The following is a 104,971-nucleotide window of genomic DNA, read 5'->3' on the forward strand; positions in this document are numbered from 1 at the left end:
GTGGTGGGTTGACAGCTTTGCCAAATGGGGAAATGAGCAATAAATCTTAATGTCTGTAGTTCATGCTCTTTGTGTGTTTTTTCTTGTCCTTTTCCCCAAGATTCTTCTTGAAGTCTCTGAATTTTTGTCAGCTGGAAGGGATGGAAGGACTCACACTGTTCCCAGTGGTGGCTTGTCTCTTGAATTATTGAAAGAGGCAACAAAAATTATAAAACTTCAATGAATGTCTTAGAGAGTGTGAGGCAGTTTATCTCAAGTGTTCTTAAAGTAATTTTATTTCTGGTTGCTTAATGGATGCTCAAAATTAGTCTTGATAAATTAGTGCCTGGGCAAGCGCTCTGTATGAAAGTCATATTTAATGTTGAGTTGATAATATTGTGGAGAACGTCTACATGGTAAAGGAGCTTGGCAGCAAGTCATCAGTGAGAAGAGGGACTTGTTTTGAATGACATTTGGCATCTACAAGAAATGGTTTAGTAGCTTAGTGGGTAGTAATGGTGATAGGAGGATGGTTGAACTAGATGATCGTGTAGGTCCTTTCCAACCTTTGCTTCTGTGATTCTATGATCTAAACTGCGGTCCCTTAGTCTGAATTGACAATGTTTCCTTCATAACCAGGGGAAGGAGAGGGAAGCCTTCACAGAAGTGACTCTTCAGGAATAGATTGCTCTGTTAATGAAACTGAAAGACCTTCTGAAATCTTTCTAGCTTTCAGAAGGCTGCAGATAACTAAGACATACCGGCTTCAATCCAACAAATTCCAGCAGCTGTGATTTAAAGCATGAACTTCAAATACAATCCATTGTCTTACAACCAAGACAGATTTTGCAATGAGTTGCTGCCAAATGCTTTGCCTGGAAAGATTTTAGGTGAAAATTAGTTGATATTCAGAAAAAAAAAAAAAAAGCTGTAGTTTAAAAAAGGATTCAGAGGAGTAGTCAGGCCTGTGTGATAGATAAGCTTATCTCAGTATAAGGTCTGTTCTCACTGCCTTGTTGTCCATGCATGTTGGATTATGCTCAAGTTAACTTGAGTCTGGAGTCAGCCAGGTGGTAAAATTCAGCTTTCAGCAGAAGGAGGCAAAGAGGAACAAACATGAAAGAACAATGGGCTTGAACATAAGCACTGGTCCTGAAAGCAGCAGGAGCCATCAGGCACTGAGTTTGAAGCCATGTTCTGGGCCATTGAGCACCCGGCCATGGATCCTCATTGTTTTGCAGCCTGTGAATCCAGACAGCTCCAGGAGTGATGTCTGCAGCATGCTGCCCTTCCCTGGGCATTCAGCTGTGCCAGCCCGTTTGGGATCCTTCCCATGGCGCCTTCCTGCTGTTGTAGTGAGTCTTCAGCCAGGAGGGACAATGCTTCCTCATGAGCACCCAGAGGGACAGCCTAGGTTTTGCAATCACAGATTAAACGTTCGCTCTGGGAAAAGCACCTCATGCACCTCTCTTGCATAACTTTCCAGAGCTGGATGCGGTCCGGATTTTTTTCCTCGCTCCCCTGTCTGTGCTATTCATAGCAGTGTACCAAAACCCACAGCACCCACGTGCTTCCTTGCTGGTGGTCTCAGTGGAAAGCCAATGACCAGTTCAGCGGTGGGTGTTCCTTAATTCCAGAGGGAATTTGGGACGTTTGTGGGAAGGTCGTTGAGCTGAGGTAGGCATAGCATTGCCTGGCTTCTGGGGAATCCATTTTTGGCAGCTGCCAAATTAGTATTTATCCACTTAGTGAATCTACTTCATCATTATTTACCTGTGTGCATGTTAAACAGCACTGAGCTGCTTCCTTCTGCTTTTCATTTTTACGCCTTACCACAATGTGCTTGTATTTATAAGTAAAAAATTGTAGGCTTCAGCTGATCACCCCCATAAACCATGAAAGAAAACAATTCAAGAAAATGAGGTTGGGTTGCTGTGTCCACCATGGCAGGGAGGAAGCAAACTCTGAACCAGCCTGACCTGCTGCTGGTGAGCATGGCCCCTGTGGACCAGCACAGATCCATCCTGCTGAAGTTTCAAAGTAAGGTGGAAATGGAACTCCAAGGCCTTTAAAATCCATCTTGGTGCATTCAGAGCAGTGCATCGCAATGGCCTTGCAGTCGGTGAAGTACTTCAGCTTTTCAGCCTGTTTTTAAGGAGCTTCTGAAGGCCTGGCAGTTCCTGAGGACTGGGGAGAGGTGGGGATGTGCTGCTATCCTGAGGGGATGCAGGTCAATGGCTGCCTCAGCGCCGCTGGGGTCAAACTGCTCTGGCGGAGAGTCCCGAACCACACAGAGCTTTTCTGATCTTATCTTGCTTATACTTAATTTTTCTTTTTTTTTTTTCTTCTTTTTTTTTCCCAGTCTTCCTGAAGTAATTGTTTTGCATTATCTGCTGCCCACGCATGGCCTGTGTGTATGGCTGGCCTTCAGGATAGAGGCTGCTGAAGTCAAGTGGCCTGGAAGAAGCAATGTAGCTATTAAAATTCTTAGTAAAACATAGAAATATCTGTTAAAAATAGAGTTCTGATGTACTATTTTTTTTTTTTAATCAACTCTTTTGGAGCTGATGGAAGAGTGTATATATATTTATGTTCATGTCTCCCATCCTCAAACAAGGTCTGAAGAATTCAAGAAGTGTTATGTAGACAGAAAATATGTTTTGCCAAGGATGTTTCTATAGAGTGTTGAAGAAAAGTTAGTTACTGGGAGCTGTGCTAAGGAGAGGAGGCCTTCTTTCAACTGTTTCACCTGCAAACTACAGGGCATGGGTGCTTAAAGAAAACTCCATAGCAGATTTGTCTCACCCAAAGCAGAAGCTGAATAAGCAGCTTTCAGGCAGATCATCTGCTATGCGAAGCAGGCACCAGACCCAGTGTGAGACCTTAATCCTGTTCCAGACAGGAGCAGGGGGGTTTTGTCTGAAGAGAAGGTGTGGGGCTGGGATGGATATTGGGGGCAGGAGTGGGAAAAGTTCACGTTGAAATAGTTTTGTACCAGAGGATAAAATGGGAAGACATTTTTTCTGGAAATGTGTTGCTTATTCATTTCTTTTTTTGATTAAGACACATTACAAATAGATGGCTTTTTAGTCCCAGAAAGGAATTAAAGGAGCCCATGAGGGTTGCGTAACTATTTCCATATTAACTGCCTTGTTTGAGGAGCTTAATCCTTTTGAAACTGCACTTTGACCTTGTGTAAGCTTTCATTTCTGCTAGAAAAGTGATTATTTTGGGACAGTATTGGAGGAAAAGTTGGGCTTTTAGTTCACTGAGATGGGAGAGTGTGTCGTCCTTGATCTTGGATGAGAAGGCATCGCATAGGGCTTTCCTTCCAGAACAGAAGGGGATAGCCAGCTGGCATGTTATGTTCTTGATTTGATGATAGATAAAATCATTTTTTCTCCCACAGTCATGCTTGACAACATGCTTAGTGTATTGTGTCTTATGCTTGTGATGAAGATTTAAAAGCAGATGGCTCAGAGCTGGTTCAGCCACCACTTTGGGCCTCTAAGAGAGTTAAATGCACAGTTCTATAAAACAGACAATGTCTTTTCCAACCTCTTCCTCCCAGCAATGAATGGAAACCCTGTATGTGCTCCCAGTCCTGTCTTAGGCAATACAGTGTAACCTCAGGTGCTGGGGATACTTAGAGCTTCTCCTTCTGCTGTTTGCCCTCATGGTCCCCATCCCTTTGTTACTCCCGTGTGTTGTGCAGAAGAGCTTGGTGGCTGATAGCCCCATTTTAGGTCCCATGTTGGCTCAAGCTGGGTTTCACTGCGCATTTGGGAAGCTGGTGGGGACATAACTCATCCTAGTAGGCACCCCAGCTCTCCTCACAGTCCTTCTGGTTGCCAGAGACCATGAGCAATCCTTCCAGCCATGATCTCTTGAGTATAGAATCATAGAATCACAAGGTTGGAAAGGGCCTGCAGGATCATCTAGTCCAACCATCCTCCCATTACCATTGCTACCACAAGCTACTAAACCATATCTCGTAGCTCCTCATCGAGACAGCATAGCACAGAACTTCCCTTTCTCCAGCACTGTGCTCCTCCAGAGGGACATGGACAGGCTCAAAAAGTGGGTCCATGTGAACGTGCATGTGAGCTTGAGCAGGGCCAAGTGCAAGGTGTTTCACCTGGGCTGAGGTAATCTAAAGTATGTGTGCAGACTGGGAGAAGAACTCATTGAGAGAAGCTCTGCTGAGAAGGACATGGGTCCTGGTGAATGAGAAACATAATGTGAGCCACAAGTGTGTGCTTGTAGCCTGTAAGGCCAATGAGGGAACCTTATTGTGATCTGCCAATACTTGAAGGGAGTTTATGAGCAGGAGGGAAACTGATTTTTACATGGTCTGATAGGACAAGGGGCAATGGCTTTAAACTAAATGAGAGGAGATTTAATTAGATATTTGGAAGAAATTCAGAGGTTGCTGAGGCGCTGGCACAGCTGCCCATGTAAGCTGTGGTGCCCCATCCCTGCAGGCGCTCAAGGTCAGGTTGGATGGAGCCCTGGGCAGCTGAGCTGCTGGGTGGCAGCCCTGCCCATGGCACGGGGTGGGACTGGGTTGGATTTAAGGTCCGTTCCAACTCAGGCCCTTCTACGATTCTATGATGATTCCTTTGGGGCAACACTAATTGTTTATTTATTAAATGTCTACAGCTTTATTCAAAGAATTAGGATGTAGGATAGACACAGAAGCTAAACATTTCAGCAAAGCAACTTTTGTTTCCTTATTATACTCATCTGTTCATCCTGTCTTCAGCACGGTGCTGATGAATATGAGCAGACTGCATGGGATTAGTGCAGATGGCTGCAGCTTCTAGACATGACGAGCTGTAACCAGAGAAAATAAATCTCTGCTTCCAAGGAGAGCCTTACACAACAGAATTTCGTGTGGCTCAGTTCTATTCACAGTGGAACATTAAAATTGCTGAGCAAAGAGCTGTGTGGCTCATGTCATGAATAGGCGTGTTGTGTGGGTAAGTTGCTTACTGCAGCCTCTCCGATGGAAAGAACTCAACTGTATTGTTTTCTTTTGGATTAAAACAAACAAACAAACCCATAAAACAAACCCTGTGTGATTCAGAATTCTTCAGAAAAAAAGCAGTCTGGTTCAGCAGCACGAATGCTGAACTGCTGGGCAGCAGCACTGGAAGTTTGGATGGCGGAACCATTCATGGCCTGATCTGTGTGAAAGCAGGAAAATAACTTCCCATTCCAAATCTCTCTGGTGTTTTTTTACTTCTCTTGATCCTGAGACCATGACATAAGGGCATCTTTTCTGGTTCAAAGTCTTCTTTGTAACCATGGAAATTTGATTTGAAGGAGTAAATGCAGCGGGTAACAGCGGGTTTGCGGTGTGACCTCCAGCTCCCAGCATTGTGCTGGAAGTGAGCAGCAGGCAGATTGCATGGGAGCCTGCTGAGAGCTCCTGAGCCAGGGAAACCTGGGTCTGGTACTAAGGGATTTAATAAATCACATCGCCTCCTGAAATGATGTGTGTTGTGTCCGCCCATCGGTCAGGCACGATTTCCATTCACTTCCCATGGACACCAGGCTCCATACAGCTCCCCTAAACTATAGAATCATTGAATGGGTTAGGTCGGAAGGGACCTTCAAGACCTAGTTCTAACCCCTCTGCTGTGGGCAGAAGCTTGGATGAAGTTAGGCTTGAGTCTTGCGAGGGATGCCTTATGCTGGGATCTGAGCGAGGAGGAAGTGGGAAACAGGCTACGGTATGGCACCAGCTGCTGCTCCCCTTAGTTGTTTTATCCCAAGGTGAAAATCTCAAGGGTTTTGTGTCTTCTAGCAAAAAGAGAGAGGAGAGCACACTCTTACCCAACCAATGGGATCTTACGTTGGTCCCTCTGAAAGAAATCACGGAATCTCTTCATGGTGAATTCTTTCATCAGCTGAAAGTTGTTTTGCCTTAATAGGAAGGTACAGAGTACTCTGAAATATTTTTGACCATTCCAAAAATATAATTCTAGCTATAGAATTCTGACATCATTTTCCATGTGATGGTTTAAAAACAAACAGTATTGCAAGCCCGCCCATGGTATGAGATTTCAGCTGTAACATGCTTCAGGATCTTGGAGTTTTCGTGGATTTTGTTCTGTTGTATTTTTTTTTCCATCTAACCCATTCAGTTTCCACATCATCATACTGGGTCCCTCTCCTCCTATATTCTATAGTACAGTTATGTAAATAACCACAGTTATGCTACGTATTTTTAACTTTCTGGCTCAATTATCCATTTAAATGCAAAAAATAAATGATGTTAGGATGGCAGTACTATTATAAGATGAATCAGAATTCTTTTCACCTATTTTTCTCTCTTTTTCCCCTTTAAGAAAGCCATTGCTAGGATTTCAGGTCATTTGGCTATTTTTTGCCATTGTCATTTGCCACTGCCTGAAAAGCCTTTTCTCTGCCCAGTGCAGATGGGTTCCCAGGTCATCTTGTGCCTTGATGGGCTTCTTCAGTGTCTGATGGGGTCTGGAACTACATAATCTTTAAGATCCCATCCAACCTAAGCCATTCTATGATAAGGTCTTCAGCAAAGGTTGCTGCTATGACTCCTCTCTCTCCTCTCAGCTTGCTTCTACGTAAATGCAGAATGGCATCTCTGGGACTCCCACTGCTTTCTTATTTCTGGATGAGTACATAAGCAACAGGGAGGCCCAGGTTTCACCAGGTATGTCTCAGACCTTTAAGAAATCAAGGAGAGAGTAACTTGGATGGTTAGCAAATTTAGTAACACAAAGACAGCCCTGGTCTTATTGAACCTCGTTAGGTTTTCATGGGCCCACTTCTCCAGCCTGTCCAGGTCCCTCTGGATGGCTTCCCTTCCTTCCATCCAGCCAGACAATTCCTAATCCATCGAACAGTCTGTCCTTCAAATCCACACCTCTCCAATTTTGAGGGAAGGATGTGGTGAGGGACCATGTCAAAGGCCTTGCAGAACTCCAGGCAGATGACATCTACCGCCCTTTCCCTGTCCACAGAAACTGTCACTCCATCATAGAAGGCCGCCAGATTCGTCAGGCAAGATCTGCCTTTGGTGAAGCCATGCTGAAGTAAGGATTTGTTTTGAGTCACAGGCTGCCATTTCTTTAGTATTTGTCCCTAATAACTGAGTTGCCACCATCAATTAAATTCACCAGATATTTTTCTTCCTGGCCTCCTGCAGCTTTAATCTGAAACTTTCCAATTTCCTGTCCATGGACACCATCACAGCCTGAACAGAGTCCAACTTTCCATTAATGGACACAGCAGGCTTTTAAAATAAATCAGATGAAGGGTGGGGACTGCAGCCTGGATGCTGTGTGAGAGTCAGCCAGACTCAACCCAGCACTGCACCAATGTCTTCCTGATTACTTTGGGGTTATTGAAATAATAAAAGGTAAACCAAAAGGAAAAAAAAAAAAAAATAGCTGAAAAACAGCAGTGAGTGAAAAGCACCTGAAAAGGCATAAAACAGGAAAAAGGATCTGAAAAGAGGATCTAAGAGTTCTTAATCCATCTACACAACAATGAATTTGTACTGTGATATCTGAATGTTCCTTAGTACCTTGGATGCTGTGGATTGTGTGCTCTACTGACTGGTAGGGCTGCAACTTTGTGCAGTATTGTTCAGGTTAAACAAAGCTAGAGGTTTGGGTATTAGGCATGAAATAGTTACTATCTCTTCTGCCTAGGTTGTTGTCTAATCCACCTTCAGTCTGTGCAGAAATAAAGTGCCATACAGGCTGCTCTGGAAGGCAGGTGACAGCTGACGGAGTCCTGGGTTCAGAAAGTATCAATGGACTTTGAAAGCAGTCATGGGGGAGGAACACTTGGCAGCTCTGGCTTTGGCTTGGTGGAAACTACGGTGTTTACCCATGGAAATACTCCAGGTTCTGATCGTCTTCCAGTCTGCACAGCTTGCTGCAGAGGGATGTTACTGGGCAGCTCAGATTAAATATTGAGCTCTCAGAAGTACTCTAGGCATAGCTCTTGGGTGATGTGCTTGTGAGAGACTTACAAGTGAACAACATGCATTTATATGAATTGCTTTTGCTTATAAGCTTGAATTGTTCTAGTTTTGGCTAGAAAAAATGCACACGAGAGAGGTGGAAAAAAAGGTACTGATAATAGAATCCTAGAGCGGTTTGGGTTGGAAGGACCTCCAAGCCCACCCAGTCCCACCCCCTGCCATGGGCAGGGCTGCCACCCAGCAGCTCAGCTGCCCAGGGCCCCATCCAACCTGGCCTTGAGCACCTGCAGGGATGGGGCACCACAGCTTCTCTGAAAAGACCACAGTGAGGTTTTCCCAAAAGCCTTCTCTCCTCCAGGCTGAACAACCGCAGCTCCCTGAGCCTTCAGAGGAGAAGTGCTGGACCATGTCCATCCGAGAAGTCTAATTCCCGCTGCAATGTTTCCTTAAAATGCTCGTTCTCTGTGAGGAGCTGTGTGGTGCAGTTGGGTTGTGGACTGCAACATGGGAGATTGTGGCTGTTGGCCAAGCCAGGCTGCTAATGAGGCTGTGCTTTCACCTGTGGAAGGAGGGGCGTGAGGAAGGTGCCTGAGGCTCACATTTTGGTTGGAGGCTTTCTTGAGAGCAGGGACTTCTCAGGCTGGGCTGTGAGGAGGGCTGGGAGAGGCATTGCATTCCCACTGGGTAATGCACCTCAGGTGGCAATAATTCCATCATTTCTGTTCTGAGTGGGATGCAAAAAATTTGGAAACCTTTTATCTAGCTTTTTAAAACTTTGCAGATACGATGTTCCCGCACTAGTATCTTTGAAATCTTTCTAAGCTAAAAATACAGTCAGGCTTCTTTTGTTACCAGCAGAAAATATCAACAGAAACCACAAGCTCCCATTGTTTTCACAGATCTGTAATTTCGTTAACTGTTCCTCCCTCCCTTCAGCAGAACTTTGGGCTGTACATCTCTGCAGTTTTTTACATCTGTTTTTGGTAGCGTATCTCCTCTCCCCATCTGGAGTGGCTGTTCTTCAGGACATGGGCCTGGTCCCCCTGCCCTGGGTGTCCCAGATGGAGCAGGGAGTGGACCTAGTGGGCCCAGAGGTGCCTGCCTACCTCAGCAACTTCTTGGTCCTCCCTGTTGCTTTGGAAGGTACACAGGCCATCTTCCAGGACTACAATCCCGCTCTTTTCCAGTAGCACACTATAGCTGCTACTGCTGCTCTTGCTATTTGTCCTGAGATTTTACACTGGGATCTGTGCAATGCTTTTGTTTGGTTTCTAGTGAATGAATGCTGTCCTTTGAGCACATTTGGACCACAAGTGTGAGCCAGCAGTGTGCGCTTTCAGCCCAGAAGGCCAACTGTGTTCTGGGCTGCATTACACAAGGGGTGGCCAGCAGACAGAGGGAGGTGATTGTCCCCCTCTACTTGGCTCTTGTGAGGCCCCATCTGCAGTACTGCATCCAGACCTGGGGCCCCCACTACAGGAAGAATGTGGGGGTCTTGGAGTGAGTCCAGAGGAGGGCCACTAAGATGATCAGAGGGCTGGAGCACCTCTCCTATGAGGAAGGGTTGAGGGAACTGGGCTTGTGTAGCTTGGAGAAGGCTCCGGGGAGACCTCACTGTGGCCCCAGTCCTTGAAGGGAGCATTGAAACAGGAGAGGGAACGGCTGTTTATGTGGATAGATAGTGATAGGACAAGGAGGAATCGTTTTAAACTGAGACAGGGGAGATTTAGGTTAGACATTTAGAGGAAGTTTTTCACACAGTGTGGTGACGCACTGGAACAGGTTGCCCAAGGAGGCTGTGGATGCCCCATCCCTGGAGGCATTCAAGGCCAGGCTGGATGTGGCTCTGGGCAGCCTGGTCTGGCGACCCCTGGTCTGGCCTGGGTTGGCGACCCTGCACATAGCAGGGGGTTGAAACTGGATGATCTTTGGGGTCCTTTTCAACCCAGGCCATTCTACGATTCTATGATTCTATGAAATCTACAGCCAAGGCAATGCGTCTGGGGCTGCAGGGCCTCACTGTGCAGCCAATGGACAGGAGCAAGGTTTCAGAGAGCCCTCTTTGTGTATAAGTCTCAGCAAAGGGATGAGTCTGAAAATTCTTCTCCCCTTTCCTTTTTTTTTTCCCCCATCTTTTCTACAAATGGCAGATGGATGAACAAATGAAGTTCAGGTCCTCCTCCCACACCTCCACCCCTTCCCTAAAGGTGCAACCTGGGACAGATTTCAGTCTCAGTAGTGATGTTGGCACTGCTGTAGCTGTGAATGCACAGTCTCTCACTTCTCTAAACAACTTTCACCTTTAAAAAAAATTTTTTTTTAATGTTGTTTCAATGCTTTTAACATGGAGACTGGTGCCAAAATCTGCTAGCATTGTGGGAAGGTGTTATCTTCGAATAAATTCCTCTGCCTCCAGCAAAGAGGCTCCATGCTATGTGGTTGAAGCAACTAGCTGATGTTATTTCATTTGAAGTCATTACAGACTACTCCAAAGATGACACTGGCATTTGTGAGATTACTTTGGAAGATGATTAGCAGAGCATTCTGTATATTTGTACATTCTGGGGCCCACGTAAATCAAACTGCTGTTCCCCACACCACAAATGCTGATTTGCAATTATGGGGCTCTATGGAATACAGACAGCTAAGGGTATGGGGTAGGAAACCAAACCTCTGAAAACTATTTATTAAAGTGAATGTGGAATCACAGAATGGTTTGGGTTGGAAGGGATCTGAAAGACCATCCAGTTCCAGCCTTCATGCCACAGGCAGAGTTGCCAGGCACTAAGTCAGGCACTAGATCAGATTGCCTAGGGCTCCACCCGAGCAGATCTTGAACCATTCAGTCCAAAAGCACAATATGTAGGTGCTGTCTGGTGAAAACGTCTGGCCTAACCAGGCCCAGGTATGTGCTGGATTTAGGGAGTGTCGGAGGTGGAAAAGATGGTTTGACTGCTAATAGATGGCAGATAATTGTGTTCAGTGTCCACAACTGCCACTCTGACAGCCTACTACGTGCACTACCACTGGTACGGAGCTAGCTGCAAACCTGAATAACACCTGGACTAAACCTAAGTGGCATATCCCAACCTCTCCAACTAACAAAGGGTAATGAGACAGAAGCATTGCATAGGAGCCTGCTTGTCTGTGTGTACTTCATGCTTATGTACATGATGAAGAGGAGCCGGTGCCAAAAAGAGATCTTGGCTGGAGAAGAGATCCTGGAAGTGAGGAATCTGCAGGAGATGAAGGTTAGGAGATGCCCAGGACTTCTTAATTATCAGCTTTATGTCCCAGAGGAAGACAAAACCAGAACCATTTGACACATACAGATGAGAGAACAGAATAATTTTACTTACTGTCACTGGTGGAAAAGAGTCTGGGTTTTTCAATTTTTTTTTTTTAACTTTTATTTATTTTTTCTAGAAAAAGCAAAAACTCTGCATGGTAGAGTGTATGGTATGTAATTTCAAAACATAACAGGTGATATGGAATGGATGATTTTCGGAACTACTTGAAGTTGAATCTAAAATCATTTGTAAATCAACACTTGTTACCATGTAAGACAAAGGCAAACAATCAACTTCTGTTTGTTGTTTGGTACAGATTTCCTCTGTCACTTCAGCCTGAATTTTCCCAGGATTGGGGAGAAAAGGGGGTACACGCTGCCCGTAGTCCTAACCACCATCATACTGACCATGCTTTGTGCTTTGAGATCTAGCATCATATGGCTTTATATACATTCCTAAGTGAACAGTGCAACATTGCCACCATCTTAAGTGTTTATTCCACATTGGAACTGTACTCACTCCATCACTCCAAAACCCTTTCCCACCCCCAAAACAATGAAAACAATGACAACAAGAAGCAGAAAGTCTCCAGCAATCAGATTTCCTCCCAGAAATCTGTGTAAACTGTGGATCGGGATTGGGTAGCAGCACAGGAGACAAAAAATGTGACAGCATGATTCAATAGCGTCTCTGAAGACTACTGTAAGACTGCCATTCTTTAGTCTGTATCTTGCAATCACAATTTGCTTTTTCCCTGCAATACTCTAAAGCAACATTAAAAAAAAAAATCAAGACTAAAAAGCAAAAGGCAGAACCTTTGCAGAAGGTAAAGCCTCCTCTTAGCTTTCAGCAGTCAGTGTTGGGAACAGATCTCTGCCACCAGAAGCAAATCTTGAATGTATATACATGATTTTGGAGGGGAGGGCCACAGCCGAGGACGGAAGGCCCTAGGACAGATCTGCTGACTGCAGTGGTCTGCAGACAGCTGCTGTGCTGCCGTGGGCACTCGGCCCTTCTCCTCCTGGGCTGCTGGGGCTGGGAGGCAGTGGGAGTGGGGGGCTGCGCTGGGGAGGGAAGTGCACATTTTTCTGTTCACCCAACCCCAGTCCCGCTGGAATGTATCTAATCAGTATTTAGACAAGTATTAGTAATAATTGTAAGCCAGCACAGTGACCCTCCCCCTTAAAATGGAGGGAGAGCAACAGCATCAGACGAATTCCCATTTGTCCTGACACATTTCCCATACCCTTTCCAGATCCTAGAGAGCAATCGTATGCAGGTGTTTTTCGTACTAGAATTTAAAGGAGTCAAAGCTGGTAAAGAAACTGGATGTTTTCTGGCCTAACCAAAGGAAGTAATAAAACCGGTTAAAGTAAGAGTGAAAGAAAGTAAGCATTAGTGTGTGTACATCCTCTGACATGTCCCACCTCTCGACGTTCTGCTCACAAGCCCTTCCCATACTCTGAGCAAGCACTCCCGAACTTACAGAGGTAAGGCTTCAGCTACAATCTCATGGCTGAGATTTATTTATAAAAGACATCAAAAGTGTAAGGATTTGACTGTACAGGATCTTGTGGGGCACGTGGAGGGCAAGGCTTGGGAAGTGAACCTGTGCAGGAGGAGATTGGACATGGGTGTGATGCCCAGAATGCCACTGGCTGAGTGATGCCCATGAGCACAGCCCAGCATCCACGCAGCATCAGGGAGTGCAGGCGACACTCGGCAGCTTCTGGGCATCCATCCAGTCAGAGCCATGGGAGTTGCAGGAAGGCTTCATGTTAAACTCCATACTGAAATGTTGGAAGGAACAGGGTCTTTAACTTAAATGGGCACTGATTATAGGTTTTGCACAGTCAATTTTCATTAAAAAACAAAACCTGAACAACAGCTGATGCCCCCGCTGTTGGAGCCTAACACACCTGTTATACTGCTGAGCCCTACTTTTTTTTTTTTTTTTTTTTTTAATAAAACACTGTTTTAAGATACAGCACAACAAATGTGCTTATTATGCACTCTAACATAGAGCACAGAAATACAACACTACAGAGTGCAAGTCTTAACCATCTCCACAGTGGGAAAAGTGCGAAGGTTAAAAATAAGCATGTGGCTTAACACAAGATATTTTTTAAAAACATGACATGGAAATCTCATACTAATGCTTTCACTTCTATCACAAACATGACTGAAAACTTATGGTCAGCTGCTGATCCTTCTCTCCTGATAGTAGTGTGATCCTTTCAAAGGTAAGATGTTGGAAAGATCAGAGAATTAGAAAACAATAAAACAAGCATCCACAAATGATCCCATTTACCACTTTTCCAGTAGTTATGTTTTTCAAGAAGTAAACACGTAAGGTCACCTTGATCTTCCCCCTCAGTAACTGATACAGGCTGAAACAGCAAAGCCACCCCATGGACACAGGTCAGGTCGGCATCGCGCACACACACACACACACTCTACACACAACACCCCACAGGAAAACGTGCACTTTCAATGCTGATACAACAATAGATTGGCACTTCTTCTTGACACAGTGAAGATATTCTCTTTACAAGCTTTTTCACAAGGAGTCCTTTCATGAGTTGCAGCAGGTTTGTAGAAAAAGCACTATGAGAATGCACTCAAGTGGGCTTTCAGGGTTTGTGTGATTGAGAGAGGGGTGGTAATGGAGGCGGCTGCCCCTCGGGCTTTTGTATGACTGATGACAGGTAGCTTGTAGGTCGCCAGTCCCCACTGGTAGGGTCAGTTGCCATCCAGTTTCAGCACATTAACCATGTACCAACATCTCAGTCTCCACTGCTTTGAGACAGTAACGACATCTAAATTTGTCAAAGCTGAGTCTTACGTCAACGCAGCGTTTCCATCAGTTGTTGACAAACACTGGTTCGGAGAGGGAGAGAGTGACGTGTTAGGAGTCTGTAACTTTGCATTTCCAGTAGTAATGCAGCTCAAGAGAGCCGGGGTGGGAACAGTCCGGAGCCCCTTCCAGCAGGGCAGCCAGTGCTAGGAGTTCTGGATCAAGCGTCTGTAGTGCGGCATCACTTCGTGCTCAGGAAGGTGGAGAGCAACTCCAAGGCCACCAGCACCGGGAACTCACAGGCAATCCGCTCTCGCCTGTTCAGCCGGAACTTCTCTTCAGTTTCTGTATCAACAGCCAGGAAAAAAATGAAAAGGACTTTGTCAACGAGGATTTGGCTTTCTAGTGCTTTCTTACAGATGATGTTATTCACATTTGCACCTAAGTGTGTACCACTATTTCCTGCTGATTTCTTACTGGGGAGATGGTTTACAAAGTTCAGCAGACTCACTGTTTCTGATGTTTGTCATTTAACTCGCTCATTCCTGCTCTAGCAGATACATCTTCTAAAGATTATAGTGATCAGCAATGCAGGAAAAGAAACACCTAGCTTTGTGCAGTCACTTGTGTAATGGAATACGTGCACCTTATAAGTGCCCACAGAATTCCTCTCTGCTTGAAATCTCAGATTTTGTTTCCAGCATGGCACTGTTACAACACACTGTTAGGGAAATTATTTACGCTACAATTAGATACATTTGACTGTAATGCCTCAGAGGCAAAAAGTGTCATCTATAACAACTCTAAGTACAGTGTATATTAGAAACTGCTATTCCCAAAGGAGATTAGATAGATTTCATACTTGCTTTCTGCTGCACTGTACTACTGTACTAAACCTTCCATCTGTTCTGCTGTTCTCACTGGATTTGGATGCTACAGAAGAAGGCAGCCAACTCTTCAGAAATATTCTCCCCCACTCCACTCTTATGACCTCCCTTGCCTTGCTGCTTTGTTGCCCACTGGATCTAATGAAAACCTCCATGTGCCTTAAGGGCAGACCAATGATTCAGAATTGGCAGATCTTCCAGCTTCCACTCAGTTTACTTTTTCCTGGCTATTTGAAGAATATTCTACTAAACTACCAGACCAGTTCTGTGGCTGGGGCAGAAAGATGTGAGTCCAGTTCTGCCTCCAACAGAGTTCCCACGTCTCTTGAAGTGAGTTGGTTGTACTCAGCTGTGAGACTGATTTTCTGTTGTGTTAAATCGGTGTCTCAGTGCTTGCAAACGTGTTATGGAATAAGACACCCTTCTGTTTCTTAATTCTTTAATATGGAGTGGGTAGAAGACCGAACACCTTCTTCCACAAAAAAAAAAAGTTAGGGTGAAGTGTCTAATGGAAACCATATCCACTTGCCCTAAAGGTTAACTTGATGAATATAGTATTGGTAGTAAGATTTCTTCCCAAGTTACCATCTACCCTTAACTTTCAAAGAACAGTCTTTACTAACACTCTTAAAAATAAAATTAAAAGCAAAATGAATTTCCTGAAGGTTAACTTTTGACTTGTATTGGCAGAATGGTGGTAAGATACATGTATCAGACCTCAAAATATCCGATACCAAGGGTGCTCGGTCACATCAAATGGGTTTCTTGGTCCTCTGCTATCACACAGATCACTCCTACTTCCCCATCAATGTAAAATAAAGGAATGCGGTTAGCTAGCTGGAGGGCTGGATACCTAAAGAAAGCATGACTACTGATAAGCAGGCTTGTATATACCACGCACTGGCACTTTATGTAGAGAGAACACAGGAATTGTATGGATACCTACATCTATAAGATGCTTGACTTCATGTTTTCTGAGGTCACTGCCAATTTTGGCTGCTAAGAGAACACAGGCTCCAGCACAAAGCTTTCTATTCTGCTTGTTCAGCTTCCCCTTGAGAGCGAGCTTCTCAAAGTAGACAAAGGCCATGGCTACTGTGGGCTCTTCAAAACCACATTCTTCTTGAGCAAGCTTGCGCATTTCTCTCTTCAAGCTGAGTAAAGAGACCAGAGAAGTGTGCCGTGAACTGCATGTTAAAGCATTACTCATTTCACCATAAGAGTCATTATTGCAGAGCTTCCTGCTTACACAAATGGAAAGGGAAAGTGTAATTTACTGGGCAGGTATGTTTATGCTCTATTTTGGGGACACTCTGTTTTGACTTAATCCTTTCCCCCCAACAGGTAGTTGTATCAAACTGCAATAGTAACTGAAGAGCTTTGACATTCTTTGGTAAAAATATTTCATTGGAAGTCTTAAGCTATACACAATTTATTTAATAGCAGTGGATTGATTGCTTGTGATCTATATGCAACTTTGCAGTTGATTATGTTTGGTCAAATCCAAACTTGCTATGCACTGTAGAATTCTGTAGTTACAGAGCAACAGGAGCCAGTATCCTTCTGGCCACTTCGGTCACATTAAATCACCATTATTCAGTATGTATAGACTGCTACACTAGAAACAGTGACAAAATACTACAACTTTGCAGTGAAACTTATCCGTTGTTTTGCTTCTGGCCATGCTCTTTGCACAAGAGGCAAAAATGAACATTTCTCCCTCTTCATTGTCTTTCTAAGCTAAGTGCCATAAGTTTGAAGTCTTTTTTTGTATCATTTTTTCTGGATCTGATAGTATAACGCAAGCACAGCTCACATCCTCATCCTCTTATAAGTGGAGCTTGACACCTGAGTGGTACGTGCTTGCACAGTCCTCTATCTGGTTTTCTCAGCCAACTAATCAAAGCAATCATCTGACTTATTCTGCACCTCTGCAGGTCACTGCTCTTGGAAAATCAATCAGTGCTGTGTGTCTCTTCATGTACAACAGCAATCACACTGCAACGTGAGACAGCCGTATCACGTTGCAGCCTTACCGAGCTCCGCAACGTACCTTCTTATTTTACTGAGGGTTAACTTGATGTGAGGGAACTTTTCCTTAAATGTCTCATTCATGTCCTTTTTGAGATCTGATGGCTTCACGTAGTCTATGACTGTGGTCTGTAACACATGGTTGAGAGAAAATCATTCTTATAGTTTACAACATGATCACAGTTATAGTTAACAAACATGATGGCTCACTCCCTGCAAGCAAGAAATACCAAACAAGCACCAGTCAGTCTTAATGATTTCAGAAACAGGAAAAATGAGGTCTGAATTAAGGTATCAATTTGCTTGCAACTGCTCCATCAGAATGGGTGACCTGAAATCAGAGATGAGTGTTCAGCACAAACCCTGAGCAGCACATACCTTATTACAAGCCTTCCAAAGACTGCTGAGGACGAGTTTAAGCCAAACGTGGGTGGATAAAACCTAGCTGACAGTTCTTGTTAAGCCAAAGTTCAGTTATCACAATAATTAATTTGATGACCAGACTTTGTGTGTGGCTCTGAAACATACTGCCAGTCTCAAACTTAATGCTCAAAGGAATTGCTGGCATAAATTGTTGAGTACTGTATCCTAGAATTATGACAAAATAGGTAATAGGCCTAAATGGTGAGTAATTCAACAGAATGAAAGATAGTAATACTCTCAAAAGTTACAAACTAAGTGAACAGAAATACTGAGTTAGAACAACATTAGAAGTGTACAGCCTACTTCCTTTACCTTGAAATTCCTGTTCTTCATCATTCCTAAATGTGTTTAAAAACCATGTGGATGTGGTGCTCAGGGACATGATGTAGAGGAGGATTGTTAGAGTAAGGTCGTGGTTGGACTTGATGATCTTTAAGGTCTTTTCCAACCTGAGCAAATCTATGATTTTCTCATCCCCTTAAGAATTTCTTTATTTAGCAGAGGGCCCTCCTGGCTCATCCTGCATGCTAGAAGCAGCAGCAGCTATGGGTGTGCAGCGCTTCTGTCACTCCTTCAGTATTCATTCAGGAAACACTTTGCCAAAACCATCTGCCACCACTCACTTGGCCTGAAACTATCAGCCAAACAACAGCAAATCCTTCACTTTAGTTATGTGCCAATTCTCTTCCTGGCTTTGGCTGTTCCGACCTTGAACAGAATGCATGGAAGACAATACAGTTTCCAAGTATCCAGTTACTGGTTTCTCTTTTCCTTCTAATTTCTGTTTATGTTTAAACTACATTATGTTAACTGTAAACAAAGAGAGGTAGAAAGAGGCATGCAAACCACACCATGTTATGCCTTTATAGAAGATTAAGCCTCCTTGTATTATATCCTCATGGGAATCTAAATCAGCTGAATATCCTTTGTTTTTTTTTTTTTTTCTTTTTTTCCCCAGTATTTAAATATGGAAGGATTTGGGGAAAGGAGAATATAGAGGCTTTGGAGAGCAACTGAACAACTTGTCTGATTACGTCCTTGGCTGCATCAGATTTGAGCATAAAGAAGAGCGAAAGGCAACTAACTTGTCCTGCATTTTGTTTAAGAGCTATGGTACTGAAATAAGGGGTAATAACAGGAATTTAGAAGAAAGTGGAGTGTGCTTCTCCCCTAAATAGCTCACAGCAGTATTTGAGGCAAATGAGCTATAATGAAGAGGAAAAAGCCAACTTCTTGGCACATGGAGTTGTTACAGTCATACATACCTTTAACAATGAGGGCTATTCAGCTATCTGACTCGCAGTGTGAAAAGCATAATTTGTCCAGATAAATTGCTCCCCATGACATCTTGGCAGGTAATTTTGCTAGGCATGTCAAGCACAACAGCTGCCTGCCGCTAAGTATGAATGCTTGCAAGCCCCCTCTGACGCAGTTACATCCTAAGCACCAATCCAAATTTTTCTCAATAAAGAGGATGATTTATTACAAAATTCTGCCCAATGAAGGAGAGCTGCCAGTTATAAGAAATCATCAAAAAGGAGAATGCCACGACAACCTTCTATAGCCAGCTCTGTTGCCCTGCACGTGCATGTATGAGCCAGAGCACAGGCCCAGGCAGTCCCCGCAGTGATCCACATTCTGTCTTCAGGCTGAGGCAGGCAGCTTGCTGCCATGCCTGAATAAAAAGAAAGGTAAAGATGGAGCAGAGAAACTCTGCCCTATTTGGGCTAGAAGAGAAAAGCATCACCTGGCTGTATGGGTCTGCCTGTGGCCAGGCCTGCTGAAGGCAGAAGAAAGTGTGGATTTGGCTGAATGCACAGTCACCTGATTGTAGGAGGCCTTGCTGCAGGCCTGCAGGACTCAGCCCTCAGCAACTGAAGAACAAACTCTTACTGATTACCTCTCTCATTTCTTTCCATGGGACTTTGTTTCCTACTTGCCTACTCCTTGTCTCTTTTTTTTCCCCTCAAGATGACCATCAGCAGTTGTGTGCTTCTGATGCTTGCATAGACATGCTGGGAGTTTTAGTGATACTACAGGAATCCTCCTAATACTGCTGTAAGAGGACTATTGAGAAAAGCTATAGAGCTATATATATATAAAGTTATAAATTAGACCAGCACTATTTGCTACTTGAAATACAGGAATGTGGGTCCAAGCCTCACTCACTTATTTACAGATTCAAAAGATTGCTAAGTATAGCAAGGCTACCCGCTACTAAGTCCAAAGTTTATTTTATATACTCTCAGAATTTTTGGTTGTCTTGGGCAAGCTTGGAAAGAGTGAGCTTGGTGCTACTTTGCAAAGCTATACCATGCCTTGTTCCAAGCTTTATTGCAAACCTAACTAACTACGTGTTGCTTGCTCTCTGTTACCACAAAGCTCCTTAGTTTTATCTTAGTTATCTCCCACAAAGCCACCATGGGTTTTTCTGGCAGACCTGCTCTTGGCACTTTCCAGGTGATCATTTCCTCCTGTACAGAGAACATCAAATAGCATGGATTGGCTGTGCAGGACAGAGACTACCTCGCAGAGAGAGGGCCCAAGCACGCTGCAGAGCCAGCTGGAGGGCTGTATGCAGGTTACGCTGGCCAGCAGGCTGTGCTTGCTTCCACTTCTAGCATGTACTTTTTACATGGGAAGACAGTGATAGGACAAGGGAGAACGGCTTTAAACTAAAAGAGAGCAGATTTGGGTTAGATGTCAGGAAGAAATTCTTCACTCAGAGGTTGGTGAGGCGCTGGCACAGCTGCCCCTGTAAGCTGTGGTGCCCCATCCCTAGAGGCACTCAAGACCAGGTTGGATGGGGCCCTGCCCATGGCACAGGGTGGGACTGGGTGGGCTTTGAGTTGCCTTCCAACCTAAGCCATTCTATGACGAGTCACATATGTGATCCTGCAGCTGTCTCATGGGTACCTTACACACTGCTCTGCTTTTACCGGGGAGTTCTCTGTCCCAGTCGACTGCCAAGAGGACTACCTGTATTTAAATCTTTGTTAAAAAAAAAGTTGTTTTTTTTTTTTTTAATATGTAAAGTAAAACATTCAGAGGCTTGAGAATAAGCAGACAGCTTAAAGCTGAAAATGGAAAGGAGGTACAACTATTTTTAAACACAGAGATTTGTCAATTTTGTGCCAGTGATAAGGATCTGCGATAAGGATCTCCCCCTCCAACTCTGAATACTGCTGCTTCCTGCTAGACAACAGTCTCTACGATATAAATCACAATAATGAAATCCAGATGAAAGCCAGTGTGTGCTGGTTTTGATTCATGTAACAGGATAACAGCAGCATGTTTGAACACAGTGGCTCTAAGGCAGCTGTCTCATCTTGTCAGTGCCATACTGGAAAGCCCAACTAACTGTCCTTATTCTCGGGAAAAGGAATTGCACAACTTCTTTTCTTTTTTCCCATGATTTTTTGGGTAGCTGCTGCAGAAGCCTGACTTGTCCCTTGTCCAGCTGATGCCAACAGAAATGACAAATTAGGGATGCTGCCCATCAGAGGGGCAGCGTTCTCGCTGCCACACTGTGCACCTACGAGGCTGTGGAGAAATCCCAGCCCCAGCTCCCCATTCACCTGTTCAAGTATCCTCTGTCTGTCCTTTCCCCCAGGCACAGCTTGCACACTGCAAGTCGCTCAGCACCGACCCTTCCATGGAGTAGGAAAGGGCTGGAGGAAACCTCAGTGCGCGCACAAGGTCAGAAGCATGGCCAGGGTGTCCTAATGACCCACAAGGGCCAGCTGGGATCTTACTGTAGAAACGGGACTGCTCTGACCTTTCTGTTTGCCACCTTTTCTCCTGCTCAGCATTTCCTCTTTCTTTTCTCTTCTTTGCTTTAGAATTTTATTTCTCTTGGGCTGCTTGGCAGTCACAAACAAAGTTGCTGTGTCAAAAAGACATCACTGCACGCAAAGTAGAGTTCTGTCTGTCTGGAACAGCTCTGGTATTGTCTGTACAGGAGCACTGTACAATACTGATGCTCCAAATTTTATCAGGGGGTTGCAAACACTCTAAAAGGAGCATGACATTTTTCTATCTAAATGTTCTCATAGAGAACGCTACTCCCTAACAGTGAGGCATCTGCACTGCCAGGGCTGTCACATACAGCAGCAGTGTAGTGGGAATGACCCACCCTTCTCCCCAACACTCTAATCTCCCATGTTTGTAACTTCTGTCATCCAGGCTCGTCTGTCTTGTTTCTCACAGCTTGCTCGCACGAAATAAATTTCACTTTAGTATTCAGAAATTCTCCTCTGTGAGCTCTGTTCACGTTCTCTGTATACAAATCTGCAGATGTATATTTTAGTTTGGTGACGGGAGTTGCACAAGACAAATGAAAGCTTTGATAGATGGCAGCTGACAGATGCCTGGACAACATGATGAATGCTTGGGCTGAGGGCTCTGCTCTGCACACTTTTTGCATGGCTGGCAGTTTTGAACTTGGAGGTTAGCTTCTGTGTTATTCACACGCGTTTTCAAGCAGCTGCTTTCTCACAGGAAAGCTGTATATATAGTTTCCTAAATGCAGGAGGAGGAAGGATGCCTGAAATGGTTGGAAAGACTGGCAGGATGAAATAGCGTTGAAAATAAACCCTACTTTGGCATGCTACCAGTAAAAGATGACCTAGACTTGGGTGCCTCTACCTCCCCCTTAAGAAAGGTAAGATCAGAATAAAATAGGTGAATAAATGGAAGTTATAAAATAAATTCTCTTCAGCTGCCTTACCTTGGACCTGTGATAAATGCAGTCCATGGAGAGCAGACACAAGTCCATCAGGTTTAAGCAGACTGTCAGTAGCACAGTTCTGAACCACACAGCAGAGAAGTCAGTGACTGTGTACTGCCTTAGGGTATATAGCATGAGCTATGTAGCTGTGAACTGTCTGTAACTCAGTGTATATGGAGGTGGCTAAGTATGCATATATACGGGAAATCCTGCTAAAGCAGAAGCTTAGAACAGTCATGGAAAATAGGAGTCATTCCTTTATAATGGTAATAATAACTACACAAAAAAGGAAAAGGAAGACTAGAAGATGTTTCTATTGTTAAAAAGTTACTAACTTTCAATGACCTTAAATTGAAATATTTACAATTTCACAAGGCAAACCATCTGAAAACTCTCTGTCTGAGTGCATATAAGGATGCCAGTTTATTTTATTCTGTTAACACCCTGAAATCGTTCTCATTTAATACAGTGTTCCATTGTTACTAAATACATGCTTACTGGAGCCTCAGCCAAATATAGCATCAAATCCATACAGCACTGGCTTTAACTATGAATATATACCACCACTGCAATTCTCTGCTCCCTGAGACTTTTGGGTACGAAGCCAGCAGCTGATAAGAAAGCAATCTGTAGATGTTTAATTTATATCTACAGAAGCAGCTTGAAGAATACGGTGCCAATGCCAAAGGCCACAGTCTGCAAGTGGAGTACTTCTGACCTTGGTGCTCCCTGTGAAAGACAGCAACGAGGAGCGAGAGGCTGAGTGCACTCCAGCATCATGCAGGGCTTTCATCAGCCCACATGCACAGAACAGTGAGCAGTTCTAATTTTAAAACCACACTGGAAGACCAATATCTAATAATGCAGCCTAGTTATGCTTGACACTGGTTCTTCACTTGGCAGATGCAAGCTGATGGCCAGCCTGCTGCAAGAGCCCTACAGCCTTATGCAACGCACTTTTTTCTTTAATCAGCAGTGCATAGCTGTCAATTTGTTTTGTTATAATTAAACCAATACACGGGAACTGTCATTAAGGACCAAAACCCGATTTCCAAGTTTATCCCTTGGGCACAGATAGATGGATATTGCACGGACGTTGTTACAAAAGGGTCACTCAAAGTCAAGCTGCTACTGATCTGGGCTTTTCCTCTTTTCCTGCAAGTCCTGGCAGCAGAGAGCAGCCGTGTGAACACACTCCTGTGCTCTTGTATTAGCAACAGAACCAGAGCTTGGGAGTTGGCCTCATCCACGCTGCAGAGTGAGTTTTTGCTCCCTGCACAGAAAGTGTTTCCTTCTGCTCACAAGAATGCAGGATGAGCAGGGAGACACTGCAGAACCTGGCTGCACGCTGGTCAATGTGAGACACTAGTGAAGAAGTCACTGTTCTGCCTGGTAGCTGGTGAAAGTTCCTATTCAAGGGAGATTTAAGGATCTGCAAGAATTCCTGCTTCAGCAGTATCAGCCAGGAAGACATCTGTTAGCCATGACATGATGTTTCCCTCCCCCCGCCTCCCCCAGCATGAATTCTTCTACCTCTTACTGTTTATACTGCAGCAGAGATTGTCAACTCTCCTACAAAGACAGTATAAAGGGAACTAATTTCTCTGGGGTAGACTAGAATTTACATGTGACTAATGCAATTAACAGAAGTGGTGGGGCTTGTGCTGGACATTTATTTAAACTGCCTTTTCTGATTTGTCCATCAGGCAGTGTTTAGGCATCACTTTTAGAAATGCAAGAGGGAAGTGTACAGCCTTTAAAGCCAGGAACTTCACTGCAAAAAATAAAAAAGACTGATCCAAAAGCACTTTTCCTTCCCCACAACTATCTTCAAAGAGGAAGCTCTGCTATTCCTGGGAACTAGCTGAGGACTTGCAGTGCTCTGCAAATTGGCACTAATTCTGCTGACCATAAGACCAATGCGAGTGATAATAACCTCAGGTTCCACAAAACTGGAGGGAGCAGCATGTCTCATAGGCTCAAGTGCTAACTGCACTTATTTCAGACTAAAAGCCAAGCAGGACCACACATTTTGTCTGTCTTACGCCTGGGGAAAAAGCCTGCAGTATTTACGCAAGCAGAATTCATGTAAATCTCAGTAGTGTTGTAGCAGAGGAGCAATCCCGGCCTGCAAGCAGATGGTGGGTTCTCAGGTGCCCTATCTGTGCATTCAGTGATTCTACAGCCAGCAGCACCATGCAAATCTGTTGCAGCGCAGCATCTAAAACACTGTTTGTTCATATCCTCATCACTCACCTTCCTCTGCTAATTGCTCTGACAACTACGAGGAGGGGGAAAACTCAACAGCTTGCAGCTGCCAAACATTAATGCTAAATGCTGGCCAAGAACTGAAACTTCAATTACAAACTGCAGCTCTCCGCACACAGTGCTGACACTGGAGCCACTCTCAGCTGCTCGAGTACTCGTGGGAGGCAGTAGCTGAAGCACTGTTCCACTTGGGCCCACAGGTTGCTTGGAGCTCTGTACAGCAGGATGACAATGCTGTGGTCATTTCACAGAATGTTTTTATATCTGGTAAAGAAAATGCCTTGAAATTACAGCCAGTTATGCTCCTATTCACACCAATGTGAACTGCAGGGAGTGGCAACACCAGCTGAGCCCAGAAAGCGTAAGATGGACACAATACAGACCAACTCAGTGCATACAACCAAAGCTGCCAAAGCCTGTTTAAACCTGCAGGCTTCCAGGACACTCCAGCATGACCTTTCCTCCCTTCTCTCAATGAAGGAAGCAACAGCCACTTGTGAAATCCCTCAGCCAAGCACTGAAGAACAAACACCCGCTCTTTGGTTCCTTGTCAAGCTCCTGTGTTGCATCACAGCAAAATCTTGGATCTTAGACAAGAGAGCTCTTGGCTCGTGCCAGCTATTCTCACCATCAAAAGAAACATAGCTCTTAATTTCCTTTTGTCTGTTCTTAGATCAGTGCCTTCCTTCAGAGAAGGAACAAACAATGACAATGTCATTAATAGTCATCCTTGAAGACCATTTTTCACCATGAATGTATTTAGTTATACCTCTCTCACAGGGGAAAGCCCCAGCTTACCGCAATACAAGCACAGTCACAGACCTCAAAATGTTGTGGTTTACCAGTGTATGTAAAAGGAGGGCACCCACACACTCAACCATGTCTGCCTCAAGACAAGCAGAGACAGCCTCAAAGACTTTGGGTGACCTAGAGGACTCAGACTGGCTTCCAGCCTTAAGAAGGTTGGAAACACAACCATGACTGCTAAACTGCGTTCGTTTTAGATGCCAGTTAACATTTTTCTGTTTGATGGAAGACTGCTCCCTGTCCATGACAATAACCATATTAAAATCTAACAAATATGTTCTCATCCAGATGCAGCTAACAAAAAGGATGACAGTTTGTGGGTTGCCGGCCAAACGTAAGTTGACAACCTTAAAACTGGCTGAAATCTGAGAACTGACTGAACTTCTCACTTGGATTTTAATCCAAAAGTACCCTCAGAGCTCAATGAAGCCTTTCTGTGCAATAGACAGAACAAGGAGATCTATGTGACGCATGTAAAAAACGTTTATGTTTGAGAAGGTGCACCTAGCAATACTATTATCAAGTAAAGACCAGTTAGGGGGCAGAAGGGATCCTGCAAAGACTGTATCTTTAAAAGCATCAGCAGTTTCTTTGTTCCAAGTGAGAATGTGAACAACGCTTCAGACTGCAACATTTCAAATCCTATCCTATTTGTATATTGGTAAGAGTAATAGTAAGTAACCACTGTTAGCAAGAAAGAAAAAAAAAGATAACTAGCTTTTCCCCACTGCCTAATTCTGCTTTGGATGTCTAATTCAGACAGATATGTGCTCACGTGCATCAACTGCACCACACCTTGCAACTTTACTGCCAAAATAGCATACCAAATTCTACCAAGTTGGTGCAACTGCAAAAAGGCTACAGAAGTCTCTCACCACAGAGAACACTGAGTTAGAGCAGAGATCAAGGAACAGTTATGAGCCTGCTGCATTACAGCTTTGGATATGGTGGAAAACATACATATTCTGCTGATAATTGCTGCATTGAAAGGAAGGACTATCCCATGATGAAGTAAATACCTGGGAAACATAGGCTATACAAGACACCGAGGTTCTATTCTGATGAGGGAATGATAAGCATCAAAATACAATGCAGTTTAAAGTCTTTGGAAAAATCCTAATGGGCATTCTGCTATTTTGTAATAGATGCCAGTCAGAGGAAGTATAAATTTTCCTCTGTGTGAGAGAGAATGAATGCTTTGTTCAACAAGCCTTTCATCTGAAACATTTATGAAATACAGCGGTAACAAAACCATTTACTGTTGTAATACCTCCACAAGTTTGTTTTTACATGTCCCGGTAAGTAACTGTCAGTTAGAACAAAGCATTTCAAACAGCCGTTATTAGTAGATTAAAAATAATAATAATCTTCTTAAAATGCAGCCAAATGCAACCTCAATGTTCTAAATACTGTTACCTATGTTACAGCCAGTTTTACATATCACTTACCATATATGAAGGAAATATTAAAACCCGCTTATGTTTGCCACATGGCCACTGGGGATCATCTAAAAGATTTGGGTCGTATTCAACATAGTCTCCCAGGTCACTGCCTATAAAACAACAGTAAAAATAACAAAGGGATTTATTACACCAAGAAATCTCTAGATGCAATGTTAGTGGCAAACTGTGGACTTGGTAATGCACAAAATGATCTTCATGTGGGATGTATGAAAGAGTAAAAAAGTTCTGTATATGTTATCAACTCTAAATACTTCAATAATGTGTAACACAACTTGCAAAGATACAGGAGACCGAAAGCTAATTAATTATCTGATAAATATGAACTTAGGGCTTAGAGAACTGCACAATTATTTTAAGCTCCGTAATGAAGCCACAGGCCAAAAGTCTGCAAAACAAATGTAGTCCCATGTACCCTGCCATGCTCAGGTGAGAGGAAAGTCAGGGGGGGAGTTTTGTTGAATTTTATTCCCAGCAACAAGTTCTCATCTGTTTATGGAGATGTTTTGATTTGTTTCATTTAACATGCTGAAGTATCTTAAGCATACAGTGCTTTGGCATACATTTTGTGCCTAATTTTGTAAACACAGCCCCTTCCAGTCTAATAAAGGTCAAAAGTATGATTTACACCTTCAGCTTATGACTATCGTGTTGCCATTGTGTATTTTCCACAGCAAACGAAGGTGATGAGCCTTTTGTGGAAGGAAGGCACCCAAGGAGGCATGCTGAGCAGGATCAGTGGCTGGCAGTATGACACAGAACCAGTGATTGTGTTTACTCAACTTTCCATGATCCAAAGCCAGCTTTGCTGAATAAAAGGGAACAAGCAAGGAGAAAGGCATTCTGAGCTTTATGTTACTTACTGCATGGGACTGTATCTTGCTTAATTTGAGCACAAAAGTGACTGGCAGAGACAAAGTGTCTCTCCACCAAAAATCCTTCACTATAATTAATTCTCTATTGCCAGAGTATGCAAATATATTAAAACAAGCTTCTTGGTAAGTTACCTGCATCGATGCTGCCCTGGGTGCTGTTAGCTCTTGCCAAAGAAAGGCTACGATGGCTTGCATTGCGAAACTGGGAGAAGGATGAGGTGGAGTCTATTGTGTTCCTCCGAGTTCCTAGAGCATTGGTTGGAAACAGGAACTGTGTATACGAAACAGTCTAAAAAGAAAGTCAGAACAGACAGACTTACTATCAGCTCAGCTGAGCAGGATCCCTTTTGTGCACTTCAGTTAGAAGCAAGGGAAGCTAAATTAGCAAAAGACTTTCTAGTTTAATAGTTAGGCACCGATGAATTAACACATCACCTACATGTGCTTCAGTGCAGTCAGTTTATCCATGCAAAAAAGCTTTTGCAAATGCATTAATTCTTCAACAAAACAAAACCACAAACACACACACACAAGCTCTAATAAACTGGATTTCCAAAATCCTACTCAAGGGTCAGATTTACAAATATGACTGTTTCTTCCACTCGGCCTTCTCTGTAGCAGACTTCAGCTACTTTTTTTTTTAAACTGAAATAGCATTCTTCTATGTGGGTCCCTCAGCACACATCAGCCAGAGGGAAATCACTTGAACACCTCTTAACTTAAGCACTTTCTCTGGTACTTTTGTCTTTTAGGATTTGGTCTGGTAAAGTATTACTGGTGTCATAAGTGAGCTACCAGCTTACAGCAATGGTTACAGACCATTCACTTCCTAGACTTCCAGCATAGACTCCATGTGAATGAATAACGTGCAATAAAATTAATTTTAAAGTGAACCAATTCCCTGCTTGCACTCTTGGCCAGTAACAGACCTTGCTTCTAGATTTAAAAAAAAAAAACAAACATTAAAAGGAAGGAAAAAATGAGTCTCAGACTCCAGACTAGTTTATGAGGAGGTCAGAACAGGTATCAAATAAAACATGTGAGCCTTAATTTATTTATAAGCAGACAGACTGTCCTCAAGAATTTACAGTCTGAGGTCTGGACTGTAACTTGGTTAGGTGAGCACATCATGTGCAGCAGCACTGACCTAGTGCCTTTAAATCCAGAAATGTCAGCAGGCTGGATAAACAAAACCATCAGAAGTAAATCAGGTTTTCAGAAAAAAAATTAAAAAATAAAAATTCATATACAATTAAAATTATCTTTCCTCTACAGATTTGTTTTAAATGGATCGATTTTCCCTAAAGATTCATTAATTACTTATTCTATTCTAATGAACACACACTAGGATTTTGACAAACTCATCCAGTTTACTCTAGTGTCGTCCTGCTCCTTCGGAGAAATGATTATGTTAAGTAAGATCTGTTTTATTAAATAAAATTGAAAGCAAACAGAATTACAGCTTACAGCTATCACCAGATATTATTTTCAAGCTCCTAACAACATACTCTGCACTGGTTTCTCCTGCGAGGCTAAGGGAACTCCGAGCGATTCAGTAACGCTCTACAGACTTAGACATTGCCAGAGGCAGATTTCATCAGCAAAGTCGTTAGCACTGACAGCTAGGGCACTGACACTTTCTGAATTTCTGCTGGTCTTATTTACAGTTTGTACATACTGTGCTTTATCTACTCTGTTATGCCGCACGTTGTAATTTATTTTTACATTTGTGCTTGTTGTTAGTTATGCCCTATTTCTTCCTTACTACACAAAATCTAACGAAGTAGGAACTGAAGCATCCCCACCTTCCCGTCTGCTCCGAGCTCCACACCTTCAAGACCAATGATCTCTTTCAGACACACTCCAGTAGAATGGCACTGGCGTCCACCATCCAACTTCATGTCCCTAGGGAACAGAAACCAGAGCAGAAACAGTTCTTAGTACACACCTCTCATTTACTTTTCACAATGCATTGCTGGAAGAAGGTACCATTAATTCAAATGTATTAACGCAAAGCACAGACCAGACAATTTCTACAGGCAAGACTGTGTTGCCTATAATATGTTACAGCAAAAGCCTACCTCGCTCCTAGTTGCACATCAGATTCTACTTACGCTGCAAAACCTTTCCTCATCACTGGGAACACTTGACACAGCACAGCACTGACAGGGAACTGCGAGTCCTGTCAGTTTCAGATGACATCCAATAGTCCAGACATGTATCATAATAGTCTGATGCTTCTAAAATACATGCCAAGTGACCCTACGCTGTAACACAGAGAAGTACAAAGAGCCCACAGTACAAAAAAGACAGGAAGCTGTTGGAGAGGGTCCAGAGAAGGGCCACTAGGATGATCAGGGGACTGGAGCACCTCCCCTGTGAGGACAGGCTAAGGGAGCTGGGCTTGTTCAGCCTGGAGAAAAGAAGGCTGCGGGGTGACCTCATTGTAGCCTTTCAATACCTAAAGGGAGCCTACAGAGGGGAGGGGAATCAACTCTTTGAAAGGGTTGATATATGTAGGACGAGGGGAAATGGTTTTAAGTTGAGGGAGGGGAGATTTGGATCGGACATCAGGGGGGAGTTCTTTACCCAGAGCGTGGTGAGGTACTGGAACAGGCTGCCCAGAGAGGTTGTGGATGCCCCGTCCTTGGAGGTGTTCAAGGCCAGGTTGGATGGGGCCGTGGGCAGCCTGGTTTAGCATTAAACATGGAGGTTGGTGGCCCTGCATGTGGCAGGGGGGTTGGAGATTCATGATCCTTGAGGTCCCTTCCAACCTGTGCTTAAAAACCACAGGGGGAAAGATGCTGACACTGAAGCTCGGAATAGGCTCTTCATCTGACTGCTGCCCTGGGTTCATTCCTGCATTTTCTTTGCATACCCTGCTTCCTTGTCTTCGCAAGTAGTCACTCTTTTTATTTCTCTAAAAACTGACAACCAGTGAGTTCCCAGTAAGTCACATATCTTGCTTCTATAAAAATCCAATGCACCTATTTGCTGGAAAACATACCTCTAAGGCAAAAGAAAACACTATATCCATGTTTTAATCCAAACCAAGCCCTGTTAACTCACTGCCTGAGCTTCAGTTCATGCATGTCATGTTATCATTTTGCTTCCTGATACCATATTACTGAGAGGCTGCACAAATAATGTTGTAAAAATAACCTTTTGTCAGAGGCATCAGATTAGCCTCTCTGTTCTTGGGCAGAACATGCTTAAAGGAACTACATCTTCTAGAAACACATGCTAAACAGCAATAGGTCTTATCTATGAAACAAACACACAATTTGAGGAAGTCCCCAGAACAACAAAACAAAAATCTGGATTATCTTTAGTAATATCAGAATAGCTTAGGTTCCTTCCACAAAGATAATGAGGAAGAAATAATGCTGTTATAACTTTCAAAGCAAGTCACAGAGAAAACTCTCCATGCAATTAACAGAGAAGGCTTGATAGCTTTGTTAATGTACCCAACAAAAATCTGGAATCGTTTAAGGAGTCAGCAGAGCAGCTTTTCAAAACCAGAGAGGCTCTGGGGACTTAAATGAAGTCAGTTCTCTGGGAGCAGAGATCAGGGTCAGCTGCAAGTGTGAGAATGCAGAGGAATTACTCCTGGACATTAGCATGAGATCAATGAAGATTAGTGTCTCAACTTTTCATATCTTTCTGACGTTTCTAAAAGAAGCCTCTACTTTCAGGACCAGTGTTGCAATAAGCAACACTGCAGTAATTCTCCCTCATCCTAAGTGTTTTGCAAGGGCTTGTAAGAGTCTTCTCTTCCTTTACATGCTCTTTATTTTTATGTAGCATAAGATTGCTTATGTTGAAATTGTTACTCTTTGCAGAGATACTTGTCCATAAACCTGAGAATTCAACTCATTCTCTTGAGGAAAATCAGTGCAAAATAGCACAGTTTCTTACCACTGTACAAATGGAAAGGATCATCCCAACTTATGCTCCTACTCATAGAAGATCCTGGCAAATACTTGATATGAGATTCCTAGGTGACTTCAGTTAATCTTTTTTGAGTTCCCGATTACTAAGATTAACAATAAGCTAATGAAGTTCCTACTGGGAGAGCCATCACCTTTCTTCTCACTCCTACTACAGAAAACTTCACGAATGCCTCAGCAAAGCTCAAACTGGATACCTATGACTCTGCCAGCTAAATAAAATAATAATAAAAAAAAACCTTTCTGGAATCTAAATTAAAGCAGGTTATTGATATTTTGGTGGGTAAAAGCAAGCTAACGTCCCAAGAGTGCTGTAGGAGCTTCCCCACCCAGGCGCTGAAGTCCTGATGAAGTCCCTGGCCCAGCACAGCCTCTTCCTCACCAAGCCTTCCAAATCTCAAAAGAAACTAGGAAAGCAGGAGATGTCTCAACTTTGCTTGCTGCAAAACAGGTGACCCATGCCTAGGAAATGAGTAGGATGGTTGTTTTGGGATCACCAATATGTAAGCGCAGCAAACCACCAACACCAAGATCTTTGGGACAGGGGCCCCTTCCATGGCGCCATGGGCAACAGCCCCCACACAGGGGAGAGCACAGAGAATCAGCACTTCAAAAAAAAAAACAAAAAAACCCAGTAAGCTTTCTTTATGTTTAAGATATTTAGATTATCACTGGCACTGAGGAACTGCAAAAACCAATGTGCAGTAGTAAGAGCTGTTTGCAAAATGCAGAGTAGGAAAGACAGTCCTTGCCAAATAGGCTTTTAAGTGAAGAAAACTTCCTTCCTTCTTTTCCTCATTTTCAGTTTTCCTGTGGTTTGTTTTCCAAAAGTGCTTTTTCACAAAATTTTCCAGGGATCCAAGTAGATATTGTGAAGTTAAAATAAATAACAGGAACCCAGTGACTACCTTCACTTTATTTGAGCAGGGAAAATGAAAAGAAATCACAAGACCAGCCCAGTTTTTGACAGCATTCGGGGAGTTATCCTGATTTACGTAAATAACGGCGTTCTATATGTGCGCACCATTTCCAGAAAGTGAGCTGGTGAGCAGTGTTAGAAACTACACTCAAAACAAAGCACATTGCTGCAGTTATCCCAGATAGAAGGAAAAAAAAGAAAAGCAATTTCTCCACCTCAAAGATTCTCCAGGAACAGAACCTGTGAGCCCATATTTACTGTGGGATAGTAAAAAGTCTTATTGAACAGGCAAGTAAGAATCAAAACAGGAATTCTTAGCCTTTGTGTTTTATTAGTCAGGCAAGGATTAACAGAATACAAAATTAGACAGTATTACTTTTGGAAGTATAATATTTCTTTAATGAATCAAACTTCTGATTTGATGTGATCTATAAAGCTCCAGGCAGGAGTCCTGCTGGGCACTTGCTCTTTAAATGACAGCAACAGTTGAACACTTTAATCTGTGAATAATTCAGGAGCCTATTAAATATTAAATAGATTTATAGATGCATGAAAAAGCCTTCTACCTATTGCAAAGGGAATCTGATAATTGTTACTTAGAGATGTAAGCCTTTTGTGTTTATATTTTATGCTCAGTGATTCCTGACTGCTCAGATTCATTCCATAAGGAAGGGCAGTTCACAAGATGTTAGTAAAAAATACTGCTCTCATCCTTCACTGTAAATAATTTCTACTTATTGTCTCTGTTTACACGGATGAAGACAATGACAACTTTGGAAAAGATGTGCTGCCAGCCAGCCCAAAAGCATAGTTTCCACTAACTGGGATTGACAGGTTTAAAGGGTTGAGAGCTTTTAGATCCTAACTGCCATTAGTGTTGCTAGAACGACATCTCAAGATGCCATATATAGGGAAAGGAGGTGGAGAAAGTCATGGAATGACTGCTCTAATGGGCCAGCATCCTTTTCTCTCTTCAGACATATTCAGGTGTCAGATCTTTGTCTTGATATTCTGCCCAACATGGAGTAAAAGTTCAAAACTTAAACCTTAAGCTTTTGGGATTCGTTTCTTATTTTCAATCTGAGAAAACGGGGAACCTCATAAAAACGAGCAATGGTAGCTCTGTAAAATTCACCTATGCAATTAATTTTAAAATGTCATGTGCTGGAGGCAGGGGGGAAGAAATTTTCTTTGTCTTTCTGTAATGCTAATATGTACTTGGTTTTGGTTTCATTCAGCTGGGTAGAAGCAAGGAAAAAAAACTGCCTCTCATACAAAAACTGGCAAGGAACTTAGTAATAAGCTTATAGGATGTAAGAAAGTATGCTGCTTTGCTATGAGCTTATGTCTGCTATACTGATGGCAATTTAGAAGCTCTCATTTCTCCAGTAAATGTTTCTGTTTGCTACAATCACAGCAATGGTTTCTGGCTGATCTGCCAAAGCAACTGACTGCAGGAGTGCAGTCTGAGGCAAACTCATCTAAAATGGGTTTTTTCGCCTCATTTTGCATACAACTTTCTTATGCAGTTAGAACACTGAAGAAAGACAAAGATATTGGAATTTAGATAATGAAACCCTTTGGAATGGAATGCCAGGCCTATGGGCTCATTGGTCACTGTGGCCACATGTGACTTGGGATGACTGTGTTGAAAACTTCTTGCTTTCAGCATCACTGAACTCATCAGCGATCCTGCCAGGCCTCCCAGAGACAAAGTAAAATTCAACAGTGATCTATCTTTAGAAACTAGATGAAACTCGTCTGCAGCATTTCTGAGAACAATACATCCTTTTTATCTAACAACTTAATGTTTTACTTCAGAAAAATGATCAATTTTCTGTGCTTCAATCCATTTGATTACTCACACTGTATTATTTTCTTTAACTGGAGGCAGGCTTAGTCAGATAAACTCCTATACTGCTACCAGAGAGCAATATTCAGCAGCTATACTTACAGCAGGGTAACTTTCTAACCCCTTAATGAATTCAGTGCCACAGAGAATAAACATGAGGTGAACTGGCTGTTTTTATAAGGACACTATCTAATGCTCTGGATTTTTCTGTACATTAGCTCATCACCTCTGGTCCCAATGACAGGCAGTCATTTTGACCCCAGCTGATAGCTGGATGCAAAGTCAGCTGAATCTGCATGACATTGCCAGCTCCACTCCTCCCTCCACTCCTCCCCCAGCTCCTTCACATTCATCTTCTGGACAGACCTTTAGAGAAACCTGGAAGCTCTTAAAAGGCTATTGTAACATCACAAACTAAAATACTACAATAGTTATGATTTCAATGTGTGAATGAAAATGAATGCTTAGTTTTTGCCACTAACAAAAACAAGCCTAAAAAGCCCCTTTTCAAAACATGTTTTTAAACTGTGAGCTATAAGGAGGTGTGCCAAAGGAAAAACAATTTAAAGCAACAGAACTATAAAATCAACTAACTGCTACATTTTTTCCTGGGGGGAAAAATATGATACCTTTTTAATTCTCTGTAACATTGCTAATAATAACACACATAACCTTACCACCCCCCTTTTTGAAAGTGCTCAGGCAATTTAAAATATTTAAAATGAATGAGAACTGGACTGCTGGACAGAGAACTTTGCATTGAGTGGGTGCTGGAAGAGGAAGCACCAGAGTTCAATCCACTTGCTCTGAGCTGCCACTGCAACCACTCACCACCGACAAAGGAGGTGCGCACCACAGCAGCTCAGGAGTGGCACAAGGCACACCTCTGATAACTGTCATTAATTCCCTTTTCTGCCAGCCTGCAGAAGTATCCAGGAACTGATTCTCTTCTCCCTCTAGGGAGAATAAAGGGGATGTTGAGCTAGAACTCCAGTTCCAATACTCATTGCAAAGCAGTTCTTCCATCATTTTCAGTGTTGCATTTAATTAAGAAAAGGAACATGAAGTATTAATATAACATTACATACAATTCTCTAAATTTCTAAGTACTATTTCTAAGTACTCCACACATCCCAGTGTGGTAACAGTACATGTTTCCCAGGTAAGCAGAAAAATCTGCTCAACAGAAAAAGTCCAGATTATGAATAATACTCTTAGCCATGAAGATCTTGAGTACATTGAAACATAGCAACTGCACATGCAAATCTGCAGTACTACTGGCAGTCCTTCAACTGCCTTACCACTTACCTGTGCACCAAACAATGACCTTGTATTTCATAAAAACATAATCAAAGCCAAGCATTCAACCAGTATTACTGGTGCTGCTATTAATGCAGGCTTCTGCAGACTGGTCGCTAACCATAAAGAGTTTGTGTGTCTGCTAATTCAGTAAGACAATACTGCTGTAACAGTGCAGTCATTCTGGGGCAGCTCTCCCATCACGGCTCTTATCTACCATTAAGCAGTCCACAGGGTCTGCCAACTTAGGGCTGTAACACTGTAGGTCTTTGGGGGCAAGGGAGGGCAGCAGGCAAGACTTCTGCTTCTTTCAGTTGCTGACAGGCTCTGTAATGTGGCTATGACTGCTCTTGCAGCCACTCTGGCAGACTAAATGGGAGTTAAGCTTATTACTCGACTCTTGATCATTCAGACAGGTGAAGCTGTGCCTGCCATCACACCACCCACAAAGATGTGGGCAGCCTTACAGTAAGCAGACCTGAAGAGGAGACATTATTGAACAGATCTGCGTAAGTATTTATCTCTCAATGATTTCAGCAGCAAGAATGCATCTCAAAACCTTGATGGATCTTTAATTCTCACTTTCCTCTTGCACAAAACCACTATAAGCTAGAGCATTAGTTTTCCACCAAAGCAGAGACAAAACTGAGGGCACAAAATTCTAGTGACTGCTACTGTTCATGACTTCTTTCTCTCCAAAGTACCACTTTTTGGTTTACACTTGCCTCTCTTCAACAAAAGAGAAAAATAAAGCAAATAATTTCCCTGGCAAATGGTGTCCTCCCCTATCAGCCCCAGCATGTGCAACCCAACATGCCTTCTGAAACAGCAGGTAGCAAAATCTGCCATCCATCACTGGCAACCCCTGCTATGCTCTACAGTGCACTTCCTTCCAGAATCCTGCTGGAAGCCACACTCCAGTGAACCTGCTGCTGCCTGGCTGGCTGCAGGGGAGGAGGATCTGAGAGAGATATTCCAAGGAAGAACTCAAATTTAGTCCTCTCATGTTTCTCCCCAAACACTCATTTGTATTTTCACAACCATTTAAGGACAAAGCTTGCAGAGAGCTCTTGCCATTGTAGAATATGGTGGATAAGGTCTATAGCATTCCTGCAGATGGCTGCTAAGGGGTCACAAAGTCCTATCCATCCTGGCCAAGAGCACAGAATTTAGCTATGTTGGCAAGAATTGCCTTTCAGGCAGCTTTTAAAATTGATCTGTTAGTGCAGTTCAGCTGCCAGCCTTGATACAGAGGATCTCTTCTGTGCTGCCTACCAAAGTAGTGGGGGCTGGCAGTCTCCCCAAATACAGCTGTGCCAGGAGGTCTCCTCGCAGGCCACAGAGCCTACAAGTTGGAGCAGAGGTGGAGAAGCAGCAGCCACTCTGCCATATACTCCTGCCACATGGAACAGTCTCTCCTGTATGAACATCCAACCTGCTCTCCTGCTTCCAAGGGTCACTGTTTTAATAGCAGAGATGTCCAAAATTCCCTGGAATTATTTGCTTCTTCTCCTCAGCTAGTCAAGGAAGTTCACATAAAATAAGCCAGTCAGGATAGATGCATCAGCAATCCAGAGAGAAAGCAAAGCTAAAGGATGCTGTCACTACAAAAGGATACCAGTGTCCCGCTCCTACCACACATCCAAAATGTGTGTAGTAGTAAGCAACTACTGTGCAGCCTGAACAGAGTGGCTACAGTTTATGACATAGTGCCTCATCTGTTCATAGCACCAGCTGTTCCTGGAAGGAGGTGCCACTTAATTGTTTCTCTCTTCCTCTAATGCTCTGGAAGAAAGTCAGGAAAGTCAGAGAGCTTTTTTTTTTTTTTCTTCATCTTAGCTTTTTAACAAGGGGTATGGGGCTGGATTGCTGTGTACTGGCACTTTTTACCTTCTCATCCCAATCCCTTCTTGTTGTGCAAGCATGGTACAAGACATTACATGTTGAAATAATATTTAGGCTTGCAGCTGGATCCATTATGAGTGTAATTTTGAAGATATAACCACTCATCATCATTTCAAAATATATTCACTTTTCAATAAAGAGGCAATTTCTAGAGGGCAATGACCATAAATGAATGACAGTGCACCAAAGAAGAATGAACAAAGCTGCCAATCTGTCAAGAATTTCCCTTATGTGTCATCCCTGCTTAATTAAGGGAAAAACTTTCCTGTAAGACACAGGAAAGCAAGTCAACTTTCCTACAAAGGTACTTCCGTTCCTTTTTGCATTAGAAATAATCTCCCCCTTCTTTTGAATTACTGATGCATGAGTAGATGTTGCAAATAGCTCTCTAGAATTAAAAGGTGACTGAAAAATGTGAGCCAAGTTCATTTTCTATGAGCTGGATGAACTTGATGCAAAGTGATTTATGGGTCTTTCAAACCCACCTCACTGTATCAGCCAAATATTTCCCCCAGACTTGCTGGGGTCTGCAGGCACTGAGCCAACACTAACTGCTGACAACTCTCAGCTCTCTGGGGAGTGGCCAGGCCTTAACCCTCTGACCCAGAGGCACAGAGCTGCAGCCCTGTGCTGCCCTTCTGCAGTCGTGCCCCAGAGCCTTTGAGATGACACTTCCCCTTGATTCCAGTTTCATTGCAAGAACAAAAAAGCTTTAGAGAACAGCTTCAATCCAAACAATCTTATCTATCAGAGGTTTCAGCCCTTCCAGGGATGTAAGGAAGTTCCATGGAAGTTGCTTGCAGCTCCTAAGGACTTGTGTAGCACTGTTGCCAAAACAAAGCCAGCATTGCTACAACTGTCTTTTTACTAGCTGAATAATCTGACCAATTACTACAGTGCAATTAAAAGCTATTATGTTCAGACTCGGTTATTTCCCAGTAGTACTAGAAATCTAGATAGAGTAGCACCATATTATGGGGAAGAATCAGAAAGCTAGGACTGCTTATAAAATCAAAGTTGTTCTGTCTGCAGTACTTATTTGGTCGAAGATGAGTGAAGTCAGAAGAAATAATAAAGGCTGCAGATATTTCAGGAACATAAAATTGAGACAGGGTTGTTTTCTCTAGTTTAATAGACAAAGATACTACAGCAAGTATAAATCAAGTGGAAGTGAGAATTGCAATTTTAACCTAGTAATGTCCCACAGTGCAAACATTTTTAAATGCATTTATCTTTTCTCAGAGCAGATATTTAAAAGCATTAGCTTCTGACATTCTGTTATCTGTACTCAGATCTACATGCAGGCCCAGAAAGACTACATAGTACATGTATAAATATACATACCCGACTTGGGTACAGTCTCGATATGGCAGCACTGAAAATATGCTACAGAAGGATCTTCTGCTGCTGATAAGGACTATTCTAAAATATAAAAGAAAATAAAAGAAATCAAAGACTAAAATTTAAAAATCCCACCACAATAAGCAAAGCAACAGATGTTATCGTTGAGGAATTCATAATCACAAAACTTCCATCACCAACAATTTTTCCCTCCTCTTTTTTATCTCATGGTAAGGTATCGTGTAACTGACTCATTGCAGAAATGCTGAAGTGCGTGCCTTATGCTGCAAACGAGCAGTGGAGTCCCATCCCCAATGCAGGCTTTCTAAGAACAACACATTGAACACATCTTAATCAGAATCCAGAACAGATGCTTTTCTAAAAGTCCTAGTGAAAGAGAGTCCACCAGAAGAGCCAAGGAGCTGTTCTGATGATTCATCAACTCACCTGAAACAAATCTAACAAATCCAACAGCACCAGCAATCACCTGGGATACACACAACTCAGTGGCTGACTTAGGACTCAGCATTTATTGGACAAAAAATAAATCCAACTACTAGTGACACCCTTCCTCTGCTAAACTTGAGATTTTCAGCTCTCTGTTCTTGAAATAGAATTTATGGATGAAGTCAAATTCTACTGCTATGGTAAGCTTTCTACTGTTTCTCTCTGAGTATTCTCTTGCCCTTCCCTATCATCCTTCTTGGCCTCTGGGCATTATGACTGGATTTGGCGACTGCACAGACAGCAGTGTCATCGAAGCGTCATCTAAGTTTCACTCTTACCTTTAAGATTAGTGCCTAGCCCTCAAGACTCACCTGCCTTGTACAAAGTAATCCCATCAGCCCTCTTGGTTATGACACTGCACTAACACTCAGGTGTGACTGATCACATCACCCCTTGCCTCTTTCTGCTCTAGCACCACGTCTATCTCAATAACTCACTGTCAGGACTGGATCCTCTTCCTGTAAACATGGCATGCCTTCATTCACTACAGGCAGGTAGCTCAACATTTAGCTATGTGAAAGTGTAATTTATATGCCTGCACAGAGCTTATCTTGGAATCCAGGGCACTCTTACAGCAAGTACTTTGTGCTTTTAACCAGTTTCCAAGTCTGTGCAACGTCTGCAAAGCCACCATGTGGCATTAAATCAAATACCTTACAGCAACCTACCTGTTTTACATCTACACTATTTAGCCATCAACTTCTGACATATCATCAAAGAAACATCAGAATTACCTTGAGGTCAAGACTCAATTTTCATAAAACTACACTGACTGCCAAAAGCTAAATAATTAAGGTTTAGGGAGGTAAAGCTGAGCAAGAAGTCAAAAGAAATTCGACTGAGATATAAGATATACAATATAAATAAATAAATAAATATTTATAAACATACCATCTTTCCTCATTAGCTTCAGGACACCAACTGTTGTACAATTGCACAACATATGCTGAAAAGACCCTTTCCCCCCCTAAAACTAGCCCGCAGACTACCGCTTCTCAAAGTCCTCTTAGACACAGCGATGGCAATTTCTACACTTCTAATCTTGTTAGTGTTACAATTTACCTACCTTTCGCCTTCCCGAAAGTTTCCACTTGTGGCTCAAAGCGCTAGAACTTATTGATGGTTGGTTGTCAGGGCTGTTTCACTTCCTTCTTTTGATTTTCTCTGTGTGTCTATCATCGGTCTGCGTGAGGTGAGGGTTTCACCCAAATTTTTCATCTTTGTCCTATACTGATCAAAGCTGGATGATGAACCCTAGCAAGCTACTTTGTTCTTTACTGTATGAAAATCACCTTACACACCTCTAAGCCTTGTACCCCTTACACTGTTTTTAAAGTACCGTTTTCTTACGGAATCACTTTAGTCAGAGTTCTTGGAAAAGGCTCTGGCTCCCCAGAGAGATGCTGCGTGCAAGTGTCAGCTCTTTGGAAGAATGCAGAATGATCCATCTTCCCTCTCCTGGTCCATTCTATTACACAAATCCTATTTTCTTCTTTAAAAGTGTATTTAAAAGCAAAGTGGTATTTACCCTTTAACACAGAGGGTCTCTAATAATGAACATATAAACAGCATCAGGAAACCCTCCTGCAGCAGATGCAGTATGATCTGAATTCCATAATAGCCCTCACTTAAGGTAACTATTTCATATCAAATAAGACAGACTTGTGGTGCTGCAGTAAGTTGTAAGCAAAGGGAATCATTTTTCGCATTTGAGAAAGACAGGCCACAAGCAAGAAAAGCCCCCCAAACTGGCATACGATTAATTTTGTGCTTGCCACTGCTTATTGCTGAATGGCTGCTACCCACAACAGCTTGCTTGTTCACTGAAAGCCTTGTTTGCTGATGTATGAAACTTGGCACAGATCTCGAGGTTGACATCAGAAAGCATCTTTGAATTCAGAAAACCACAGTACCCAGCAGGCATATTTCCCCCATTCCCTGTGGCTGCTCCTGGAACACAGCACTCCCACTAATGTCCCATAACTCTCTTAAAGAAAAATAAACGGGTGCCTTTTATGCCTTCACAGTTGGCATTGTGGACAACAATGGGAATCTACCCATCTACATCTACCCAGAGAGAGCTTGATGTGCACCAGGAAAGAATCAGATCAGAAAGGAAACAAAAAGCATCAGCAGAGCCCCTGGGCTGTATTTTTTTTATTTTCCTCCAGATTTCTTTCCCTTGGGAACCAAACACATTCCATGAAACAGGGGACCCTCACTATATAAAGACCGTCCAGGCAGAGTGGAAGAAGAGTGCACGGTCTCTCCTCCACAGCCAGATTACCAGACCTCCCCCTGCATCGCTCTCAGAGGAGGCTACTGCCAATCAGCTTCAGGAGTTGGCCTGGAAGAGAATCAGGGAGGCGGCAGACAGAAGCTGATGGCAGAGGCATGAAACATCATTTGATTTAGAGACTTCATAATGTGCAGAAACAAAAAAGTTCTGAGGGTGGGACCACAAAGTCCAGAACCTTCTTAGAAAGTATGCTTTGGAGGAGGTGTGATGGAAGCTGGCTGCTCTTCAAGAAAATCAGATTACTGTTTATGAGAGAAGACCACTTTTCTGGATCTCAGCTCTTCATCTGTGCCTATGATGGTGTACAGCTCCAAACGAGCTCTCTCAGATATCAGAAGCACTTGGAGTCAGAGTGGGTTTATGTGCCTTAACTGCCACTGTGCCACATAGACATGTTTAAAATTATTTCATGCAAAAAAGTTCACTTTTTATTTCCCACATTTTACCAAGAAGTTGTACTAATTACTATGGTTCAAAGAAACCACTATGTTGCAAGAGAGCTCTGACAACGTCCAACTGTCTGAGGCTCTAAAAGCTAATCTTCCAATTTCTTTAATGAGGAGTATGCTATGAAACTACAAGAACGTACAGAGCACGAGGCTATCCACAGAATCAGTAATTTGCCTGATTTGGGGAATAACGCGATTCCTTCAGTTTCTATCTAGGCTCAATCATGTTGCAGCAAAAGACTCCAAATGTGAACACGATATTCATCGTATGTACCACATACATGCTGAATATTTCTTCATATGTGACTGATGATGTTTGAGCAGCAAGACTTTCTGTCCCTGTAGGTGAAGGTGAATACACAGGCCATAAATGCCAGTGCGGTACCAGACATCATTTTGGAGTCTCCCAAGTTTAAGCTGGGCCTATATGAAAGTCATCAAGAATAACCATCAGCAGTAATGAGGCCACTCAGTCAATCTCTTAGCATGCACGTGTGCACCATCAGAATTAGAAGGGCAGCAAAACAGACCTTTCATAGCCTTGGATTTGACACAGAAACATACACTAATGGAAATTTGAGAAAGCAGTGGCATGGGAGTGGGAGAGGAGTATTGTTTTACTGCTATATAGGATGACTCCAGAAATGTTCTTGTCACATTCTTGCCCTGAATTGTTTGTTCAGCTGGCTCATGTTGCTATTTTGGTGGCCTGTTTCTGCTAGATAGGAAATCTTCTGCTTCACAGTTTATGAAAGAGACCACCAATAAACCTGCTGAGTAAAGGCACTAGATCTCATAGGGCGAAACCACATGCTGGTGGCTACATTTCCTAACCCATATGATTAGTTGGCTTGCCTTTGTCTTTTAATGGGAAATTTACTTTGTGTTGTTTTACAAGACTGCTTTGATAGTACTGTTTAGGAAATCTAGTCTTCTAGTTCCTTCAGTAAACCACATCCTACAAGTCTAAAGAAACTGGTTTAACCACAGCACAAAGCTATCAACAGGAAGCTTTACAAAGAATCACTGATATGCTGTGACCTGTATAGGTGGTTTTTCTCTGTTCTGAAATACGTGAACCACTGTAAGACCAACGGCCAGTCCTGCCTTTGTGCAGGACTGCTGGAGGCTTTCACCAGAGCACTGCTTCTCAGCGTGTGCCCTACTCAAAGAGGGGAAGAGGTCTTGGCACTCCAGGGCAAGGGAACTCACAGGCTAGGAGGCACAAGTAAGGGCAGTCAAAGAAGGAAAATATGCCCTGAGCTACCAACTGCACTGCATTTTTCTTTGCTATGAAGCTCGGTCACACACCAGAGAAAGAAGAACTAAAAGCACTAGTTATTCTGAAGCTCAGCTATCAAAGTATTAGTGTAGATGCTTTCAAAGCTGAGTTCCTCAAGTCAAGCCACATAAAAGGGCATTGTGCAGTGACAGAAGGGTCACGGGTTTTGGGGAGGGCTCCAAAAGTCTGACTCCAGCCGGGCTGAGCCTTCCTGCACACACACATGAATTGCCTGGGAAGAGATCCTGGGCAAGGCAAGGAGAACGATTTCCTATCCACTGCAGTACCTGCACTCCCCTGTGTCACAGGCAACTATGGAGGTCTAAAGGTACTCAGAACCTCTGATTCTAGGCTGAATACAAAAAGCACATTCACCTGACTTTCCAGGGGCCCTTTTCATACAGAATGACTTAACTCCAGTGACTGCAACAGCATCCAGACCCCTTGGAAAAGCAGGGTACGTGCTCAGATTACTTATCGCTAGAGATAGCTGGCCCTAAAGGACACAAAGCGTTGACTTTATGTTTTATTTTTAGTTAATATCATTGTGACTCTTTGTCCATAGGATAAAAGCATTTCTCAACTGCCTCTCTTTTCTTACTGTATCTGTGTTCTAGATAAAGGGATCTTTATTATGATTATGGAAATATTCTGCAAAGTTGTGCCTGTTGATAAAGATAAGAAGCCAGTTGAATAACAAAAGCTTACGCACTGTTTTCTTAGCAAGAAAAATATTCTGTTTTATTATCAGATGCAATGACTGATATGTAAGCTAAGCCAAAATGCTGCACATATCCTGCAAATGTATTTTTGCAACAGATGGAAAAAATTAGTGATTTTGTAGATTGTTTACAAACCATTTATTTTTTCTTTTACAGGTAATGTTTCTATGAAGTTTATGCATGTATTTTATATGCATATCAAATTACTCCTTCTCTGACGAATTTGCATAACACTTTATAAGTGGGGCTTTTTTTTTTTTTTTTGCTGTAAGAAATTCCCAGAGCATGCATATATTAATGTACAAACCTGGGTAAAACTGGAAGCTGCTTTTTAGAGTTGGATTCTACACATATTTGTTGTTTAGACAATAGTCAGCTGCTAAGTCAATAGTTCTGCATGCATCTGTCTGCAACAAAAACTGTTTCAAAAAAATCTATCACTTCCCAGAGCCACATTCTGTGATATTTATGTTGATATTATGTTGATACCCTTCACTGTATTCAAGTGCGTATGTGAGAATAAACACAAGGAATTCTTGCTTCAGCCAAGATAAACTTCCTGAAATTTGAATCATATAAGCTGTGGCTTGATGTTACATAAGAATTTCAAACTAAATAGAATTTTGAAAATAAGAGGTAGGATTTAGACTGGATATAAAGAAAAAGGTTTTTTTGTTGTTGTTGTTCGTTGTTTTTTGGTTTTTGTTTTTTAATTAGGGTAGTTAATCACTGAAAGAGGTTGTTCAGAGATGTGGTAGATGCCCCATCTCTGGAGACACTCAAAGTCAGACCAGACCAGTCTCTGATGTAGCAGTAGGTGTCCCTGTTTGTTTCAGGGGAACTGGACTAGATGGCCTCTGAGGATCCCTTCCAACTAAATTATTCCATGATGATGGTTCTATGATGATAATTTCCATTGATTCAATTCTACATTTGATAAAAATCACAGGCTATGCACACAAACTGTTTTACAGATCATACACATGCTTCTTGGTCACAGCAATTTTATGAAAACAGATAAGTGCAAGGGTCAGCTCACAGCAGGACAGTTTAATCTATATAAAACCTGGTCAGGTAACCTATTTGGTTTGCGCAGAGAAGAACAGGATCATAAAGCACGTGGTGAAATTGTCTTAGGAAATAGAACAGAAAGAAGAGGTGTCTTTATAAGCAGGAAGAAGGTTGCTTCACTTCTGAGATGGATGACACCAGAATAAAGAACCTATCTGGTTGATGGGAACAAGACAGACACCATGCCATTGCAGTAAGGGAGAGTGTGCTGCTGCACAACTCCACTGCTGCCTATGGCTGTGAGATGGGTAGTACACAGCCTTACTCAGGGTGCACACAAGGTTGCAGCTGTACCTTGTCATACATCTCCTAGTGTCTCTGAGTACTACCACTGCCTATGCCTGCCCAGAAGATCAGGATCTCACTTGTCACTTTGTCACAACCATCCTCATCTACATGCTTACCAGTGAGCACCTTGCATGTGGCAGGGCACAATGATGAAACCAGAATCTGTCACGTTCATAATTCATCTTGTAAGACACAGGATAATCTTAATACCCTTCGCTCAGCTGCCTTCTTGAGTCAGGTAAGCCTTCTTCAATAGGCAGCCCTGACAATTCAGCTAACTCTACACTTAGCCCTGCACTCCTTAATACACACAAGCCTTACAAATCTATGGATTAGCACTGTCACTGACTGGTATCCAATCAAATAAGGAGCCTGCACTTTCATCAGCTACTTTAATGTTCTGTATCAACTACTCATTTGGTAACACAAAGTACACACTGCCCTGCTTCATAGGGATGCTGAGCCTTGCTTGCCCCCATGCCCCATCGGTTGCCTTTGCATGCACAGTACCTGCCGTTTCTGGTGTCATGCTGCCTCATGTTCTTGATAAAATGAACCTTCTTAAAGTTCTTTGGTCTGGGTGATCCTGAGAGAGTCCGACATCTGAAAAATAAATTGGACAGGAGGAAAAAATTACATACATATATATAAATATATATTCAGTTCCCTGCTGTACAGACAAGGAGCCTACACAAAGGCAGGAAGGAAAGACTAGACAAATGATCTTAGGCACCCTGTTTTAGGAATCAGCAAGAACAATGAAGACAATAAGTCTGGAAATGTGACAGCTCAAATAAAAAAAAAAAAGTATTTCAAATAATAATAAGAAAAGGCACCACCACCCCTCCCCTTCATGCAGAAAAACACATTTAAAAAAAAAAAAAAAAAAACCTCAGCAAAATAAAACTTCCTGTAATCTGCTGTGACAGCTTAGCATGAGCTTTTGGAGGGAAAAAATAACACAAAACAAAATGTGGTAGATCCTGTTGAGATTTTTTTCCCCTCCTCACATCAACACCCACTCTTTGTATCCTAGGGAGCTACGGAGAAGTTTTCTTGTTTTAACTTTAGAAAGATTTAAAATCTTTCACTTACAAGAGTAATTCATACTCACTTCTAACTCTACCACTTCCCATGCTCAGTATGGTATACAGAACAATGGAAAACAAAAACAAATCACTCAGGAAAAAAAAATTCTCCTCAAAATATTAATCCTTAAATTTATTTTACATCTGAACACACCTATTAAAATTGAGAAAGAAATTAGCAGAGGTAAGAGAGATGAGACAAACAACAATCTCTCCCTTCTTCCAGCCTTTTTAATCAAGAAACCACAGCATGCTGTATAAGCTCTTTCCATTTCATCCTACTGCTGCTTTGTTCCAAGTCACAGAGCACACACACCAGAGAACTCCCAGAAGCGGTGCAGGGGACCAGCACAGTCCCTCTGTGTTGTGCCTCCATTGCTTACTTTCCCATCCTCTCCTACATACAAGCAGAGCTTGGCTGCTTCCTGGCCTCCTGAGGTCGTTCTGTTGGACTCTTTCCTTTGAAGAAAGGGTGAGGGAACTGGGCTTGTTTAACTTGGAGAAGAGAAGGCGCCGGGGAGATCTCATTGTGGCCTTATAATACTTGAAGGGAGTGTATAAACAGGAGGAGGTATGTCTGTTTACGAGGGTGGATAGCGATAGGACAAGAGGGAATGATTTTAAACTGAGACAGGGGAGGTTTAGGTTAGATGTTAGGAGGAAGTTTTTCACACAGAGGCTGGTCATGTACTGGAACAGGTTGCCCAAGGAGGTTGTGGATGCCCCATCCCTGGAGGCATTCAAGGCCAGGCTGGATGTGTCTCTGGGCAGCCTGGTCTTGTGATTGGTGATCCTGCACCCCCATAGCAAGGGGGTTGAAACTGGATGATCATTGTGGTCCTTTTCAACCCAGGCCATTCTGTGATTCTATGACTGAAACTGCAGCCTACTGGTCTCAAGCCACGAGGGTATGCCAGTCCCCATAGATGCCATCGCTACGCCCCCGTGGCCAGATCCCCATTACTGTGCTGTTTCTGCCTCCTCCCATTAGTAAAACCTTTACAATACCCTCTCTCTCTGTGGTTGCAATTAGGTTCTTCACAGGAAGACAGCACCAAGAGAGCAGTTCTACCAACTATTCTGCAAATTAGCGAATAGAAATACGCTGTGTGAGCTGTGCTTTGTTTATATCTTTTGCCAATTATATTTGTTTGAATCATTTATGAGAATGCTTCATAACACGCTGGTAAGCATTCAACGGTAAGCTTTGCTAAAATAATCAAGTCTTTGTAACAGGCCAGTTGGTACAGCCTCTGCTATTAAGTCTTTGCTTTGAAGTAGGCAGAGACAGCCAATCTGCATGTGGATAAACAAGGCTATAGGCTAAACACCAACATAAATCAGCTGAATTACAGGTCCCAGGATAAAGAGACATTCAACATTAAGCTGCTGCCCAGCTGAACAGCTGACCTGGAAGCATACCACACACTGGTCAGATTACTGATCAGCCCATTTCTGAACTGCTAAACAGTTGCTCTATTTTCCATCACTCCAGAGGATTGCCTAGTGACTAATTACTGCAGTCCCCAGAGAAGCTGCAGCCTCTTGGATGCAGAAACCAAACCGCAACGAAGCTGATGATGTAACGGGGATGGGAGGAATGAAGAAACAGTCACAAATCAGCTCACAAAGACAGTAATGCTCGTTATTGAAATAAGATTGTGTGTGCTGGGAGAAACAAATACCTTAAAAATCCATAACAAAAACAGTACTGAAAAATAATAACCTTAAAAAGCTTATTTTATTAAAGCAGCTGTATCTATGATTTCAAAGTAGGAAGTTTAGGAACTACCCATTTTTATCAGTGGTAGCTCAACTTCTCCATTTATCAAATTTAAATAGTGGCTTCCCATTTAACAACCTAGAACTAGGAAACATGTAATTCCCACTGCCAACCACCTTACAGGGTGTGTGAGGTTTCAATACTGTTATCCATATGAAGAACATCTTAATGTGCACATTCAGCTACTTCCTCACAGATCAATAACTGGACAGAGAGTAAATAGAATCACCTGCGTAGTGGGGCATTTTCTTCTATGTCCTCCAAAGTCTCCAGAGAAGATCGCTGGGAGATCAGCCGACGTCTACGGAAAAGAAACACAGAACATCACCACCGATTAGTGTGTATCACAACGTACTCTGAGTGCTATTGAGTAAAGCTCACAAACAGTTAATTATCCAAGCCTCGCATTTGAGTAATAATCAAGTTTTATTTATATTCTTCTTACCTTATTAAATCTATTTGATTCCAACCAGAAAAAAAAAAACAAATTTATTTCACAAATGCTTCTGTATCAAAACAGCAAGCGAAACTTCACATTCCCAACAGCTCCTCCTTAGTTTGGGCTTGCAAGTTTTCCTTTCTGTAAGGATTTAACACCCACCCACCAACAGTCCTTCACTTGCTGTACTGCAGCTTGCAATGCCAAAACGGGGGGGTCTTTGACAAAATAATGCCAACGTAGCTCTGCAGGGACCAACTGTCATTCACACTGTTACAGGGAACACTTCTTATTTTCTTTATTCCTCCTTGCCCTTTGCTCCCACCCTCCCTTTTTTTTTTTTTTTTCCTCAGCCATGTTCATCTCTGACTATCTCATCACTTGCTAGGAGTGACTAAACAGAAAAAAATGCTGACTGAGCTGGCAGCGTAGAGTACATAACTGCCATCTGAAAATGAGCTCTGCTCATTTCTCCAAGCAGCACCAAGCAGTTTGTACTTTAGACCAGATTTTTACAGCTGAGTCTGATCCACTGTCAACCTCTGCAAAATTAAGTTGTGAAGGAAATCTCACTGTTTCCACTTTGCTGGTTATCCTGATCCTGGTGGGCACAGAGGGAACTTTCAGCACAGCCACATTGAAGCGGATGCTGTACCACATCCAAGCATCCCAACAGCATCACAGAACTGGGAGCTGCACCCAGGCTTACAAAACCATCATAAACTACAAAAAACAGGTATGACACAGCCCACCCAAAGCATAACATGGAAAATCATGCTCCTTGCTGGCAAATCAGCCTCTTTTCCCAGGTAACAGTAACAGGACTAGAGGGAATATCCTCGAACTGTACCAGGGATGTTCAGGCTGGTCATGGTTAGTAAGCGTGGTGGGGGATGAGTTAATGACTGTACTAGATGATCTTAGAATTCTTTTCCAACCTGAATGATTCTACGAGATGGAGAAATTGGAGGTTTCAGCCACCAGTATTGCTAGTGTAGCAAATGATAACTATTGCTTTTTATTATTGCTATATATGTTATTAGGTTAATAACACAGGCATCATAGAATAGAATCATAGAATCATAGTATCGCAAGGTTGGAGATGACATGCAAAATCATCTAGTCCAACCATCCTCCCATTACCACAAGCTCTACCACTACCACAAGCTTCTAAACCATATCTTGTAGCTCCTCATCCAGACACCTCTTGAATACTGCCAGGGACTCCACCAGGGCAGCCATTACAGTGCCTGACCACTCTCTGAGAGAAAAAGTTTTTCCTTATTGTCTAACTTAAACCTCCTTTGGTACAGCTTGCAGCCATTTCCTCAGGTCCTGTTTGTTGCCTGGGAGAAGAGGCCAAACCCCTCCTCATCACAACCTTCTTTCAGGAGGTCTCCCCTGAGCCTCCTCTTCTCCAGACTGAACAATCCCAGCTCCCTCAGCCGCTCCTCATAAGACTTGTGCACCAGACCCCTCACCAGTTTCGTTGCCCTTCTCTGGACACGTTCCAGGGCCTCAATGTCTTTCTTGCAGTGAGGGGCCCAAAACTGATTACAGTACTCAAGGTGCGGCCTCATCAATGCTGAGTACAGGGGGATGACTACCTCCATGTTCCTGCTGGCCACACTTTCTAATGCAGGCCAGGATGCTGTTGGCCCTCTTGGTCACCTGGGCACACTGTGGGCTCATATTCAGTCAAGAATCAACCAACACCCTCAAGTCCCTTTACTCTTCACAGTCATCCCGCCCTCATCCCCAAGCCTGTAGCGCTGCATGGGGTTATTTCAGCCAAAATGCAGGACCTGACACTTGGCCTTGTTGAACCTCACCCCATTCACCTCAGCCCAGCGATCCAGCTTATCTAGATCCCTCTGAAGGGCCTCCCTACCCTCAGGCAGATCAACACTACCTCCCAACTTGGTGCCATCCGTAAACCTACTGAGGGAACATCACTTCTGGGACAGCTTTGAAGACTGGTCACACAGTTGTCTGCTCGCTGTTTCAGTTCCTCTTGCATCCCTTGTCGGTCTCAACTTGTTACACGCAGCACTGGGATTCTGCCTCCCGGCTTCTGCTTGCTAACCCTGAAAGCCACACAAGCTGGCTGGGAATCTCTGCACCTCTCAGCACAAAAGAGCTCACTCTGAGCTTGAACAGTAGTGATTTTGCAGTGCTTTAGGGACCTAAATGTGGCAAGTTAAGTCTGCATGGCTGCTGAAGAAAGCGGGGAAGCTCTGTGCTCATCCGGGTCTGGAAGGGGATCACGAATAGCTAGCTGAGCTCCCTCCCAGCTAGTATGAATGTAAGCAAAACCCTGGATACGTTCATCCAGGAAGAAAGGAGCACACAGACCATCAGAAAAGAAGCATAAATCATACAGAAGCTGACAAAGGCATACTCTGGGGCTGCCCGTGCTATCTGTCCCCGTGCTGGCAGCCAGCAAGGACATCCAGCAGAGCATCTTACCCATCTGTGAACTGCCACATCTTTCACCTCTCCCCAGTCTGCTCCTTTTAATCAGTTCAGCTCTTGGCACACACACAGAAGCACTGCTGAAGATCTACAGCAGCTCTGCTTAAATCATTTCATACCACCTGGGAACCCCACCCTCTTTTCACTGAAGAAGCTCAGCAGCAATGAAGTATGCACAATTATTCTGCTGTTAAATCTTTACTTTGACGCCTAATTAAGATGACCTAAATACCAATATTTATAAGCCTTCCACAGCTGGATATTATACCAGATGCCAACTAATGAACTTAGCTGTGAACTAACTCACATCCTGTGCCACGCGCATATGAAGAAAACAGTTTTGGAAAAGCAAAGCTTTTGAAAGGGGGGGGGGTGTTCCAGGGAATACAAGCCAAACCAGTTTTTCACCATCTTCATTAAAAATTAATCACCTCGACTTGCATTTAATATTTAAATTGATCCATCTTATTTCTTTCAGCAGGCAAGTGGTCAGGGCTTGTCTATACAACTTTTAAATGGGTTATTTTCCAAAAAATTGATTAACGTGCTATAGCAGCTGCTCTATATAGAGACTAGCAGTGAAATAAATAACCTGAACTGGTTTACACCACAAATCACCAACACTTTAATGCTAAGCTGTGTTGATACCTATTTTGCACTCAAAATGACGTTTTACAATAATAGTGAGGGGACAATCCTACTGTTAAGTAAGAGATCAAAACAGAGTAGCCCTGTGCAACTCATACAACATTCATGCTTTTGGATAACTCTTCCTACAGATGTATTTGAATGCAAGAGCGTTTTAAAATTTACAGGGAGTGAATGTTAGCCAGCTAATGAACACTAAAATGCAACTATTCTTATTCATAAAATGAAAGATGCTTCAGGAGAAATGAGCAGTTCCCCCAATTCAAGCAAAGTCTCAAAAACATGCCCCCCAGTTTAACTACTACTCCTATAGGTATCCCCAGTCCCTCTCCCTTCATCCCAATGCACACAGAAGCAAGCAGTGTTAGCTCTGGAAGATGATAACTCCCAGTTGTTGGGATCAGCCCCATAGGACTTGGTTGCCTGCAGTCTCATGCAGATAATGTTGAGTTATGTTTTGTTTTTTTTCCAATCTTCAAAGAATGTGTAATATCACTTTCCCTTAAATCTCAATCTAAAGTATTTTCTGCTCTCATTTCCTCCCTGTTTCCTGTACAACTATTACATGAGCACAGAAAGCTCTGATAGCCTGACATCAAATTTCGAACCAAAGCCAAAGAAAGACACTAAAAAGATACTTGATGCATTGGTATTTTAAATGGTCGTTTTCTAAGATATTCATGACCCTGTTTGTATGCCAGAATTATCTCTGACCAGCTGTTTGAATCCCTGTAGAAGTTTCTTAAGACTTAAAACGTTATCTCTGTTTCTCCTTTACAAAGTCAGATTAATTTGTAGTTCAATTAAAAAAAAGGGAAAAAAAAAAAAGGGAAATGAAACAATGCAATTCTGTAATCAAAACTGCAAACAGTCAAATAAAGTACTCTGCAAAAAGATTTGTTGTAACAACACATTCATCTATAGAAAGTTACCTTCATTGTCAATTGCTGCAAAATCCTCAGCTCAATAATGTTAAACCTACACAACTGTAAGCCCCTTAAGACAGGAGGTGATAAAAAACGAAACTGCAATCAGAACACTGGATAAATTCACCCAGGAAGGAAGCAGATGATAATCCAAGAGATAAGAGAAAATAAATCCATGCATAATGACCTTCTAGCACAGCTAGGAAACTAGGAAAAAAGAGCTGCATTTTAAATGTGCTTAACTTCTGTGGAAGTTGTAGACACAGGTCCCCCTGCTTCCATTGAGATTACAAACCTCCAGGGGTGTAGGTAAGCAGGTGAGCAGGTAAGTTCAGTACACAGAACTGCAGCATCTATCAGGGAGTCCCCAATTTATCCAAGACAGATGAATTTTCACCAGATTCTTACAGTTTCACCAAGAAAGTGGGTCTCAAGTCATCCCCATTTCAATTCACCCAGAAACAGTGCTGCAAAGCTCCTGAAGGAGCCAAGCAGCACTGCCTGGGGAGTCACCTCGCTATGTTCAAACACATAGCTCACTCAGTGGTCAGTGTTATCTGCACCCCAGCTTCAGTGGATCAGCCTAACCAGGACAGCTTTCCAAGACCTCCCAGCCTTCAGTCACCACAGCAAGCAGCCACTTCTCTCCAACCCCATCAACCTGCCAGCTAAGCAACATACCCACACCCCCAGACCAAGCTGCTGTCAAGTAACACATCCCTCTGAAATATCATGCAAGTCAATTAATACATCCCTCTGAAATATCAGAGGCATCAGCCGTGTGTGAATCACTGCTCCCTCATGACCCCTAACTGCTGGACCCACAACTAACCCAGATGAGGGCCTGCTAATGAGTCACCTCTTGCCCTCTGCCTGAAGTTCTTTTCCTATGTATCAGCTTATTTTCTTCTTATCTTCTATTCTTATTCTTATTTTCTATTTATCTTCTTATCTTCTATTCCTATTTTCTTCTTATCTTCTACCAGTGTTGCGCAGGAAAACAAACAGAAAAAACAACCTTGACTCAATTAAAAATTACTAAGAGTTACAAAGAAAGAAAACTTTCTTTCTGAGTTACAAAGTTTCATGCACCTACCCAAACCAATATAAGGCAGTACTTAATTATGCGTTATCATAATGATAAAGCAGAGCCTTTCTCTGCAAAAACATGGAACTCAATTCAGGACTTCAAAATTGCCCAGTGTATTGGCAAGACTATCCACATCAAGAGTTAAGACATCTGGCATACACCATAAATGGAGTATTACGTTAAGTCAGCAGTCCATTCAAACATATGCACAGGATATATACCAACAGAATGCTGTTTAGCTGTCACTTACACCCAGGCAGGATGAAAATCTGCTTTAAGACCACAGCCTTCTGCAAGGTGTCTCTGACACAGAAATCTTGGGCTAACGTGGCCCCAGCAACCTGTTCCTATCAGGGTACACGTTGCAGGGAGAGAGGCCTTCAGACCTTAAGCCAGACATAACTAGAACAACATCCTGCGAAAACGCTTCCTTGGTTTCCATCAAACCATTGGGCAGAAAGCAAGGGGATGAGTGGAAAGTTATGGCATGAACATGCTTGTTTCCTCCCAGAGTAGATGGCATCCTACCTTTACTGCCATCGAAATCCCTCTGCAGGCCTCACAACATGTACAGTAGAGGCTTTGAAATTCTGCACTCAAACAGCTGCTTGCTGAACTGTCTGCATACAAATTCTAAACAAAAAATATTGGTCTTGCTGTCTTGAAGGCAAGACTATTACTTATTTGCATGCAGTTTATACCAGCGTGCAAATACACAGCACAAGAAAGAAATAAGTAAGAAAGAAGGAATTTAGTATTGTCATATTGATTTATATCCTACTGAATTCTTACAGTGTGGCAACCCAGAATAAGACCTTGTTCAAAAATTATAATGTAGGTTTACTTACATATTCCTTCAAATGGACCACAACATTCTAGCATGACTGTCCCAGTGTCCCTGAAGCATCATCTGGATCTATCTTCTTTACTGTGAGAGTGACAGAGCACTGGAACAGGCTGACCAGAGGGACAATGGAGTCTCCTTCTCTGGGGACATTCAAGACCCACCTGGATGCTTTCCTGTGTGACGTACTGTAGAGGACCTGTTCTACAGGGGTTGGAGCAGAAATCTCCAGAAATCCCTTCCAGCCCTTGCAATTCTCTGAATGCAAAATCAGGAGCGACAGATCTCTAAAGAGACGGGACTGGCACAAGAATTGCTGAGATGAAAACTATTCATAGACAGCATGGTGTGCGAACATGCATGTGTGTAGGAAAGCAGGAGATAGGGTTGTTTGAAGCAACCTGCACAATCCTACTTGATATATATTAATTCTTAGTCTTACTAGAAGGCTTTCAAAATTAGGTAGTGATACAACTCTGATGAAGGAAAAGAGGATTAAATCTTGGAATCTTCAACGGAAGAGCAATCACCAAATGTTGTTGAATGTGGGGCCCCTTTCATTTTACCTTCTTCAGCTGATTTCCTGATTCACTGAAGACAGATCTTGTTTGAAACCTACTGTCTCCTCTCTGTAGCAGCTGCCTCTACACCCTGTCCTCCCACTGCTAGCTATGCCCAAGCCATAATGAGAGCTACAGCAGCAATTCAGAAAGATTCATTTAAAGGCAAAAGAGCTCTCGATGTTCCCAAAATCTACATCCTCTATTATGTGTAACCAGTGATTTACAGATCTACTGTTTTCACTTTCCTGACTCTGCAGCAGTGTGATAGCTTTCGGAAGGCTCGTGTGTTGTGATTTATGTTGAATGCGCCAGAACACTGCCACGGCTGTATTTTTTAAGAACAGCCATTACCTCATAACCTAACACATTATCATGACAAGGCATCATCAGGCACCAGCTCAATTAAAAATGGTACTCAAAAGGAGCAAAGAAGCAAATGGCATTAATCGTCTGTCCTACAAAAACAAAGATGCTTGCCAGAGCAGATACTATTGCATTGTAAAAAACATGAATACTTCATTGCACACCCTTTTTCTAAAATAAAACACAGACCATAATAGCCTGTTTGATCAACATCAATCTAACAGATTCTACACGTTGTTTATGCCTGATAGACTCGGTACACTGTAAAATTATGAATATTTGTCTGTCCACAAGCAATGCTGCACCTTAGGAATACACATCCTTAGGATCAGACTTCTATAAGTAGAAAAAGAATCAAACCTAAAAATCAAAGACCCTATTTGAATAAGCCATACTCCAAAAACAGCTTTGAAATTATCAAATCCAATTATGTTGCATTTTAGAGCAATCAAAGTTCTTAACTACACACCTGGAAGCCTAGGGTATAGGTGATGCCACAACATCTGGAAACACACATGCACTAAGACATCTGAAAAAAAAACAAAAAACCTTCCACTCTGTCCTGTGTATGCAATGATACAATTAAGACTGCTACCTTTTCCTGTTTGTTTCTCTTTATTTTATTCATGGTAGTTCTTAGATTATCTACGGCCCTACCTCATAACCTTGCCTCCAGATGCATGTGCAATCTAGGAGAATTCTGCAAGCCCAAACCTTAACGTTAGATTTAGAAAAGATGTAAACAGGCACTAATACACCTTTTCTTTACAAATGCATCCTAGACATTATGAATTACCCTATGATATTCTTCTGGCAGAGAAAATAAATTCTTATGTGAGCAGAACAATGACCAAACTGAGCAAGTGAAAGCTAGTATGAGGTATTTTATGCATGAGATATGAACTCTGGCACAGATGGTGATAATATAGCTTTTACCAATGCATACTTTGGATTTAGTTCTGGGCACATTTGCCACAAATTCCCTCGGGATCAGATGCTTTTCTCCCCACCCTATTGCATATCTGGGAGCAAACACTGGTCACGCCCTCTCCTTGGCCATGCATTGCTAAAACACAAGCCAATTCACACCATTCAGGAAAGCCCAACGCTGATATCTTAGGCATCCAACACTGGGCATACTTTCATACATCTGTGAATACATGAGTTACTGCAAGGCAGTTCAGTACCACAGTTTTAAACACTAGCACATCCAGTAAGGTTAATGCCCTCTTGTTTGTTAGTCCATGTTTAGACAGTTAAGTATAGCACTTTATGCTTACATTAAAATGTAACAGAACCTTGTTTCAAAAATGACAAAACAGGATCTGTTCTGCAGGCAATGGAAGCATAACTGCTTTGACACATCTGTGAGCTTGAATCTGGGCCTCACAAGAAATAGCTCTGTTCCCTACCGGTCAGTCTTCTTGCTCAAGACAGGCCTGAAGCCAAGCAGCGTGGCTGCCCTGGGAAGAGCAAGCTCCTTCCTCTTCTCCTCCACCCCTACTACTGTGACTAGGCACAGCATTTGCCTGGACTGATAGGTGGAAGCAGAAGATTAGATCATTTTCTCCTCTCCCTGCTGCGGTCTCCTGCTCAGAACAGCGTACTGTAACTGGCACATTACCAGCCTGAGGTTGCTCTCCCATGGCACACATCTCTATTAAAATTTAAAATGCTTTTAGAACTCTTACTTCATGCAATCTGCACCGTGAAAGATCAGCTATGAACTGAAGACAGCCGCGTATCTTTCTGAACTTCCTTCTTACCAACCACAGTAAGGGGTATGACTCAGTTTAAGAGATCGACCTCTGAGGAACCCTCACTTCTCTCAGAAGGTCATCATTGCAGAAACAGCAGCAGCTCGGGCACCAACAGCTTGCAGATGCAGGGCAGGCATCTCCACATAGCACGCTGACTGCTGCACCAGGTTACCCCAAGGGTGATCCCTCGCACGTTCAACCTTTCTTCAGCACATCCAAAAGGTATGTTGCATTCACACTGCACAATTAAGAAGGTAAGAGGTTGGTAACACCACGGTGACCCACTTCAAGTGTTCCTTCACCTGATCTAATCTAGTGTGCATACAAGAAAATAAATACGTAAAGCAATCATTAATAATAGAGTTGCAACCTATCTTCTGGCAGAGATGGTTAATGGATAATGGTTCACACCCAAACCTTACAGCAAGGTAAGGAGGATCCAAGTTACCCAGCTCTTAAAACCACAAACAAATCGCTAACATAATTAAGCAGCTGCCTGTGAACAGAAGCTGTGGGGAGAAGTTTTATAATATATGTGGTACAGAAATATAATATAGAGAAAATAGAAGTAAAAAATTATCAAGCTTTTCTTTCACTAACAGACATTTTCAATTACATTTTTTCCTCGGTGTTTGTTTCATTTGTTTATATTCACACACGTTATAGATGGTGGTAGGAAGAAAACAACCCCAAGGCAGTGCAGAAATGGATGCAGTTTATACTTCAGGCTTTGCTATCTGCCTGAAACAAATCAATCACATAGCCATTTCCTCAGCATTAGCAGGAGTAAGGATAAAGCACACACGGATGTAAGCTGACAAAGATTCACTTTTTCTTAGTCTCCTCCTTCCTTTCTCCTCTGGAACTCTTGGTGCTTTCATCAACAGCACTCAGTAACATGGGGGCCAACACTCCTTCCAGAGGCTGTGCTACTGCCTAATCCTCAATCATTTGGAGGATGTTTCTTGATAACATAAAACAAGGCACTCTGTCATCTGACTCGGTGGTAATTTTTAAGCTCTGCAATGAATTGCAACAAATTCGCAGCTCGTTAGCAATGAATTAAATTGATGAAAGGTTACATGGAACCAAGGACAAGTTTTACTGAGCATCTCCTGGCAGTTTCTTTTCCAGGCCATCAGCTCTGTGCTACCCAATGAATACAACTTGTACTTCAGAAAGTCAACCACCTGTTTCCCTGTTAAAAAATATAATCATAGAATCATAGAATCACTAAGGTTGGAAAAGACCTAAAAGATCACCCAGTCCAACCGTTCACCTATTCCCAATAGCTCCTACTAAACCACGTCCCTCAACGCAACATCCAGTCTTTCCTTGAACACCCCCAGGGTCGGTGATTCCACCACCTCCCTGGGCAGTCCATTCCAGTGCCTGACCACCCTTTCTGAAAAGTAATACTTCCTCATGTCCAGCCTGAATTTCCCCTGGCGTAGCTTGAAACCATTCCCCCTGGTCCTATCACTAATGACACGAGAGAAGAGGCCGACCCCCAGCTCACTACAACCTCCCTTCAGGAAGTTATAGAGAGCAATAAGGTCTCCCCTGAGCCTCCTCTTCTCCAGGCTGAACATTCCCAGCTCCTTCAGCCTCTCCTCATATGGCCTGTGCTCCAGACCCCTCACCAGCTTCGTTGCCCTTCTTTGAACACGCTCCAGGGCCTCAATATCTTTCTTGCAGTGAGGGGCCCAAAACTGGACACAGTACTCGAGGTGCGGCCTGACGAGTGCTGAATATAGGGGAACAATCACCTCTCTGCTCCTGCTTGCAACACTGTTTCTGATGCAAGCCAGGATGCCATTGGCCTTCTTGGCCACCTGGGCACACTGTCAGCTCATGTTCAGCCGAGCATCAATCAATACCCCCAGGTCCGTTTCCTCTACGCAGTCCTCCAGCCACACCGCCCCAAGCCTGTAGCGTCGCCTGGGGTTGTTGTGGCCGAAGTGCAGGACCCGGCATTTGGCCTTGTTGAAACTCATCCCATTGGCTCCAGCCCAGCTCTCCAGCCTGTCCAGATCCCTCTGTAGGGCGTCGCTACCCCCAGGCAGATCCACGCTTCCAGCCAATTTGGTGTCATCTGCGAATTTACTGAGGGTGCACTCGATGCCCTCATCAAGGTCATCTATAAAGATATTGAAGAGGACAGGCCCCAGCACCGACCCCTGCGGAACACCACTCACGACCGGTCGCCAGCTGGATTTGACTCCATTCACCACCACTCTCTGCGCCCGGCCCTCCAGCCAGCTCCTCACCCAGCCAAGAGTGTAAATAATATATAATAATATAATAAAAATAATATATATATACATATATATATCTCCTAATGAAAGTACAAAGAGCCCCTCTTATGCTAAGGCAGCCCATTTCAGGATTCTGCTCACATCTTTTACCGAGGGATACTCTGATGTAAGAGCATAGCTAAGAAATTTGAAGGATTTGTAGATTAATCAGCCAGAGAGAGGATGTGGGTTAGGCCTGTGAGCAGGGTGCTCCTTTGGGATGCTATCTGTAGCACAGGTTACCACAGACCAAAGAAACATGCTTTGGGAATGCAAATGAATTAGGATGTCACAAAAAGTAATTCAATCTGGACCAGTGGGGATTTACATTTGGTTAGTTACCAGCAATATCTTTATTTAACTATAATCTTAGCACAACATCTAATATTGACACTCATTTGACGACATCTTATTAAACCTAATTTTTAGAGTAGTGATAGCTTATACCAAGTTTCTTAGATTACATCTATATTATATATATATGTATATCTGTATCTATCTATCTCTATGTGTGTGTGCACTTGGTCTGTAAACAGATTCACTGAACAGGAGGATCTTTAATATGTGAAAACGGGTAAGAATTTCATTCATATCACAGTGTGGAAGAGATAAGTGGAACAAGACAGCTAATTAGTCATTCTTCGTTTCAATCCTCAATAACCACAGAAGTTGGTTTTTGTTTTTTTTTTCCTGTAGGCATTGTCTTACTTCAAACAATTGATAGATAAAAAGAAGTTCTCTTCCTGAAGGCACATAAGTATTTTGATACAGAACATGAAATAGCATTAGAAATTAACTGCAACACTTCTCCCCCTTCCTATGCACTGGAGTATGTCCATTAGAATGCATTGCTAATATATAACTACATTACCAGACTGACAAATTCTGCACACTTGGCTGTTTTGGTACTACAGAGCACAAGCCATTAATAGCTGACTGCCTCATTCAAATGAAACAAGACAATTATCAGATGTAACTTACACAATTAATACTACTGCTGCCAGCATTTTCAGCTGAGATTTGGTTCTTTTATAGCTCATTTGAAGTCTTTAGGGGACATGTTATTAGTACATCTGTCCTGCTGTAAACATAATTATCATGCAAAATTCTATTTATCATGCTGAACAGGAAGCACTTTGTATCAGCCTTTCAGCTTGAGCACACTGATAAACAGACATGCGAATGCATCTGCCCCAGCAAGCCAGAACTGTGCTCCTGCCAGGGGCATTGCTGTTGTTTTCTAGTCAAGTCCACAGCGATTTTCTGAACAGGCTCCTGACTTGAGCTAGCCTCAGATCTGTATTTCACACTGCATGCTTGTTACACTAACCAGTTTCACAGACCCCATTACTTTGCTCCCCACTCCACCCCCCAACCCAGAAAACTCATGTGCAGGCTAAGAGAGATGGTGATGAAGGAGCACACCACCATCTGATTTACCACAATCTCTAAAGAGGGGCTACAAGGAAAAAAAAAAAAACAGACAGACTCTTCAGCGAGGTTTGTTGGGATGGGACAAGGGGAAATGGTTTCCAACCAGAAGTGGGGACATTTAGTCTGGATATAAAGAAAAAGGTAGGGCTTTTGTTTGTTTGTTTGTTTTTTACAATAAAGGTGGTGAGGTGCTGGAAGAGTTTGCCCAGAGAGATGGCAGATGCCCTGTCCCTGGAGACACTCAAGGTCAGGATAGGGCTCTAAGCATCCTAATCTAGCTGCAGGTGCCCCTGTTCATCGCAGAGAATTTGGAGTAGGTGACCTTTAAGGGTCCTTTCCAACTCAAACAATTCTATGGGTGTATGATGACTGGGGCTGTACACCCAACACTATAAGTCACGTCCATGTCACGTGCACCACCCCCTTCAATGCAACACCACTTCCAATACATTAACGTAGGGTCAGGCCAGGCACAAGCAGGCATAAGCTAAAGAGATGCCAACCCACACTATAGTGGATTTTCTCTAATATGGATGTGGGATTTTAAAAAGTGACACCTAAGACTCTGGTACTTACATGCAGAATAGATGGAAGCTTGATAAACAGAGAAACAGCCGTCATGAACACCTGTTAACTTCCAGAGACCTAGAAAACTTCCTAACACAAAAATAAGATTAAATGAAATAAAGGTCAGCCCTGCATAGCCCTCCTGTGAACTACAGCTTTGTACCTAGGTTAAGGCAGCCTCAGTTAGTGCTAATTAACTTACATTGTGACCAACAGTTAGTGGGCATCTAAAACAGTCACAGGGAACAAGTTTATGCTGGACTCCCTCAGGCTCAACAGATAAAACAGTAAGTAACGTTTTGGACAATGCTGACCAGACCTCAATCTTCAGGTACCCATAGCACAGCTGCAGTGTAGTCAGTGTTTTCTGCTTAATGCAGAAGAAACAAAGCAACATAACAGGAGCAAAATCTGAACTTAATCATTTTTCTTTATCGGTTCAAACTCATTTTTGTCTGGTGATTAAGAACTGCCTAGCAGGACCCATGGGGCTTGCAGGCTGCCCTGTGCTTGATGGAATCTCACTGCTGCGGCACAGGGCTGCAGAGGAGACCAAGTCCCCATGGTGTCAGGAAGCAAAGGTTGTTTCAGTGAGAAATTATTTCACTGCTGACAAATGTGCGATAAATGTACAGAATATTTTTAAAACGTGGGAGAAATTCACAAATCCAAACTAAGGCAACTGCTATTGTAGGCTGCCGCTGGTCCATGCAGAACAGTCCCATGCTCATAGAAACTATGAAATTCACTGTTAATACATGGACCAATTATGGATTATATTTTAGGCAACTTATTCCCAGATCATTCTGATGTTTCATTAAATTTTGCTAAGACAGGGTAGCTGTGAGAAATGAGCTAGCACAGCACTTCAATCAATTATTCCCTTTAAATTCAAGAACTGTGTGTATCCAGACTGCTTAATTTCTACCGTACATCTGCGTTTGCACATCTTCCTTCTCTGAAGAGCTTTCAAAAGCCAAAGTTTTAATCACAGGACTATTTTTGATCCTCATTTTCCAAGCTGCAGCAAAGCTACTTCGTGACCTAATCTGATGGTAAGTGTACCCTCATTATGCAGTGGTTTCAAGGCAGTCGAACACTAACTAGTCCTAATGTTTATTATTTTTAATCACTAACATACCAGGTGCCTGGTGTCCAATTAGAGCTATCAGTCTGCAGATATCACTTCAACCAAGGTCAGCAAATGACTTGTTGAAGTTAAATGCTGCCTGGTGCAAAAAAAGCACATTGCAGAACTCTGCCTCAACATTCTCCCCCTCAGCCATACCTTGGTGCACAAACGCTGTGAGCAAAGGCAAATCTGCTTTAACTCACACCAAGCTCAGACTTCTGCTAACAGAAACAAGCAGGCCAAAGGGACACACATAGGATTGTAACATAAAAAATTTAAAAAACGCACAACACAGCGGGAAGGGTGGAATCTTCAGGAGCACCAACCACATCATCAGGAACCAGAGGTGTCTGCTAGTCTTCAGGTTCAGAGTTTTGACTAAATGACAAAAAAATACGTATACATATATATCCACCTTTAAGGAGGACAGAAACATTTCTTACTGTTGGAACATGGCACCTTTCCAAAGGGTTCTGCTTCCTCAAAAAAAAAAAAAAAAAAAAAAAAAAAGCGCTCAGTTTCCTCTGGTTTGGATCACAAGAATTAACGGCTGCATTTCCAGGTAGACAGAAAATCTGGCTTACACACAGCTTCCCCCTCTTCCCCACATCTAACAGTTTGCTTGATAGGACCACAAGGAAGATGGCAACCACCACAGAACAATCATCTCCCCAAAGTCATAATCTTTATACAGCAAATATAATGAGCTTTCTCAGTGCCACACTGCAACAATGTTTAACAGGATTGCAAAAGCAAAATTATATTCAGATCCACAGAAAATGCAATGAATTCTCCAAGAGCATGTTCTAGCTGTAATTAATGACAGATTTCATTAATATTCACTTATCAAACTCTTTTGCTTTTTAGGCTTGTGTCCCACTAACACAGGAACACTGGAGAAATCTCTCCTGTTAAAGAAACTGCCAGGCATTTGAGATAACAAATGGAGCAAGGCCATACTGTTCTCAACCATCTATTACCCCTCAACTTTATGATTCAGAAGCTCTTTCAATTCAGGAAGTATTCCGCCATGAGTATCAGGAAGGGAAAAAAAAAAAATTGCAAGGCATTTTGCAAAGTGGTCCAAATACTTATAAGTCTCCTTTCTGTACCTATAAGGGGATGCTTGGATGGCCCCATGCCATGCCAGAGGGTACAAGAGGTCTCCAGCACCAGCACTGGTCCCCTGTGCCCTCAAAATCTCACTTTACTATGATCCCGATACTGACGTATGTGCTTCAATATGATCCCGAGGTCATTTCAACCCACCTGTTCTCATGCTAAAGGACTGCAATTTTCTCAGCAATTCGTAGTACTGATTCTCTGATACAGAAAAATAATCTGTTCTCTCAGATGGGAGCAGCCAGAAGACACAGGTTTATAGCCATAAAGTTATATCTTCCCCAGGCAACACAAAGGCCAACAACCCAGAGCAGCTCCTCAGGGCAGCCCTCAGAAAGACTGCCTGTAGCTGCACGCTTAATGCAAAGTGAGAAAAATTACAAGGAGAAGCTGTATGCCCAAGCCAGGCTCCCAATTCACATCTCACTACCCAAAGTCAATTAAACAAAAGAGCCTTGGGAAAAAACCTCTGCAGTGCCTTGAGCTGCTGCCAACAACAGAGAAGGGATGGGAAAGTAAGGAGGAAAACAAGGAAAAAGAAGCTGTGTCCCACCCCAACATCATCTCTTGCAACAATTTTGCAGTACCACTTCTTGTTTTGCTTCTACTGCTGCCCATGACTGTTACAACCAAAAAACATTAGGTCAGGCAGACCCAGGTGTCCCGATGGGACACACCTCATGACTGCCTCTGTGGCTTGAAGTGAGAATTAGGGGCAGCCAGACCCACAGCCTGCCTGTTGCTGGGACCAGGCCTAGGCAAGAGCTGACAGTGAGCTGCTTGTAGGCACTGCTCCCCAAAGTGGCCATTGAACAGCATTACGAAACCATACCCACATAAAGCAGGTAACTCTGACAAAGCTCCCTGCTGGATCTGAACTTTGCCGGGAATGACACCCGGTCTCATGACAGGTTAACGCGCTGTTGGGCATTTAGCATGCCCTGGAGCACCCGACTGGTTTTGTCGGGGCAGGCAGCAGTGCTGCCTGTACACGTCCACAAGCAAACCACATTTTCAAAGCAGGAGGCAGCTGCCTTGCAGAAAATAATAAAGCAATCTTAGAAGTTAAAAAGTCAGAAGTTCACCTTTACCACGCTCAGTACTACAAATCTCAGAGGGAAGAGGCCAGACGAGGTTTCCACATCCAGACCCTTCCAGAAATACAGCTGCAGAGGTGAGGCTCACGGTAGGGCCCTCTCGTTCTCTGCATCTCCTCCTAGAAACACACTGCTGATCGTCAGGGTGTACTTGCTTGCTTTACAGTTTCACAACCTTGGCTTCAGCTAAGGGAGACAGCAGAGCACAGCGGCTAGTCCTGATCCCACAGTGCCAACATCTGCCTCAGAAGCAGCATCTTTCCCTGACTCGTGGTCCTGAACAGCCACCTCTTCCACGATAGGATTTGGTATTTTCCTCTGTCAAAAAAAACGGATGCAGGAACTCTACAAGTGCACATACTACCATGTCTTCTCTTCTACCTGCTGATTCTCTGAAAGCAGAAGGCCCAAGACACCACTGACTATTATCCATTCAAACAACAAATAAAAAGCTAAAACATATCAAAAATGCATGAACTTCTGTGAATTTTTAAAGAGTTATCTTTTGCCCTCTGGTATGAGGATTTTTCAGGCTGCATCTTTTAAAATCCTTTTTTGATCCTAAAAGTTACCAACTTTGTCAAGAAGGCAGAACACAAAGAGATTAGACCGAGTATCTCAACCTCATTCCTATAGTCCAGGAACTTTAAAAGCCTTCCTCATATACTGCAAGACCTTGAAGCTTGTAATATTGGAGTAAGACTCGCTGCAATGGAGATGGAGAGGATGACAAGAATCCTTTATGAGATCATATAAATTGGAAACATCAGTGCTTCCAACTGTCATAAAAAACACCCTAAAAGTCTCAACAAATGCTAAGGCACTGCTTATAGTATCTGTTGCTTGGTCCTTAATTTTCCCAAACCAGAAATGACATGCATACATCTGCCACATTTCAATGATTGCTGAACTTGCACGTGCGAAAAGTTCAAGAGATGTACTGGGTACAGCTCCACTCCCACCAGCTAAAAAGCTAGGTGTTTCTGAAAGCTGAACTATCAAAAGGGGATGTAAGAGCAGAACTGTTTCTTAAGCTTACCTGCGCATTTGCTTGAACCAGCAACTCTTTCAGTTTAGGGTGGTACTTTGGTTGGTGAAAAAGAACGTTGGAACTGTGAGCATATTTACTTCTGCCAAACACTGCTTTGGGGCCAGTAATCCCTTCAATTGCCCCAAACTACCTACAGCCACCTCCTAGAATAAGAGCCTGCTCTATAAAGAACTTCAGATAGACAACGACAACAACGAACAACGGTAAAACCATCTGGAGAAAATTCTGAGAGCAGTTTGTCTTGCCTCCTTAGAATCATAGAATGGCTTGGGTTGGAAGGACCTCAAGGATCATCACGTTCTGACCCTTCCTGTCACAGGCAGGGCTACAAGCCATTAGACCAAGTACCAGATCAGTCTGCCCAAGGCACCATCCAACCTGGCCTTAAACACATCCAGGGACAAAGCGCCCACAACCTCACCTCTCTCAATAAAAAACTTCCCCCTGATATCCAATCTGAATCTCCCCTCCTTTAGTTTAAACCATTCCCCCTTGTCCTAACACTATCTACCTGCATAAAAAGTTGACTTCCCTCACGTTTATACACTCCCTTTAAATATTTGAAGGTCAGTGAGGTCTTCCCACAGCCTTCTCTTCTCCAGGATGGACAAAGCTAATTCCTTCAGTCTGTCTTCATAGGAGAGGTGCTCCAATCCACAAATTATCTTCACGGCCCTCCCTCTGGACCCTCTCCAAAAGCTCCACATCTTTTCTGTACTGGGGGGCCCACACTTGGATGCATTACTCCAGATGGGGCCTCACGAGGGCATAGGGGGACAATCTCCTCCATGACCCTGCTGGCCGCCCCTCTTCTGATGGAGCCCAGGTTACCCACTGGTCTCCTGGGCTGCAAGTGCACATTGCTGGCTCATTTTAAGCCTTCATCAACCAGAACTCCTAAGTCCTTTTCAGCAGGGCTACTCTCAAGGACTACTTCTCCCAGAATACAGGAGGATATAAGGTATGAAATACCTTGAAAAAAATCTCACCCTGACATGACTTTGTGAAAAAAGCAGATCCATGTTCAGACTGCCATGATTTAGTGTGCAGTATTCTACTAGGTTGTAGTAAGCTATATCCACCTTTAACATTAAAAGAACTAGATAACTGAGAAAAGTCTCTAGTGCCAAGCATTTGATCTGATTCCGCACAAGCTCACACACCTGAACACTCACAGAAGTACTAACACTGCGTGACTAATGACTTCTGCAGAAACCTTGATTGACAGGGCTCTTTTTCAAACGAATCCGTCTAACCACTCCTTTTGGCTCTCTGTGTTAGGCAATGATTTTGTGAGAAGCCAAAGGCAACAAGCTACCTGTGAGAGTAAGGCCGAATGGATCAGCAGCTGTCTGCAGGATCAGGCTCTGTTTTTATAAAGCCATTTTTCATTGTCAGTAGCTCACTCAGAAATACTTGTTGCAAATTAATCACTTCTTTCAAAGGGTATAACTAAGAGAGGATTTACTTCAGAATAGCGTTAGTGGTGAAAGCACACAAAAAATCTTTTAAAAAGACAGCTCTTCAGACTTCTAGATGGTACAGACGTTAAATGCAGACAAAACAACTCTGATAGAGTTAAAGTTATTTTCATGTGAAACAGCTAACATTATAATATCACACATCTTAGATCATCTGACTTCTGCATCCGTCTGCATATTCAGCATCACTGTCCCAAGCTGAATAAACACAGGCAGAGAAGAAAGAGATTCTTGTTTCCTGGTAAAGCTTATTGCATTAAAGAACCAAAAGCAGTGTAAAAGGCCCATTCAAAAAAAATGTGTCACAAAATACTTCACTGCAGATCTAGGAGCTTTGTTGCAAGGAGAAAAATAAAATAAAATAAAATAAAATGTGCTGAGCAACAATACTGCCTACTGGAATTACATACACACAACCTAATTTCTCATTTACAATTTTCTGTTAGTAAGGAGTTACGTGGGAGCTGAAGTCCTACCATACTGATACCAGTTACATCACTCCAGGACAGATATTAAGTGAAAGAGTGAGGATACAGACCACACAGCTGTTACTGAAAATACTTAATCTTACAAGGAGGATGCCACACAGGCAATTAAACAAGCAATGTACCTTCCAGAATCACTATATTTTATTATCTATACATGCACGTCTTTCTTTTATTTCTAAGAAGGAGGACAAGAACCAAACTTCTGTAGTATGCATTTTTGGTCATATAACACTTCCAAATAACTACCTGAAGGAAGGTTGTAGTGAGCTGGGGTCAGCCTCTTCTCTCGTGTAACTGGTAATAAGACTAGAGGGAACAGCTTCAAGCTGTGCCAAGGGAGATTCAGGCTGGACGTTAGGAAATACTACTTTTCTGAAAGACTGGTCAGGTGATGGAATGGGCTGCACAGGGAGGTGGTGGAGTCACCGACCCTGGAGGCGTTCAAGGAACGTTTGGATTTTGTGTTGAGGGACATGGTTTAGTGAGAACTATTGGTAACAGGTGGATGGTTGGACTGGGTGATCCTTCAGGTCTTTTCCAACCTTGGTGATTCTATGATTCAAACTGTAGATAAGTTGCATCTGGGTAATATACAGAATAAAGCACCTTGATGGCAGCATTATCACATATTAAGATGAACTAAGCTCAGCACCCTCCCAAGCTTGTTTGCATACTAAATTTTGTGTTTTTATTAGGTAGAAAGAGTGCAAAGAAAGAGGCCCCAAACCTAAGTATTTCCCCTAGCTGGTTCTCTCCCTTGTTTTTCCTAATACACAGTCTGTACCTATGACATGCAGGCAGTGCTGTGAAGGTTTAAAAAATAAATAAATTAAAAACAAAACCTGGGAGTAGAACCACTATAGTTGTAGACAGGAACAACAGAAAAAAAAAACAAACCAAAAACCACAGTATTTTAGCAACTGGTAACATTTACCCCCACACATCCAATACAGAATAAACATCCTTGTATAAAATAATGAGGACAAACACAGTGTTAACATACGGCCATTGTTTGAAGTGAAATACAGGTTCAGCTTTCATAGTACAGCTCCAGCCCTACTACTAAGCTCTACAGGCTTTACACCACCTTTTAGACTGCAGAAACAAGCAGAAATGGATGCTCAGTCACTCTGAGTGTCTGCCACCAGCGTGGGCTACACAGGAGGATGAGGACGAGGAGGTCATACAGGCTGAGAACGCTGCGAGCTGTTCTGCCAGCAAGCCTGGTCCAGCTGCTCGATCCCAACATGGGGCTACAATCCATAGAGATTCACCAAGTAAAGCAAGAGATACAAATGCTAACAGGACATTGTTCCATTACCTTTCAAAAAGCTACAAGGAGAACTTAGAAGATTTCCCCTCTTGGGCATGACCTGCTAGCTTTTGGAAAAGAGTGGAAATGCATTCTTTTCTTTCCTCTTTTAGAGACACAGAATCTGCCTGACAAAGAAATCTGAAGTACATTTCTGTCACTCTTTCTGACTGTGTGTCCATCTCTAGCATCATCCTTCCTCGCTGCAAATCTCTGCAAAGGAGGAAGTTTAAATGCTTTGATCTGAGGGGGACAGCCCCAGCCAGCAGCAGCAAACCCCAAAGCACACAGATCTTTTGTTCTTTTGATTCTGCCTTCCTTTGCCTCCTCAGACCTGAACAATAACAATAAAAAAAGATCTCCGCTCCCCAGACCTCAACAGCACCAACTACCATCTCCCCACAAAAGCTCTCTTACATTCTCTTCTAAAAACAGGGTAGGACAAGAGGAAAACCATGCAGAACAGAGTTTAAACTTACAAACTCTCATCAACACATGATATAGAATTTTGAATTTTCTTTTTTCTTCTACTTCACCTTTTCTAATAAACAGACAGGAAAGATGTCTGTTAGTGTGAATAATTATAACCTCCAACGGAAAGAGGAGAGCCAATTAATTCCCAAAGAAAAAGACTAGGTGGAAAAGCATTTGAATTCACAGAGTCCAATGAAAACAAAGCCAAGTGAGAGGAAATGCATTTAAAAAATGTAAATTAGCTTACGTCCCTTTGTACTATAAGGGAACCGAGATTCTATGAGCATATCTGTGTTTGACTTCAGATAAGAGGGATGCTTTTGAAGCCAACTTTGCAATGATGCTCACATACCGTGTGCTGTGCTTCTCTTGGTACCACAGAACAGTCCCAGAGCACGAAGGCTCTCTCCCCCACAGGACTAAACCAGATGGCACCAAGCAGGAACCCACTGTCGGCACACCAACTAATGCTGGGCACCCAGTCTGCAGGGCCAGGCTAGAGCAGGCCTGCAGGCGCACAGCATAGACATCTTGTCCTCAAGCTCCAGGCTCTGTGCTCTGCTCCTCCTAGGCCACATTGCTCGACAGCATGGTGCAGTCTGCTAGATTGAGAAAGCCCATTACTCTCCCTGAGGCTTCAAATTTAAATAATTCACCGTTCTGATGACTTTTGTTTTCTTCAGTGGATTGTATGTTTTAAACAGCTTGTGCAAAGCAAGTGTAGTGCTGCCAGCAGGAGCAGGGAGGAGACCATCCCTCTGTACTCAGCTCTGGTAAGGCCTCACTTTGAGTACTGCGTTCAGTCTCTTCAGCCCCTCGCTATAAGACACACATTGAGGGTCCAAAGTACGTCCAGAGAAGGGCACAAAGCTGTGAGGGCTCTGAGGTTTGTGGGGGGAGGCAAAGGGAATGGGGATTGTTCAGTCTGGAGGAGACTCAAGACCCTTAATCGCTCTCTACAGCTGCCTAAAAGGAGACTGCAGTGAGGTGGGAGGGGGATCAATCTGTTTTTCCAGGTAACAACAATAGGACAAGAGGGAACGGCTTCAAATTGTGAAAGAAAGGTTCAGGTTGGATATTAGGAAAAGCTTCACAGAAGGAGTCACTGGGCATTCGAACAAGTTGTGCAGGGCAGTGGCAGAGTCACCATCTTCTGAAGGTGCTCAAGAACTGTGTGCAGATGTGGCACTCGCAGACATGGTCAGTGGGCATGGTGGAGATGGGTTGACAGGACTAGATGATCTTAGTGGTCTTTTCCAACCATAATGATTCTGTGATTCTAAGGAGCACTAAGTGGGACTGACTGTTACCTCACAGCAGGACACAGATACGCTGTGAAGAGCTGACCAGGCTTTCAGGTATTTGAATTCCAACTTTGCTCTCATTCTAAACTTGAGAAAACAACAACCCCAAGGGCAGAGAACCACAGTCATGTCTCATTAGAAAAGAACAATCTACACTTCAGTTTTCTGTTTCCTTGTTCCCAGACATGTTAATATTCAATAATGTAGGAGTCTTGTAGTTATATGGCCACAAACTCCATATTTTGAGTTAGATAAGGAGAGTTTTTGTCTATTTCACTTGATGCATCATCACAAAGCAAGTTCTCTGAGCCACTTAGTTAACAAGAAGCATGCTGCTAGCTCCAGTCAACACAGAATTACAACTATGGTCTGCAGCACCAAGTGCTCCCTTCAAAATGAGGGTAGACGAGTGTGTGAACCAGAGCAGGGCTGATAAATGCAGGAAGCAAAATTTGCAGAAAAAAAACTTAAAGGAGAAGCATGAACTGTCTTTTTAAAGTGAGATTTTGCAAAGGAGCCCAGAGAGCTCCTCAAATTCATGGTTCAGAGACTCTAAAAAAAAAAAGTCTCAGCTTGAACTGCTCCACTGCTGTGTTCTTCAGCCCCAATGACACAAGACGTAGCTAATCCAGAAAAAGACACTGCAAAGTCCGATCTTCATTACCATAACCTCCTACCTTAGCAAAGTGGACGTGAGGATGAAGAGTCATCATCAAAACACATCAAAAGCTGTGCTTCTTCTAACGTGTAGATGATACGCACATGCACAGAAGAAAAGAAACACCGTTGACATTTTCCTGGGAACTGCACTTGTTGCAGTTCTGTTTTGTACAAGACAACTACTGGTTATACAATAGATTGCGCCATCCTCAACCACTTCTTATCATGTTCATTTATCCACTACAATATTCAAGGTAGGCAATTGCTTGACAGATTGGAAACATTACCTCTGCACCTACAATAGAGTAGACAGGCCTAATCCTGTTCTCATTTTTGCCTGAGCAGTTCAGACCATTCCTTTTCACATGCCTCAACATTTGCAAGAGGTTCACAAGGTCTTTTGTACTTCAGCCCCTTCTTCTCCATCGCTCACCTCCTTTCCCTGTGTAGTAAATTATAACCTACATCACTGTGAGGTGCCCTACTGCAGAAAACAGCCAGGAGTTCTGGAGGTTAGTTCATAAACAACATGGAAGAGCAACAGGATTTTGTACGGCCTTGAGCACAGCATCAGAACCATGCTATAAAAATTTCCTGCTCCTGTTGCAAGGATATATCATTCCGGAAGATGAATGCTCTGAGCTCAAGACTGAATGGGAGAAAATACACATTTTCATTAACATCATGCATTCAGTCTTAACACAAAGTATGAGGCTGGCAATATCTACTACTGCTGCATTAACCTTAAAAATGACTATTGAAGGATGCTGACAAATTAATACAATTTTTTTTTCTTTTTTTAAATGCATTTGCTCCTTATTACACTTAAGCACTGTTTTTGACTTGCGTAGTTCCAAATCAACATGGAACCTAATGAACAAATAAGAAATTAATACAATAATTTCTTTAAAACAAATAGAAGCACAAAACTTTTCATAATGAAAATTGTTCCTTTAAATAAATATATCCACAGATACTTTCTGCTGCTTGCAAGTCTGCTCATGATTCCTGCAATACCTGAAGCTACTTCTGAAATAGAAAAGCATTTTAACTTGAGATAAGTTGTGCACACGTGACAATGTGGATTTTGTAGATAAACTGCAGAAGAAGGTCGCTATGGGGGTACTTAACAAAGGTACTTTGTGTTCTTCTGTAAATAGTTTTACATTTTTAAGTAACCAACTCTTATCTGTAACCTTTCCTGTATTGGGTTATGTGAAAAGATGGTATTCTACAAACACCATTTAGGGTTCAAACACAATTTTGATTAAGGAAAACAACAGCCTTATAAAATTAAAGAGGTTCCCAAGATGCATAAGAGTTGAAGACAGGAGGTTATATTAACTCTGTTTTAGAAAGCATAATTATGCCTTTGTATTTTAAAGAACATTTTTCTAGGCTATTAATAGCAGCCTATGATTTTTCCATGTCTTTTTACATAACATGCTGCAGTACCTGCTCAACTCACCTACCGAAGCAATTAAACCACACTTTGCACTGTCACATCAGAAAGTGCTTTCCCTCTTTTCACTTTATCCAAAAAAACACGCCAGTGTTTTACAGTGCTTAATTACGGAAATGATATCATTCACTTGGAGCAGTGTGGAAAACTGTAGTTTGCTTGTTAACTACTGAGTCCTCTCAACTCTGCCTATGTGCCAGGCATCAAAATGGAGTCCCTTTTTCACATAGTTCTGCCACCTAACAAGGGCAGCTCTCTGTGCTGTGCAAACCAAGCACACCCCTACAGACACGTGTGCAGCTCTTTCTGTCAGCCCGCATTTGCCTGGGTGGAACTGATTGAAAACGAGACCGAGAAAGGAGGAAGTGAGCCTCCTTTTCTGTTGGATCTGCAAGTATTAATTCAAGCACAGAAGCAACAGGAAAATAAAACTCTCTGTCTGTTGAGAGGGATGACTGACAAGGCACAAAGAATGAAGTTGGTAAGGAAAAAAAAATTCAAAAAGATGCTTTCAAGACAAGACATGATTCAGATCACAGCTGATCTCTAGCTTGTTTTATATTATATCCTTTAGACAGGCTGAGCACAGTGGGCTGGGAAGTACAAGTTCCCAAAACACAACTGTGAGCACGAAGGTATGGACTGTATATAAAGGAGATCTGCGCCATCCATGCAGATGGCATACACGGTTCAAGTATACCTAGAGGCAAAGGGTCTTATGAGAGTCACCATTTGGTTCCCTTTTTTCCATTTCATCGTGTTTCAGATGAAAGCAGACGTTCTTTCATGTCCTTCCTGAAGGACCCTACTCTTGGTCCTTGGGATGGTGAAGTTTTGCTCTCCCCTCCTCCAGCACCACTTGCCCAAGAGACTAAGACTGAGCAGATCTACCTCCAAAGCAGACTGGCAATGCAGTGCTGCTTGTACCCTCCAAAGAGCACACCACCATGCTGGGGCTGGAATTTCTTCTTCTGCTAGCAGCTGGGAACAGGCTGCTCCAGCGTCAGCTCTACAGAAAAGCAACGGTAATAACATCTGAATCTTTCATCATGATGAAATTAAAATCCAGCCACAGTGCCAGCATGTACTCCTGTCAGACAGGGAGACATCTCAATTCAGGATCTCTCAATACCCCATCTCCCTACTGGTTTCTTAACCTCCCTATGATATAGTCTTGTTGGAGGGCTAGGACCTCTCCCTGCACTTCCATCCCCCGCAGACACACCAGAACTAAATGATGCTGGGAATACTGAAGCCTACTGCTGCAAAATGAGCAGCATTAACTTTTTAGTCCTCAACATCCTACCCGAAGTCCAGAGAAAGAAAATAAAGCAGAATATTTTCTCCCATTTGTTCCATGAGTCTCATTCCAGTTGAATGATGTGGTGCAGAAAGAAGTCAGCATAGCGTCACCTTACAGCTTTTTCCTGTTACACAAAATTAGGGGATTTTTTCCTCCTTCACAGGGAGATTTATGTTTCTTTTGAATGCTTTTATCTATAAAATGATGCTCTTACAGCTGATTTGTCTACACAGCACTCAGATTTGAAAACCTAATTACATTTGCCTTGGCATCATGATTACCTGTAGGAACACCAAAATGCAATCCATAGTTGTCCCATTGAGGAGTTATAAATAAAGTTATCTAGGTTTCTATTCTTTTTATCCCACCAATATTATACAGAAAAGTCCATGAAAATGCAAAGATTTATTTACAGGAATAACTTTATGCATTGACCCTTGATTTAACCAAGTAATTTCATTCATACATAAATGCATACTTAAGAGCTTGCAGGATCTGGGGTCAGAAAGAACATAAAACTCCTTTTGCCATCCAAGACAAACAGGAAAAAAAACACATTTCAATTGTGGGGAGAGAGTCTTTCTTTCCCTAAGCCTCAAAATTGCCAGTCTAATTTATAATAACATTATAATAACATAGGCAAAAGTAAAGTAAAACTGCTTACTAAGAACGTGTAATTGTCCTTTATATTTGTATACAGGACAATGGGGCAGTTTTTAATAAATAGATAGGTAGATACGTCAACATTTCTTAAAGAAGGCAAGCCAGCCTTTGTTTAACTTTCCATTCACTTCTAAATTTTCTGTAACAGAAAACTTTCCTTCAGCAAAAACTTTGAAACATAGCCACTAAGAGCAATGTTGACTCTGAAACACATCATTAGAACAGAAAATACATTTAGCATTCATGACAGGAAGGCAGTTGCTACACATAAAACACAGTAGCCACTGTAGAGGAACCTCACAGTTCCTTAAATAAGTACTCTCTAGATCTGCATACTGCATCCTGAAAAGTAAACCCTAAGATGCATGCCAGAGAGGTTCTCAAAAGCATCTTATTGGCACATCATGTTTTCTCCAAGCAACAGTGAAATTTTCCTCTCCTAACAGATCTTATGAGTTCTTTATCCTGGTTCCTGCAGGAAATAAAACTTTGCTAAGACCCTCTTACGAATCAAAAACTTCTCTGCAAACTGTAGGCTGGTAGATATATGATAAACGATGTGATTTCCATTTCCTAGCAATCACATCTTACAACAAGCTGGCAAGGGTTTATCAGTCAGGTTACTGAGGCAGCCAGCTCTATGCCTCACTGCACCTGCCGTGTCACCTGTGTTGTGGCAGTCCCACACTCCTCAGAGGCCATCCTGTCTGTACAACTGTTTGCAAGAAAGGACTACTTGTGTCCTCAGAGGTACAAGAGTATGTCCAGACACAAATCTTACGGGTATTTGTATTGCTCAAACAGAATCGGATATTTAACATGGGGTAAGAGTTTGTGCCTACAGAAGTCGCAATGCAGAGAAGTTCCAAAAACTATAACTGAACTCCTGTATTTTCAGATTAAACTATACAATTTACATTTGTGTAGTGGAGAACTTGACTGAGAGACAAAGAACAGCTGAAATAAGGAACAAATAAATCATGGTTTGGTTCTGAATCACTGTTCACACTTCTTGTCTTTATCTCCCTGCAAACTCCCCACTCTACAGAGACTCCAGAGAGCCTACCTGGTATTCACTACTCTGAACTCACACCACAGAACCTTCATTACTGGAGATTTTTTTTTTTCCTTCCTTTCAAACAGAACATTTCAGATCATGTATTTGTATTTTGGTTGTTTTCAACTGCTCCAATCAAAGCTATATACTCCACCAGAATAATTCACAAACTCATAACAGCTACTGATTAAAATACACTTACTATACAAAAGCTGTCATCTAACTATTGTCATTATCTCATCTACCTACCAACCATCAAACTACGTTCCTGTGACGGTCTGGGAGGCTGGTGAGTCACATGGATGCCCCAATCCTCACCTCTCCACTGTGCCTGCAGAAGTAGCATGCAGCAACTTAACAAAATGGGCCAGCCTGCCTGCCTGAACAGGAGCTTTCCTGATAAAAAGAAAGCAACTGAGCTGGCTTTAGGGTCATTTCACTTCAAAACCTGTCAAGCTTTGATACTTTCTTTCAGAGACAGCTCTGCCTTAGTGCCTGCCTTTAAAGATGACTAATTAATGCCCTAGTAGTTGTGTACACTATGTTCTGTCCCAGCTCCTCTTCAGAGTTGACAGCAAAGAGGTTTCTTTCTTGTCTGATGAATATTATCTTTCTGATTGGTTGAAGATATCTGCTGAGTATTACAGTAAAAGGTGAAATATGCCAGAGCAAGCTTCCGAGCAATTTTCTTTAAAGCTCTGTAAATTAAGGAAACAAGGCTGATGCAGCTACGCTGTCCATTGGCATATGTATCCTCCTATGACTGTACTACAATAACTTCTGAACCACTGGTCAGCCTCAAATGACATCTGAAATAGGACAGTGGTTCCACATATTCCAAGGAAGCAATAGGGAGAGGTTCAAACCTGTGCCCTGACCACAGGGAATCAGAATAGTTTGGGTTGGAAAGGACCTCCAAGCCCACCCAGTCCCTCCCCGTGCCATGGGCAGGGCTGCCACCCAGCAGCTCAGCTGCCCAGGGCTCCATCCAACCTGGCCTTGAGCACCTCCAGAGATGGAGCACCACAGCTTACATGGGCAGCTGTGCCAGCACCTCACCAACCTCTGAGTAATTAATTTCTTCCTAAAAGCATGTAAAGATCAGAGATGGGTGCCAGTTCGTGAGGATGCTGGGCTGGCCTTGATCAGCATGCGCACAGCTCAGAAAGTAAATGGGGCTTTATGCTTCCTTCACAGGGCTCATGAGGAGCCTGCAAGCTGGGTGCACAAGGACAGCAAGTCTTTTCCTGGCATCAAAGACTTCAACACGGCCTGCAGAGCTGGAAACAAGCCGCAGCAGGACACTGATGCAACCACTCAAACGGCCCCTATTACAGAGTCTTAATCCCCCTCTTGAATATCCCCTCTTTGAGGTGGCACAGGACAGCCATTTAGCCTTCTGAAATGATGACTGAAGTCACCAAAGCATCCCCTCCTTCAGAGGCAGCAATGATCAGTGTACACAAGGTCACACACCTATGAAAAGACTTAGTTCAGCATGTGCACTTTCCATTCACTTCTCAGACCATTAAATCGCTGTTTTCACGCTGTTCTTGTCTACATCATTCTAAAACCTAGGCTGACTGAAGGGCTTTAGGTTCAGTGAATAACAGAGCCTCAATTGCACACAAAAGGTCCGATGCAATTCCAGTGGCTCACAAGCAAATGCCTGAGGCTGGCACCATTCCAGAGGGTGGACAGTGCCCTCCACTTCTCTTCTGCTCCTCCTTCGGGACTCGGCCTGTAACACACTCATTTCAAAGCAGCTCCTCTTTCGTCCAGCTCTGCAGTAAAACTGGGGTGCTTGCCGGAGCGCTTCTACCCAGCGAGGCCCACAACAGCCAGGCATGTCTACAATTTCAGCACCTCTCTTTATTGCCTCTCTTTGGAAGACGAATACCTGGCCAAAACATCACTATTCTTAAATACCCAAATGCTTTCATGTCTTCAATGAAAGTCTGAGTTTGTGCATAACAAAACTCTGGCAGTGAATGGAAAGCTGAGCGAGGAAGTTGTCTACCCTCTGCATTATCAGAGCTGAAAGAGACAGGAGGTGGAAGACACAAGCGATTTCTAATGGGTAGAAACAAACTGAATCTTTACAAGCTTTAATAATCATACATTTATTTCAGAATTAGACAGGAAATGAGATTTGTTCTGCAGGTAAATACATTCTGAAGATAAATCCACTTGAAGCATGGTAGCTTGAACGCCTTTCCTTACAGAATCCCCCTTCCCCCAGCAATTACTCAGCAGATATCCCTTTCTGTTGCCAGATGCTCCGAGTACAAATTCTCCCTCCCATCTGCTGTCATACAGTGACATCGACAAACACAACTGTAAGCACTGCTTAAACTCCAAATCCACTCACTGATTTGTTTCCTTGGCAAAACCACACTGCTTCCTTACAACCTGAGCCACTGGGAAAAGCTGTGCATAGAAAAGGAAACTTCACATATGGAAGTGACAGTATTTTTTGCAAAGAAAATAATGGCAATAAGAATCATAGGCATGAAGAAAAACAAGTGAATGGGGCCATTACCCAATCTCCAGACTCTGTAATGACTTTAAACCAGCGTTGTTGAAATCTTGTTCCACAGAAGTCCTCGCTAATTGAGATGAGGCTATTGAATGAATTAATTCAATGCAAAATTAAAATGTGGCACAACCTGGCCCCAGGTTCTGCCACCTAGCTGAGACAAACTTCTTCAGCCCCAGACGAGAGCCTTAGGCATCAACAAGCCAACTCCTGCACCAGTGTTTTTCCCTTTCATGTAATTACACACTAGCCTCCAAGCAGCTCCATGTTCCTCCCTGTGCCACTTGTGCCTTGTGAATATGCACAGAGCTCAAACCCAAACCACGTTAATGATAACCTTGTTAAATATAAACTAGTCTGCAATTATACAAACTGCTAACACAAACAAAAAAAAAAAATCAGGAAGCTCTGATTGTGCATCAACAATGGTTTCTGAAAACTAAACAAAAACAACATGATGCCCAAGAGGGTACCAGAAGGTGGTTCTTTGTGCCTACACACAGAGGACTGCTCTGTCAAATGACACAAACTCACTTCCAAGCCTGCTGCAAGGAGAGCAAACGGGTGGGAAGAGAGGCAGCAGCCGTACACACAAACTACAGAAATCTGATTTTCCTGGCGGCTGCTCTGTGCCTTCACGGCTGTCTCTGGGCAGTCACTGCCATGCCAGGCCCCCGCCACCCACCCTTGCTTCCTGCAGGGCAGAACAGGCTGCGTGAGCACCTGCTTTGAGGCTGGTGCCAGCCACGTGCATGTCTGCGATTTACCTTTGAGTAGCACTGAGCTCATCCAGGCATCGGGGTCTGTACAGCAGCGTTTCATTGAAATGAAGAGAAAAGGCTGGGCAAAGCCATTGCATGCATGCTGCCATCCTACCCCTTCAGCTATATGTATTAAACAGCAGAAAAAGACATGTTCCAAAACAGAAATAAATTTGTCAAACACAGGCCAAGGCCTGTCCCAGCCTGCACATGTGCCGTATCACAGCCACCAGCACAGCCATGGGGCTTTGGATCCCTGGTCTGCAGACAAGAGCAGTATTACCTCCCTGTGTTAATTCTGAAAAGCAGAGTCACAGAAGGAGGAACCCAGAGGGTGGCAAGCAGATGCATAGCAAAGTAACAAGAGGTTGAGGAAGAAATGATGTGGGTGCGACTAAGCATCACTCCAGGACCGGGAGCAGGATGCATGGGTGCAAGGGAAAGAGAGGAGGATGCTCCGGAGCACTCACTACAATGAACACTCAGAGAGAAGACAGGCTGTAACCCAGCGGTGGGCTACGGGCTGGAAGGTAGGACTGACACCTGGGGGGCAGCACCAGAAAGCAACCAGTAGACCCAGGCGGAGGGTGAGAAACAAGGAGCATAGCTGAAACAACCGCCTCCCGAACACCTGGGATTTCTGCAAGCCAGTTGGTTCTGAGAGCGATTTTTCGGCGGCGATCCATGCTTAATTACCCTTACGAGCCCTTGCAATAACAACATGTGACTCAAAGCCTACCTATGTGTCCGAGGGAGAAGCAAAGAGGGAGTGTGGCGAATGGGGAATGTGGGAGCGGCAGCCGGTGCGGGCTCCGAAAGCGGTCCCCTCTCCCCCTCCAGCCTCGATACCCGAGAGCGCTGCTGGAGAAGCGCAAGCAGCTCATTTTGCACCCGCAGAGCAAGCAGCCCATACGCATTTGCACATTTCTACACACGCTCGCAGCTTCTCAGCACAAAGTCTCCGCTTCTCGAGCGGATGGGATGAGCTCGCCTCGAGGCAAAGCAGCCCCGCGGCGAGCGGCAGCCCACGGGCACACCTAGCGCGGGCGACCGAAGGGCGTCCCGGGAAGCCGGCGGCGCGGCCCGCCCCTCCGCCCCGACCCGCGGCCCGCCCGAGTAGCGCCGCGGCAGCGGGGAGCCCGCAGCCCGTCGCACGGCCCGCGGACGGGGCTCAGCACCTGCCCGGCCCCGCGCCCGCCCCTCCCCTCCGCCTCGCCCCCCGGCGCCGCTTACCGGGATCGCTGCAGCTCGAAGGCGGCGGCGGGGCCGGGCTGCCCCGGCTCGCAGCAGCCGGGGCCCTGGGGGCTGGCACGACCGAAGGGAGCGGGCAGCACTCCGGCCGTGAAGGAGTTGAGGCGGCCGCGGCTCCCCGCCGGCCCCGCGGCGCCCAAGAAGGCGGCGGCCGGCACCTGCACGGCGGCGAACGCGTCCTCCTCCTCGTCCTCCTCCTCCTCGCGAGGCCGGGGCGGGTCGGCGGGCGCGGCCGGGGGGCTGCCGAGCCGCGGCGGCGGGGCCTGGCGGGGCCTGGAGGCGGCGGCGGAGCCGTCGGCGCCCGGCGGCGGGGGCCGCCCGTCGAGGGAGATGCTGGTGAGGAAGGAGAGCGCGGCCTGCCTGCGCCGGGGGTCGCCGCGCAACGGCGGCGGCGGCGGCCCTTTCCTGGGGCACGACTCTGGCGGCGGCGGCAGGGGCCCGGCGGCCGCGGGGCTGCCCGGACTGGCGGCGGCCGCCGCCATTGTCGGCCCCCTTCCCTCCCCGCTTTCCTCCCGCCGGCCGCCGCTTCTCTCTCTGCCGCCCTTCAGGCCGGCGGGCTAGCGAGGCGCGGGCGGGCGGCGGGACATGGGTGCCATCGGAGGGGCTGCCGCCCCGTCGGGCCACATGGATGGGAACGCGCGGGGCTACCCTCCGCCCGGCCGTGCCGAGCCCCCGCCGCCTGCCCTGCCCCTATTTATGGGTGCAGCCGCGCGGCGCAGCGCCCCGTGCAACAACACGGCAATCACGTGTGGGAAACGGGGAGCTGGAGGAAAACAAAAGCCCGGCCAGCAACCCGGAGGAGGAGGAGGAGGAGGAGGAGGAGGAGGAGGAGGAGGGAGAAGGGTGGGTCTCCGCGAGCTCCCTCCTTTCAACCTCTCTCGGTGTGCTTTTTTTTTTTTCTCCCCCCCCTCTTCCCTCCTCCTCCTCCTCCTCCTCCTCTTCTTCTTCCCTTCCTGGATGCGTGGGGGCGGGCGGGAGCCGGGGGAGGTGGAGTCTGTGCCCGCGGTGCGCGGCACGTGGCCCGCCGGGCTGGCACCGCTACCGCTGCGGGTCCTGGGGCGGTCCGGAGCGCACGGCTTCCCCCTGCAGCGTCCCATAGGCTTCCCAGCCGCTCAGCCCCATCCCTAACCGCGCACTTTGGAGTGAACGCGCTGCATCCCGTCACCCTCTCATCCCCAGCCCCGCAAGGTGCGCCTTCCCCGCCATCCCAAAGCAACGGCCAGCCAGCAGGGCCACCGCGCCGCCGAGTTTCCCTGCTCCATCCCATCGGTGCTGTTGTCTTGTGATGGTAATTTCATCAACGGCTTATGTAAGGGTTGGATAACACAAACACCACAACATATGGTTCATGCGAGATAGCAACGTGTGCTCCATAAAGCATTACAATGACTTGCGATATTCCCGTTACAGTCTGTGGATGATTTACAGCCTTTCCAAGCTGTCACAAATAGTGTAACGTCCCCTGTGATTGAGTCAAAAGTTTACTAATTTGATAAACAAAATGGATTATTTGGTTGCAGAGGGAAGTCTAATGTTATTACTGGAGGAAGCGATGGACTTGCTTCTGCATTCCTCTCAAAACTGATCATCTTTTGAGCTTTCAATGACTTTAGAATTGAGCTCTGTGACGGGTTCGTTTGTGAAGGTTTGGTCTGCAATGGCCCTTGGTGCCACCAAACCTTGCCTGTAAGGCACCAGTGTCCCTGGAACACTGCAGCATCCTGGTGCTGCATGGGCAATCTGAGCAATCCCAGCAGGCAGTGCTGAGCAAAGAATGGGAATTGTTGGGGAAAAGAGAGTGTTTCCCAAATCCCATTTTCTTCCGGATGGATTTTGAGGTGGGCATTCCCAGTGCAGATTGAGGTGACACTTTCCTAACAGGTGGCACTGGTGCGCTCACCCTGCGGTACATCAGAGATAGATGGGTTGGGTGGGAGGTGGCAGGCCTGAGTGTAGGCTCCCTTCCCCAGGGCAGAGCCCAGCTGTTGTCACCCACCCACTGGGGAGATGCTCTGCACTCCTGTGGTCGCATCATACCCTTTGAAATAACGCAAGGAAATGCAGACCTGCAGCCTTAATGCACAGACTTTTTACCCCTTGCATATCCGATGTGATGCAACCACTGTGTGTGCTTTGCTCTGGAGCCTAAAAGCTCGCTAGGGCAACTGAGTCTCAGAGCTTATTTTCCAAAGGCAGCCCCTGCCAGATGACAGGGAAATGAAAGAGGACCACCACCTCAGTGCTGGGTGCGGGTCCACAGGCTGCTCTAACTCGGGGGCAGGTTTGATGTGTTCAGGAAAATGCACTCCTTTCACTAAATTACTCTTGTTGTGGGATAAATATGAAGAGTTATTTGGTGCTGGAGGCATGACCTCTGTTATACAGCTCCTCCAAAGCTAGAGAAAAGCATCAGCCCACCCTGTGCACACTTGTGTCCAGGTGTGTTTTAGCACCTGATTTGACAGTGTGATGCCTGCAGTCAGGGCTGCTCATGGGAATGGTTGAGCTTATTGAACCTCCTTGCATCAAAATTAGAGGAGCTGGGAAAATCTGTTATGTATTTGGATTGCTATTTAGCCTTGAAAATATTTATTTTACTGTTTATTGTTATTTAAATTACTAACCCAGCTCTTTCACCCCATGTGACATTTGCAGTGTGCATATCTGTGCCCAGCAGCCCCACTGCCTCTGCAGACCTCCACAAATGCCTCTGTGCTAACATAAACGAGCTGCCCTGTGGGTGCTGTGTATGTATGTGCTGTCTTACCCAACAGCGTTATTGAAAGGGGATTAAAACATCCCTTCCTTTGCACAAAATAATGAACCCATTTTGAGAAAGCACCATGCAACAGAAATATGACTTTCTCAGTCAAAAGTGGAGCTATATTTGTTAATAAGCAGGGCACCGGAGTACAGAGATAATTGGCATGCTAGAAATACCGGGCTCTCTAGGCCTATTTATATGTTTAGTAGCAAATATAAATGGATATGTACAACCTAAGGTGAATGTTCTTTTCCAGTTCCTTGCATCCTTTTGATCTGTGCTTAGCAAGGCTTTAGGTGACTCTGTGTGCTACAGGAGTCCCATTTGCTGGAGGTTATGTGGAAACGTTAAACAAATTGACTTTGCTGGTTGAAACTTTTTTTCTCTGATGGGGAGCAGTGGTGGACTAGAGGAAATAGCAGAGTTGAAAGGAAAACCAAAAATACATATTCTGGAAACCTGCTTCTGTGACTGTTTTTTAAATCATTTTCCTCTCCAATTTCTCTTCCAACCAACCAGCTCTACCCAAGTGCAAACAAATGTTTTTATTTCAGAGGTCATGGGCTTATGTAAGTGGCTGGACAACAAGTGGTAACAGGAGTGGTAGAGCATGATAACTTTTTTACCCAGTGCACAAAGAGCTGGAAGAGAGACTCATCAGCTGTGGGTATTTAGAGATAGTGAGGAACGTGGGGTAACACAGGTAAGTGCAGATGCTGGGTTTAAAGACATCACAGAGGGTGGAGGGCGTTCGGACAAGAAGTGAAAGCGCAGCAATTTGCCACTCTGAGAAATGAGCCTGTAAAAATGGTGCCTCTGCTTTCATAAGAAAGTGAACCCAAGTGGGGATGCCTTATGCTGTTGTGGTTTTAACATCTGCTGTCTTGGCTTTAATATAGTCGGTGCAAAGTCCTGTTGCAATGCAAGGGTGAAGAACAAGTGTGGAAGGCCGCAGAAGCCGAAGCTGTTCTCCTGGATGGCTTGCCTCCTCAAACTGGAAAAATGTCACTTTGTAGAGTTGAAAACTTTGTCTGGAGCTTTAGTCAGAGACTTGTACAGGATTTGTATTGAGTTGAGAGTTAACTCTGTGAGACTAACTAGTCCTGAGCCACCAACGTGGCCAGGGCAGTGCTCAAGTGTCCTCAGTTTACTGTTTGTGTGCTTTAGTGATAAAAACAGGCTTCTCATGGTCACTGACACTTGTTAGAGCTGTGGAGTGGAGGCAGCTAGTGGAAGGAAAAGTAAATGTGATTCTCCCTTGTAGTTTTGACAGCACTGTTTTCTACCTGTCAGGATCAGCCTAGTAATGTTGTTACACAAAATTCAGCAAAGTAGGCATCTGGAGCCAGTACTTTGTTGCTTCTATAGTTGACAACAGGAACAATTGCCTCCAGTGGTCATGGACCTCACCGCCAGGTCCTGGCAGATTTTCTGTAATCTCTGAGCACACTTGCTGTGCAAGACTTTGGAGAAACAGCAAATATGCAATCTTACAAATGCTTTTTTTCTTCTCTTCCCAAGGTCTCTTTGTGGAATAGAATTGCATTTCAGAAGAGGAAATAGTCGTAGCCTTGAAGGAAGACTTGGAATGTGAATTTAATAATCCTTCTGCTTAAAAGGAGGTTTTAGCAGAAATAAAGTAGAGAGAATTTAAATGCATTTCACTGAAAGCCATAGTCAGGAATGGAAATTGGATAAGGACAGTACAAATTCCTTATGAAATACTAATACTGCATCTGGATAGTAAAGGCCTGTTCCAGTGCCAGACCCCAACCTTCGGTCTGTTGTAAATTTAGCCTGATTCTCAGAAATGCTAAGTACTTGCTTCCCATTGGAAATTTTTCAGGAGCCTGAGTGTTTTATTTCTGAGGGCCGCCTTTACCAATTGAGCATAAAAGCTTGACGCTAACCTGCTTGTCATCTTTGAAAAACAGATTTCCTGGAAGTGCATACAGCCACAGTTGTCTCTTATGAAGAACCTAACTTTATTTTCTTGACTTGTTCTAAGGTATGTGCCAACAGTAGCCAGTGAACGTAAAACCAAATTCTTGCATGGTGATTATAAAGTGGAAGAGATTTGTGATTGCCTAACATTACGGTTGGAACAGCATGAGCAAGATCCTGTGTGTAGCTGGCAGGATGAGCAGAAGCAGATAGCCACAGCAAAGGTGAAACATTGCCTGCACAGATCAGCTGACACGCAGATCACAAAGGCACAGAACCTTATTATTTAAGATGTCAGAGGTGTGGCACATGTGGTGTTGATGTGCCTGTTGTACTGCCTTGAACAGTTCCTGAGATCACCAGAAGGCAAGCAGTGGGTGGCAGGGCCAATTGGGTAGATATTTGTCTCTTAAAGAAATTAGGCCACTCTAATTAAGTGGTGAGACCTCTAATCCATATCATTCGTCTGACTCATAGTACCTTTAGGTGAGGCTGGTGGCAAGAGCTTTTTATTAAGATGACTTAATGTTTTCCAATGTAAGACCATGGTGTTTTCTTTGTTAGATCCTCTTTAGGCCTAATGTTTTTTTAGGAAACTTTGGTCAAAGTCATTATGGCAGCTCGAATAGTAGGAACAAAAAAAACACGTTGCTTCTCCCATGTTAGAAATTCTTCTGACCTTTCCTTTGAAATACCCAAGCATGCCTGCACTGAAACAAAAATTTAGGAGGTGGGCTTCTGTGTCTGAAGTGGGGCTGGGAAAGGAGGAAGGAATGCCCTTCCTATCAAAACGCACCCACCTCTGTCCTGTTTTTAAGCCTTTGAATCATGTAACGTGCCCATGGTTCTAGCTAGAGACTTCTTACTGCTTAACTGCTAAAGTTGCCAGAGGTTATGCCTTCCTTGAGCAAGTTTCAGCCTTCTAAAGTAGCTGAGAGCATCCAGACCCCAGGCCTACAAGGGCTATTCCCAACTGCTCTGGGCTGCAGTGGAGGCAGCTGCTGAAATGCAGGTTCAGGACATGCAAGCGGTATGGAGAAGCGAACCATATGTTTGGGTGCACAGAGGGAAGGAGCTGCGTCAGAAAGAAACTCCATCCTCCCTTCTGATGAATGCATGGCAAGGGGGCTGAAGAGCTGCACACTCAGTCTGAATTTTCCTTCCTCACTTCTTGGATGCTTGAATTTTTAAGGTTACTCCTTCATCTTGGGCTGGATTTGAGGATTTTTGTTACTGTGGTTGTTTGTTTGCTGTATATATTTTGCAGTCTCTTAAAGACCTGTCTTAAAGACAGGAGTTCTGTTTTTCTAGTTGCTGCTAAAATGCTGTCCCATACCGCAATGAGCTTGCAGATAAATAGACAAAACAAGGAAGGTGGCCACGTCCAAGCTGCAACTGGAACGTAGCAGTTTCTGGCTCCTATTTGAGTGATTAAATGGGAACAGGGCCACATAGCTCCTCCCTTCTCTTGGAAAACAAAAACTGTGGACACTTGTAGAGAAAACAACCCCAATCTCTGTCCTTGTCTCGCTGAAGTTTTCTTCTGTGGAATCAGAAATGTGTTTGCAGTATCACAATAAGTTAACATAGGTGTGAGATTCAAAATGGAGTAGCCTTTATTCAGATGAGCAAATGTCCTGTGCTCCTGGTAATCTCCTTAAGCAGCAGCATAAATAAGAAGCGGCTTGCAATGGCAGTAGAACGGAACAGAACAACAAGACTGATGGCTGAAAAGAACCTTTTTACTGTTTTAATAAAGTGACAGCTGTGATTTATCCCATTCCTTACCATTTCGAGATAATTTGGACTTGAGTATAGAATTGCTGGGTGCTAAGATTGCAGCAGGAAGCCTGGAAGAACATCCGTCATCGCCATGGCTCGTGTTAATTTTTAATCATCTCCGGATAATTTTAAAACATAGCTGCAGGTTTCTGAAACATTCATGTGAGCAAGTCTGTAAGTATGTTGGCTGCCTTGGGTAGGAAAATCCTCCAGTTCACAGGACAGGCTGACCAAGGAGCTGCGAGAGAGCAAAAATGCTGTTGACACCTACTGAGACACAGTCTTCAATGAGAGTAAAAACATTAAATAAATAGCATCTGAAGTTCCCAGAGGGACATGCTGGCGGAGAGTCTCACTGCAGAGACTCTCACACAAGTTCAGCCTGACTGGAAATGTTTAATATACAAGAGAAAAAAAAAAAAAATTCAAGAGATTTTTTTTCCTCTTCTTGAAACTATTAAATTCAGGGAGTGTGACTCCAGTGGGAATGAAGGAGGAGAATGGAAAACTTTTGGTGGGGTGAGCTGAGGTTTTGCATCTTCTTAATGGCGTTCTTCTGCCTCTGTGCAATGTGATACCTCACGAGCACGGTGCTTGGTGCACTCCAGAATTTCAGGGTTGAGTTAGTTGTCCAACTCTGAGCTCTGGGAGATCCTCAGCAGCAGGTGATCATCACTGGCTGAAGGCAGAGCAGGCTCCCCTCGTACCTGCACATGTGGCCTGGCCCGTGGCCTCCCCTTCTCCTTTCCCTTTAGGGAGGCACAGGCTCTGCCTGGGTCCTTTGAGCAATGCTCTTGTGTAAATATATGCCATGGGCAAATTTCCAGCATTATAATACCCAACAAGGTCAGCTCTGTCTCTTTCCCAGGGCAGCCAGAAAAGCTGGCACAACACACTGAGGAAGATAGAAATGGCAGCGACCTTGGTGGGGCTGGGGCCTGTCTTGGCCGTGGGCTGGGTGGGGGGAGGGAGATCAGCTTTGCTCCCTGCAAACCCCTGAATTCCTGGAGTCAGCACTGCTGATGCTTGCGTATGCTCACCAGAAGCACTTCCTGAGGGGCTCCGAGGGCCTTAGGATTCTCAGAAGTGGCATAGGTAGCCCAACCCGGGCATGGATACCTAAGAGAGACGTCTGGAGAATGGTTTGTCTCCTTTGTCAATGAGGGTTGTATGTGGAGGAGGACCCCCTAAATCCTGCTGCTTGCCTTTATATTGGGATGGGAGGAAATTCAAGACCCATCTGGATGCCTTCCTGTGTGACCTGTGGTAAGGAACATGCAGGGGATTGCACTTGATGATCTCAGGAGCGCCCTTCCAGCCCCTGTGATTCTATGATTCTGTGATTCTGTGAAATCCAGCCCTCATGAAAGACAAAAAATTTATCTGCAATTGCCAAGGGTACAGCTAGCTGCTGCTTGGGGCAAGCCAGCCACTCAATGCTACTCTGAATTAACCGTAACTTGCCATATGCTTATCTTGTATAAACCATCTGATAGCTAAACATCGGTCTGAATGGGATGCCTTTTCCCCTCAGGAAAGTTTTGGCAGGAAATTTTTGTAAGCAGACAACTGAAATTAAATGAATGGGAAAGTGGTCCCCAAGCAAGAGAGGTCCAAAGTCTTCTGCCATCTCCACTCAAATGGACTAGCACCTTTGAGTAATAGTCTTCGTGTTGAGATCAGTGAGGTTGCAATAAAATACAGTTAAAGGCCAGAAAGGAAATTGAACAGTTCAAAGATATGGCAGTGTGGCAAAACAGAACAGCTCTGCTAGAATGACTTTTTGTGCATATTTGGTGTATCTGCAGTTCTTTTGTTTTGAATCTTGGTAATTCCCTCTTCCAAAGTTCAGATCAGTGGTTTAGTTCTAATTTACTGCAATGTCTGTTTTTTGTGCCAGATTTTCTGTCTGGGGGAAAAGTTAATGTTCAGATATGCACTGAGGGAAATTATATTTTGCACACACACACACACATATATAATGTATATGTATGAAAGTATACATATGTATGTTTATAGATAGAAGGATGTTTTGTTTTCCCCTGCAGGGATGTAATTTCAACTGGATCTAATAGGACATAATACATACGCTTAAACTGGAGCAAGAACATGCAGCAGAACTATTCTGCTGGCTGTTTTTGGAAACGCGTTAGCCATCTCCATTATACCAGCATGACTGCGTTCCTATGGGAACAAGCTTCTTCATAGCAAGAATCTTCTATAGTGAGAGCAGGTGATTCCTGGTTAAAAACTTAGGGTTTGGCACTCAACTTAATATTTTGTAAATATCAAATATTCTGCAATGCTTTGTCTAAACTCACTCATTTTCAAAACAAATTAGCTTTTTTTTTTCTTCAACTCTGTCAATGAGGCTAGATACAACAAGCCCTGTTAAAATTGTCATTAGGACTTGTTATTAGATCAGCAGTAGTGAAAGCCGTTTGCACCTTTGTAGCAACTATGATGTTGCTTGAAGAGCTGCAAGCAAGAGGCAGTTCCCTTTCTGAAGGGCACCATACTATAGCCATAAGGCTGCAGTAAGCTTTTTAGAACTAGAAGTGAATTAAAGTAATAGCATTCTTTGTGAGGGAGCCTATTAGAATCTGACTTTGTGTTATCATCTGCCTTAAATACATATCTTCTCTGAAGAAAGGTCTTGGGTTGTGTACTGTGAGAATATTACATTGTCGTAGTGTTTACTTGCACCAGGAACGATGATTACAGGAAGGGACCCTAGAACTTTACAGTTCTCTCAAGAATGCCTTGGAAATAAAGAATTATAGGAGAAAAGAAACCATCATCCTGACTGATCAGTTAGACAATGAAGCAGTCGCTGTAGCTAGCTGAAAGCTTCTTTGAACCAGCATTCTGAGCCTTCATACCTTGCACTGAAGCTGATCAAATGTATCTGCTTTATTTTTAACTGCAAACTGGTAGAACTGCCAGCAAAGTATCTGTTGTGCACGTAAGTGATATGAAGGAGGCAGAACTTAATCTGCAGCTCTCTGCAAGCAGATAATGAATGAACATTGCTGGAAGTTGTAGCAAGGCTAGGACTCAAATTTCAAGGCAGGCTTGTAAGTTGTGGGGAAGTACGCAGTTAAACTAAGTCAGTTGCCCTGTGTATCAAGGGTATAGATGTAAACAAATGGAACAAAGATGTCAGAGTTGCGTATCCTCTGGTCTTGTCCTTATCCCTCCTGTAATCACAGCTGCAACTCCTCTAGCTCAATTCTCAGTGCTGATTCATCTGTCTTACCTCTGCTGCCACAGTTGTGTCTTTCCTTGCTGAGGCTCTGGTCCTGGCTGCAGCTCCTCTTGCACCCTGGCTGTGGTGAGCCATCTACCCGATGAAGGCAAGGGTACCTCATCTGTGGCATTTATTTCTCTTGCTCTCCTTAGGGCAGATGATGGTGAATTCGCCCTGAAGAAGCACCTAAGGTGCCTGAGACTCAGTGAACTTCACAGAATCGCAGAATTGTAGGGGTTGGAAGGGACCTCTAGAGATCATCGAGACCAACCCCCAAACTTCAGGCACTTGTGGAAACCTCCAAGAAAACTGCTGGAGTAACGGTCTTATTGATCATACAGTATGACAAGGGCTTGGTGTTGAGAAACTGGAATATGTTTCAAGAGAGTCTGCTGTTTGCCCTGGTATATGCACTGCTGGTTCAGGCCCCTTCAGCAGCTTACAAGCAGACCGAGAGTGCCACCTTCCTACAGAGTTTCACCTGACTGATTTTTGAGGGTAGAAAATGTTTTTGAGAAATAGAAGTGAAGAAGAACAGCGCCTAAAGAAATATTTAATGATTGCAAAACTTAGTATTGATATTCTATCTAATGTCAAGAACCTTCCAGCATACATGTCATTGCTAGAGCAGTTGGAAATGTTGTCACTTCTCTCTATTTTTGTGCTTCAGAAGATAGAGGAATTTTAAACTGTGATGCCTAACCAGCGTCTCAGTGGAGATACTGTTCTGATAACAAATGATGAAGCATATACCTTACCCTTGGAAACAACTATTCGCAGTTGCTGTCTTTAGAACAGTCATTCTAGCTCAAAGGAGAGCCATGCAGTAAAAACATGGGTGTGTTAATCTTTAGTGTGCTTGATAAGACGCGAATTTGTTTGCGTAGTCATCTGCTTGCCAACTAGAACAAGGTGGGTTGAGGGTTATGGTGCTTTTATTGCTCTATATGAAGTAAACTTGGATACGGAGGAAAACAATGGACCACAAAGGCTGTAAGAATAATAAATGAAGGTAGAGCCATTTCTTCTTGGAACTCCAAATGCTTAAACTTGGCAGGCATGAGTTTCTGAAGTGGATGTATATGGCAAAAGCAAGCAATGACAGTGCCTTCTAATAGGATACAAGCACTACAGAGCAACAGGAGATAACAAAGAAGAAAAATTGGCTCACTTCTTCCAATGACCAGTGATGGCTCAAGAGGAGTGCAATTTCTATCCAAAGAGATGCTGCTTTCTTGGCTGCTGACTTTTAAATGAGGGTGAGGAGGGGTAGATCTAGGCTGCACCCCTTCCAATCAAAAAGGTGCATGGCTTGCACCTGAGCTCCTCCTCACCTGGTGCTCAGCAATTGCTTCAGGCCCTGACCTGGCAATTCCACTGCAGGATGTTTTTAAAGGGCAGCGAGCCAAATGGTTTTAAGCCAAATGTGTGGCTATTTGGGGAAATATCTTGGAGAGTATCAATTGACTCTACCAAATGTCATTTTAATTGAGGGTGAATGTTTGCAGTTCTGCCTCAGTTTGGAGGCCTGCACCTGGTGCAGCAGGGCACTGCAACACTCAGTGTCAAGCAGGACAAGAGCTGGTCCTCTGAGAAGGGTTGTTAGCTCTCGTAGAGGATCTTCCTTTCCCCTCCCTGCTCTGAGTGTTCTCTTGCAAGTGTTACGAAATGCAAATGCAACAGCACTGTGTGGGTGAAACCTAGAAAGCACAACTCCCCTAGAAGCTGGCTGCTAGTGAAGCATCCCAGCCTCATTTGTTCTCAGGATAAATGCTGTCTTGAAGAGTGTGCTGGTGTGCCCTGCTTTGTATAGGCAGATTCTTCTCCCCCTATGGCAGTGGCATGTGCAGCCCGTTCCATGCTCACTGCCCCGTGATGCAGCACCTGCCCCTAACCCTCAGCTGCCCTCCCCTCACACAGCTCCATACCGTTCCCTCAGGCCCTGTCGCTGTCACTGAGAGCAGAGCTCAGTGCTGACCCTCCGCTCCCTGTGAGGAGCTGTAAGCCACAGATGGAAGAGAGATGGCCTGAAGGAGGAGCAGGGCAGCCCTTTGCTGTGGATGCAGCAGAATGGTGCTAGGCCAGTTCTCTGGATGTAGGAAAGGCTGGCGCTCCACCTGCCCTCCAGTCAAAGTTCTCCCCTGGAAGCAGATGCTGTCTCCAGTCCGGGAAGTGCTCTGTGCTCAGACTTTGCCTCCCTTGAAAGCTCCATGGCCCTGCCTGCACGGTTGCTGATTTCAGCAAGGCTCTTTGAAGTCCATCAAAGCGGTCTTTAATGCTGCGTGACCAACTTAAAGGCTTTTTTCTTTTTCATCAGCTTCGTGAGGAATAAAGCACATCTGAGGCAGGACATGGCAGTGCTTTCTCTTGTGCTGGAGGACGGGTGCTCTGGCAGGACAGACTGCCAGAGGAACAACATCTCTACTCTGACTCCTGACAGGAATGATGGAGCTGTTTTTCCTGTGAATTTCCAGCTAGGCTGTTCAAATAAACTCCATGAGAGCTTCTGCCTGGAAGCCATCATCCTGCCTCTGTATTTGCCTCCATTCAGTAAGCATCATTCTGTGATGCTCTTGGAGATCTCCTGCAGAGCTTTCCCCTGTGTGGCAGAAATTACCCTGTGCACCACCCGATAGAACTCTGGTACCTCCCATAATCACACAGAGCACTTGGAGGTGCCCTACCCCTCTGATAGTTACCTGAGTGCCACCCATCAGCTCTATCACAGCCTTGAGTGAACTGTCTGATGCATTGCACACTGTGTCAATCTGTGTCAAAGTCAATAGGCAAGAGGGTAGGTTTTTTTTTTTTTCTGGGTATATTTTTTGTTTGTGTTTTAATTATTTTTTTTTTTTTTTTGAGCCAAGTTCTAAAGTCCACGCTTAGGGCGTCACATGCTTAAATTTCCTTTAACTCTTGATAGAGAGAAAGAACTGAATCGCAACCTTATGGTCTGAACACGAGCAAACAATCTGTGACAGTGAACACACATAGAGGAAAGAACAGCGATGATTCAAGGCAGCAGGATCCTCAATTTGAGATCATCATTTTCATGAAGGCAGGGGGTAACGGCTGGCTGTCACCCACAGGATTATATCTTTCTTCTGTTCCTGGAGTGACCTGAAATGAAACCTCTAATGCCAGCAGGGATAAATCCCAGGGCAGGGGAAGCTGGGATGCCTGTGCCCCACTGGCCTTTCTGTGCCCATGCAGACAGCCTGAAGGAAGTTTCTGGAGCCTTTGTGTTCGTGCTTGTTGTGATGTTTTTGGTATTAGGTCCAGAACACGGGGATTAAAATTGTCACCCCTGTGCTGCAGATCCCTCACCAAAACCGTAGCTGAGGGTTCCCTGTCCTGCTGAAGATATAATAGAAAAGCTTTACAACAGAGCACTTATTTCCAAGAGGTGCCTGTAGTTTGGTTAAAAAAAAACCTGTTGGATTCTCAAGCTTATTTTATGTTGGATTTAAAAACGTGTGTTCTTCCAGGAACACAGCATGAATGAATGCGAGCTCTAAATTATGCTGTCCTTTCAATTAGAAATTTTCCACCACCTATCATTCCAGGACAAATATTGATTGAACAGTCTGTGTGTGTGTGTGTGAAGCATGGCCTGACACCCGGTGTGACCTTCCTCTCCTGTGCCTGATCACCAGTGGTGGCTTTAAGCTTCCTTTTGTATCAAAACCTTGTTTCATAACTGAACTCCCTGCTCTTTGGAACCTGAGTTTCTTCGTTTGTTTGCTCAGTGAGCTGAGATCTGTTGGGATATTTCTCTGTTTGATTTGGTTGTTAGCTTTGTTGCCGTCTGAAATGACCCACAGCTGCTTTGTTCAAGGCCATTTTTCTGGAAGGGTTTTGTTCTGCACAAGTTTGCGGGTATCACCCGTGTGATTTCTGCTCCATTGTGTGCTGCTTGCCTGCTCAGGGCCATATTGTGTTTGCATGTGTGCTTTCAGCAGCTTTCAGCATCCACTGAGCATGGGAAAATGTCTTTCCACAGGGAGATTTCATCACTGAATTCTCGTATCTCTAAATCCTATAGAAAATTTTGTATATTTTGAGGTTACAAGAAATCAATTTTCACAAATCAAAGAATCATAGGCTGGCCTAGGTTGAAAAGGACCTTGAAGATCATCTTGCTCCAATCCCTGAATGCTCTTAAAAATATGAATGAAGGAGAGCGTTAGCCTTTCCCAGACCATACTGTTCTTGGAGCAGAAAAAAGACATATATTCCTGTCGCAATGTAGCAGGTTTCTCCAACTGTGGACTCTTCAAAGGATGGATTTGGTTCCCAGCAAATACTTTGCAGCAGTGCAATCTGCCTTTGCAGGGAGAGTCAGCACAAAGCCACCCTGTAGTCCCCATAGCATCGATGAACAGGGTGAATTTTATCCAGCAGGCCTCAGTCTTTTTAATAAAAGCACCAGTTGGTATCACAGAATCACAGAATTGCAGGGGTTGGAAGGGACCTTTTAGATCGCTGAGTCCAACCCCCTCTAAAGCAGATTCCTTATAGTCAGTCGCACGGGTAGGCATCCAGACAGGTCTTGGATATCTCCATAGAAGGAGACTCCACAACCTCCCTGAGCAGCCTGGTACAGTGCTCCATCACTCTGACAGTAACCAATTTCCTCCTTGTGTTAATATTGAACTTCCTGTGTTTCAGTTTATGCCCGTTGCCCCATGTTCTATTGCTGCACACCACTCTCATCAACTTGACTCCCACACTGCAGGTATTTATATATAGTTATGAGATCCCTCACAGTCTTCTCCAGAAGAGTCCGAGATCTTTAGGTATCTTTAGGTGCTGCCGAGTTTTTAGGAAGTAGGGCTCATGTAGAGAGGTAAAGGGAGTCAGAATCACTGACTTGGCCGAAGTTGGAGAAATGCAGGGTGCAGCTGAGCAAAGGCATTTCAGTGAGTCACTTAGGAACACTCTTTTGGAGGAAAAGGATAAAAGTGTTCCAATTTACATTGTAGTTAGAATCACAGAATCATTAAAGTTGGAAAAGACTACTAAGATCATCCAACAATCAGCCCATCCCCACCTTGCCCAGTGCCCACGTCCTTCAGTGCCACAGTTCTTGAGCACCTCCAGTGACAGTGACCACCACCTCCCTGAGCAGCTGTGCCACTGCATTCTGAGAAGAAATTTCTCCTCATATCCAACCTGAACTTCCTTTGGTTTGCTTTTCACAAACCCAGAGAGCAGTAGATAATGGTTCCTGTAGAGCCTAGAACCCTCTGGATTCTGCCCAGGGGAAAACAGGGGGTGGGAGCTGAGGCCCAGATGCATTTGTCTCTCATTCATGCCTTCACTAAAACTGCTGACGTGCAGGCCTCCAGCTCCCACCAAGGGCACACACACCCATGGAGCACACATGCTGCCTTCTGACCCCTGTAAGGAAAAGTTACTTCTTCTCATGTTAAAGAAAAATACTCATACTGCTTTCTTCTGAGATTATGGTTTGTACTTCTATATATAATGCATATACATATATAAAGTGTAAACACATGCACACACTATATATATGCACACTATATATATATCCCTCCCATCCCATTTCCTTCTCTTCTCACAAACCAAACGTTCCCAGTGAGAGGACGGCAAATTTCCATCACAAATGCTTTTCCCCTGACTGTTTTTTGTTTTCTAAGCCTGCGACATGAAAGCAGACATAATATTTTCATTTTGGTTCTCTATAAATAAACAGAAATCTCATTTCCAGAAAGTGTTAGTGGAGCAAGTCAAGTCCTGAGGCAGAAGAGCACCCTGGTTCTCTGCTGCTGAGCCCCGTTGTGTCCCTAGGGTCATGCTGGAACCCCCAAGGGGTTCACGGGGAAACGTGGACTCCCTCAAATTAAAGTACAACAGCTCAGCCTGGATCTGCTGCCCTGCTCTGTCTCCTTGGCTTTAAATGACCACTGGGAATACAGGTCATTCTGTGGGAGAGACAGAGGTAAAGCCTAAAGCGAGGTGTTGGAGATAGTCTGTGCCTTCCCTGTGTCTTTTCCTTATGACAGTGATTCTGTGGGCCTCCAAGCAGATTTGCTGCTTTTTCCATGGCAATCTTCTGAATGTAAAGATCAAGGCTTTCAGATTTAAATGCTGGTACCAGGGAAAAGGGGGGCTTATTCAGGCTGTGGCCCTCAATGAGTGCTGTGCTTGTGCATGGATGTGGAACAACTACTGCATTTGGGTCACTGCATTGACCGCTCGCTGGAACAGGCATATTACCTCCACTTAGTGTCCTCGTACCAGCCCTGGAAATCCCTGCTGCAGGGATGTCTGCCTGTGAAATGAGGAGGACCACTGCTAGGAGCAGCTTGATCCTGAAAGTAGTGTTCTGGGCTGGGAATATACTGCTCCACCACTCCCATGGGGCTGCTGCATTACCTACCCACTTTTGCTGCATTATGGATTCGGGATCACTGTGTTGCTTCCAGGTTCAGCTGGACATGTCTTGTGCTGGTCAGTGGTGCTCAGCAGGCTGTGGCTCCTAGCAGTGCTGCAGGCAGCCCAGCCACACGGCCCAGTGTGCACCCATATGGTGCTTCAGGGTTTTAAAGGGAATTCTAAAGGATCTCAGGAATGTTAGACGGTTTGAAAGCTTTCTGCTTTCACAAGGTTTTTCCAGTTCTTGTTTATGGTTTAGATGCTCAAGCAAACAGATGCTCATTTAGAAACAGGTCAGAAGTCCCAGACTTGTAGGAGACGCTGTCTGCCTTGTTTTCCACTGTTTAGTACCCAAAGCTAAGCACGTAAACTGCAACCATGAGTAACCTGAGAGGTTCCCCTGCTCTGGGCACAGCTTCTCACTCAGGCTGAGATCCCTTGCAGCACAAGCAGTGGGACACCATCTGTGCACAAGCTGCAGAAACTTGTGCAAACATCACTGCTTGTTTAGAAGGTGAGGAGCTAAATGATTTATTAGTGTGTCAGCACTGAAGCTGAGAAGGTTCTTCTCAGGTTGGCTTTTATCACTGACACCTTATGGGGTCTTGCTTACTGGAAAATTCCTAGTAACTGGATAGGGGGAGGGAAGGAAGCGTGTGGCACAGCCATCTGAGCGGCATGGCCCCACTCTGATGACACTGAAAGGGACAAGTTGCTGCCACCACACTGGTTTCTTTATCTTATTTTTGCACCGGGGAAGGCCAGAGGCTGCCAGTGCATTGGCCAGAAGCATTATCCATCCCCCATGGCAGATGTGTGAGCAGCCACCAACAGGGACCTCTGCCTCTCTGCAAGCACAGGCAGTGCAGCCCAGCATCCAGACGTGGAGCTCTGTCCTTGGTGAATGGGTAACACTGCTGTGCAACTCCAGTTATGAGACCAATTCTCACCCCTATATACTTCCCTTAATTTACAACCCTCAGTATGATAGAACCACAGAATGGCTTGGGTTGGAAGGGACCTCCAAGCCCACCCAGTCCCACCCCGTGCCATGGGAAGGGCTGCCACCCAGCAGCTCAGCTACCCAGGGCTCCATCCAACCTGGCCTTGAGCGCCTGCAGTGATGGGGCACCACAGCTTACATGGGCAGCTGTGCCAGCGCCTCACGGCCTTCACAGTATTCTAGAACTCATTTTGCATACAGTTCTTAAATAAAAGCAGAAATTTCTACATTAGGTTGGAGAGGCTGGAGTTTTAGCAATGTGACAACTGCATTGAGATCACAGCCATCAGCAGCATTATGGTAGTAAAAATGGGAAATTCTCTAAAAAAAGAAAAATGCAATTCTTAAATGCACACACATAACTAGTAAGAGAGGGAGTGCAAAACAGCTGTCAGAAGGCCATGAAAATCTTGAAATTTCATGTGTTGAGAATTTATCAAACCTCCAAGATAGAAAATTTCACACAGGCCACTAGTGAGCAGTGAACGAGTCTGCAGAGGTAAAGGAGCTGTAAGTCTTTTATGATAAGGCTGGTTTCTGCCTTTCAAAAGAATACCAGATCTGAAGAGCAGCAGATATTCTCTGTGTGGCCTGTGGGGTCAGCAGCCACAGAAATAACCACATTATTTAATTTTCCTTTCCAATATTTTTCCACTTGTATGATGTATTCTTGGCTATTATATAGCATAAATATATAGAGAGAAGGTAGAGCTCAGCCTAAGTGGTAAAAACATGCAGAACAAAGAGGGAAGTGGGATTTGAAATGCGGTCAGCCAATTTGAAATATTTGAAGCACCAGTTGTGTGATGGCTGAAGGAAAACCACTAGGTAATCCAGACAGTGCGTTTTGAAAGTGGCTGCAGAACAGGCCATGATCTAACAAAAAGATCTTCTCCATCCTTACATTAACATGCTTCTCAAAGCTCGGGAATCAGGATATTTTCTCTCCAAACTCCCTCAGCATGGTTTGCCCTCTGCCAGTGACCCAAACTACAGCTAAGCTGTTTGCAACGGGATGTGGATTGCTTTCTGATTGCTAAACTTTGGCATGTTCCATGAGCATGCTGAGACTCTCACCCTTTGCAACAAAACCCCCTTTTGAAAGCACTTCAAAAGACTGAGTCCGGATTTGTGAGAGATATGGGAAATTGCTGAGGAAAGTATCTTACCAAGGGGAAAGCAGACAAACGCTTGGCAGGCAAGCAGTAGTTTTGTTCCTGAAGAGGGATGTCAGTCTGGGATTTAGAAGAGCTGAGCAGAACTGGAAGAAATGTACAAGCTTCAAGGGGTACATTAGACACTAAATTATAATGGTTTGCTTAAAAATAACCTTGCACTTCACAGACAAAAAGCATGCTGTAGAAGTATTTGAGAGCATCAGGATAAGTTCTTGATCCATCAGACAAACCCGCTGTGGCATGTGGCTCAGCGGGCAGAAGGGGGCTGTAAGAAAGAAGGGAACAGACTCTTCAGCAGGTCTGGTGTGACAGGACAAGGGGAAATGTTTTCCAACCATAAGAGGGGAGATTTAGACAGGGTATAAGGAACGAGTGTTTTACAAAAAAGGTGGTGAGGCACTAAAATAGGTTGCCCAGAAAGGCGATAGATGTTCCATCCCTTATAGACACTCCAGGTCAGGCTGGACAGGGCTCTGAGCAACCGTATCTGCTGTAAGTGTCCCTGTTCGTTGCAGGGCAGTTGGACCAGATGGCCTTTGAGGGTCCCTTCCAACTATGATTCTATGACTTTAAGTCACTATGTGCACAGGGCTTTGCTCATCCTCTTGTGGATCCTGAAGGTTCCATGTGTGCCAAGAGCAGCTGGATTGGGTTGGATGAGTGCTAGTGGGCTTTGGCTGGGATCCTGCCCAGTTTCCCTTCTGGGCTCTCCATTTGTGAGTGAGCAGTGAAGGGGGTCCTGGCACTCTCCTTGTGGAAAGCAGGATGGTACAACTTGGTAGCAAATAGGATGACAAAAATGAAGTGTCTCCCGGCTTTGGGGAGACTCCTGCAAATCTCATCATTGCACAATGAAATCAGTTCTCTCCACCAGAATGACTCAGTGTTTACTGCTGCTCAGGGGTCTCTATTGGTGCAAAAAGTGCAAACACGGGTTATGGGGACGTGGGTGAGAGCCCCTGCTGTAAGTCATGTCAAGGTTACATATTCATTTGGAATTATCATTCGTAGTCTCTTGGTAATAAATGCCTTATGTTTTAGTGTTCATTTTCTCATGTCTTTCCCAGTTCAATCCTAGGATAAATAGATTCTGAACAAATTTTCGTCTGAGAGAGCCCAGAATCCACTTTTATGTATACTGAATTGAAAGTACTTTCCTTCACAAAGGGAAATGTATTTCCTAAAACATCGTTTCAGTGCTATTTCACATTTGCTTTAATATAAATCCCTTTATAAATGACCGCTTTTCTGTGGAGAAATCATAAATGCAGTGATTTCAAACAGCCAGCATAGCCAGGAGACCATCAGCACCATATGTGAGCATATACTTGTCTTTTAAAAGCACTGATCACATTTAACGAATTATGAGATCTGGCTGTAGGTAATGCTGTGTCAGAACAGTGTGGATGTTAACACCTTGGCAGAGGTCACACGGGAGCCTTCCCTGCTCATCCTGATGGGGGAAGGCAGCCCTGATGGTGTGAGCTCTCAGGTCCTGGGGGCTGGAAATGCAGCAGTGAGACACGCAGGCCATTCTTCCTCTGGAATGCAGAATGCCTTTCAAACCTCACAAGGTAACTCCTGGTGTCACTACTGACACGAGGAAGCTGAGGAGTAAGATGTCTTTTTTGCCACCCCTGCCTCTCTGAGACAAGCAGCTCATTCCCATGGGTTTGAGAAGAACGCTTGTATTTCTGATAGCTTGATGTGCTTCTCTGTTACAGAACAAGAGAGAAGCAGGGGGAAGAATGGCTAAAAGCCTAATCTTCTTTTCTTTTTATATTTGTTTTTCTTCTTAAGTGTCAAATTATTAGGACTGAATTTCAAGAGTTCTCTTGCTTTGTCTGAATGATTTGCTAAGCAGTTAACAATTCATTACTAATTAACAGATAGTATTTGGCAAGCTGGAGAGCCGAAAAGTATTAATTCAATTGATACCCAGCAAGCACCATGCATGCAAAGAGCAGAGTGATTTCAGAGAGGAGTGTCACAATGAATTTGAATTTTTTTGCCTTCTAATCCGACAGCAATTATATAAATTTAATTACATTAGCACAGAGTGAAATACTTCAGCAAGTTTAATATTTCAAACCCATTTCTTTTAGATGTAAGTTTGTGGAAAATGTTGCCTTTTTGTTCCAAATCAGCATGGTGATACAATTTGAGACACGGGATGTTTCCCTGGAATGGAAATAGTCAATCACATTTCTGATTTGTAAGGATCAGTGTCTTGGCTCTTATGATATCCATCCTTACACATGCGATGGAGTACCTGTCTTTTTGCAAACTGACTGAGGTAAAAGAAAATCTGACTTAAAATAATTGCCTCTCCTAGAACATCTGCTCAACGTTAAAAGAATATCAACTCATTATCTGATACGCATTATCCGAGATAATGTTAGCAGTTTTTTTATTTTATGCTTCTTTTCAATTGCAACTCAAATTCCCAAGCTCTCCCAAATGGTGAGTCATTAGGAATGTCATTTCAAAGACTGTATTTAATCTCTTCATCTTTTCCCACAACTGATTTACCCAAGGGCACAAGTACAGCACACGTAGCAGATTCCCAAAGGTCCAAAAACCATGATTTCTTTCCTCTCTAGCCTTATTTTCTCTCACTTTATTTAAAACCACTCTAAAAAGACTCACTGAGTTGGTAATTTTAACTGTGAGGTAATGGGTGGCTTTTATCACCACAGAAATGTTATCTGATCTGAATTTTGTCTCCCCCGCTTCTTCTTTCAAACATCCGACCCCCCAGCACAGTCTCCTGGCTATTTCTACTGTTCTTTGAGTACAGGTATATAAAGTTCTTCCCCAGCACCGTGTCATTTTTAAGGCCTTCTGCCTGTGAACCCATTGGCTAAGTGCAGGCAACATGTAGTAAGGTATTAACTCACTAAAAATGAAATTCATTCAAAATAGTTATTCAAATTGGTGCTGAATTTTAAGCATAAAACCAAACCAATTCAGAACAAAAATTTGATTTCTATTCCTAAGTTCAAAATCCTTTGTAAAAACAACAGGGATGCTTCCTGCGAACTACTCGTATATAAGCAAAGGTGATCTCGTATTTCCACATTGCATTAGAAGTGCTATTCGTTCTTGTACAGCAGTTGAAATGAACTAGTATGTTTCATCACCACTGCTCAGCCTCGTTTGTGGCTCCAGCTGGAAGGCCAACGAGAACCTTCCAAGGGCACCCAGTCTCCAGCTGTCCTTCTCGTGGTTCCTGCCAGCAGGGCTGTCTCCCACTTATCGGAGTGCGAGACAGAGCTGTTCTTCCACCCTTGCAGGCAATCCATGCCTCTTGGCAGTGGTTAGGTCCTACCACTGGGAGGTAGACACAGTGGATGCCCTGTCCCTGGACACACACAAGGTTGGGCTGGATGTGGCTCTGAGCACCGTGGTGTGGCTGTAGGTGTCCCTGTTCATTGGAGGGGAGTTGGACGAGATTACCTTTAAGGGCCCTTCCAACTCAGACAATTCTATAATTCTATACTGTACCTAAACAGTGTGCCCAGGGAGGCCAATGTCTTGCCATGTGTGAGTTCCAGTGCTAGTGTAGACGGAAGGGCAACCTTCCGTACTAAAGAGTGGGAGAAAGAAGACGCAATTGTAACTCAGGAAAAATGTATCAAAATGACTACCAAGGGAAGATTTATCCATATGCATAGCACCCATCATTTCAAACTTAACGGTCAGACATATTTTTATGCCAAATACTTCACCTAAGACACAGCACTCACAAAGCTGTGAAGTTTAACCCACGCTGTGCTGACACTGCACTTCGCAACTTGTAACTAATTCACAGAAGACGTCACTGTTTATTGTGTCTACAGCACATCAGTTTTCTATGTACTGGAGGCATACAGGAGCACAAACTGACCTTCAAGATTGCAAGCAAAGCACAGACTTGTGAGAAAAATGCTTGACATCTCAGGTTTTATCTAATGAAACTAATCTAATGAAGTGCTAGAGGATGTTCAGGCTGGATATTAGGAACAATTTTTTCTCAGAAAGTGGTGATGCACTGGCACCGGCTGCCCAGGGAGGTGCTGCAGTCACTGTCGCTGGAGGTGTTCAAGAACCCTGTGGATGAGGCACTGAGGGACGTGGCCAGTGGGCACGGTGGGGATGGGTAATAGTTGGACTAGTTGATCTTAGTGGGTGTTTCCAGCCTTAATGATTCTATTGGCTTGGTCCGTCTTTCACCGAGTGGAGCTTCATGCTTACATCTGCCTCATCTTGCACTTCCTTTGGCAAGTGTTCATACTCACACAAAGAAAAGGCTCTTTCAAATTTTATGCTCAGTCTGTGAAGGGACCAACACAAAGATTGAATCTGCTCAGAATGAGCAGTCTTTCTGCACTAACACATGGAAGAAAACATCAGTAGTTCTTTCTTCCACGTTTTCCACAGCTAATTTATTTAAGCACAGCAAAGCCCTTGCTTTGAGGATCAAGATGACGAGACTAGGTGATTTTAGCATAGATTGTTTCTAAACAAGGAGTCCACTGGTAGCCCGGTATCAACAACAAGCACATCACTGATCTTTTCCCTCTGCTATTCCTCCATCTGTATTTTTGTTCTCTTGTACTGTTTTTTTGACAGAATTCTTCATTCATCAGCAGACAGACATTGTCTTCCTCCTGCTTCATTAGGGACAAGCCATTCATCCTTTCTATTTGAGAAGAGCATAGTTCAAAAGCGCAACTAATTAAAAGCAACTAATGACCGGGATGGCCTCACAGGCAGTGCAATAGCTTGCCTGCAGACATTTTAACAACACCTGATGCCTGCACTCCAAGCAGCCCTAGAAAGAGTTTATGATCCATGACCTCCTTTTGGGGTTAGTATCTGCGGATCAGGCATATGGCACTCCGGATGTGCTGAAGTCATCACTTTGCCATCTTTGTGCTTTTGGGAGAGGCAGTAGGTCACCAGCTTGAAAGCTGTACCATCATTAGGCCAATGCCAGTGCCTTAGCATCTCAAACTTAATACACGTAAGCAGTCATTAGCGATACAGAGATCATGTCTGTGCTCCAGTGCTAGCACAAGGGCTGCTGGAACTGCTGAGTGCTACCTGGGATCTAAATTAAGAGAAGCTGACTTTCTTGAAATGGGTTGAAGTGATTTCTGAGAGGGCGTCATTCCTGATGGTTGGCTTTACAACACTGGCTTTTTTGGGACTGCTATCATGATGTTCTTACCAATAGAAGTGAGATGAGGTTACCCATGTGAACATCAAGTCTTCAGCTCCTCCTAACCATGGCAAATCAAGTAACATTACATATCCACGTTTTCATTTAAATGATGATCAAATCCTAACATTAATTACCATACTTTCCCCCTTATTTCATAAAATGGGAAGGGTAACACGTACGTAAGTCTGAATCCTAAGATGCTATCACAGACTACGTGAGGAAACTAGAAGACACTTGAGGCTGTGCCAGAAAGTGCAGGTCAGACCCAAAGGGCACTGCTACTCAGAGGTTCCCATTTAGATACTTATGCTTACTTTAAGTCAGTCCACTCCTGCCACCTTTACTTCATCTTGAGTATTGGCTTCAAATCAGAAAACATACGAAAAAACTTAGCTCATGAATGCTGTATTTAGTCAACCATCCCATCTTCCTCCAGACATTAATCCACTTCATTTTACCTTTTGTCTGGAGTTTTCTTTCTTCTTCAGTACTCACAGATGTGGAGAAAAACAGCCCAAAGAACGCATAGTCCACTTCTGCAATCACAAAGCGCTGCCATTGCCATAAAGGTGGCCAGTGCTACTTCTGAACATA

At 43.8% G+C, this 104,971-nt stretch overlaps 1 protein-coding gene across 1 annotated transcript; it reads right to left on the reverse strand.

Annotated features, from left to right (window-relative positions):
- Positions 1-14,288: 14,288 nt before the first annotated feature.
- Positions 14,289-81,327, reverse strand: CABLES1 (Cdk5 and Abl enzyme substrate 1; the record flags this gene model as incomplete). Its single annotated transcript, XM_079533959.1, has 10 exons — positions 14,289-14,392; positions 15,877-16,088; positions 16,988-17,094; positions 26,641-26,744; positions 27,660-27,816; positions 29,333-29,432; positions 38,797-38,874; positions 45,922-46,014; positions 48,512-48,583; positions 80,828-81,327. The coding sequence occupies 10 exons, from the start codon at positions 81,325-81,327 to the stop codon at positions 14,289-14,291; spliced, it is 1,527 nt and encodes a 508-aa protein (XP_079390085.1).
- Positions 81,328-104,971: the final 23,644 nt, after the last annotated feature.

Source organism: Tetrao urogallus (genome assembly GCF_951394365.1).
Source record: "Tetrao urogallus genome assembly, chromosome: 3".
Lineage (NCBI taxonomy): Eukaryota > Metazoa > Chordata > Aves > Galliformes > Phasianidae > Tetrao > Tetrao urogallus.